We start from the raw sequence: 133779 nt of genomic DNA, 5'->3' as shown, positions 1-133779 counted from the left end.
ACAAGGTCAAGAGTACCTCCTCAAGAAACCCACCACCACCCGCCTTAATAGAAGCGCGGTCGCTTGTCTATACCCGGGATTTCTTTGCACTTAGACTCCGCCCACGAGGACCCAAATGGCGGAAGAACTGCACGCTACGTCTTGACATCTCACACAACTGCGGAGGCATCCCGACGCTACACCACCGGCGTGGGCGGGGCAGCCGGCTCTTCCTTCCTCTCGGCTACTTCGGCTCCTCCTCCAGCGCTTCACACGCTCATTGTGAAGCGACAGCGGCCACCAACCCCTAGAGCTGTTTGAGAGCTAGGGACTCTAAATCTTTGGCGCGCGTGAGCACCCGCGCTGCTCCTTCCCCACTCCAAAGGCTAGGGGTGCGAGATTCGCCTCTTGTTATTCTCCCCTCTCCCGCGCGGAGCCAACCGCCCCGGTGCGCGCGGACCTTTCGTGCCGCCGTTCTCTCCTGCCCGCCCCTCCCCCTTCGGGAGCTCCCGCCCGCGCGCTCCTCCTCTTTCCCCGGCGACGCGCACGCGCGCCAGGCCGGCTCGCGCCCTCTCGCTTTCCTCCGGCCCGCGGGACCCCCTCCCCTTCCGCCTCGCGGCGCTTCCTCGCGCCGCGGTCTTCTCTATCCACCCCCGACACCGCGGGGCTCCCCCCGCCCGCCAACGGCGGGTCGCCAGCTTCCCAATCCCCTTCGCTTCCCGCGCTCTCCGGCGGGGGCCTAGCCCCAGCCTCCTCTCTCCCTCCCTTCCCCCTAATTCCCCTTCCGGACGCTGCCATCATGTTGAAGCCTCAGCCGCCACAACAGACCTCCCAGCCCCAGCAGCCGCCCCCCACGCAACAGGCCGTGGCCCGCCGGCCTCCCGGGGGCACCAGCCCTCCCAACGGCGGCCTCCCGGGGCCCCTGGCCTCCACCTCGGCTCCCCCAGGGCCTCCCGCGGCCGCTTCTCCCTGCCTGGGGCCTGCAGCCGCCGCCGGGTGCGGGCTCCGCCGGGGAGCCGAGGGCATTTTGGCGCCGCAGCCGCCGCCGCAGCAGCAGCATCAGGAGAGGCCAGGGGCAGCGGCTATCGGCAGCGCCAGGTGAGGAGGGGTGGGTTTCTGGGTGCTGGAGCCTAAGCTGCGGGGCGGCGGCGGCTCGGCTCGGCTCCGGCCCAGCGGCCGGGACCCGAGGACACCGTGCGAGGCGGGTACCTAGCGTGGCCACCTTTGACGGGCGCCGGGGAGGGTGAGGAACTCCCGTGAGGCTGGGGGTGGGCCCCCGCAGGTCCTAACAGGTCAGAGGGAAGGGGTCCCCGGGCGGCCATCGGGACATTTAGGGGCCGTGCTCGGCTCTCAGAGCGTAGTCAGGGCTCGAGACTCAGGCCTTAAGGGCAGACGGGGTGCATCCCGACAGCGCCGTCAGAATGAGGAGTTGGGGGGGCGAAGAGGTGATCGGGGTCCCCGGCTCCATTACCACGAAGGGTCTCGCGGTCCCCGGCTTCAGCCAATGGGGAGTCAGCTGCGGGAAGGGGTCCCCGGCCGTAGCCAATGGAGGGGGGCGCGCGGCCCACAGTTTGGCCAATGGGGAGGGAGGGACTTGGGAGCGGGTTGCTACCTCCCCCTTCCCGGTCTGACCAGTAGGAGGGGAGCGGGGTGGGCGGGGGAACGGAAGGAGGGATAACCGGGAGGACTGCGGGCTGGGAACCTCCAGCGCGCGCGCGCTCTTCTCGTACGTGCGCGCGGATGCTCTGTCTTATGACCCGGGCATTCGTGAGCCGCGGGTAACCTATAGGGCAGGGTTTGGAAGTGTGCGTGGCGGGGTTTGCCTGCCGTTCGTGGATGAGTGGTGTGCACCCCACTCGGTTTCGTGTGTGTGGGGTGGGGGGTTAATGGACTTGAGAGTGGCGGTACACGCAGGCGCAGTGGGTTCTGGCCGCGGAGGGGGGGCATTTTAGAGGCCCGTGGGCTTTACTACGCAGGCGCAGGCCGGGCGAGGCCTCCCGGTGGATGGCTTTTGCGGCTGCGCTGTTCCCCCAGCCCTGCCAACGGCCCCCTCATCGCCCTCCTCAACCGCCGGTTACATCAGCCAGCGAACAGCAGGGTTACTGGGCGATCGGTGACCCCTCCCAGAGTGGGTAATGTTGAATGAGTAAAAGAGGTCGAGAGGAGGGTGGATCCTAAAAGGAATACCTTCCTCCCAGAGTTTGGGGCGTAAGACTGATGAAAATGATTGTCTTTTCTGTTTTGAGAGGTAACATGCCTGAGCTGGGTAGTTCAGAATCCTGAATATGCATTCCCCGAGCTTTCACCTTTATGTTTGGGGTGGGTTGTTGGTTGCGACTACTGTAGCATTGCTTTTTTTGGAGGTGAGAAGGTTGTGTTGAATCGACAACCATTGTTGTTGATTGAGATCTGTTTTAGTGGCATTTGGAGGAAATGTGTTTAACTGGCTTTACTGTCTATGCGTTTCTTCCTCTGTAAGGTGAGAGTTTGAAAATCTTGTTAATTGGTTTGTAGTCTAAGTCGGCATCTTCACAGGGTATGTGATTCTAGGATACCAAGTTCTTTGAAATAAATTGTGTAAGAGGGGTTGAAATGTTTAAGTAACTAGTTTTTTGTTTCGTCTTATAGGGGACAAAGCACAGGAAAGGGCCCCCCACAGTCACCGGTGAGTGCCGTCTCCTACACACACACACTCAAAGTACAGAGGTGCATGCGCTTATATAGGACAGAGTAGATGCACAAATAGTTGGGCTCAGAAGAGCAGAGAGCCACCAGAGTGTGGGTATTCAGAAGGAAGGGGAGGTGTCAAGTATCTATTTCTTCTTCTGTGTTACTGACAGGTGTTCGAGGGTGTTTACGGCAATTCCAGAATGCTGCATTTTCTTACAGCTGTTGTGGTAAGTGGGCACTTAACCCCTAGGTTGTTTGAGGGATGTAATATACCAGTTTACTGGAGACACTTCTTCCTCTGTTCCAGGGCTCCACTTGTGATGTAAAGGTGAAGAATGGTACCACCTATGAAGGTATCTTCAAGACTCTGAGCTCAAAGGTTAGTGTACTCAAATTAGCTTCTTTTTGGAGTTGCATGTAAGGAGAAGGAAAAAGATTCATTGAAGACGTGAGTTGAGTGGTGTTGGACAACATTGTGGTGTTACTCCTTTCTGTAGGCCTGTACCAGTGTAGTGCTGAAAGCACTAAAAAATGTGGGTTGGAAGTTTGAGGGCTGGGTACTTTAATGTTAAAATACTTAGCCTTGTGGCTGATGTTCAGAAGACTGTGTGACTGTGGTGTTGGAAAAAGGTTAGAAAGGGTAAAAGAAAAATAGTCCTATTGTGACCATCACATTTCTTGATATTAACCCTTTACTGTTGGGAACTGGGATTTTTATAGTTTGAACTTGCAGTGGACGCTGTACACCGGAAAGCACCTGAGCCAGCAGGTGGCCCTTGTCGGGAAGATATTGTGGACACCATGGTGTTTAAGCCAAGTGATGTCATGCTTGTCCATTTCCGAAATGTTGACTTCAATTATGCTACTAAAGGTATCGTGTCGCGTTGTTATGCCAGACTCAGTTTTTGAGTAGAGGGCATAGAGCAGTTATGTAAGGACTTGTTCTCTTTCTTCTTGTTGTAAACAAACATCTTCTTTTCTGAGGAGGATGGTTAGATTTTTTCTTGTGAATGTATCTTGATGCCTAAGATACGGAGGGATGAATTCCAGCCTGTGTTGCGGTTCTTCACGTTTTCCTTGCTTTGCTTTTAATTCCTTGCTTCTCATGAACGATTAAGAGGAGGCTTGTAACGCTGCACCCACCCTCACCCTCCCCTCACCCAGCCCTGACACACAAACTGTTCTCTGCTCCTGAATTACTCATTGGGAGGTGAGGGGTGTTAGAAGAAGGCTGTGAAATATCTCTTGACTCCTAATCCTCAACTCTGCTCCCACAGACAAGTTCACGGATTCAGCCATTGCCATGAACTCAAAAGTGAATGGGGAGCACAAAGAGAAGGTGCTTCAGCGCTGGGAAGGGGGTGACAGCAACAGTGATGACTATGACCTCGAATCTGACATGGTACAGTCCCCTTCCCTGAGAACCTGAGAGCTGGGTGGCCACTTCTATTGCCTGAGTGTGGTTTGTTGACTGTGATGTCATTCTTGGAACCAAGAGTTGCTTCTGGGGAGGGGGAGAAAAGTCTTTTATTGTTGCCTGTTGATGGCAGTCAGATTCCAAATGGAAAGATAAAAAAAATAAGAGAACAAATACCTGTTCTCCCACCATCTGCAATTGACAACTATTAACATTTGCTTGGAGTTTTTTTTCTTCAAGTTAATAAAGTATAGACAAGAATTGAGGACCATGTGGATCCGTGTCCCTTCCAAAAACAAGTACTGCTTTGAAGCATTTAAAATTTCTCACAAGTTAAGTCATTATGGTTCTATATTTAATTCACACAAGAATATTTTTCCCCTTTTGTTGTTTTTGATTTTTTTTCATGTTGGTATATAGATCTACTCAGTGCTATTAATGATTTTTGTCTTACTCTTTATATATGTATATATACACAACAAAATGTATTTTCTTTTTCTTTTACTGGTTGGTGTTTTGTTTCATTATTTTGGCATTAAAAATAGTGCCTTACAGGGGCACTTGGGTAGCTCAGTCAGTTAAGCGTCTGACTTCAGCTCATGATCTCACGGTTTGTGGGTTTGAGCCCCTAATAGGCCTCTGTGCTGACAGCTCAGAGCGTGGAGCCTACTTCAGATTCTGTGTCTCCCTCCCTCTCTGCCCCTCCCTTGCTTGGGCTCTGTCTCTCAAAAATAAACATTAAAAAAAAAAAAAACTTAGGGCCTTACCAAACTTTAGAACATGTGTCCCAATGTACATATGCCAGATTTTTCTGGGACATTAACCTGGAAATGAATTTGTTAGGTCTTCAGACTTTGGTTTTATTAGTTGTTAGTAGTCTGTACTACAATTGCTAGTACTAGTTGATATTCCTGCCAGCCTTGTTTCTGTTTTCCACTCTTAGTTTGGTCAGATTTTTGTTTTTTCAGCCTGGTGGAGGAGAATGTTGCTTTCCTTGTTGAGTTTTAAAACATTCTCCTTCTTCCCTCCTTAGTCCAATGGCTGGGACCCCAATGAAATGTTCAAGTTCAACGAGGAGAACTATGGTGTGAAGACCACCTATGATAGCAGTCTTTCTTCTTACACGTGAGTGTTTTGGTACTTCCTTGATGTAGTCTGAGGCACGAGGCCGTAGCATTTGTTCATGCTCTTCCAGGTGTCTCGGGTGCCCTCTCCCCACTTCTAATCTGTCTTATGTAGCGTCCCCTCAAAATACCAGGCCATCTCATTGGTGGGCTTAGCTGCTTTCTTGTCCGTTTACCCATGCTTTTCTTCTAGAACTTAAAACATAATTACATATGCATGTAAATACTCCTCAGATTCAGAGATAGGCCTTGTTGCTCTGCCTGGGACCTAGTAGATGCCCATTAAATATATGCTGAGTTATTGAAGGGGTTAAACATCCACACACCTGAACTGGTGATAGGACTCATAGAAATATTTTCCTTTTTTTTTCTCTTGTCCCCTGGCACTGGGGTGCTGGTGGTCTCTGGTGGTCCTCTCAGGGTGCCCTTGGAGAAGGACAACTCCGAAGAGTTTCGTCAGCGGGAGCTGCGTGCGGCCCAGTTGGCTCGAGAGATTGAATCCAGCCCCCAGTACCGCCTGCGGATTGCAATGGAGAACGATGATGGGCGCACTGAGGAGGAGAAGCACAGTGCAGTCCAGCGGCAGGGTTCGGGGCGGGAGAGCCCCAGCTTGGCATCTAGGTGATTGCTGGGGGTGGCCTGGTCTGTTTGGGGCTCTGTACAGGCCAGGGCTGGGGCCAGGAGCTTTGAACACTCCTGTCTAAGCTTCACAGCTATGTAAGATAGAGCTTAGTGCGTAGTTTTTCCCAGTTTTCAGCTTTAAGAATGAGGCCTAGAATGGATAAGTAATCTGTTCAAGGTACCGAAGCTTAAAGCCTATGGGTTTGGGGAGAAAAAAATGATACTTTTTTTTTGCTCTGCATGTTAATCCATTTGTATGTCTTATCCTTCTCTTTATGCAAATAAATCAAAGCCTACATGATGTTCAGTAATCTATAAAAGCTCCACCTTGACCTACAACCATGATACTACTTTTCTTATAGGTCAGGAGTGGTAGAATGTGGAGCTTCGGCCAGGTTGGTCAGGTCAGGGATTGGCACATCATAAGGTCACAAGCCTTATAGCCACAGAAGATATAACCAGAACAGATCTTCATTTGGGGTAGTGCAAAAAGCTGGAACCAGAAAGGATGTGTGTGTGTATACATGCACATGTGTGTTTTGGGAGGGAAGACTTCATTTTTCCAAAATGTGTGGGCTTTGTCACTGATCGACCTTACTTGAACTCTCTTCCCTAGGGAGGGAAAGTATATCCCTCTACCCCAGCGAGTTCGGGAAGGTCCCCGGGGAGGAGTTCGATGCAGTAGTTCCCGGGGTGGCCGCCCTGGCCTTAGCTCTTTGCCACCTCGTGGTCCTCACCATCTTGACAATAGCAGTCCCAGCCCAGGTTCTGAGACGCGTGGTATCAATGGAGGTAAGTTAAACAGGCTTTTGCAAGGGGAGGGGTGGGGAGAAGGTAGTAGGGAAGAGGATAGTAAGGAGGTGGGAAGGAGAATTGGTAGGTGGGTTGGAAGGATGATGCGTTGGTGATAATGTAATAGCAGATACTCTGCCTCTTTTCTCCATCTTTAAAAAAAAAAAAAAAAAAAAACAGGCCCTTCCCGCATGTCCCCTAAGGCACAGCGGCCTCTGAGAGGTGGTGCCAAGACTCTGTCTTCACCCAGCAGTAGGCCCTCTGGAGAAGCTTCTGTTCCACCACCTCCTGCAGGTACAATTATAGCAGTGTTCTGTGAAGAAGTAGAAGTTTGGGGGAGGGGTGTCAATGGCAGTTGTTGGAATGCTGGAATGGGAGACCTTTCCCAGATACGAGATGTTTGGGGAGGGGGGGGGGTTGGGTTTACAGTTTTTAGAAGAGACTTCATTTCTCTCGTGTAGAAATGCTAGTGTAGCAGTCCGTGGTTTGTGTGTGGTTGTCAGAGGTCTTTTTTTTAAATGTTGTCAAGGTGCCTGATTGGCCCAGTCAGAGAAGCATGTGACTCTTGATCTCTGGGTTGTGAGTTCAAGCCCTGCATTGGACACAGAGCTTACTTTAAAAAACAACAACAGGGGCGTCTGGGTGGCTTAGTCGGTTAAGCATCCGACTTTCGCTTAGGTCATGATCTCGCGGTTCTTGGGTTCGAGCCCCGCGTCAGGCTCTGTGCTGACTGTCAGCTGAGAGCCTGGAGCCTATTTCAGAGTCTGTATCTCCCTCTCTCTCTGACCCTCCCCTGCTCACGCTCGCTCTCTCTCTCCTAGAAATAAATAAAAATTAAAAAAAAAAAATTAAGGGGCGCCTGGGTGGCTTAGTCGGTTAAGCGTCCGACTTTCGCTTGGGTCATGATCTCACGGTTCGTGGGTTCGAGCCCCGCGTCGGGCTCTGTGCTGACTGCCAGCTCAGAGCCTGGAGCCTGTTTCAGTCTGTGACTCCCTCTCTCTCTGACCCTCCCCTGCTCGCGCCATCTCTCTCTCTCTCTCTCCTAGAAATAAAAAAAAAAAAAAAAAAAAAAAAAATTAAAAACAACAAACTTTTAAGTTACATTTTATTTTTTTATTTTTTAAAAATGTTTAGTTTTTTTTGAGAGGGAGCATGCACAGGAGGGGCAGAGAGAGAGAGAGAGACAGAGAGAATCCCAAGCAGGCTCTCAGCTGTCAGCATGGAGCTTGATTCAGGGGCCCAGTCTCACAAATCGTGAGATCGTGACCTGAGCCAAAATCAAGAGTCTGGATGCTTACCAACTGAGCCATCTAGCTGTCCCAGTTGTCAGCATTTTAAGACAGGAGAAATAGAAAATTTCCTACTTCTTTGAAAATATAGAAAGTTCTGCGAACTGAATCTGTCTTGCAGCATAACCTTAGTTAGCTGGAACTGAGTCATGACTGCACCTGTATAACATTCCTAATTTTTATGGTGCCCAGGAGTCTATTTTACCTGATAAGTTTACCTGTCTTGCTCTGCTAGGAATTTAGGTTTGTGACCTTAACATGTTAAAAAAAAAAAAAGCTAAACCTGACTCTGTGTTTCTAGTCGGTTTCCTATGCCCATTGTGCACTGACCAGCAGTAACCATCGTACAGCTTTCCCTTTTCTTCCAGTGGGCCGGATGTATCCCCCGCGCTCTCCCAAGTCGGCTGCCCCTGCCCCAATCTCGGCTTCCTGTCCTGAGCCCCCCATTGGCTCAGCAGTACCGACCTCTTCAGCTTCCATCCCTGTGACATCATCAGTTGTGGATCCTGGAGTAGGCTCCATTTCCCCAGCTTCTCCAAAGATCTCATTGGCCCCCACAGATGGTAAGAGCCAGATGGTTGAGGGCTAATGGATAGTGTGGAGTGTGGTTCTGGACACAAGGGACCTTCAGGCATGTGTCTCTCCTTGCTCAGTAAAAGAACTTCCAGCCAAGGAACCTGGAAGAACTCTGGAGTCCCAGGAGCTGTCCCGGATAGCTGGGAAAGGTGAGGTTATTTTCCTGAGGTCTAAATGTCCTTTTGATTGGGAGAGCACCTCAGTTAGTACCAGGAGTGCTATTAGGGTTTGGGAAACAGCATCTTGTCAGCGTGTGATCCTAATACGTTCTATAGAACTCTAGAGCTTTATTTTTCTTGTTTTCTTTGTCCTTTGGGCTACCAGCATTGTAGCCACCTTTGAGAAAAAAAAGGCATGTTTTTTCCTTTTCAACTGTTTTTCATAGTCCCTGGCCTTCAGAATGAACAGAAACGCTTTCAACTGGAAGAACTGAGAAAGTTTGGGGCCCAATTTAAGGTGAGAGGAGTATGGGGGTGAGCCAGGGTATAAAGATGGAGAGGGGTGAGGGGGCTTATAGAAAAGGCTCAGGACTAGGTGGAATAGCAGAGGTGTGGAAAGAAGGAAGCCAAGCCTGGGGTCTGGCTCAGCTGTCTGGGAGCTGTATGTGTGTTTTTCTCCTTCCAGCTGCAGTCCAGTAGCTCCCCTGAGACCAGCCTGGATGCTTTTCCTCCCCGAATCTTAAAGGAGGAGGCCAAAGGGAAAGACAAGGAGGTCGATGGTCTGTTGACTTCAGAGCCAGTGGGGTCCCCAGTCTCTTCCAAGACGGAGTCCGTGTCTGATAAGGAGGACAGAGCACCCCTGCCGCCTGCAGGAGGCGCCGAGGGGCCAGAACAGCCCCCGCCGCCTTGCCCAAGCCAGACTGGCAGCCCCCCGGTGGGCCTCATCAAGGGAGACGACAAGGATGAGGGCCCTGTTGCTGAGTGAGTGGAGTGGGGAGCTGGGTGGGTCTCGGGGAGATGAACGAACTGTGAGGATCGACTGACTTTCTCTTTTCACAGACAAGTGAAGAAGTCCACGCTGAACCCCAATGCCAAGGAATTTAATCCCACAAAGCCTCTGCTGTCTGTGGTGAGATGGGACGGGCACAGTTGGACTGGTTTCTCTGGGGGAGGCTTGGGAGTGGGGAGGTAGAGCACGGGGAGAGGGGCTGTGAAAGTTGGGCTGCTCTGGGGCTAAAAGTGTCCCGTTGGGGCCCAGGGGGTCATAACGTGTGTGGTTAGGTGTTACATGTTTAGTGTTTAGCTCAGGGGTCACGTGTGTTGGGCTAGTTCTGAACATGAGTTTCATTCAGGCTTCTGATTTGGCTCAAATGACAAGCCATTTAACTTTTCTGCTTTGGTTTCCTCATCTGTAAATTGAGGATACTTGTCTCCCGGGGTTCGACGTGAGGTTTAAGCAAGATGAAGGGTAGAATGTATCTGGCGTGCAGCGCTGTTGCGGTTACAGGCACAGGAGAGGCATACAGAGATCAAAATTACACCTTGTCCTCTGTCTCTTAATGCAGAATAAATCCACCAGTACCCCAACTTCTCCGGGGCCTCGGACTCATTCAACTCCTTCCATCCCGGTGCTCACAGCAGGCCAGAGTGGGCTCTACAGCCCCCAGTACATTTCCTACATACCTCAGATCCACATGGGACCAGCTGTTCAGGTGAGAAGAGAGGCCCGGTGAGTCTAGGCTAAGAGGCTTGGTTGACCTGGTGAGGACCCGGTCGGGTCTGTTCTGGGCATTTGTGAGCAAGCTGTTAGCCTCATCTGTATTCTTGTCCTTAGGCGCCTCAGATGTATCCATATCCTGTATCCAATTCCGTGCCTGGACAGCAGGGCAAGTACCGGGGGGCAAAAGGTGAGCAGAGTGAAGCAGGGCTGCTCGGTGGGGCTGCCCAGTTGCCTCTTGGCAGATGGAGCTTAAGCTTGGCCCTCTCTCCCCTTCCCCAGGTTCCCTGCCCCCCCAGCGCTCCGACCAACACCAGCCAGCCTCAGCCCCTCCGATGATGCAGGCCGCCGCCGCCGCCGGCCCACCTCTGGTGGCTGCCACGCCATACTCTTCCTACATCCCCTACACCCCGCAGCAGTTTCCGGGCCAGCCTGCCATGATGCAGCCCATGGCCCACTACCCCTCGCAGGTAACAGGCACGGGAGGGAGATGGGAGTACAGAGCTGAGGGTCACTCAGGTCTCAGTCCTGGTTCTCGTAGGACCTGTGTGAAGCACTGGTACTCTCTAAAGTGCAGATAAAGTAGTGTCTCCCTGCTTGTGTCCTTGTGAACGTCAAACGAGGTGGTTGTGACAAAGCAGAGTCGTGCTGTGTGCAGGTCATTGGGCAGAAGCATGTGCCCACCACTCCTCTCTCTGTCCTTCCAGCCGGTGTTTGCCCCCATGCTTCAGAGCAACCCACGCATGCTGACGTCGGGGAGCCATCCCCAGGCCATTGTGTCGTCGTCCACCCCTCAGTACCCTTCTGCAGAGCAGCCCACCCCCCAGGCCCTCTATGGTAAGTTCTGTGCCCCTACCCTCAGACTGTGCTCCTTAGCCCCTCCGGTGTGCTTGGCACTGATTGTTCCCCTCCCCCCCTTTCCTGCTGTAGCCACCGTTCACCAGTCCTATCCACACCATGCTACGCAGCTCCATGCCCACCAGCCGCAGCCGGCCACCACGCCTACTGGGAGCCAGCCGCAGTCCCAGCATGCGGCCCCCAGTCCCGTCCAGGTGCCTGCCATGGGAGATCCAAGCAGTTGGGGCAGGAATGGGTGGCTGGAGGAGGGGGCATGAAGCCAGGGCTCATTCCTGGCGGGCAGGATCAGGAATCAATGGGTGGTAGGCCTGGTACCTGAGGAGTGGGGTGGCACTCACCCTTCCCCTTCCCCTTCCCCTAACAGCACCAGGCGGGGCAGGCCCCACACCTGGGCAGTGGACAGCCACAGCAGAACCTGTACCACCCAGGGGCCCTGACAGGCACACCACCTTCTCTGCCACCGGGACCTTCTGCCCAGTCCCCTCAGAGCAGCTTCCCCCAGCCAGCCGCTGTGTATGCCATCCATGCCCACCAGCAGCTGCCCCACGGCTTCACCAACATGGCCCATGTTACCCAGGTAAGAGCGCGAGGGACTTGCTTCTTAAGGGTCTGTTTTGCCATCGGGACCCAAGACCTGGGGCTGTCCTGTTCCCGGCTCCTTGCTGCTGCCCCCCTTCCTCAGTGCTCTGAACACCAGGACTCTTGTAGCCTGGGTCTGGCTTCTGGAGTGCTCCCAGCTGGGATTTTGTTGTTTTTCTCTGCAGGCCCATGTCCAAACTGGAATCACAGCAGCCCCGCCCCCTCACCCTGGGGCTCCCCACCCGCCCCAGGTGATGCTGCTGCACCCACCCCAGAGCCATGGGGGCCCCCCCCAAGGCGCGGTGCCCCAGAGTGGGGTGCCTGCACTCTCAGCTTCCACACCCTCACCCTACCCCTACATCGGACACCCCCAAGGTGAGCAGCCTGGCCAGGCGCCTGGATTTCCAGGAGGAGCCGATGACAGGATTCGTGAGTTCTCGTTAGCTGGGGGAATTTGGCATGGAAGAGCCGATGGGCTGCAGGTGGGGCAGGATGCACGGGTTCTGGGAGGGGAGTGAGGGGTCTTGGAGGCAGGGCTGTCCCACAGGGCGCCCGCCGACCTGCACCTGTCTGTGAAGTATGTAGGGTGGGCAGAAGCCACAGTCGCCGCCGCCAGGGGCTTGCTCCTGGCTCTGTCCTTTGCTTCCCTCCGTCCTCGCTCAGTTGTGATCCAGCAGCCCCCCTCCCCACTGCCTCCCCAGCTCTCAGTGACCCCGACTGTCTCCTGACTTAGCCGAGGTAAGGTCAGCGCAGCAGACAGGGCCAGGCTGGGGTGTGGGGGGCTGAGCTGGGCACACGAGTGAGGGCTCTGGCTCACTGGGAAACAGCGATTGATCTGTGCTTCTGACAGCCCCATGAGACACCTTGAGGAGGCCGCTCCTACCCACACACTCCCCCCACACCCCACACTGGACGGCATTGGATGAAGGGACAGCTGCTTGGGTTCTAATGCTCCTGCTCTCTTCTCTTTCCCCTCCAACCAGTTCAATCTCATCCCTCCCAGCAGCTCCCCTTCCACCCCCCGGGGAACTGAAGATTGTCCTGGCCGCGACCTGAGACCTCCATGAGCGGAGGGAAGAGTGATCTATGTCTCTTCCCCCAGCAGCTCGGACCAGTCCCAGCCCCCCAAGCCCCCTTTCCCCCGGGGGAGCTGGGGAATTCCTGCCAAGCACCTTGAAGGGGGGGGCTCGAAGTGGGCAGGGCCAGGGTCCAGCGGGGGTGGGGGGGTTCCTGCTCTGCCCCTGCCCATCCCCACCCCATCTTGCCCTCCCATCCTCTCATCTATCCCCCGCTGGAGACGGAAGATCTTTTATTTTCTATTATTTATAACCTCAGACTTGGGCCCCCCCCGTTTCTTTCTTCCCCATTAACTTGAGTGACCGGCGTGAGAGACAGACAGACAGACAGATGCCCTACATGGATGGTTGGACAAGGACTTTTACTTTTTATTACATAAAAATATTAAAAAAAATTAAAAAAAAAAAATAAAATTTTAAACTAACTTAACCTGCCTTTGGTTTCCTCTGGAAAAGAGTAAGCTGGCAGCTGTCAAGTCTTAGGTGGCACGGTGGCTCCTAGCAGTGGGTGGGGACAGTGTAGCGGTACAGTCTGAGGATACTGGTCCTGCCTCTCAAAGCCAACAACACCCAGCCCCCCAGGGACTGTTCTCTTACCTTGATGTTGGCCTTGTTTAGGTTTCAATTTTTTATGTATTTTTAAGTTCACGTTTTTTTTAAATGTTAGAACGTGGGCGGGGGGGGGGGCGGTGTATGAAGAGAATCCCAAGCAGGCTCCACACCATCAGCACATGGCTCGATCTCTTGAACCATGAGATCATGATCTGAGCTGAAATCAAAAGTCTAACGCTTGACTGACTGAGCCACTAAGGTACCAGTTTTCTTGAAGTGAAAATCTTGTCCCCCTTACAGCATTAGGGAGATGGCGCTGGCACTCACAGTAGCAGGGTGTTTCAGGTGGGTCCAAAGCCAGAGAAGGTAGGCTGAGGAGCAGGGCAGGAAAAAATGGTCCCATACCAGGCTGGAGATCCAGGGTGTGAGAGTCTGAAATCTGGTAGTTGGTGGGCATGGTGTGGGTATACAGAAGTAAGTAGAAAACAAATGTGCAGGGCTTGGGGTCCCCAGTGGAAGAGCTCTCAAGGGATGGCGGTTGGGGACACTAATGGAAAAAGCAGCAGCAGCAAGCCAGACTGGCTCAGTGTCAGAGGTCCAGGTGGAGACGGGCCTCCGAAGCACCGAGATGGAATTGCTTCGGTTACTGGAATCCCGTGAAACCTTTCAGCCTTGCCTCAGACTGAGGAAAGACAACTGTACCTATCTTTGGAGAGTACTATTTTGTGAAGTGGGTTTTTGGGGTTTTTTGGTTGGTTTTTGAGACCAAAAGGGAGACAGAATCTGAAGCAGGCTCCAGGCTCTTAGCTGTCTGCACAGAGCCCGAGACAGAGCTTGAACTCGTGAACCACAAGATCATGACCTGAGTGGAAGTCAGACGTTTAACCAACTCAGCCACCCAGGTGCCCCTTGTTTTTTTCTTGAGCCCACTTCTGTGCCGTGAAGTCACAGATTGGATTGTGACTTTTTAAACAGCCCTCAGGTTGGCCTGAGAGCCTGCGCTGTGGGTGGCTGGTCAGTGCTGACCGTGCTCGCCTGTCAGGAAGCCAGGTTGAAAGGGGTGCCTGGTAATCCCTGTCGAAAGTTGACCTTTTTTGTTTGGGGTCAGCATCCTGGTCAGTCATTTCAAGTTTTCAAGCATTTTACTCCCTGCGTGTCTGATAACCCGTTCTCCCCTTCATGTTAAATCTCAGTACATGCTCAAAACATGAAGGTTTGAAAGTTATAAAATGAAACCTTCCACTGAAGGGTCTCCTGTGTTTGGAATTGGCCTTATGTAGTGGAGATAATCCAAGCACACAGATTTATCAGGGACCTCTTTCTGGTGCTGGGTGTTGGTCCTGGAGGGGGGATGCAGCGCCCAGCACCTCAGAGCTTAGACGAGGGGAGGCAGACACTAACGGCCAGCAGCCCCTCCCAGGGCACGGGAGGGCTGGCACCCGGAACCCGGGCTGCTCCCGCAGGCCGGCCGGCAGCGTCCTGCCATGGCGCTTTGCTGGGCGGTCCTACCCAAGTGGCTAGACTGGTTTTCCTCCCCTCCTTACTTCCCGGCAGTTCTGACCCGAGCTTTTCCAAAACCGTACCGCAGACGTGAACCTCAGGGCGGCTCACAAGCTCGTGTGTCCCGGGCTCTGGGTTTCTACTCCTCCATCCTCTCCAACGCAGACCAAGGACACGAGACACACAACCTCACTATTCACAGAACAGTTTATTGACCTACCTCACCTGGCAGGCCATGGGCCCTCCTGACCAGAAGTGTCAGTCTAGTTGCACTGCTAGGTGGCAGCCTGTGCCCTGGGAAGGGGGCATCGGAAGCAGGAGAGAACGCTGGCCAGTGTGGCACCAAACTCAAGAGCGCCCGAGCAGAGTCCAGACTCAACTCCACTTGACGTTCTTGTCTTCCTCAGTCAGGGCTGACGTCTCGGTGACGAGGCCAGTGCCGATGGTCCGGTTGCCATCTCGCAGGGTGAAACGCTGGCCTTTTTCTAAGATCATGGGCTGCCGCAAGATGAGGCTGAGCTTCAGGTCCTCCCCGGGCATGGCAAGCTCCTGGACGGGGCAGAGACAGGGTTCACGCGTGGCCCTCAGGGCACCTTTCCCCCAACGGTTTGCTGCCTCCCAAGGTTAATAGTTAGGGGAAATGGCAGCAGGAACATTCTTGCTGGGGACAGCTTCACTCCAGCTGCCAGGCAGACGTAAACAGCAAATTTGAAGACAGAAAAGCACTTGTGACCAGTGTTCTTAAGGTCCATTCTTGACAGCTATGGGCGGTGCAAGTTTCTTAGTCACGACACTTCTCTGAGCTGTTATGCACAACGTAACTCTGAACAGGGAGAATCCTTTTCTGGAAGAGCTTCCTGCGGGTAAATGCTAGCATGGTCAAGTTCACCCAGGCAATACTGGATGAAGACTCACTCCCCCTAAACCCAGTGGGCCACACCTGTCTATCACTAGCTTCGTCTACACCAGTCAAGGAAAAGTCACCCATGTCGTCCCATCTCTGACACCGTGAACGAGGCAGAGCTGGTGTGAAGAGTGTGTCTGCCACTCCACACTCCCTATAGCCACTGTACCTTCCCTGGTGGCAAGATGACACGGCAGGCCATGTCCCAAGTCAAGGAGAACATGACAGGCATGAAGTGGGACACAAAAGGCTTGTGGCGGCCACCCTCCTCCTTGCTGAGGACGTAAACCTAGAAGAGAGCAACAAGGGTGAGGCTGTGCTCGGCTGGAAACACTGCCTCTCTGCAGAGACACGCGAGCTCAGTGCCGCCCACCGTGGCCTGGAGCCCTCACCTGTGCCTCCACCTTCTGGTGGGGCTGGATGGTCCCTGGCTTGGCCATGACCAAGCCACGCCTCAGGTCTTCCCGCTTCAAGCCTCGGACCAGGGCCCCAAGGTTGTCACCTGCCTCTGCCCTCTCCAGGCTCTTGTGGAACATCTCAATGCCTAGGAAGGGGGAGGGGGGACAAGGGAGGAGGCTCTAGGACAGAGGGAAGGCACAGAGGATCTGCAAGGGGAAATCCTGGAGCCGGCCCCTGGGTCCCAAGGCCTCTTTCCTGTACCTGTCACTACGGTCCGAATGTTCTTGCTATGTCCCAGGAACTCACACTCATCTCCCTTCTTCAAAATGCCGCGCTCTAGTGTACCTGTCACCACCGTGCCCCGGCCTGGAAAGAAACAGAACAAGGCATCAGGGACCCGGGGCCAGGCTACAGCTAGAGAGGAGCGCAAGTGAACACACGGTCCTCACCAGGAATAGAGTAAACGGACTCTACAGGCAACAGGAAAGGCTTCTCGAGGTCCCGGGTGGGCACTGGAATATAAGTGTCCACGGCATCCAGCAGCTTCTGCACAGACTTCAGGCCTAGCTCAGGGTCACGTTGCTATGTGGGGGAGGTGACAGGACTCTGAAATTTTCATTCTGCTCCTCTTACTACGAGGCACTCCCCAGATTCAGAGCAGAGCTCTGGATGCCCATCCAGCCCCATCCTCTGCCAGTAGCAGCCCCTGCCTGACCCCGCCTTCACCTCAAGGGCACAGAGGGCAGAGCCTACGATGACCGGGGTCTCCTCTCCTTTGTAGCCAAACTCAGTGAGCAGCTCCCGGATCTCCAGCTCAACTAGCTCCACCATCTCAGAATCCTGGACAGCATCAGCTTTGTTTATATATACCACAACATGCTCTACTCCAATCTGTGGAGGAAAAGGCAGAGAAATGCTGTCCTGAATGGACCAACTCCCTCCTCTTCCTCTTTCCACTCCACCCCAGGCTCTGAGTACCTGTCTGGCCAGCAATAAATGCTCTCGGGTCTGGGGCATAGGGCCGTCATTGGCTGCCACCACCAGGATGCAGCCGTCGAGGGGGGCGGTGCCGGTGATCATATTCTGGGTAGGAGAAGAAGAAACAGAGGAAACAGCCTAGTTCAAGAACCTCCTGGGCTCCACATCCGTCTAGCCAAGCACAGCAGTTAGGAACTGAGGCCCACCTCTCTCTGCCATCTCCTTACCCCCCACTTTGCGTGGCCATGCCCAGCTATTCATGACCTCAACCCACGCACCTGGACTGTCCGAACCTCCCCACAAATCCAACGTTTTTCCTGGCAGGAGACCGTCCCTGGCCCCGTACCCAGCAATACTCTCACCTTCACGTAATCTGCGTGACCTGGGCAGTCTGTGTGGGCATAGTGGCGGGCGGCAGTGCTGTACTCCACGTGAGCTGCGTTGATTGTGATCCCACGGGCTCGCTCTTCCGGGGCATTGTCAATCTCTTCATATTTCTTAAACTTGGCTCCACCTCCCTCGGCTAAAACTAAGGGGAAGGAAGAGAGAATAAACTTCTCCGGCAAAGTTCCAGGAGGAGAGGCAAGGCTCAAGCCACACCCCAGAGCCTCTCCCACCTATACAAAGAGGTAACTGGGGTCAGAAAGAAATGTTAAAAAGGACTCAAGGTCCAGCCCTGCGATTTTTCTAGGTTAAGAGCCTCTACTTACAGAGCACTGGCCATGGCTAGAGAGAAGCCATTCGGGCTCCCCAACTTATGCATCACAGAAATTTTCGTATTCAGGGGAAACGGGTTTCCTGCATCTTCCAAACTACCGCTGGCCCGAGTTCCGGCTCCTGGGGCTACGCCACCTTCTGCAGCACCTCCCCGGGTCCAGGTCCCTCCAGCAGAGAGGGACTGCCGGAGCCCCCCAACCAACCAACCCCACTTACTTTTCGTGATTGCCGCGGTCAGCGTGGTCTTGCCGTGGTCCACATGGCCAATGGTGCCCACGTTCACATGAGGCTTGTCGCGCACGTAGGCCTTCTTGGCCTCCACCGCCAGGCCGCGGCACAAGCGGGGCAGTGCGGGGGCCACCAGCGGCCGCAACAGACCCTGCAACAGTGGGGTCGGGCCGGTGCCAAGACCTGCCGGGGAAGAAGCACGGAATCAGGGCGCCAGAGGACACTCCGGACGACCCCCGCAAGGGTCCCCGAGCGCAATCCCCTTCCCCGTCCCTCACCGCTCAGGAGGGGCGTCGCGCGCAGCAAGGTGGTGGCCGCCATTGTGGTCGTACTCGCGCCCGGAGTACCCGGCCGCCGGCGCCCGCGCGTGCAGAAAGGAAAGGGCACGGGCGATTGGAGATCACTTCCGGCGGAAGTGAAGGCCGGGAGGGCATTCCTGGGTCTCTCTAGCCTCCAGTTTCTATGGCCATCTTTACGACTTCCGGGCGTGGGACCAAAGGCGACGCCCGTTAAGTGCTGGAGTTTCGCGGGCGGGGAGGGAGGGAGATGGTTTCCACAACGCTCTCGGGCCTCGCGGACTGACGGGGACAACGCAGGTGTCTCTGGCGGCGCCGGGGACCGACGTGGAGAGTCCGGTCGCGCACTAGCGCCCCAGGGGCTCACGGGAGTTGTAGTTCGCAGCGGGAGCGTGCTGTGTTTGCGCTGGTCTTGGGAACTGGGTAGGGCTAGGCCGGGTGGGGAGCGAGGGTGCCGGCCTCCGGGGGGCGGCGGCGGCGGCCTGCCCGGGAACGTCCTGCCTCAGAGCCCCTTGGAGTCCGACCCACTGCGGGGATCTGGCGAGAGATCTGGCGGCCGCTGAGCCGCCGCCGCAGGTAGGACCAGGCCCTGCGGCCAGGCTGAGAGACACGGGCCTGGGAGCCTTTGGCGGGTGGGGCGCAAGTGTGACCCATCTCTCCGCTGAGCCTTTGTTTTCTTATCTGTAAGATGGCAGCAGTAGAATCTACTTCATAGAGAGAGTCTGACGTCTGGCTCGGAGAGAAAACGAGCTGGACAGGAGGCAGGAATGGGGTGCAGGGCCCTCCAGGGCCCACAGCCCTTGACCCTCAAATCCGTCCCTGCCTGGCTCACAGCTGGCGGGGACAGACAGCTCTGCCGTCCACCCGTGAAGCCCCTCAGCAGCCCAGGGGCGAATCCTCTTGATTTTCAAACCGTCCACTCACCCACTTTTACCGATGATACCAAGATTAAGGGACCAGCCTCAGGTGCTTGCAAGGGTAGCCTGAGTCTTTCATGTACCGGCGGTATCCCTGGCACCTCACACAGGGCGGGGCACCCAGTGAGTTCCCAGTACATTTCTGTTGACTGAATGATTGAGTGCAAGGCCAGCAAATGACCTTTAACTTTCACATCTATCATCTCATCACCCTGCGATGATAGCAGCTGCTTTACCCTGATTGAGGTTTCCGAAATTCATCGGATACTAAGACTCCATGGACGGGTTCTGTTTCAAACATTTCCTAATTCCTTCCTTAGAGATTGATTCAAGAGGTTCTCTCTGAGCACAGGCGGGGCAACTATTTATTTATAACACACAGCTTCCCAAGCTCAAAAGAGTTTGGGCAACTCAGGAGTAGAGCTCTCTGTGGATGAGGGCTTGTGCAAAGGCTTCATATTGGTTCACATTCAGCACTCCCAGCATTCCGAGGTGTGACTGGAACCATTCTTTCCCCCATTGTACAGGTGAGAGGACTTGACCATCAGGGTGATTTAGGAACCCAACACAGCTAAACTCCAAAAAATGTATGCACTCAACCACTGTACTGCCCTTTAACTGCCAATATACTTTTCAGATGAAAAGAACTTGCTAAGACATTCTGTCCTGCCCCTCCAACCCATCAGCTCAGCTTAGGAAGGCCTGGGGCCCTAATTAAAAGGGTTTCTTTGTTTTTATCCTGTCCTGATTCACCCCTCTTCTGGGAATGTCTCCTAAGACACTCTTGGCCACTATCAGAATGTGAGATTTTTTTTGGTGGATTGTAGGACTTGAACGAATCCCTTCTATTTTAGTAGCGCTGTGTTTATTGGAATGTGTATTCATTTGAAAACAAGGTAGCAAGAAAAAAAAAAGAAAACAAAACAAGGTAGCAAGTACTGAGCTTAAAAATGAGTCAATTTAGGGGCGCCTGGGTGGCTCAGTCGGTTAAGTGTCGGACTTCGGCTCAGGTCATGATCTTGCCGTTTGTGGGTTCAAGCCCCGCATCGGGCTCTGTGCTGACAGCTAGCTCAGAGCCTGGAGCCTGTTTCAGATTCTGTGCCTCCCTCTCTCTCTGACACTCCCCTGCTCACGCTGTCTCTCTCTCTCTCAAAAATAAATAAAACATTAAAAATTAAAAAAAAATGAATCAACTTAAAAACTAGTATTTGGTAAATAATATGGGTGGCATAAAAACACGGCAGATTTGGGCGAATGTGGTACATGAATGACTGAAATTTGAGAAGCACTCAGAAGAGTACAAAGGGAGAAAACTTTCTGTAGCGCTGTTGACCGTAGCATCCTCTGCAATAGTTAGGCGTCTTGATTTACAGATAACAGAACTTACAGTGGCTGATTTCCGCAGAAGGAGGATGTGTGTAAGGGTTAGGGCAGCTTATGGAATCGCAGAACAGGCTGGAGAAACAGCTTGTCAGTCACAGAACTTATGGAACCTTGTAAGACAGCTGCTGTTGCCACCACCACCACCAAACTAAACGCCAGGACTGAGACTCGTCCGCGACACCTGTGGTTCATGACACCGAAGCCACCTCTGCATCAAGAAAGTGACCTGTCCTCCTTCCCAGCGCCCCTGCCCCCAAAGCCAGGCAGATTCAAAGCCCCACTTGAAGGTGTCTGCGCAGAGAAGCCTAGATTGTCAGAGGCCACTGTTCTTGTATCAGAGGAATCTGAGAGATGGCACCCGACTCTGATGTTGGAGAGCAAGAGGGCTTGCATGGAATTTCCCCAGATGTCCAGCCTTCCTCGTGAGCGACAGTGAAAAAGAGCAGAGTGAACACAGGTGTCCAGTATGTGGACAGGGAAGCATGCATCTGGCATAGCCACTGGATGAGGTAGGGCTAGAGACAAGGAGCCAGCCACTTGGGAATGTGCTCCTAAGCAGCGCTAAGTGGAGAGACAGTGCTGCCCTAGAAAAATAGCATGGGGCGGGGCGAGGGGAAACAGACAAAGGAAGTGGAAAACTATCAGGAGTTTAGGAGGCTGGGAATTGGCTCAGAGAAAGTTCTTTCTCTTTATGACATGTATTTTGTGTGATGATAAAGAAACGTTCTTTGTGCAGAATGTTGAACTCTTTAAAAAGGCACCCTTGAAATCAGATGGCCTTCTGGGGCCCCCTAGCAATCTGTTCATTGGAGCTCCTGCTTAGCAGCCATTTTCCACCTTCCCTGATTTTGTTTAAGATGGCCCTGCCCCCAATTCCAGGAATAAATCCTGACAGGTCTTCTGGTGGTCCTATTCTCGTCGGGGGCGGGGCGGGGCGTTGTTTAGGGTTGGGGGTGTGACTTCTTTGGGGCCAGTGAGGAAAGGGTCTTTTTTTTAATTTTAATTTTTTTTTTTTTTTTTTTTTTTGAGAGAGAGTACGAGCAGGGGAGGGGCAGAGAGGGACCAAGAATCCAAAGCAGGCTTCAGGCTCTGAGCTGTCAGCACAGAGCCGACACGGGGCTCGAACTCATGACCTGAGCTGAAGTTGGATGCTCAACCGACTGGGCCACCCAGGCGCCCCAAGGGTCCCTCGCTCTTAAGGAGATCCCAAAGAGATGGACGGCCTTCTCACTTTGGGTGTTGCTGGGTCTGGATATGAAGCCTGGAACTACTCTGCTGTTTTTATTTCCAGTCAGTGATGAAGCCAAAATCCAGAAGAGGGCAAAACGAAGAAGAATTTAGGAGACGACTCCTTGAGGTGTGATGATTGATGTCCTTATTATTTAAGTCAAACTATGTCGGAGTCATCTGGTGTCTACATTCAAGTACATCCTAATGGGGCATTTAATGCCCTGAAACATATTGCTTGGTTTCCCTTGTCTGAGGCTGAGTGGCCTGAGTAGAGCCAGTTTATCTCTGTGTCCTCTGCCTGGCCTCTGTTGGCCTCAATGATTGCACTTGAACTATGAACGAGCTTTCCAAACTGAAGGGTGCCACCATGTGGTGCTACAAACTTAACATGTCCAAAACACCACCCTCTGCTCTCCCCGGCTCTGCTTACACAGCGCCACCTTTCTTCCTTCCCCTCAGCCCGAACATCTAACCCACTACCCAATCTTGCTGGTTCTCTTTCCAAAATATATCTGCAATGTGACCACTTCTATCTCCACCCTGACACTTGTGGTTCAGTCGAGAATCACCTGTCACCTAGGTTAGCTCACTGGCCTCTACAATGGGTCTCTCAGCTCCTGTTCCCCTCAACCTCTGGCCAATCCATCCTCCACACAGCAGTCTGACCAGGCTTTAAAACGTGGATCAGGGTGGCTCAGTCGGCTAAGTGTCCGACTCTTGGTTTCAGCTCCAAGATCTCCCAATTCCTGAGCTTGAGCCCTGGGTCAGGCTTTGTGCCGACAGCACAGAGCCTGCTTGGGATGCTCTCTCTCTCTCTCTCTCTCTCTCTCTCTCCCTCTCAAAATAAATAAATAAACCTTAAAAAATAAAATAAGATGTGGCTCAGAAAGAGCACCTGGTTGGCTCAGTCAGTAGAGCACATAACTTGATTTCATCTCATGGTTATGAGATTGAGGCCCACACGTGTAGAGTTTACTTAAAAAGTAAATAAGTAAAATTAGAAGCTTCCCTTTGAAGTGTAAATTTTAAATAATAAACTGTGGATCAGAAATTAACCCTCCCTCCATGACTCCTTACTACGCTTAGAATAAAATCTCTACTCCTACTTTAAATGGCCAAACTGGGTGGTGAGGGTGAATTATATATCAATAAAGCTGTTATAAAAAAAAAAAATCCAAACTCTTCCCTGTGGCCCATCTCTTGGAGCCCATCTCGCGTGATTTCCCTCACCCGCTCTCCCGGCCACACTGGCCATTCTGTTCCACAAACATACCACGATTGTTTCTACCTCAGGCCCTTTACATTAGTTGTTCCCTCTCCCTGGAGCGTCCTTCCCTGTGGCTCTCCCCCCAGGCTTTTTCTTCGGGCATTAGGGTCCACCTCAGATGTCACCTCTTCTATTTAAAGTAGCCCCCAGCCCCCCTCTCATTAGTGATCCTGTTTGGTTTTCTTCATAGCCCCTAAATAGCTGAAGTTTTCTCAGTTTGCTTCTTTGGTTGGTTTGTGGGGCTGATGTTGTTTTCCGTCTCACCAGGTCCTGACAGTAAGAGCTGCTTTTTTACCCTAAGAACAGTGCCTAACCCTCAGGGGAAGGACGATTTGTTGAATTATGTGTTGAATTATTTCAGTTGAGCATTTGTGTTGGGCATATTAAGCGTCCTGATGTTTTCAGTGGAAAGCAAGTTACGTATTCACATTCACGTTGAAGGTGAGCCACGGCAACTTTTGGAGCCCCTCCTTTATTATCTATAAAATGGAGATGGAGTGATGAAGTTCAACGTTATGATCTCTAAGATTTCTTGCAGCTCTAACTTCTAAAGGGAGGGTGGGGTCTGATGTAACTGAAATACGTACTAGACTAGCCAGCACCTTAGTGACAGATGGGGCACCAGGACCTAGAGCTCTGTCCTTGGTGCCATTCAACAGACTTATTAGAAGCTCAAGGGCATTCTTCACTCTTCCCCACCAGCCGGCCTGGCAGTGCCTCCTTGGCAATATCTTTGGACGTTCTCCTTGATTCTAAACTCACTGTACTGCCCTGGCCAGGTCAGCATCAGCCCCTCCCGGACCACAGCACCAGTCTCCCTTCTGCTTCCGTCACTCCCCACCTCCATAGTGGCCCTGGATTTCCTTCCAAACGCCGAATTCTGATCACACCCCTGTAACTCAGATGTGACTGGAGACATTCCAGTTGTAAAGGTCACACAAAAGCTACCAAGTAGATGGCACTTTAGAGGTGGCCTTGCCTAGCCAGTTTGGCTCTGCATGGCTTGCTCGAGGAGGCATGAAACCAGAAGGAGAAAGATTAGCAGAAGTGAGGGGAATGGTGCATGTAAGTTCAGAGGCAGAGCCTAAGTGAAGCTAGAGTATTTTATGCGGTCAAAATATCCTGGTTGAGCAGAGTGTGATGTGGAGGGGCAGGAGGTCCTGACCAAAGCACCAAAGCTGAATTTGACATCCCAGAAGAGAGGACACAATAGGAGAAATCCCCATCTCTTGGGGGTGGAGTAGGGTCAAGATGACCTCCAGAAGAATCCCACAAGCTTCCCCTTCTGACCCAGACCCTAGATTTCCTTTGAAGAGCCACACTCTGCTGCGCTCAGCCCATCCCAGTTTCAGATGATGGGTCCGTGATCCAGTGTTTACCAATCAACATCATCTACCCTTGTGGTCATAGATAGTGGCTCAGGGTTAGTATTTTGTTTCAAGCCGAACTCGTGTACTGGAGTTCAGTTCTGGCACTAACTCAGAACTAACTAGCCCAAAGTTAACTCAGACCCCGCAAGCTACATAAGGACTCCCTCTTCCACAAGAATGTCCCCATTCCAGATGCCAGTGGCAAGTGGGGTCCCAACCATCTTCACTTCGCACCAACCTGCTGCAGATGTGGGGGCTTCCTGTGACCCCCCTCAGGTGTGATGATTTGCTAGAACAGCTCACAGAATGCAGGAAAACCCGATACCTATGAGCACAGTTTTATAATAAAGAAGGAACAGCTGAACAAAAGATAACACAGGGTGAGGTGAGGTCTGGGAGAGTCCACATGCGGAGTTTCCATGCCCTTCCCATAGAACCAGGGCATGCCACCCTCTCGGCACGTCAGTGTGGTCCCCAACCATGAAGCCCCATTGAGCTTCAGTGCCCAGAGTTTTTTAGGGGGACTTCATTTCTTAGGCTTGATTGATGAAGTCATCGCCATGTGACTGAACTCAAACTCCAGAGAAGGAAGGGGTCCAGCTTCCGAATCCCAAACCTCTTGGGAGCCTGGCTGGCTCCGTCGGAAAAGCATGTGACTCTTGATCTGTGCGTGGGGGGTTGAGTTTGAGCCCCACGTTGGGTGTAGAGATTATTTACATAAATAAAAACACTTAAAAATCCCAACCCTCTAATCACAAAGTTAGTCTTTCTGGTGACCAGCTTAGTGCCTGAAGCTATCTAGGGACTTGCCATTAGTTAGCAAAAACTCTCTGCCAGGGGGTGCCTGGGTGGCTCCATCGTTTGAGCTCTTGATGTGGGCTCAGGTTATGGTCTTGTGGTTTGGGAGTCTGAGCCCCACGTCAGGCTCTGTGGAGCCTACTTGGGATTTTGTCTCCTTCTCCCCCTGCCTCTCTCTCCACCCTGTCTCTCTCACAAACAAACACACAAACTTTTTTTTTTTTTTTAATTAAAAAAAAAGCTCTGTGCCGGGAAGCTGGGACAAAAGCCAAATTCTTCACTCTACAGCAGATAGTCATTGGATGACCCAAGCTGGGCTCCTGAGACTCAACCCTGTTGCATTTGCTGGAGCTACTGGGAAAGCTGTGATCTTTTCCCACGACGACTGATAAGGTAGTAGAAAGTACGCTTGGAGCTGCTGGTTGCCATCTTGCCACCCATGAGGGGACCATCTGCCTAAGAATTAAGACAGTCAGAGGAAAAGCTAGGAGACTGAGACCAAGTTCAAATGGATATTATTTGAGCCTCTGGCTTCAGCCATGCCTGAAGTCACCCTACTTCTGATTTTTCAATTCTGTGAACCAGTAAGCTCCTCTTTCCATGTTTAAGCCTTGAGTTGGGAGGGGGGTGTTCTATTACTGGTAGCTAAAAGCATCCTGAGTTTCACATCCCCTGTTCCTATAGACGAAGTGCTTCTCCCTTTTATATAAATACCTTGGCTTAACATGGGTCCTGGATCCTACCGTTCTCGCCTCCCCAAACCTCACTCCAATTGCCATCCTTTCTACTGGCTCCTTTCCCTTCATACAGTCAGGTGTCCCTCAGGACTCAGCTCTCCATAGCCCTCCTTCCATTTCTTCACCTTCCATTCAATCCTGTCCTCAATCCACTACCATTTGGCTTCTGCTTCTCCCACTTCCCTAAAATTACTCACTGAAGTCACTAAGCAGTCTCAGCTGATGAGGGATAGAAGCAGAAAAATAGTCACCTTTAGCCTAGAAGACTAACCTAAAGCTTGCATAGTTCTGACAAGGACCGAATACGTGCTGGCTGCCACATTCTTAAAGGGTCTCATGACACTCAGTGCATCTCACTGAAAGTTAATATTGAACTGAATGATAAGCACCAGAGAAATCTTGCGAAAGTGGTTTTACGTGAAGTTCGAAGAAAGCATTGGTGATCTAATACTCCCTGCACATCCCCTCCCCCTTGAGCACTCAGCATATAAACACCACCTTCATACAGCAAAAGTGCAGATCTTTCTGCCCATGGGTCTTGTCCCTGTGCTATAATAAAAGCACCTTTTTGCGTCAAAAACATCTCAAGAATCCTTTAATGACCGTTTGTTCATGGCCACATGTCATTAGTCATCAGTGTTTTCTATAGGAGACAATGGCAGTACCATGGATTCCTTTTTAATCATTTACCCGTGATGTGTCTGCCCAACTCCCCCCCTCCTCCCTGGTCTTTGTTGTGTGGTTTTTCTTCGGAGAGTAAGAATGTACAGATTTTTTTTCTCTTTTGGAGGAATGCCCTCAGGCCACTGAGGGCTTTGCCTGGATGAACTGGTGTCTCCAGGAGTGTCCCTTTGTCAGAAGCTGAGGAATGTGGGTATATGAAAGCCCTTGCTCTCTTGTTTCTGGACAAATTTGAGGCATACCTTTTTTCCAGAGCTCCCTTGCAGGATCGAGTTGAACTACTCTCTGCCTGAGGTCATACGTTTGGTTGGTTTCCCCTCCTTCCCTCTCCTGCTTCTCCCACTCTCTTACTGGTTTCTTGTGGTAGCACTTTTTGACTAAATCACTTGCACACAAATCCTCATCTCAAGCTCTGCTTCTGGGAAACGTGACCCAAGACATCTTGGCACTTTCTACTCCTGGTTCGCTGCCTACCTTTTAAACGTGGCTTGTTTTCTGGGATTAGGTTCTGGGTCCAATTCTCTCTACAGATATTGCCTGGACAATCTCACTGATATACATGGCTTCAGCCACTACTCACTTCTGATCACCACCAAACCGCTTTATGCAGCTCAGTGTAGCTTCCTCTCTGCTGGACAGCTCCACCTGCTTGTCCATGACAGCTCCTAGTCATTATCCACATGTGGCTATTGTAATTAATTAGTTTAAATCCCTTTGCTAGTCACACTGGCCACCTTTCAAGTGCTCAATAGCTACCTATGGCTACTGGATACCACACTGGATACTATCGATACAGAACATCTGTCATTGCAGAAAGTTTTATTGGACAACTTAGGCACATTTCCAAACCTAACTCATCATCACTAGACCTTTACCTTTCTGTATTCCTCAACTGTGCCTCTCTCCTAGAAACAGTGGGCAGAAACCTCAGAGGCTACAGAAACTAGAAACTACAGAGAAAGTGTGTGTAAGGGTTTCAGGGAGGAAGGAGGTAACCACAGAATGAGAGTCTTTTCCATTGACATCTTCCTCCGGACTGGGAAGATGGATGGACAAAGGTTGCGATGAAGACCTTAACAAAGGCTACCTGTGAGCTGATGTTGGCTTGGTTAGAGCAGAGGCAGAGCTGGGGGAGTAAGGCTGGCTAGGCCAGAACTTGCTTTCCACAATGAATTATTCCATCTCCGTCTGGCAGCCTCAGCCTTGAATAAACATTCTTGTGTGAGTCAGGGGATTTATCCATCTCCAGTCTCTTGTGTTCCAGGATGAGTATTTGATCCAAGCCCATCAGCTAAGGTCAGTCCTGGAAATTTTATTGCAAATCCCAGAAAAGAAGCATCCTCTTTGTACTTGAGTTGCTATTAGGACTTCAGTTTGGAGCCAAGGACAGTCATTTTACCACTGAGATAGGCCTGCCTGCGAGTGAAGCCAAGTGCATGGGGGAAGGAAGAGCACAGGGAAGGTGAACCATAGGTTTCTCGTATCTTTTGACTTTTATTCAACTGTCCCTGAAGAAGCTAGATCCATTCTTTTCTATTGCTTCAGCCAAGATATCCCTATTGCTTAGGCCAGTCGGAGCTGGGTCAGTGAGAGACCTGACTGATCTCATTGTGCTTATGATTTCAACGGCTTTCTATAACTTAATGATTGTCAATTTCTAGATCTGGTCTTCACGTCTCTCCTGAGCTCCAGGCTCTATGTCCACTGGCCCCCTGACGTCCCACAGGCACGTCCAAAGTGATCTCTTTATTTCTGCCCTTAGTCTTTATTTCCAGTCTCAGATGGAACCTCCTAGACCTCCACTCTCTTTCCTCTGAGAAGCCAAGGTCGTAAGTTCAGGCTCCGCCTCTTCTCGGGGCCTCAACCAAGGTCACCCACGTCTTCCCTCGCCGGGCTCCTTGGAGGCAGTGTCTGCGAGCCCCGCAGCCGCAGGGCTAGACGCTCTAGGCTGCAGCGGGCCCTGCAAAGAGCCTCCTCATCTCGCTGGTTTCCGGTACCCGGTCGCCACTCTAGGCCGCAACAGGGCCTCGGGACTCTATCCCCTAAGGTGGCGTCTCATGGTTGACACCTCTCCTTTGTCGCGACTCTCCTTCGAGAGGACACCTGGTGGGATCCAATCCCTTCCCACGGTTGCTTTTGGGGTCCCTTTAAGAGCAACCGAAGAAGCCCCTGAGCCCTCCGAGGGTCCCCCTCCCCCTCGCAGCACTCGATAGGTTTGCACGGAATAGGAAGGTGGCGGAACTGAGCGTATAGGTGCCCTTCCCTCTCGCAGCTCTTCTCTATGGTCGCTTCCTTCAGTGACGGGAAAAGGGGTCCCGGCGCCTGCGCAGAAGCGGCTTGGGAGCTAGTCGCTGACTGCGGGGGGGAGGGGCAGGGAGCGGGAGCTGCCGCCGCCGCCGGAGCTAACCGCGGGGACCGAGATGCAGGTGGGACCGGAACCGGAACCCCCCTCTTCAAGTACCTCTTCCCTCTCCGCGACCCGGCCCCGGCGCTTGAGAGGAGCCCTGGGTGGGGGCGGGCGTGGGGGGGTGGGGGCAGAGACAGGAGGGCAGCTCGGCCCCGGACAGTGCAGCAGACGGGGCTGGTCCCGAGGCGGCTGCGGCCCCGGGGGAATGGGTGGGTTGAGGGTGTCCAGGGAGCAGGGTCGGGCCGAAGTGCATTGACCGCCGGGCCCAGAGGGTCCGAGCCGGGAGCGGAGCCTGCACCCGCCACCACCCGCCCTTCGGGAAATTTCAGAACTGAGCCAAGAGGCAGGTGCACCGGGGGAATGGGTCTGAGTCTTGCTTGGCAGAAGAGAAACTGAGTCACCAGATCGGGAGCCGCAGGGTCAGCGGGCCCGAAGGGGGCTGGGTCGGCCAGTGGTGCAGAGGGTTGGGTGGGCCCGTGTGAGCTGAGGTGGCCACTGGCTGGAGATTGCTCTCTCTGCTGTGTCTGCACCTCTTGGCTCGGTTCCCCTGTGCTCCATGACTCTCGCATCTCCTGGCTTCTCGTTGGGCTGGAATTGTCCCTGTGGTTGGAGCCATCCGAATGTGTAGGATCTAGGCCAAGGAGGAAGGGGAGGGGTCGCCGATTGTGGGTCTGAGCAGGAGCCTGAGGTTGGGGGAGACTTTCCTGAGCTGTCCTCTCCGCAGTCCTGGTGCCAGTCATCATCCAGTGTAATACGGGGGAGGAACACTAACAAAGAGCCATGGGTTTTAAATGCCATGCCCAGCGTTGCCACTTGCTAGTTGTAAGATCTTGGGAAGCCTCTTCCTTTCTCTAATTTCTCTTGGAGAAATTGGCACCCATAAAGATAGTAATGATGGCAGTCCTGTATTGTGTGCTTACTCTCTGCCAAGCTCTGATGTGTTCTGTTTGCTTCTCCCCGTGATTCCATGGGTTAGGGACCATGAGCTCTGTGTTATAGATACAAACCTGCAGTTCAGAGAGGACATAGAATCTGTTCAAGATCACGGCGCTAATAGGGGGCAGAGCCGGGATTTCATCCCAGGTCCAACTCCAGGTCCCGTCGCCTTAACCACCAGGCTCGCCAGCCTTTAGGGCACACTCCCCAGTGAAAAGAAGAGGAAGTGAGAAACCCTAGGGCCCCAGCTCCCTGTTATGGTTTATTTACTTTGTGGCCAAGAAAGACTTGCCCTGACCCAACCCACGGTCTTTCCCCGCCTGGGGCTGCTGCTCCTGGGCCCCAGGCTGAAGGCACCAAAGAACTGGGCTGTGGCCATTCTGAGCCTCTGTCACACGGGGCTGCTGGGCCCTGGGGTCCGCTTCCAGGACAGTTGTGGTTTCAGTCCATCATCCATTCATCCTCTTTACTGAGCAGCCTCCCTCCTCAGAGCTGGACCTCAGGACGCACGAGGCAGGTGTGGCCCTAGCTCTCTGAGAGCTGGGGCAGGACAGGGCTGTGTCAGACTGGTCCAGCCAGTCCCTGGGGACAAGGACTATGCAGTGGGCAAAACCGTAGACTTGGCCTTCTGAAACTTTTCTGAGCCTCGGTTTCCTCATCTGTTACCAAGGTTATTAAAGCCTGTTGCAGGGAAAGGTAAGAACGTACGGGAAGCACGGGATAAACCTTGAAGGAGCTGTTTTAGAGAAGGGAGGTGGTGTGAGTGGTCAAGACTTCTTTTTGGAGGAAGATGCTTCGAGGCCGCCTGTCGCTCCTGGAACCAGAGGCAGGGGGAGTGGTTTGGGAAGGCAGCAGGGCAGGTGGGGGGGTGAGGGGGTGGGGTGCGAGGCTCTGGGAAGGGGAAGGGAGGCGGTGTGGTGGTCCTCCACTGCTTTCCGAGGAGTCCAGACCAGAGTGGGGAGTCCGGCTCGGGGTGGGGCTCTGGCCCCAGTCCCACCTCAGCAGTGACTCGCTCTCTGTGCCTCTCTTCCTTCTACAGCTGCTGCCGCTCTCCCCGTGTCTTCTGGCTGCTTCCCTCTTTGCTGCCCCTCCCCACAGGCTCCCCCTCTCCACCTCCTGGGGACCATCATGAATGGTGCCCCTTCCCCGGAGGATGGGGCCTCCCCGTCTCCTCCGCCTCTGCCACCCCCTCCTCCCCCCAGTTGGCGGGAGTTCTGCGAGTCCCATGCCCGGGCTGCGGCCCTGGATTTTGCCCGTCGTTTTCGCCTCTACCTGGCCTCCCACCCCCAGTATGCGGGGCCCGGGGCTGAGGCTGCCTTCTCCCGCCGTTTTGCCGAGCTCTTCCTGCAGCACTTTGAAGCCGAGGTGGCCCGGGCCTCCGGCTCCCTCTCACCACCCGTCCTGGCCCCCCTGAGTCCTGGTGTGGAGATCCCGCCACACGACCTGTCCCTTGAGAGCTGCAGGGTGGGCGGGCCCCTGGCTGTGCTGGGCCCTTCTCGATCATCTGAGGACCTGGCCGGCCCCCTCCCTTCCTCAGTCTCTTCCTCTTCCACGACCTCCTCCAAGCCGAAGTTAAAGAAACGCTTCTCTCTCCGCTCCGTGGGTCGCTCCGTCCGCGGTTCGGTCCGCGGCATCCTGCAGTGGCGGGGGACCGTTGACCCTCCCTCCCCAGCCGGGCCCCTCGAGACCTCGTCAGGCCCCCCCGTCCTGGGTGGAAACAGCAACTCCAACTCCTCTGGCGGGGCTGGGACCATTGGCAGGGGACTGGTTAGTGATGGAACATCCCCCGGGGACCGATGGACTCACCGATTTGAGAGGCTGAGACTCAGTCGGGGCGGGGGGGCCTTGAAGGATGGAGCAGGGATGGTGCAGAGGGAAGAGCTGCTGAGTTTCATGGGGGCTGAAGAGGTAGCCCCTGACCCAGCCGGAGTGGGCCGGGGGGGCGGGGCAGCTGGGCCTACCTCGGGGGGAGGAGGGCAGCCTCAGTGGCAGAAGTGTCGCTTACTGCTTCGAAGTGAAGGAGAAGGAGGAGGAGGAAGTCGTCTGGAGTTCTTTGTGCCGCCCAAGGTGAGGCCCCGAGGAGAGGAGGGTGGGTGACTGGGAGCGGGCTGTGGAGCCACCAGAGTGGAACAGCCCAGGGGCGTAGCTCTGCTCGCTCTGGTTTCTAAAGCTGGCTCCTGCCTCGGGTAGTAGCTGTGGGCAGGACTGAGAAAGTAGCGGTCACCATCCCTTGTCGGACTCCCTTGGGGCTTGGAAGGAAAGATGGGTCTCTGGGGGGAAGTGAGAGGTGGTCACTCACACACCGAAAGTCTGGCTCTCGCTCTCTTTCCCAACTTAGGCGTCTCGGCCTCGACTCAGCATCCCCTGCTCTGCCATCACGGATGTGCGAACGACCACCGCCCTGGAGATGCCCGACCGGGAGAACACGTTTGTGGTTAAGGTAGGCGCTCTGGGATCCTGCCCCCTTTGGGGGGGGGGGGCCTGTTTTGGAGAGAAAGCTAGTAGCACATCGAAGCGGGGGACTTCGTGAAAGGAGGTGGCTGTAGGTCACGTGCCTTGAGAGTGTGAGAGGAAGAAAGAGGATGTTTTTGTTGTCGTCAGGGGTGGCCGAGGGCCTCTGGACCTGGAAGTGGCCTGTGGGCCTCCTTTGTCCCCACAGGTGGAAGGCCCCTCGGAGTACATCCTAGAGACGGCTGATGCTCTACACGTGAAGGCCTGGGTGTCCGACATCCAAGAATGCCTGAGCCCGGGGTGAGGAGCGCGACCGCTGTCACTGAGGGGTCCGGGTGGGGATGGGGAGCAGCCTTGGGCCCGTCACTGGTGAGTTTCCTCCCGACACCATTTTCCCTGTCTCTGCAGACCCTGCCCCGCTACCAGTCCCCGCCCCATGACCCTCCCCCTGGCCCCTGGGACCTCCTTCCTTACAAGGGAGAACACAGACAGCCTGGAGCTGCCCTGCCTCAATCACTCAGAGAGTCTGCCCAGCCAGGAGCTGCTGCTGGGACCCAGCGAGAGCAATGACCGCCTGTCGCAGGGTAAGCGTGGAGCCTTAGAGAGCCGTGAACTTCAGAACCCGCCCCCATGCCAGGCCCAGGCCCTCTCTCCCGACTCTACTCCACACCCCATTCCTGCCGCTCAGCTGCCTGTAGCAGCTGCCCCCCCCCCACCCCGACTGTCTGTCTCTGTCTGTACGTGCCACGCTGCAATTCACCTCTTAGAACCATCGCCATCGCCATCTCGCACAAACCCCGGGGGAAGCTCCCATTCAGCCTTCTGTGCCCGGCCTCTTCTCTTCCATAAGCCTTGTGCAGACCTCCACTCCGGCTGGAGACAATGGTTCTTTTCTCCAAGCTTCTGGAGCACTTTGTACACGTCTGTGTTTCGTTCTTACTGTCCATTTTTGTACATATGTCAGCGGTACCAGATCTTTCGACTCTGTACTTTGTGGCCTGACTAAAGGCACGCAGGCCCTACCCACACAGGCATGCCCAGAGACCTGCATCTGCCTGGCCCAGTTCACGTTTCTAGACTCCATTATACCCTTTCTCCTGCTCCTCCGTTCTGAGTTTAGGGTTCATGGTCCCTGGCACCCCGGCTATGATCACTGAGTGAACAAATGGGTTAAAGAATCTTGGAGCTAGGATGGACCTTACAAGTCATTAGATCCGATCCCCTCGTTTCCAGACCCCTCAGGCAGCTAAGACCAGGGAGGTGAAATGGCTTTTCTGAGGTCACCCGTGAGTCCCTGACAAAGACAGGGGCCACAGCAGTCTGCTTCCTGCACCACTACACCTGTCTTCTGAGCACTGACAGCGTGCACCATTGCCGTAAGCTCATGCTGGCTACCAGCAGACATTCGGGAATGCCCTGCTACGTACCTGACCCTGTGCGAGGCTCTGGAACAGGATGGGGGAACCTGAGATGAGCTTCTTGCCTTCTGCGGGCTCCTGGCCTAGTTGAGTTGATGAGATATCGCTGCCTCTGAAAAGCAGGACACTAACACGGAGAGCCTGTACTTAGTGTTCTCTGAGCAGCACAAGCAGAAAGCTTCTTGGGAGCGCCGAGGAAGCAGAGAGTCGAGGAAGGTGGAATAGACAGGATACTACACAGAGGAGGTGAGAGAAAAGCACAGGGCTTGGAGGAGGAGGCCAAGGGTAAGAGCACAGACCTGCGACCACGAAAACCCAGGAGCCATGGGAAAATCGGACGGGGTGACCAGGTTAACGTGGAAGATGCGGGAGTACGAGTTAACATGAAGGTCAGGTCGCTCAGGTTGGGCAGATTAATAGAAGGAGGCTCTTTGATGCCTCTGAGGGTTGGGGACTTTGTCCTGAAGGCCGAAAAAGAACTCTTTGTAACACGAAAATATTTGAGGGATCCTTCCCAACCCCCAACTCTGCAACAATCGCCGTAACTTCTGCTGTTGATTCAGAGAAACTAGAGACATATTCAGATTCCGAGACCTCCCAGCCGTCCCTGTAGTCCCCCAGCGGTGCCTGAGGCAGAAGCTGGGAGCCCAAGGGGGGAAACCGCGGCCTCTGCTGACAGAAGGACCCAGCATTTCAGCCGTCTGACTGACTGTGCACGCCAGGCACACTGGCTGGTGGCCGACCGGTCCTGTCTGAGAGTGGTTTCTCGGCTTCTCAACTCTGCCCTCCTCCCTTTTTTCCCAGGGGCTTACGGGGGCCTTTCAGACCGTCCCTCGGCGTCCATCTCCCCCAGCTCTGCCTCCATCGCCGCCTCCCATTTTGACTCCATGGAACTGCTTCCCCCCGAGCTGCCCCCCCGCATCCCCATCGAAGAGGGACCCCCAGCAGGCACAGCCCATCCCCTTGCAGCCCCCTACCCGCCCCTGGACACTCCAGAAGCGGCCACAGGTACCAGAGGTGAGAGTGCGTGTCTGCGTCCAGGCCCAGTTGGCCGCCCTGGTCAGACCCCACTCTCGGGATCCTGAAGGATCTGACCTGGGGGCGGGAAGTGACGTGTGAGGGGAAAGCCAGGCTTTTCTTCTCCCAGGATGGGGGAGGCTTCCCTGACACCCCGGTTTCCCTCCCTCTCTCCTTCCTGAAGGACCATTCCTGTTCCAGGGGGAGTCAGAGGGAGGTGAAGGGGACCAGCCCCTCTCAGGGTACCCTTGGTTCCACGGGATGCTCTCTCGACTCAAGGCCGCCCAGCTGGTGCTGGCCGGAGGCACCGGCTCCCATGGCGTCTTCCTGGTGCGCCAGAGTGAGACGAGACGGGGTGAATACGTCCTCACTTTCAACTTCCAGGGCAAGGCCAAGGTGAGTGAGGGAGAGGCCATGTTGCACGCAGTGTGCCCGCGGGTGGGGCGGGGGACCGTGGCCGCCCAGGGGAGAGGGGCTACCGCTTCACTTTGCTTGTCCTGCCCTCAGCACCTGCGCCTGTCGCTGAACGAGGAGGGTCAGTGCCGGGTCCAGCACTTGTGGTTCCAGTCCATTTTCGATATGCTCGAGCACTTCCGGGTGCACCCCATCCCTCTGGAGTCTGGAGGCTCCAGTGACGTTGTTCTTGTCAGCTATGTCGTGTCCTCCCAGCGACAGCAGGGTGAGCAGAGCAGGTCTGCAGGGGAGGAGGTGCCCGTGCACCCAAGAAGCGAGGAGGTGTGTGTGCCAGCAAGACGGGGCGGGGGGCTGCGAGGAGGAGAGGCCCCGTTAGGGAGAGTAGGGCAGAGCAGGCTCCTGGGTGTTGGGCTCTCGAAGGGGACGCAGGGCGCTGAGGACGTAGGGAGGCAGGGGGCTCCTCACCGGAGCCGGGAGGAGGCAGGAGCTGGGCCGGTGCATCCCCATTTCATCAGACCCCCTGTTCCATCATCTGTGTGTCTCTTGGGTCTGCCCTCTCCAGCCCTGTCTTTGCCCTTCGTCACACTCTAATCTTGGGCCTGCCCTTCTGGGGGATGCTCGGTCTGATCCCCCCCCCCCTCCCGTCGACGTCTGACGTCCCTGTCTGATCTCTCCTTTTCCCCACCCCAACGTCCCATCTGTCCCCACGTTGCCCCTCCCCCTCCCCCAGGCCGGGAGCAGGCCGGGAGCCATGCTGGGGTGTGCGAGGGAGATCGATGCTACCCCGATGCCTCCTCCACCCTCATGCCCTTCGGAGCGAGTGACTGTGTGTAAGTGTGGTCCTCCTCTCACCGCCGCCCATGATCCATCTTCCATGGACTGGGGGGGTTGCTCAGGAGATGGGATGTGGGGGAGATAGCACGTGGCTCCTGGGGGGATGAGTGCAGGGGAGGCCGCCACCAGAGCTGGCCTCCCCTCCACAGTCTGTCTTCTTACCGTTCCTATCCAGAACCGAACACCTCCCATGACCCACCCCAGCCCCCTGAACCCCCTTCATGGACAGATCCCCCACATCCTGGGGCAGAAGAGGCGTCGGGGGCGCCAGAAGTGGCGGCAGCAGCAGCCGCAGCAGCCAAAGAGAGGCAAGAGAAAGAGAAAGCGGGCAGTGGAGGGGTCCAGGAAGAGCTGGTCCCCGTGGTTGAGCTGGTCCCCGTGGTTGAATTGGAAGAGGCCATAGCACCAGGCACGGAGGCCCAGGGAGGTGCTGGATCTGGTGGGGACCCTGGGGCCACCCCAATGGTGCAGCTCCAGCAGTTACCACTAGGGGGCGATGGAGAAGAAGGGGGCCATCCCAGAGCCATTAATAATCAGTACTCCTTCGTGTGAGACACCCTACCCCGCTCTTTCTCCACTCTTCTTGCTCCCGAGCCCTTCGTTCATGAGATTGGGGCTGAGCAGGGATGTAGAGGAGCGGTAGGAATCCCTCCCCACGTGCTTCCTGACCCTTGACGGCCAAGGGCACATATGTTGGTACAAGAAGAGGTTCAAGAGCCCTGTTAACTTCCCAGTTCATACACTACAGGTGCCCCATCCCCTGGGCAGGGGATTTGGGCTCCATTACCTCCCTGAGGGGCTCTTATGGTCAGCCCCACCCCTGGGGGCTATTTCCCCATTAACCACCCCCCCAGCCCGAGGAAGGGTGAGGGGGAAGGGCTGTCAGTTATATTAAGGTGGTTGTTGTTGTTGTTTTAAACAAAATGGAGAAGCATAAATAAATAAAAGGGTTTATCTCAGTTCCATCCTGATGGCTGTGGCCACTGTGTGCAGTGGGGACTGGGGCAGGTGGGTCAGGAAAGCGGCCCACTCGGTGTTGCCCACTCCAGAGCTGAGAGGCCAGAAGCCTGGGTCTGGTCAGGTCCCTGTTGCCCTCCGGCCCTGTGCTCTCAGCTTCTTGCTCCCCTGTGGGCTGCCTTGTCTGTTGAGCGGTAAGTGCAGAACCAAAGAATGCTTCTCGGGGGTTTCCAGCCAAGTGCTCCTAACGGGACTGGACAGTGAACAGCAGAATCTGCAGCCTCCGAGGACCCTCCTGGCTCTAAATTCTTCAGTTAAGGCTTCCCACCCTAGGGAGAAAGCAGGCAGAGGGAGATCGTGGGGGCGAGGTTGGGAGTGTTGGGAGTGGCCATATCACAGTGGCCGTGTTGGGAGAGCTTTAACGTGGCAGCCACAGAGTCTGGCTCCAGGAGGGCCCTAGGGCAGGCCGGCTGCTCCCCTTCTCAGGGCCAGGCTGGGAAGCTGGGGGGATGGGTAGGTGACAGAGGGCACTGGCTTCCACTCCTAGCTTTTCCTCTCCTTTGCTGTTTGGCCTAGGCAAGGTGTTAGGCTCTCCAGGCCTCCGTATCCTCCCCTGTAAAAGGGGAAGTTTCGCCTGGGTCGGAGCTGCTGACATGATTTGCTTGGCCTGGATAGTGTTTCCTTTTGGGATTTCATCTACAAGTTCAGATTACTGGCTTCTCCCGAAAATCAGAAGATCCAGCCTCACTCACGTGCTCCACCTTCTGCCTTCCACATCTGCTCCATCCCCACTGGCCCACTTCACTCACGTGACCTTCCCAGCCCAGCGGGCAGGAGTTTGCAACATCTTTCACTCCTTGCAAGGCCCCCGTTAAACCCAGGCTCTGCGCCCTGAACCGATCCGCAGCCGTGCCCGCCTCCAAAGGAGGGCACCCTTGGGTTTTCCGGCCCTTCGGGTGGTGGGTGTCCACAAGGAGGGGCCGGTTCCGAAGAATCCACTGTTGTGCTTGGCCCTCTCCCTTCCCTACCTGCACCCAGTGCTGCCCCTCACCTTCCTTCCTGGGGAAGCATGGAGCCTACATTCGCGCCCCTCAGCTACTGTCCCCACATCCAGGAGGCCCTACCCATGCTTATGACCTTGCTATTCTGGGCCTTGCGTCCTGTTGGGAGATGGACAGGAGACAGCTGGGCTCATAGGCCACCCAGGCTGGGGGCTAGTCGGGGGAAGCCTGCTGGCTCTCCCAGTTTTGTCTAATCCCGGGGCTCCCCCAAACCTTGGCCTCAGGAGACTGGGGATGGAATTGGCCTTCAAAGGAGGGGATGGTTTGGGCATCTGGGGGCTGTATTCTGGAAAGTGAGGTGGTGAGTGAAGGCTGTGGTGTCCCAGGGTAAGCAGGACATGATCCCCTCCTAATCTAGCAGCAACTGGTGCTGTGAGGCTCCCCCTCCCCCTCAACAGCCCCAACCCCCTTCCCCAGCTTCAGGAACTTGCCTTCTGAAGTGGGTGGGGGAGGGGGACAAGGAGCACCCTGCACTCCAGGACCTGCATGTGGCTGGAGGAGCCTAAGAGACTGTTTCCCTCTAAGCCTTGCCGTAAGGATGCTTGGCCTGAAGTTTGGGACCGGTCAGGGACTGGCCAGGCTCTGTGTCCCTGTTCTTCAGAACTGGGCCTCTCATTAGCTTCTGCCCTCATAGGAGGGGAGGCACACCCACAAGTGTGGGCTTGGAGACTCCAGCGGGAGGGATCTGCGAGGGACCCAGGAGAACCAGTGCCTTCCCAGTCTGTACCCCCGGCCTCCCTGATGGGGAGCTGCGCCTGGCCTTTCACAGCTCGCAGCTTTTGTCGGGTGGCTCTCCCTCTCTCGCTGCAGCCTCCCCTCTGGGAAGTTGGGGGAGGTAGAAAGAGTCACCTTAAAGGGCCCGGCTGGCAGCGGCGGCCTGTAAAGCCTGCCTCCCTTCGGCCCCTGCTCCTCCTGCTCTCAACTCCACCGAAGCCGCGATCCCTCCAGTCTTCTCCCCCTTCTCCATGTTTGGGCATTCTTGCTCCTTTAAGACTGTGCCCCTGTCACTTCTCCAGGTGGTGGCAGGGAGAAGCCAGAGAGCACCAAAAGGCTTGGCAGATGCTGAGCCTGATTCTGGGCTGAGAAGGTGGGTGCTGGGCCAGGTGGAGGTGCCTGTGGATGTGACCCCATTGTCTGAGCCCCCATCCCCAGGTCACAGCTCAAGGAAGGGGTCTGTTAGAACCATGAAAAGGGGGACGGAAGGAGCACCGTGTCCTCAACTCACCCCGGAGGCTCCCCTCCCCCAAGTCCAGGTAGAGGAAAGGATTAAGTATGGGGGGCTAAATCCTTAAGTGCCATCCACCCCTGCTGGCCAGACTGCTCCCCAAAAGTGAGGCTTCCCTGTCCTTTGCTCGCTGTCTCCTCCATCCTTGTCTGCTTAGGAGCTTGAGCGCCAGGGAGGGAAGCAGCCTGGAGAACGCTTTCAAGTGGCCCGGACTCCTGACTGTCCACCTTAGGAAGCTGGAGGCATAGACGCAGGAAGGACTTGAGGCTTCTTCTTCCCCTCCCTAACCTTCCACTGCTACTCTCATGGAACCTCTCTCCTCTCTGCCCTCCTTTCCTCCCCTGCTCACAGCCCAGACTACCCTCTGCTCCTCCAGCAGCTGCCCTGGTAGCAACCAAGAGACGCCCCCATCCTGGAGCAGGGGTGGGGGTGGGGGGCTCAGAGCAGCTGCTTCTATGAGGAAGCTGACACCAAGGCCAGCCGCTGAGCAACAACTTGTGGCTTTGCACCCAGCCCTGGGCCCCCACCCACCTGGCTGCCGCATGCCAGCTCCCGGCCGTCCCTTTTCCCCACTGCTCCTTAGACTTCCCTCTGACCCGGGCAGCCCTGTCTTGGTTTTCCCAGCTCTGTTCTGTCCTTATTTCCCCTAGACCTGTCCCCATCAATCTGCCCCCTCCCCATTCCTTCCGCCTGGAACCTTAGCCCTATCCAGCTTCCCAGCCCCCTCTCCTTGACACCCCTTCTTCCCTCATGCCTCTTCCTGTGGGATATGCCCAGTGCCTGAGCCGATCGATCCTCTCTCCCCTGGAGGAGATACTTCAGGGTCGGGGGTAGCGGGGACCACACACCATCTGGGGTCTGCCCTGTGAACTCTTTGAATGAAAGAACACAGTGGGGGATGAGGTGACCCTCATTCCATGACTTGGGGTGACTCCCGCCCCCAACCTGAAACATTTATCCCTCTCCGTCTGCCATCAGCACATTCTGTAGCCTCTTGGATTACCTGGCTGTCTGGGTATCCCATTTTCTTGGGGGGGGGATTCCCTATCAGGGATGGGGGGGCCCCTGGAGGCTACATTCCCAGAGGCTGAGTTAGAGCGATGGGGAGGGGGGGAGTTTGGGGGAGAGACAGGCAGTGCTGGCTTTGCTCACCAGGGCTTGGACACTAAATCCCTTGTTGATGGCTGCAGCAACCCCTCCCGGGGGTAGGGTTACCGTCTTCTGCCCTGTCCCCTTGACCCTCTCCCCTCCCTACTTCCCCTTGTTCCTCTAGAACCATTTCCTCTGGCCCCCAAAGGATGTTGTCCCCCTCTCCGGTCCCCTGAAGGTTGGAGTATCTGCTGCCCTTGCAGCAAACTGAGTGAGGAAGAAGGAGACTGTCCCAATAGAAACAGGTTGAGAGTGGGTGGAACGGGATGGGAATCGGGGAAAGGGAAAGGTGGAGGCCTGAGGGTAGAAATGGGGGAAGAACTGGGGGCATGAGTTTGGAACAGGAAATTCAGTACAACCGAGGGAGCCCAGGCAATTGGGGGAGGGGTCAGCAGAAGACAGAAAGTGAAGTCTCTCCCTGCCCCCCCTGGGGCTGGGGCCACCTTAGCTTCCCTCATGAGTGACATCTCAGGCTGCAGCCCCACTGTTCCCCCTCTGTCAGCAGAAATATCTCTCTTCTGACCCCTCCTGCCGGAGTCTCAGCCAGCCAATCCCTGATCTGGGTGGGGGGAGCCTGGCCCCCCCTACTCCCTCATAAGGACCAGCTGGGGGCTGGGGGGGTGGCCGGCTGCTGCAAGTGGGACGGGGGGTCAGAGCTTCGTGGAGGGAAGAAAATCCTGGGGGGGGGGCAGGAGAGAAAAAACAAGAAGCCCAGATAGACAGGCAGTTGGACACCCTAAGGAGGACCCCGGACGCGTGAGAACCCCCTAGAAGGAGCACACCGCCCCCTGGCCCCCAGGAAGGGAGCACAATGGAGGCTGCACACTCCAAGACCACAGAAGAATGTTTGGCCTATTTTGGGGTGAGCGAGACTACAGGCCTTACGCCGGACCAAGTAAAGCGGCATCTGGAGAAGTACGGCCCCAATGGTAAGTTTCTCTTAGAGGAGAGGCTGGCAACGCCCTCTGGCTCCCCCACAACACACACACACACACACACACATACACACACACACACACACACTCACACACTGGAGTCTCTCTCCCTCCAGAGTACCTCAGGGAAGAGCCGGGCCATGGTCCGGTGACTGCAGGGACGCCCTCTGGCTCCCCCACAACACACACACACACACACACACACACACTGGAGTCTCTCTCCCTCCAGAGTACCTCAGGGAAGAGCCGGGCCATGGTCCGGTGACTGCAGGGGTTAAGAGGATACTGACAAGACAGGGTCCCTGAGGTGTAAAGTTTTGGGAGGTTTTCCGGGATGACCTTGGTGAACTTCAGATGCCCTTTGGTGACCTGATTCTCTTACCTTAGCCACAGAATCCTGGGTGTGGGAGGCATTAGACCGAGCCCCAAATGAATGTGTCCTTTTCTTCTTTTTCCCTGGGTAGAGCTCCCTGCTGAGGAAGGTAAGTTACTGGAATCCCTAGACTCTCCTAATGACACCCCTCCCCAACCCACCCCCACTCCCTTCTCCCCACCTTCTCCCTACTGACTCCTGGGGCAAATACCCTCCCCAACGGTTAGAGTCTGGGGCTGGGGGCAGGAGTCTCCAGGCACTTTCTCTGTGAGGCCTCCAGCCCTTGAACAACTAACTGCCCACCACGACTTTGGGGAGCGTGTTTCTGGACTGGCGAGCTCCCTCAGCCCTTCTCTCAGTATCAAGCGGCTTGCCCATCACCCCAGAACCTTCCTGCTTAGGTTGGAAATCAGGCCACTCTCAGCCCCTGGACCCCAGCCTGCACCCGGAGTCCCAGCCATTCATCCGCCAGACCTTAACCGTGGGGGCCCCCTCCCCTGCCTCTTCCCCCCAGGGAAGTCCCTGTGGGAGTTGGTGATAGAGCAGTTTGAAGACCTCCTGGTGCGGATCCTTCTCCTGGCTGCCTGCATTTCCTTCGTAAGTGTGGGATGGCAGCTGGGGCCGGCTGGGGTGTGGGTCGGGGGATCTGGAGCATCTACGGGTCGGGGATGGGCTCCGGCTCCTCTGGTCCAAGCCCTCAGCATCCTATTCCCCAGACCAGAGCCGAGGGGGGCGGGGGGGCCGCGCTGATACGCGTCCGCCTCGGTCCTCCCCCACACCCCACAGTCAGGTTTTATTTTAAGCTTTAAGGGTGTTCTCAGCCAAAACACTGAAGCTAAGCCACCCCCGCAGCTTCAAGGGCTCCGAGGGCTCGGGTTACCCCGCAAGCGCTGGGCTCCCCGGCTCCGACCCGGCTGCTGCGCTCAGGCCACCACCACTCCCGGCATGCCTCGGGGGACACAGCTGCTCCACCAATCCCCGAGCCTCCTGGCGCCCCTGCCCCGCCCTCTCGATGCCCATTGGTCGGGACAAAGACTCCCTCCCAGAGGCGGGAAAGAGCTACTGGTGTGAGGGTACCTCCAGATGCGCCCGAAGGCCCAGCCGGGCCCTTTACCTGTCTCCGGGCTACACTGCCCGCCGCGGTCCAGACTGGCACTCCTTGGACTCCCACCATTCCTCCCCCCTCTCCCCCCCCTCCACGCCTGACCTTATTCCCCCTCCACGGGCCCCTCCTAGCGGCAGGGCTGCCACCTGTCTGGCCCAGGAGCCTCCCTCGACACCCACCACCCCAGCAGCCCATCTGCCTTTTGGAGTTTCTTCCTTAACATCTTAACACTCCTGGAAGACAAGACTGGGGGCCGAGATGTCTCCCTGTCCCCTGGTCTCCCGTCACGGAGGCCCTGTGGGCCCCCGAGTGCTAGCTGGCAGGGCTTCCCTTCTCCCTTCTCAGATTTGCTCCTTGACATTTGCCTGTAGCTGTTGCCTGGCGCTGGCAACAGCTGGGCTGGGGTGTGTACAGGAGGCCCCGTAATACTATCCCCCCTCCTGCTCCCTCATGAAATTGGAGCTTCCCCGCCTTGGGCTGGTGGGGAGGACTGGAGGGGGGGAGCGCGGCGTCTGCGAGGACCACAGGGGTTTTTTCCCTGTGGAGTTGTGGCTCCCGTGGGATGGATGTGGTTGTGGGGGTGTCGCTGGTCTGGGTGTCCCTCTCCCTCGAGCTTTGTTTACAGGCCAACAGCTTGGCCAGGGACTCCGAAAGCATTCCCAGTTAAGCCCCGAGTTGTACACGTCTACACCTGCCGGCTCCTGCCGCGTAACCGCAGTGGCAGTGGCCCTGTGAGTCTGCACTTTGGAGTGCGTAGGACCTCAGACAGATGCGGGGCTGTGGTATCGGTGCAATGCCCGGCCCTGTTGCCTCCTGCACACTTTCACAGCCTCCTTGCCTTTCTGTATGGGTTTGAGGGGCTCTGTTACCTGTTCTTCCTCCCCCTGCTCCCAGGTGCTGGCCTGGTTCGAGGAAGGCGAAGAGACCATCACTGCCTTCGTTGAACCCTTTGTCATCCTCCTGATCCTCATTGCCAATGCCATCGTGGGGGTTTGGCAGGTTAGCTGTGACCCCGCCTCGGTCCTTCACATCCTGACACTAAACATGAAGCCAGCCTCCCTCCCAGTCTCCTCCCCCTCCGTCACTTCCTTTGGGCTTGCCTCGTTCTCTGTTCCTAATGCCAGGTTTGGAGAGGGGATGGGGTGTGGGAAAGAGGGGGGAGACTGGTGCTCCCACTGTCACTTGCTGGCTGGATAACCCAGGCAAGTTCCTTCACCTCTCTCGGCCTCAGTTTCCTCATCCATAAAATGGGGTTAATAATCCTGTCCCTCAGAGCTGCGGTGACATGTACCAGGATGAGTGTGAAGTGGCCAGCCCCGTGCCTGGCATGTAGTCGCAGGTCAATAAATGCGGTTTGATTTTCCTTCTTACCTTACCACCCTCTACTTTTCCTGTCCCTTGCTTCTGATTTTCCTTGGTTCCCTTTTCTTCTCTCCTCTGAATCTCCTTACGTGTTTTCAGCCATAGTGACAGTTTCCTCAGCACACACACACACACCTACCTTCACGTGTGTCTACTCCCATATTCCAGGAGTCAGGACTGCGTAACCTGCCTCTTCCTCTGTCCCGTCCCTGTTTCCCCGAGGACTCTGGCCCCTGCCCCTAATCCTCCCCGGCCAGTCCCCTTCCCTTCCACGACCTTCCTCCCTCTGATGACCCTCCTCTCCTCTCCTCTCCCCTGTCCCTCCAGGAGCGTAATGCAGAGAATGCCATTGAGGCTCTGAAAGAATATGAACCCGAGATGGGGAAAGTCTACCGGGCTGACCGCAAGTCAGTGCAGAGAATCAAGGCTCGGGACATTGTCCCCGGGGACATTGTGGAGGTGGCTGGTGAGTGATGGGAATGAGCGGTGCAGGGAGGGAAGCCTTGAGCTCAAGGCAGAGAGGATGTGTATGTTGAGGGTGGGGGCCTCTGATTCTGGGGTCCAGGAGGTAGCCAGGATGGTAGAATCTTTGCCTCTCCTTCCCAGACTCCTCAGGAGGTCACCCCAGGGCACTGTGGCCACAGCTCCCCTCCCTGCCAGAGTCTCAGCAGGAACAGCCAGTCCTGTCCCTGACGCTCCAGGCGGACCCCCTGCTCCCCCTCCTCTCACCCAGCACTTGCAAGCAACAGGTGGAACCTAGTCCCTGCCAATGGCCCCGTCTCCACCCCCCTCCCGAAGCCTGGCTTCCCTCTCCTTCCAGCCACCCCCAAGCTTGGTCAGCTTTAAATCTTGACCTCTCAGTGCCCTTGAGGCCTCTTGAAGGGGAAGGAGTGAGGGTAGAAGGGAGGAGGGGGGCCGAAGGCTCAAGCCCCCAACCATGTAAGGGAAACTCAGGCCCCAGCGGGGAGCACGGGACCTGGAGGAGGGAGCTCAAGGAGGGGCCCCGCCTCTCCGGTGAGGGACACTTAATGCCTGACCAGGGAGGGGTGGGGGCCGGGTGGCTAAGATTACTGGGATTCTGCCCCCTTCAGCGGTTTTTATATTTGCCCCGAGCAGGCCTTCCCACATCTCTAGGCCCCTGGCACAGGGGGACGGATCTAGGCCTCCTTCCTTCCACAAGACTCCCGAGTTGCCGCCACGGGAAACCTGGGGAGAGGGAGGGAGGGTGGGCCGGAGACCCCGCTGCTGCGCCATCACAGGGCCGCCCCGCCACAGTGACAGTTTGGAGTCGGCGCCATGCACATCTATAAATATCGCTTGGGCTTGGGTGACAGAGTGTCCCGCCCCACTCCGTAGCCGACCTCCTCCCTCCTCCGTCAGCTTCCTCTGGCGTGGGAGGAGGAACCCTAGAAACAGGGAAAGGAAAACGGCCCCACAAACCCTGTCCCCCGTACCATCCGTGGGCCCGGCGGGATTAGCAGAGGCTCTGGGAGGTGATTAGCCTCCTCAAAGGCCCTGCAGTCCTGGGGGGGTTGTTATCCGCTTTGTCAGCCCATCCGCGAGGTGGTTTCCTGTACTGAAGCCCCCCCGCACCTCCTGTGGCCTGCCCCCACTCTTACTTGGCTTTCCCCAGCCTGCCCCCCCTTCTTGTTTCCCCCAGACCTCCCCTTCTCTCCTGTTATCTCCCCAGCTCTCCCCCCACGGCCTCCTGCCTTCCCTCAGGGGCTCTCACACCAGGGCTTGGTGCCTGCGGTCTCCACCAGGCCCTGCCGGACCTGTGCCCTCAGCCCCTGCGGCTCCTCCCTCTCCTCCTGCGTCTGCCCTTCTCACCCTTCCCTCTTGCTCCAGCTTTTGTCCTGCTTGACATTGCTTTTCTCGATTCCCAGATTTTCTCGTTTCTTCTTGTCCCACCCCCGCCCTGTGATGCCATGGCGTTCTCTCCCTCTGACGCCTGTTCCTCAAATTTACCGTTTTCCTTACCGTTTCTTTTCTTGCCCTCCTCGCCTCACTTTTCTCCCTCTTGTTTCCCTCTCTGATTTGCTGTCTCATGACACAACTGGACTGTTCCTAATTTTCCTTCCAGCCGCTCAGTGCTCGTTATGGAGCACATGCCATGTGCCAGGCAGTGCCCGGGGCCCCCTCACGGGCTCACGGCCCCCGGGGGAGAAGGGCAATGAGGGGGCAGTTGGAAGGAATGTTGAGAGGGGGGTGATTGCTAGGGTTCCAGGAGCCACGCCAAGGGCCGGGCCCAAGGCCCGGCGACCTGAAGGACGAGGTGAGGTAGCCAGACGAAGACTGGGCTTTTCCTGGGAAGGAAGGAAACTCCTGTCTCGACTGATCTCTCTTGTCTACTCTTCCCACAGTGGGCGACAAAGTACCTGCAGACATCCGCATCCTGTCCATCAAATCCACCACCCTCCGGGTTGACCAGTCCATCCTGACAGGTCCGGGGGCCTGGGTGGGAGGGTGCTTCGTGGGGGCGTGGGGGTGAGGCTTTGCTGAGGCGGGGAGCTGAGTGGACACACGGGGATGAAGTTCCCAGTGGATAAAGGAGAACACCCAACAACACGACCGGCTCAGAGTGGCTCAGCCTTTGTTCACTGTCGCGAGCCTGAAACACAAGGGGTCATGGGAGAGAGCGGGATGCTTATGGCCGTTCTCCAGGTGGTCATTGACCCCGTCCTCCCTCACGGGCGTTCAGATGCCCAGAGAACTCTCCTGTTGCCTCAAAAGACCGCCCCAAGTGAGGAACAATAGATTCTAGGACACGATGGAGGGTCTGGATGCACTTCAAACCACAACTGCTTCTGTTTCTCCACTGGGAGAGAGACGGTGAAGAGTCAGCGAGCATTTCCTGTGGGCCAAGGAGTCAAGGCTGGGCCGGCCCGGGCTGGCTCTCTGAGCCCCTGTCCACTGGCGTGAGGGAGGCAAGGTAGCGGCGCCTCCTTCCCAGGAACGTGCTCTGTAGTTGATGGAGCACCTTCACCTTCACCTTCACATATGTCAGCTTGTTTGCCGTTCACCAAGACCTTGTTCCGAAGTCCAAGTATATTATCTCCATTTGACAGAGGAACAGAGGTTAAGTGATCCCAGTTTATGCAGCTTGTAAGTGGTTAAGCTGGGGCTCAGGTCAAGGACTTTTTACTTGAAGTGCGATGGGTTTCCCATCGCCCTTTCCAGAGTTCAGACTTCCTCCAGAACCGTCGCTTGGTCCTTACGAGGCCCTGTCCTGCCAAGCAGGGTGGGAGTTAGGGGCGGGAAGGATGAGGGTAGGACATGATGTCATCTGAAAAGCCCTTGGCTCTTTCTCCCCAGGCGAGTCCGTATCTGTCATCAAGCACACAGAACCTGTCCCTGACCCCCGAGCTGTCAACCAGGATAAGAAGAACATGCTTTTCTCGGTGAGCCGTGCAGGGCCAGCTGTCGTGTGCCCAAAGCCAGAGGCCCTGGTGTGGGAGGGACATGGTGGCCCGAGAAGAAGAGATGAGGCCCACCGTGCAGAGGATGTGGCAGGAGGGTCGCCTCTCTCGCCTGATTCCTCGTCTCTTATTCCCCCCGCCTCAGGGTACCAACATTGCAGCTGGCAAGGCTGTGGGCATCGTGGCCACGACTGGTGTGAGCACCGAGATTGGGAAGATCCGCGACCAAATGGCCGCCACGGAACAGGACAAAACTCCTCTGCAGCAGAAGCTGGATGAGTTTGGGGAGCAGCTCTCCAAGGTCATCTCCCTCATCTGCGTGGCGGTCTGGCTCATCAACATCGGCCACTTCAACGACCCCGTCCACGGCGGCTCCTGGTTGCGTGGCGCGATCTACTACTTTAAGATTGCCGTGGCCCTGGCTGTGGCCGCAATCCCAGAAGGTATGGCGAGCTCTCCTCCCATTTGCTAATCTCATCCACAAAGACCCCTTTTCCGAGTAGGGTAACATTTCTGGATTCCAGGGATTAGGACCTGATTTCCTTGGGGCCTGTGGTCCAGCCGACCATGCAAGGTCTCCCTCTCTCCCCTACCATGGAGTCCTCACTCCTTCCCCGTCCTCCCACACAGGCCTGCCTGCGGTCATCACCACCTGCCTGGCCTTAGGCACCCGGCGGATGGCAAAGAAAAACGCAATTGTGAGGAGCCTGCCCTCCGTGGAGACTCTGGGCTGCACCTCCGTCATCTGTTCGGACAAGACAGGCACCCTCACCACCAACCAGATGTCTGTCTGCAAGGTCAGGGAAAGGGGGGTGCGCCCTCTCCGCAGACTGCCTTTGGGGTGAAATGAACCCTCCAAAGGTGGGGTATCCCCTTCGTCACTGGCAGCTTCTCATTCTGGCTGGGGAAACACATGCTCAGTGGGCACATAGATTGGGATCAGCCAGCCGAGCTGAAGGATGAGAGAGACCGCTCTGCTCACCCCACCTCCCAGAATGGTCCTCCATGGCCTCACTAACCTTGAACAGCATTTCCTAAACCAGGGTTCTTCATCGTTTCATTTTGTTTCTTTTCTTTTCTTTTCTTTTCTTTTCTTTTCTTTTCTTTTCTTTTCTTTTCTTTTCTTTTCTTTTCTTTTCTTTTCTTTTCTTTTCTTTTCTTTTCTTTTCTTTTCTTTTCTCTTCTCTTCTCTTCTCTTCTCTTCTCTTCTCTTCTCTTCTCTTCTTTTCTTTTCTTTTCTTTTCCTTTCCTTTCCTTTTCCTTTTTCCCTTTCCCTTTCCCTTTCCCTTTCCCTTTCCCTTCCCTTCCTTTTCTTCTTTTTCTTTTCTTTTCTTTATTTATTTTTGAGAAAGAGAGAGCTCCAGCAGAGGAGGGGCAGAGAGAGAGGGCGGGGGGGGGGGGTAGAGAGAGGGAGAGAAAGAGAATCCCAAGCAGGCTCTGCACTGTCAGTGCTCACAAACCACAAGATCATGACCTGAGCCGAAACAACAATCAGACGCTTAATTGATTGAGCCACCAGGCACCTCCCCCCACCCCAGGCTCTTAATCTTTTCTGTGCCTCAGACTCTTTGGCAGTATGGACCTCTACTCAGTATAATAGTTTAAGTGTAGAAGATAAAATACATAGCATTCTGTTTAAAAAAAAAAAAATGCATTGGGTTACAGGGAAACTGGTGACTGAAATACAGTTACTGAAATTTTAAAAAACAAATTTGTGATATGGTCACACATAGGCTTTGGAACTAATGCATTAAGTAGCAGGCCTAGTAGCGGGTCTAAGTACCACCATTAGTACCGGAGCAGGGGTGAGCAGAAATGCTGTTGTGAGGGCTCTGCAGTAATGTGAGGGCACAGTTTGTGTGATCACACTGGTGACAAGGGCGCAGGTATTGCTAGCATTGATGTGGTCCATTGCCCACATTCATAACTGGACAGAAATGCTCAATGTTAGAAAATAAGAGAGGTCTTTTTTTTTCCCCCCATCAGAGTTCACAGACCTCTTGGCATGGGGGTTGGGGGTTGGGGAGCTCATTCACGGACCCCAGGCAGAGAATCCTGGCTTTAAGCAGACTTCCCTGGGATGGCATATCCAGGAAGAATAAATTGTCGCTCTGCGAATTGTGGGCTGTGCAGTCAGCCGAGGATGGCCGTACCCTTAGCTTCTGTGGGGACACTTGCTTGCTGCCACTTGAAAGCCTTGGAGAAGGCTGGCCGAGAGGGTGAATTCCGCACTGTTTTGCAAACTTACTTGACCACAGAACCGCTTTATCTTGGAACCCTGTCTTAAGCCCCATCCTTCCCCTGCTGGCTGTAGTTCACTCGCCGTCCTCTCTGGGACCTTCCAAAGCACCGGCTTCCTGTCCTATTTCCTAAAGATGAATTGATTGCCCTCATTTGAAAGTCTGGAGCTTTCACAGGAAAATAACCTGACTTTTTGGCTCTTCCTGCAAAACTGGAATATCTCCTGGGTACCTTACTGTGCAAGTCACCTTTTATTAACGTGGCCTGCAGAAACTAGTGACTTGTTTTGAGTACACTAACACTGACCGTGGAGAATGTTGGCAAGGGAGTAGCAGGAGAGGGAGGCAAGTGGCTGGGAGGCTTCTGATAGGCCGCGAGCGTGGCTGTGAGAGGGACAGAGCACTGGCCTTCGGGGATGGTGACAGTTAGACCTCTGTGCCCTTGCCCTTCTCCCTCCCTGTAGATGTTCATTATCGACAAGGTGGATGGAAACCTCTGTGTCCTGAACGAGTTCTCCATCACTGGTTCCACTTACGCTCCGGAAGGAGAGATGTAAGTCCCCCCAAGGTGCTCCCTTCATCTCCTCCCCACCCCGCTAGACACACCCCCCCCCACTTCTCTCCTGAGGCCCCCCTCTAGTTTTGTCTTCCTTCTTGTCTCCTCTTCCTTCCCTGACCTTGTTCTCTCTCCCACCTGACCTCCACGTCAGTCGCCACGTCCCCGACTGTCCCTCGCTGCTTTCCCCACGTTCTCTCTGCATCTCAGTCCCTATTCTTCTCTTCCTGTCTCTTTTCCTTCCTTCCTCCCCTCCCTGCTGCCAGCTTGAAGAATGATAAGCCAGTCCGGTCAGGGCAGTATGATGGGCTGGTGGAGTTGGCCACCATTTGTGCCCTCTGCAATGACTCCGCCTTGGACTTCAATGAGGTAACCCCTCCACTGCTGAGGCAGCCCCCCCGCCCCCTTCCCACTGACTCAGGCCTCCTCAGCAGGCCCCAGGGGAAGGGCGTGCTTTGTCCCGAGTCCTCTCCTGGGGGGAAGGGGGACGGTGGGCACGAGAGGTGGGAGCGAGGGGCCAGGAGCACGGAGCACTTACTTGCCCTTCCTCCTCTGTCTTCTCAGACCAAAGGTGTTTACGAGAAGGTGGGCGAGGCAACCGAGACGGCGCTCACCACCCTGGTGGAGAAGATGAATGTGTTCAACACAGATGTGAGGAACCTCTCAAAGGTGGAGAGGGCCAATGCCTGCAACTCGGTGAGTCTGGGCGCTGCCTCCCACAGGCTCCTTCTTCATCCACCCCGGCTCACGTGGGCCAGGACCCAGGGGACCTCAGGACATGGAGGCCCCCGGTCTAGCCCGCATGGCCTTGTGCCCCACGCTGGGACCCCAGTCAGCACAGGCAGACGGCCTCTCCACAGCTTTTCTTGGCCAGGCTGACTCTGAGTAGGACCTTCCACCACTCTTCCCACCTCTCAGCTGCAGCGTCCCTGGATGGCACTGCCTCCTGCGGGTCCCTGGGTGGAAGGGACGGAGCTGGGCGCGGAAAGCACAAGCCCTCCATCGCGGGGCTTCCCCTTGTCCAGATGAACAAACCCCATTCTGTTCCTAAGATTTGGTGGATTAGTATTTACTCAATGTGCACATCGAGATCCTCCTGTGTATTATGTTGTCAGCATTGCTCATTCCTTTTTTTTAAAAAATGTTTGAGAGAGAAAAATTATTTATTTTGAGAGAAATATCTTTTATATGTTTATTTTTGCATGTGCGTGCAAGTGGGGGAGGGGCAGGGACAGAGGGGGACAGAGCATCTGAAGTGGGCTCCGCACTGACAGCAGCGAGCCTCACACAGGGGCTCAAACTCATGAACCGTGAGATCACGACCTGAGCCAAAGTCGGACACTTAACCGACCAAGCCACCCAAGCGCCCCTGGATCGTTCTTTTTCTCCTGTTTTTTTGTATACATAAAATGTTCACTGCTGCTTTACTTAATATGACAAAAGTATGAAAACCATCTAAATATTAGTAGAGAATGCAGAGAGGATGTGGAAAAGATAATATAAGCATCAGCTTATCATCTATTGATTGTGTCATTCCTGGTTTACTTTGAAGTGTCTATGATGCATCTGGGGAAAAAGGCTCTCATTCACTTTGTAGAGTGCTTATTACAGCGTGCCTGGCCCTACGTCTGCATTGTCCGATAACATGGCTCTAGGAGCGCACGGGTAGTTGTCCTGACTTAAATGAATTAAGATGAAATAAAAGTAAAAACTCAGTTCTTCGGCTGCACTAGCCACATCTTCCATGCCCGATAACCCTGCTCAATGGTGCCATATTGGACGGTTCAGATTACAGAACATTCCCATCATCACGGAAAGTTCTACCAGATAGTGCCATATTGTGCCTTCCTGTTTCTTCAACTGGGCTTTCAACTGGGTGCTGTAAGAAAGTGGCAGCACCCAGCCTTGGAATTCTCTCCAATTGTGCTGTAGGTACCAGACTGAGGTTCAGTCTGAGACTCAGCTTGGGGTCTGCTTTGACCTCCAGGTCATTTTTTTTCCCCTCCAGATCCTTTTTGACTATGGTTTTTATTTATTTATTTATTTATTTATTTTTAAATTTTTTTAAAAATTTTTTTAATGTTTTTTATTTATTTCTAGGAGAGAGAGAGAGAGACAGCGTGAGCAGGGGAGGGTCAGAGAGAGAGGGAGTCACAGACTGAAACAGGCTCCAGGCTCTGAGCTGGCAGTCAGCACAGAGCCCGACGCGGGGCTCGAACCCACGAACCTTGAGATCATGACCTAAGCGAAAGTCGGACGCTTAACCGACTAAGCCACCCAGGCGCCCCTTTTTTTTTTTTTTTTTTTAAATGTTTTATTTATTTCTAGGAGAGAGAGAGAGAGACAGCGTGAGCAGGGGAGGGTCAGAGAGAGAGGGAGTCACAGACTGAAACAGGCTCCAGGCTCTGAGCTGGCAGTCAGCACAGAGCCTGACGCGGGGCTCGAACCCACGAACCTTGAGATCATGACCTAAGCGAAAGTCGGACGCTTAACCGACTAAGCCACCCAGGCGCCCCTTTTTTGACTATGTTTTAAGGGTCTGGGACTCTGCCCTTGTAGCACGACGTCATCGTTCTTATTCCCCCAATTCACGTCCAGCCTCCTCCTGTCTGTCTCCTCTCTCCCAGGTGATCCGCCAGCTAATGAAGAAGGAATTTACCTTGGAGTTCTCCCGAGACAGGAAGTCCATGTCTGTGTATTGCTCCCCAGCCAAATCCAGGGCTGCTGTGGGCAACAAGATGTTTGTCAAGGTCAGAAATCAGAATGTGTCTCAGTCCCCCTCTTCTTCCTAACGCTGAGGCCATCTCCTATCCCTGCCCCCTGTGACTGTGCCCTGGAAGAAAGACAGTAGTTTCTGAAAAACCGTTCTGGTCTCCTAGGGTGCCCCCGAGGGGGTCATCGAGCGCTGTAATTATGTACGAGTTGGCACCACCCGGTTGCCGATGACAGGGCCGGTGAAGGACACGATCTTGTCGGTGATCAAGGAGTGGGGCACCGGCCGGGATACTCTGCGCTGCCTGGCCCTGGCCACACGGGACACCCCCCCGAAGCGAGAGGAGATGGTCCTGGATGACTCTGCCAGGTTCATGGAGTATGAGGTGAGCCAACGGAAGCCTCCCATCACCCCGGAGCCATCTGCCTCACCCCTGCACCGCCCATGTCCTTTCCTACTTCGCCATGGGCCCTATAATCACAGCACAGAACCCAGAATCTGAAAGAAGCTTAGGAATCACCTAGTCCTGTACCACTTTGCTTGTGATCATGGACCTGCGTGAGGAGAGGCGTGGTGCTCGCAGCCAGAACGGAGAGCCACTTGGTTACTGGGCATGCTCGGTTCTGCCGACGTGTTTCCAGAGTGAGATATTCTTTTTTTTTTTTTTTAATTTTTTTAAAAATTTATTTCTAGGAGAGAGAGAGATAGACAGCGTGAACAGGGGAGGGTCAGAGAGAGAGAGGGAGACACAGACTCCGAAACAGTCTCCAGGCTCTGAGCTGGCAGTCAGCACAGAGCCTGACGCGGGGCTCGAACCCACGAAGCGCGAGATCATGACCTAAGCGAAAGTCGGACGCTTAACCGACTAAGCCACCCAGGCGCCCCCAGAGTGAGATATTCTTGATTCGAGAAGCAGGGTGTAGACCTGAATTCTGGCGCAAGCGCCTCATGTTGCAGGGAACTGGCTCTCTGAATAGCACCAGAGGTCACTCCCTTCGTTTTCTAGATGGGACCCATTGGCCCGGCAGGTAGCGCGAACTTGCTCAAAGCTGTAGACCAAGTGAGGGGCCCTGCTGAAAGCAGAAGCCACTGTCCTCTCAGCAAGAGCTCCTTCCCTGAAATGCACATGATCTGCCACTGACGATAGGCCTGGCAGCGTGTGTACATGTGTGAACAGGGAGCGTTCCCTGCCCCTCAGCCTCTGAGGCCCGTCCCCCCCCCCCCAAGATTTACACACCAAGCCCAGAGTCAGCGTTCTCCCCATGTCCCCCTGAGCTTCCTCCCTGACTCATTTCCCGAGCCTTTCCCTGACCCTGCCGCTCTCCGCCGCCTCCCCAGACGGACCTAACGTTTGTGGGTGTGGTGGGTATGCTGGACCCACCCCGCAAGGAGGTCACGGGCTCGATTCAGCTGTGCCGGGATGCCGGAATCAGAGTCATCATGATCACCGGGGACAACAAGGGCACAGCCATCGCCATCTGCCGGCGAATCGGCATCTTTGGGGAGAACGAGGAGGTGGCCGGCCGAGCCTACACCGGCCGGGAGTTTGACGACCTGCCCCTGGCAGAGCAGCGGGAGGCGTGCCGTCGCGCCTGCTGCTTCGCCCGGGTGGAGCCCTCCCATAAGTCGAAGATCGTGGAGTATCTGCAGTCCTTCGATGAGATCACGGCCATGGTGAGGGGGCGGCGGGGCTGCACGGCAGAGCACACGCACAGGGGCGAGGGCCGGTCTGCACAGAGTCCCCAAGATGATGGTCTCAGGAGCCAGAGGTCCCGGGGGGACTAACGGGGGGGGGTGGCAATATGCACAGGGGGAGGATCAATCCCAGAGGAGGGTTCACGTCCCACCTTCTCTGTGTCGCCTCAGACAGGGGATGGTGTCAACGATGCCCCCGCCCTGAAGAAGGCCGAGATCGGCATTGCCATGGGCTCTGGCACCGCGGTGGCCAAGACTGCCTCCGAGATGGTGCTGGCTGACGACAACTTCTCCACCATCGTGTCCGCGGTGGAGGAGGGCCGCGCCATCTACAACAACATGAAGCAGTTCATCCGCTACCTCATCTCCTCCAACGTGGGCGAGGTGGTCTGGTGAGCAGCCAGGGAGGGCGCCCAGGGGGAGCCCAGGGCTGGGTGGAGGTCAGGGGGTGACCACAGGCACGGAGGCAGGACGGACGTGTGACTGCCTCCTTCTGGCAGCATCTTCCTGACCGCCGCCTTGGGACTGCCTGAGGCCCTGATCCCCGTGCAGCTCCTGTGGGTGAACTTGGTGACTGACGGGCTCCCGGCCACAGCCCTGGGCTTTAATCCGCCGGACCTGGACATCATGGACCGGCCTCCCCGGAGCCCCAAGGAGCCCCTCATCAGTGGCTGGCTCTTCTTCCGCTACATGGCAATTGGGGGTGAGCAGGATGGGACCCCGCAATCCTCCCCAGCCCTTGGGACCAGCCCCCTCTCTGGGACACCTGCTCCCTGATGCAGCCACCCCTGGGGACCCTCTTCCTTAACTAGCTGTTCATGGCTGGGAGCCCTCTTGACACCTCCCATCTCCCATCACAGGCTACGTGGGTGCAGCTACCGTGGGAGCGGCTGCCTGGTGGTTCCTGTATGCAGAGGACGGGCCTCATGTCACTTACAGCCAGCTGGTAGGGAGGAGGGAGGAGGGAGGAAGGTGAGGAGCAAGAGGGTGGCATGGAGACTTCTGTGGGATCCCAGCTCCTCATTACCCCCCACAGACTCACTTCATGCAGTGCAATGAGGAAAACCCTGACTTTGAGGGCGTGGACTGCGAGGTCTTTGAAGCCCCTGAGCCCATGACCATGGCCTTGTCCGTGCTGGTTACCATTGAAATGTGCAACGCTCTCAACAGGTGGGCCCTGCCCCTGCCACCTTCTGGGAGTCGCCTTGTCCTCCCTTCCCTCTCTCTGCTCACCCCTGCTTTCTTCTGCCGTCCCCCACCCTGACCTCCCCCCGGCCTCCCCCTCACAGCCTGTCAGAGAACCAGTCTCTCCTGCGGATGCCGCCCTGGGTGAACATCTGGCTGCTGGGTTCCATCTGCCTGTCCATGTCCCTGCACTTCCTCATCCTCTACGTCGACCCTCTGCCGGTGAGCCTCTTCCGGGCCGATCCGCCTTTCTCCACCCTCGGGGAGACTTTGCAGGCCGTGGCCCTGCCAGAGGAGGGAGTCAGGCCGGGCAGTTCCCCTCCAGGCTCCTGGCCATCCCTTCCCGAGAGGGACACTGGTCCTCACCACCTCCGCCTGTTTCCCCCCCCCCCGCCCCCCCCAGATGATCTTCAAGCTCCGGGCCCTGGACCTTACCCACTGGCTCATGGTCCTCAAGATCTCATTTCCAGTCATTGGGCTCGATGAGATCCTCAAGTTCATTGCTCGGAACTACCTAGAGGGTAAGCCGTGCCACCCGCCTCTGGGCACTGTTTGTCCCTGGCCCCACAAAGCCCCTCCCTCTGCGCTGCGACAGCGCCTGCCCCCCGCTTCCTTTTCAGCTGGGTCCTCTGGCCCCTGCCCTGGGCCTCCGCCCCCCTGCACCTGTGCAGGCGCCCGCAGCCTCCTTAGCCCTCTTGACCCTCCACGCCCGCCCCGGCCCCCCCGTAACTCTGTCTCTCTGTCCTCTCTGGCCATAGGATAACCCGTTTCCCCCTCCTCCATCTCTTTGAACCGTGTCACAGGTATCGCCTCCCTGTCGCCCTCGCCCCCAGCTGCTGTGCCCTCTGCGCGTCCCCCTGTCCCCCTCGGTGGCTCCTGAGGCCACTTGCGCTCGCTGCTCCACCCGGAGCCCTTGCTGCCACTGCCGCTGCCACGCTTCTCAGCGGCGCGGGCTGCTGCCCTCACCACGAGGGGGCGCTGCCCCGCCTGGGGCAGCACCGCGCGTGCTGGGCTGCGCTGTGCGGGGCGCTGAGCTGTCTGCTGCAGGGGCTACAGTGCTAGGGGGGAGTGGGGTCACAGGTGAGTCCAGGGGGCTGGGGTGACCCTCCAGGTGAGTGTGCCGGGGGCTGGGGGGACAGAGAGCCCGCTCCTCTCCTGCCCTCTGCCTCATCCTTCCCTTTCTCCTTCCAGATCCAGAAGATGAAAGAAGGAAGTAACCAGTCCTTTTTGCCCCTTCTTCCCCACCCTGATAGCGATGCATCTTCAGGCCGAGCTGTGGCACACACTCCCATGTCCCCTCCACGTCCCTCCCCCCAACCCCCAACCTCTTTCTGTTTATAAACACCACGGTCCCTTTCACTTTTCCAGCCCCCTCAACAGCCCACCTTCCCTCGTGTTCCTGGAAAACCTCCCCCACCCCCAACCCCATGGGGCTTGCAGGGACAAGGCGACGGACTGAGCTGAGCTGCTTATTTATTGAAAATAAATGACAGAAAAGTCTGGCCTTGCCTCTGTGCACATCTCAGGGCCTGGGTTGGGCCCCTGGGGACAAGCATCTTAGTGTCATGCAGTCCAGAGAGCAGCTGCCTGTCCCGGGGGGCACGGGTGGAGGGCCCCACTGCCATGCGCCGGAGGGCCCCACTGCCATGCGCCAGAGGCCCCCAGCGCCCGCTCACAGCACGACTGCGCATCAGGGAAGGGACGGTGCTGTAACAGGCACGGCTGTTAGTCTGGCTCGGGCGGCAGGGGGTGGGGGAGGGGCAGCGGCAGGAGGGCCAGGACCCAGGAGGCAGCATGGCAGCCAGAAAGCCGCAGGGCCAAGCCTGCACCTTTGGTTCCCGAAGCAGGGCTGGGACTCCCACCCAGGTGTCGTCCTTGGGAGCAGGAGGCCAGCCCCCCCTGAGAGGAGGCGCTAGAGGGACAGGGAAGCGGTGGCACTGTCACCTCGACCCCAGGCTTGGAGAGGATGAAGACACTATCCCGAGATGTTCAGAGCCCAGGCTTCTTGGTTCAGGAGTGGGGAGAGGCGGTTTCCCCCAGGCTGGGTGGGGTCTAGCCCCTCAGGTGTCCTTGATGTCCCTGATGTCCCTGAGGGGCGCCTCGTCCATGATGCTGCGCACCTGCTCCAGACTTTCCGCCTGGCGGATCCGTTCTAGGCGCACCTGTGGGGTCCAGCGAGGGATGAAGGGGGTGCTCAGTGGCGAGACGTAGCCCCCATCCCCATCTGCCAGCCCCCAAAGGGGCAAGGGCCTGGGACCAGTATACCTAGGGGACCCCGCCCTCCCCAACCCACAGTGAAACTGGGTCCAAGGGAAGAAGTCGGTCCTAAGAGGGTGGCCTACGGCAGTGCAGGCTGGGTAGGCGGGGCGGACGTAATGCACGTCGCATGCCAGGCTCTGGGCCAAGGACGCCATGTGTCCAAAGATGGACGCCAGGGCCTTCGATCTCTTTTGAGTGATCGCTCAGAGGAAAGGAGGGCGCCAATCTAACAAGGCGGAAGGGAACTCCCCTCATTGGAAAGCTGTCCTTGTAGGACCTAGGACAAGCCACCTGGATCATGCCAGCCTGATGGGAGGGGGTCACGCCATACCTGCAGGGCCTGGGACAGCCGCACAAAGTCTCTCTGCACCTGTTCACTGGTCTCCAGCTCAGCCTGCAGCCGCAGCACCTTGGCCCTCTGTTCTGAGAGGAGGTCTGTGAGCTGGGCCTAGGGCGACAGGATGCAGAGCTGGGGCTGGCGTGTGGCCAAAGAAACAAGATGTCTGGACAGGGGTGCCCCTTCCACGCCATCCCGGACTCTAGCCTCTTCTGGGAGGCCGGAGCCCGGTGGCTGCCTCGGGACTCCCTGCCACCTGGCCTAAAGGCGACAGAAAGGGCAGGAGAGGCCGGCGGGGGTCTCCACGCTGCCGCCCCTCCCGCCATCATGCAGTCTGGCCCGGGAGTCCAGCCTCACCTTGCTCTGTTCCTGCTGGATCCGCTCCATCTCCGTCCTCAGGCTGCACAGGGAGGCTGGGAAGTCAGGCAGGGGCCAGACGTCAGGCCCGCACCCTCCCTCCGCCCTCCCCACCCGGCCGGGCTCCGGCCCATACTCACCCTCTAACACCTCTGTGTGGAAAAGAAGAAAAGAGAGGTCAAGGCTTGTTCTGACGCTGTCTCCTCTCTCTCCCCTCCGGGTGCCCGGGTGCTCCCCTGGGGGGTGGTCAGTGCCCCTTGGGGGGGCAAGGCTGGGGCGGCTCCCCTCCTCGGCCCTCACCTGTCTCCTCCCGCTGCACCCTCAGCTGCCCCTCCAGGCTGGCCCTGGCCGCAGTCTCCTCCTCCAGCGCCTCCCGGAGCGTCACAATCTCAATCCGGAGGCGCTCAGCCTCGTGCTCCCGGGCCTGCTGCTGGGCCCGCGCCTCCTGCCGCGTGCGACGCACCAGCTGCTGCAGCTCCTGCCAGGGGAGGCTGGTCACCCGCCGGGTGGGCAGGAGGCCGCAGGGGCCACCAGCCGGATGGGGACAGGGGCCGGTGGGGGGGGGGGAGGGGACAAAGGAGCGGAGGGAGGGAACTTAAACGGGGAAATGACCCCCGTGGCCGGTCACAAGAAGAGTGGATGAACAGAGCCGGCAGTGACCACCTTACAGCGGCCGCACCACCAGGGCTGGAGGACCCTCAGGCACAGCGCTGAGTGAAAGTTCCCGCACATCACTTAGAGCAGGACCCCCTGCTTGTCACGCTCAGAACACAAAAGTCAGCGCTGCGCTATTTAGACGGCCGCCTACAAATAACGGCAATCACGGTACCAAAAAGAGCAAGCGAACGACAAAGGTCAGGACGGCAGAAACAGAACCAAGGGGCATGGGGCGCACGGAAGGAGACCGAGGCTGTAGTCTCAGCGCAGGCAAAGGTTCCGGTGACCTTCAGGTTTCTAATGAACTCGGTCCACAAGTGCCACGCACCGGTCAACGATGGCAGCTCGTTATAAACCGAGATGACGAGGAACTCAACTTTGTGGATCTCACTTAAAAATAACAAACTGGCCAGGGGCGCCTGGGTGGCTTAGTCGGTTAAGCGTCCGACTTTCGCTCGGGTCATGATCTCGCGGTTCGTGGGTTCGAGCCCCGCGTCGGGCTCTGTGCTGACTGCCAGCTCAGAGCCTGGAGCCTGTTTCAGAGTCTGTCACTCCCTCTCTCTCTGACCCTCCCCTGTTCACACTGTCTCTCTCACTCTCCTAGAAATAAATAAAACATTAAAAAAAATTAAAAAAAAAAAAAAACTGGCCAAATTACTGCTTCCTTTGCGTCAAGCACTCGGCAGACTCATTTTCTCTTGACACCAAGGCTGGGAAGGGGGTACCGGGGCAATGCTCTGCCATGCCTGGAGGCCAAGGGCCAGCAGGGCGGCCCCCACGCTCCCCTTACCGGCACCAAGCTGGGCAGTGATTCCTCCTGAGCTTCATCCTGCTCCAGGCCCCGGAGGGCTGAAGACGGTGGCTGCTCGGCCCGGAGTCCTTGGTTTTCCTCAGTCAGCCGCTTCACCTCGTGGCTTAGGCACTTGTGTGACGTGGCCAGCTCTGCCTGGGGATGGACAGTTAGTAGGAGGGGATGAGGGAGACAGGGTGCCTGTCGCCAGAGCCCATGAAGCCCAACCCTGACCCCTTCCCCGACAGCCTCCTCTGCTGAGAAATGAAGAAGCACCCTTGATTAGTCCCTTTGACCCCCCCCCAAGCACTTTATACACTCTGCTTTTAATTTTCTTTAAAGTCTGATTTATTTATTTTGAGAGAGAGAGAGCGTGAACGGGAAGGGGCAGAGAGAGAAAGAGAGACAGGCAGACAGAATCCCAAGCAGGTTCCACGCTGTCAGCGCAGAGCCCACCGGAGGGGGCTCGAACTCACACACCATGAGATCATGACCTGAGCCAAAATCAGGAGTTAGATGCTCAACCGACTGGGCCACCCAGGCGCCTCCTCTATACTCTCCCCTTGATGGCTTGGAGGTCACAAGTGGCAGGCCACCTCGAGTGTTTTATTTGGTCCATACTTTTTCTTTGTTTTTAAGCTTAATTCAGTTGCCAACTTTGGGGGCGCCTGGGCGGCTCAGCCGGTTAAGTGTCTGATTTCGGCTCAGGTTAGGATCTTGCGACTCACGGGTTTGAGCCCTATGTCGGGATCTGTGCTGACAGCTTGGAGCCTGGAGCCTGCTTCGTATTCTGTCTCCCTCTCTCTCTGCCCTTTCCCCACTTGCACTCTTTCTCTCTCTCAAAAATAAACATTTTAAAAAATTCTTAAAAACTGAGGCGCCTGGGTGGCTTAGTCGCTTAAGTGTCGGACTTTTGCTTAGGTCATGACCTCGCGGTTCGTGGGTTCAAGTCCCACGTCGGGCTCTGTGCTGACTGCCAGCTCAGAGCCTGGAGCCTATTTCAGAGTCTGTATCTCCCTCTCTCTCTGACCCTCCCCTGCTCATGCTGTCTCTCTCTCTCTCTCCTAGAAATAAATTTAAAAAAAGTTCCTAACTCTTTGATCAGGCAGAGAAATCATTACGCAGATGAAGGATACGGTGTTTCATTTTTGTTCCCTAAAAATGAGTATTTACCAGGTTACCAAGAAAACGCATAAGGCAACAACAAGTAAAGTACAACAAATAAGCAAACAGAAATGTGCAGTTGGGTTCAGCTAAATGACATCTAGCCATAGGCACACCGACTGGGACAGCGTCCAGATCTGGAATCGATTNCCTGGAGCCTATTTCAGAGTCTGTATCTCCCTCTCTCTCTGACCCTCCCCTGCTCATGCTGTCTCTCTCTCTCTCTCCTAGAAATAAATAAAAATATTAAAAAAAAAAAATTCTTAACAACTAGTTGCCAACTTTAAAAGCTAGGAGACAACACAGGTTTTGGGCTTCTCTTGACAAATCAGAAAACTTGGCAGCATCGAGGCTGGATTTCCATGTGACTCCGGTCACAGGGCCCAGGGCCAGCAGAGCCCCTTGCGGGCCTTTGGGCTTGCCCCACCGCGCCTTCCCGTCTACACTCCCATCTACATTTGGCCCAAGTGAATCATGTACATTTCCCTGTCTGGACTTGAGGACTGTCTGGTTCTGCAAGCCTTGCTTTTAAGCCTCACGACAGCGCAAGCTACGTCCCACTGTCTCCATTTCAAGGAGACGAGGCCGAGGCTCCGAGCTTGTGGGATCAGCTCGGGATCACAGAGCCGGCGCGTGGTGGGCCCGGTGTGAATGCAGAACCCATGCTCTGACCACAGTGCCCGGTGCCCTGGAGACCTTCCATGCTCCCGACACCACCTCCAGGGCGCAGCCTGAGCAGCTGGAGGCAGGGGCGGGGGGTGGGGGGGCAGGACAGGTGTCTGGACCTTTCTGCGTGTTCCTCTGGCCCATCCCTGTGTCCGGCCCCCAGCCCTCACCATCTGCAGCTGAACCCGCTCCTGGGCCTGGCTCACTGTCCCCTGCAGGGTCCGTAGCAGCTGCTCCGAGTTCTGGACCTGGGCCAGGAGCACTTGCATCTGTGGGTGGAAGGAGGTGAGGCTGAGGTCAGGGTCAGGAGGCAGGCGGCCGCCACCGGGGGCCCTGCGGGGCTGTGGCAGGGCGGGACCCACCTGCTTGGCGCAGTCCTCGTTGCTTCGCCTCAGACCCTCCTGCAGCTCGTCCCGCTCGCGGCTGATGCTCTCCAGGTCCTTCTGCAGCTGCCGTCCCTGCCGCGGAGGCCGGCCTCAGTCTCAGCCTCGGAGGGGAGGCCTGCCCTCCTCACCGGGCCCCTCGGGCCTGCCTTCTACATCTCAGGGGTCAGGGGGTGGCGTCTCTCCACTGGTCGCCCTGCCTCTGTTCCCCGAGGCCCAGTTCTACCTCCGGGGGTGGACACAGGGGGTGCCCAGGGAGCACCTGGGGCAAGGGGGAGGCGGATAGAGCATGCGGGAAGGCCACTCGGCCCCCTCCACTCACCTCGATTTGCAGCTGCTCCCACTGGTTGTCCGGGACAAGCTGGTAACCGGGAGGGGGCAGGTAGATGCCCTCGGGGACCAGGGTGCCCGTGGACACCAGGGAGGCTGTCTCCTCCTGCTCCGGGCTCAGGCCCTGGCGGCTGCGGGGCAGGGACGTGCTGCCGGCCCCGCCACCGAGGGAGAAGGAAGAGATGGAGGCACTGTCGTCACAGTTGTGGGCGAAGGCTTCGGCCGCCGCTCCCCCGTCTCCACTCAGCTCCTCGAGAGGCTCCAGCGGGGGCGACGGGTCCCGGGACAAGGGCAGCAACTCCGCGGAGCCGTGTAAGGAAGGGGGATGCCGGGGCCGCCTCTAGGGGAAGGGGCAGGGAAGAGGCTGGGGGGCCAGGGTCCTGTGGCGCCCCCTCTTCCCGCAGCACCCCCCGGGCGCGCCCTCACCTGGATCTCTTGAATCAGCTCCTCTGCCCTGAGCAGTTTCGCCTTCAGCTCCTCGATCTCCTGCTCCATGGGCAGCACGATCTCCCGAAGCTTCTCCGAGTCCTCGTGGGCCTGGAGGAAGAGGGTTGGGCAGCAGCAGGCCTCTCCTGACTACCGGACCCCGAGGGTCTCTTCTGAGCCTCCTCTCCAAGTACGTCGGCCCTACTAACCCTCCCAAGAAGGTGCTGTGCATCTCCATTTTATTTAAAAAAAAAAAAATTTTTTTTAATATTTTTATTTATTTCTAGGAGAGAGAGAGAGACGGTGTGAACAGAGAAGGGTCAGAGAGAGAGGGAATCACAGACTGAAACAGGCTCCAGGCTCTGAGCTGGCAGTCAGCACAGAGCCCGATGCGGGGCTCGAACCCACGAACCGCGAGATCATGACCTAAGCGAAAGTCGGACGCTTAACTGACTAAGCCACCCAGGCGCCCCATGTGCATCCCCATTTTAAAGATAAAAACACAGAGGCTCCGAGAGCTCACGCGACTTGCCCAGGTCACACAGCAGGTAAAGAAGCCAAAGTCACGACTATCTTCCTGGTACCTGTTCGCTAGTCATTCTTTCCTTCCCCAGCGTCCATTTTTAGTTGTTTCTTTTATCACAGGAGCATGTATTTGTAGTTGGGCACATGCCCTAAATTCTGCAACCCCATCTGCATTTCTCTGCTTCTCCGTAACTAAGCACGGCCACTCAGCAGAGAGGGAAATGCAAACTTCCAGGGCAACTCCCTAAAAGGGAGAGGGCGTGCTTTTCTTTACTCCTCCCCCTCCTCCTTGATGGTTAGAATGGGGACATGGCGGCTGGGACTCCAGGTCATCTTGGACCATGAGGCAATAAACTACCTACAGCAAGACAGTGACTGAAGAGGAACCTGGGTTCCTGGTGACTTGTCAACCTGTCATCAGTCCTGGAATGTCTACCTGTGCACTCTAAAACAAATAAATTTCTATCTTATTTAAGCCACTGCTGATTTGGGTTTTCAAATTTCATCCTAACTCGTATGTCCTTTACTCCCATCACCCTCACGTTGCTAGCAATTCCTTTTTGGTCTGTTTTCGGCTCTGGGAGCCTCCTGAACCTTTACAGCCAGTGCAATGGCCTCCGGCCACCCCGGCTGAAGGTCACGCAGGCTCCTCTAGCCAAGGACAGCCAAACCTGAACCACTCACAATGACATTTCTCCTCCTATGGGCGTCAGTTAGGTCCCCTACCCAGCTGTCCAGGATTGAAATCTGCCAGTCGCCCATCGTCTTCCAATCTGTGCCCTTTCTACCTCTTGACTCACTCAAAATCCCGTCTCAAGCAAACTCAGCCTAACCCTCCAAATCTCTTATGTGAACAGTTGCAGCGGCCGAGGAAGCCTGCGTGGCCCAAACGAAGCACCTCGGTCCCATCTGAAGTCTTGCAGTACCTGCTCTGCGGATGCCCGTGCACTGGGTGGATGACGGCAGGATGAGGGAGGTGGGCTGGGGCTGAACCGCCGGCCTCTAGGCCCGCCAAGCTTCTGCTCACTGCCGCACCAGACCTCTACCCTGCAGAGCCCTCTCCCCCACCGCCCTGTGTAACTGCTCCTGAGCAACATGCACCCACAAGCAGCAGCCTCTGGGGCGGCCGTGGGTCACAAGCCTCCTTTCTTGGACCCAGGCCGGTTACTACATCTTCCCGAGCCACAGTTTCCCGGTGCCTGAAATGAGGTAACAATGTGAATTTGCTTTGAAAGACTGGCACATCAGTTTCCTACCATTGTTAATGACACCAGTAATGGGGGTGGGGGGGCACGGGATATGCCATAAAGAACAAAAACCATACTGCCTAGACAAAAATTTTAGAACCAGATTGCCTAGATTTAAAAATTCCTACTCTGCCCTTTTAGGCACACAACCTGGGGAGATTCACTGAACTCCTCCAAACCTCACCTTACTCATCTGTGAAATGGGTCTAATTAATGGACCTCTCTTTCAGGGGAAAGATGGGGTCTGGCGAGCAGTGATCATAGTGCCTTGTGTACAAAAACTGTCCTGAAACCTTAGCCGCCTTCCCCCTACACGATCTCCTTCATCTTGGAAGGAACCAAACCTAGCCAACCTTCCAGGAAGTGGCAGGCCCAGGACCTTGCCAAGTACGGAGTCAGTAGTATATGCCATGCCCAGAATCCTGACTGGGTGCCCTGCTCCCCAACGATCTGCCCAACAATCTCTTTGCCCCATGGCCACCTTGACTGCCTCAACATCCTTCCAAATCCTGCGGTCGGGGGAGGTCACCCCAACCTTTTCCATCTGCTTCTCCAAGGAGTCCAGGGGGTGAGCCCGGGATAGCAGCTGCTTCAGGCGTCCCAGCTCCCGCTCCTTCTCCTCACAGTCCTGCTGCTGCTGCTGCCGCTCCTGCTTCAGAGAAGTGATCTGGGCTTCATAGCTGCTGATGGAGTCTGGAGAGGCAGGAAGGGCAGCGGAGAGGGCGGGTCAGCACGCTGGGCCTCCCTGTGGGTGAGGAGGGGGCACACTCTCACCGCCGCACCCTGTGAGGCAATTCACCAGAGCAATGGAGACTGTGGGCTCAGTGGACAGATGGCCCCGGGGCCATCAGCCTCTGCGTCCGCGTCCTCTGCTGCAAAATGGGGATGCTGACGATTACCCCACTGGGTTGTTATCAAATGAGATGACATCTGGAAGGTGCTCAGCCCTCCTCCTGGTGCCTAATAAATGCTGAAGACATAATATCTATTCCTGTTAATAAGTACCAATAACAATCAGTCTCCAATGGTAGTAGAACATTTTTGCTCTGGACCAGACTCTGCGCTGGGCTCCAGAACCAGAGAAATGAATCAATCACAAATCCAGACACTGGAAGCCCACATTCCGATGGGGAAGGCAGCTGCGGAAATAGTGACCAAGCAGCAGAAGAACATCCCCACGAGGCCCATTCCCGGGCCTGCGGACCCTAGAGAGGGGAGCATTTCACTCCGCCTGCCTGGCCACAGGAGGACACCAGCAGGGGGCAGAGAGAAGAACATGTTAAGTCCCAGCACCAGTACAAGCAGGGGCTCAGAGGCGGGAAAGTAGATGGTGTATTGGGGGCACAGTGGGCATGCCGCAAGAGCTGGTGTGAAGGCCCCCCTGGAAAGGTGCTGGAAAGAGGGGGGGCATGGTGGCAGGGGATGGCTCTTGAGACCGTGCATGCCATGCCAAGGAGTTTGGATTTATCCTACAGGTCAGTGGGAAGTGGAGGTGATGCTGGGAGGAATAGGGCCACTTCTTTTTCTTTCTAATGTTTATTTATTTTCGAGAGACAGAGTGTCAGCGGGGGAGGAGCAGAGAGAGAGAGGGAGACACAGAATCCAAAGCAGGCTCCAGGCTCCAAGCTGTCAACACAGAGCCTGACACGGGGTTTAAACCCACAAATCATGAGATTCTGACCTGAGCCGAAGTCGGACGCCCAACCGACTGAGCCACCCAGAGGCCCTGGAAGTTTGTTTTATTTTTTTAAATGTTTTTTATTTATTTCTAGGAGAGAGAGAGAGAGAGAGACAGCGTGAGCAGGGGAGGTTCGGAGAGAGAGGGAGTCACAGACTGAAACAGGCTCCAGGCTCTGAGCTGGCAGTCAGCACAGAGCCCGACGTGGGGCTCGAACCCACGAACCGTGAGATCATGCCCTAAGCGAAAGTCGGACGCTTAACCGACTAAGCCACCCAGGCGCCCCATGCACCTAGCTTTTTTTACACATATCATGGTGTATGTGAGCTATCCATGTTACACGCAAATAAATACGGTCATTAAAAAATTTTTTTAAATAATTTTTAAAGGGCTAAACTCCAACATTTTATTTATCCATTCCCCCCATTCCATTCCTGGACTCACAGGTTATTTTCANACAGGCTCCAGGCTCTGAGCTGGCAGTCAGCACAGAGCCCGACGTGGGGCTTGAACCCACGAACCGCGAGATCATGACCTAAGTGAAAGTCGGACGGTTAACCAACTAAGCCACCCAGGCGCCCCCCTGGAAGTTTGTTTTAAAATAAACGTATGCATGGTGCCTGGGTGGCTCAATCGGTTAAGCATCCGATTCCTGATTTCGCCTCTCAGGTTATGATCTCACATTTCGTGAATTCAAGCCCGTTTCATGAATTCAAACCCCTTGCTGAGCTCTGCACTGACAGTGCAGAGCCTGCTTGCAATCCTCTCTCTCCCTCTCCCTCTCTCTGTCCTTCCCCTGCTTGTGCGCTCTCTCTCTCTCAAAAAATTAACAAATAAACATAAAATAAATAAATATACGCAAGTTTTTATAAAACGGGTCTATCTGGAGAACAAATACGAAGTAGGTGACAGGATCGGTGGTGTGAGGAGACAACCATGGAGCACCGGTGGTTATGTGGATGCTTGAAATGCGGGAAAATACAGCCCCAGAGAAGTCTGGAGCCAGCAGTGGTAGTTAGGAAAGGAAATGACATGGTGAGATGGGAAGTTTAGGAAGTTTACTCTGGAAGCCAATGTCAAGGCCAGACTACAGAGTCAGACCTGTGAGAAGGCTGGGGCACCACCCCAGGGTGGACTGTCAAGAGCTTCACTCTAGCAGGGGCCACAGAGGCAGCGGGGTGAGACAGGGCTGGAAGCTATTTTGTAGGCTCTGGACTCAGACTAGAGGAGAAGGGGGGAAACAAGAACAGAGGCTGGGGGGATCTGGGGCCCGGTGAGCCGGTGCATCTCAAGTACAGAGAATGGAGGGGAGGGAGGGAAGTCCGAACATGTGTGAGGCAGTGCAAACGTAGGGGTGCCTGCGGAAGTAAGGAAACCAGTGTTAGACTCGCAGAGAATGGCCCCAGAGCGGAGCCCAAAGCCCAGAGGCTTACATGAGGCTGGTTCCAGGAACTGAAAAGTTGCTCATCTTCAGGGTTGATCAGTCATCGGTGATGGACGAGAAATGACACCAGGCAAGGGGACGCGTAGAAGCGCGGAGGTAAACTTAGTGGAACTCAAAGAGCCGCTTCTAGCGCTGGCAGGACCTCTATGCAAATTTTGGGGCCACCCTTCCTCTGGGCCCTTAGGCCTGCCTTGTGCTAGGCAGCCCTGCGAACCTACCCCACAGCTTATCTGTGACCCCTGACCCCTTTCTTCTCATGCATTTCCCTCTTAGGGGACCGTCAGGGAGTCTGGGAAGAGTCCCTGCCTCACCTTTCAGGATGGCCTGCAGAGAAGCCACCTCCTCTTGGCATTGCCGCCGCACTGCAGCCACAGCCTCGGCCTTCGTGCTCTCGCTCACCTCCGCCACAGCCTTCATGGTCTCCATTTCCGCCAGGGCGCCTGCCAGCTCAGCCCGAAGTCGGCCAAGCTCCTCTGACTCGGCCTCAACCTTCGCCCCCTCCTGGGGCTGGGGGTCCAGCGCTGTGAAGGACAGGGATCAGCTTCTTTCCCCATAGCTCCAGCGTTCCCCATACCCCGGACTACCGAATCTGCGAGTCCTGCAACCTAGTACTGCTACCGCGATCCTCGCACCTTCGCCTGGCCCCGCCCCGCTCCTGGCCCCGCCTCTCCCCCGCCTCCTTCTCACCTTGTTGTGCCATGTGCTCCTTGGAGCCCCGCCTTTCCCCCCGCCCTCTCTTTTCCCAGGCTAGACCCCTCCCTTCCAATGGCCCCGCCCCTCCCCTCACTGGGTCCCACCTTTCACCTGCCACTGGCCGCCAGACCACGCCCCCTCCTCCGGTGGGTCGCGGGCCCCGCCCCCTCTCTCCTGGCGGCGTGGCCCCGCCCCTTTCTCCAATCTCCCCTCACCACCCCCACTCCCCCGGCTCCGAGCTCGGCCACGCCTCTGGTTCCACCGCCCCTCGCGTGCACGGACGCGCCCTCACGTACCAGTCCCCGGCCGCCGTCGCCGGCCATCCTCGCCCGCGACCGCCGGCGCAGCTGCCGCCATCGCCTCCACGCAAACGGCGGGTTCCAGCACTCCCTGGTGACGGCGCTCACCCCTTCCGGGTCCCCTCGGCTGTTTCCGGATCCGCTCGGCTGTTTCCGGATCGGCCCCGGGCTCGAGGCCCAGGCCGGAGCTGGGGGCCGATTGCCGAGCCTGGGCCGAAGATTTCCGAGTCCGAGCTCGGCCGCGGCTCCAGGCCCCGCCCCTCCCTGCCTTCTTTCCTGGGCAGCACTGTTCAAGAAGGGCGGTTGTCCTTCAAACCCCGAAGTTCTTTCATCAAAGGCCTTCTGGCCTTTCCGCGTGACATTGGAAGCTCTGCTCAAGTTACACCTCCTCCGAGACGCCCGCCGGCCTCAGCCTAAAGAAGGCGAAGCTTTCGCGTTGTCTTCCGAGTCCCGCCGGCAGCCCCTTGATGGGCCTCTGGCCCCCTGCCGCCGATGCCTGGCTTACGTTACAGCGAATTGTGGCCGGGCCTGCTTGTACCTCCGCCCTGGTGGAGCGTCCCTCGGGCCAGGGCTGGGTCAGGTTAACTTTTCTGGACGCCGGGGTTCCCTTGTAGTCCGTCGGAGAAGTCAGAACTTCCACAGCACTTCCACGTCCCTACCCCCACCCGGATACTCAACCAGTCACGGCTTCCTGCTAATCCCCCTTCCCCCTGCCTGTGCCTCACAAATCCCTGTCCTCCCTGGGCCACTGCCCTAAATCAAGGTCTCATTATCTATGAACTTAGCCACCGGCGACCTGACATCTTCCCTTTGACGGTGACAGGCCACTCAAACTTCAATGCTGTACCTTGATTCCCATTCTCCCAAACCCGTTTCTCCCTCTGTGAAGTACATTCCAGGAGCCTGGAAGTTCTGCCTCCAAAGGACAGTATTCCAGAAGGTGTCTCTTTTTCTTCATCTCCACCGTCTCTCTCCTCAACTTCCACAATGCCTCCTAACTGTTCCCATGTGTTGCCGTTTGGTTCCTTTAGTGAATTCTCAAAGCAATAAAGTGATCTTTGCAAAACCGATCCTATGTCATCCCTGTTTAAAATCTTCTAGTTCATTTCAATTTGAAAATGGGCAAAGGACAGGAATAGGCATTTCACTGATGTCAGAGGTGGGAAATATATGCATGAAAAGATGTTCAACATCATTAGCCATTAGGGAAATGCAAATTAAAACCACAAGGAGATATCACTACACACCTACCAGGATGGCTTAATTTATTAAACTTAAAGGGGTGCCTGAGTGGCTTAGTCAGTTAAGCGTCCGACTTCGGCTCAGGTCATGATCTCATGGTTCGTGGGTTCAAACTCCATGTCAGGCTCTGTGCTGACAGCTAGCTCACAGCCTGGAGCCTGTTTCAGATTCTGTATCTTCCTCTCTCTCCAACCCTCCCCTGCTCATGCTGTCTCTCTCTCTCTGAAATAAATAAAACATAAAGAAAAAAATGTTTTAAGAAGTGATAATACCAAATGCTGGTACGTTTATGGAAAAACTGTAGTTCTCTTATATTCCTGATGGTAGATGCAAACGGTATAGCCTTTCTGGAAAAGAGTATGATAGTTTCTGGGGTGCCTGACTGGCTCAGTTGGAAGAGCATGTGACTCTTGATGTTGGGGTCCCAAGCTCAAGCCCCATATTGGGTGTAGAGATTAAACAAACAAACTTAAAAAAAAGTGTGATTTTTTTTAAGTTTATTTATTTATTTTGAGACAAAGAAAGTGGGAGAGGGACAGAGGGAGAGAGGGAGAGAGAATCCCAAGCAGGCTCCACACTCAGCACAGAGTCAGCTGTGCAGCTCAATTCCACGAACCTTGAGATCATGACCTGAGCTGAAATTGAGTGGGACACGCAACCAACTGAATCACCCAGGTGCCCCAAGAGTATGACAGTTTCTAATGAAACTAAACATGATCTTATTTGAACACACCAAGCTTTTCCCCACCCCAGTAGACACCTCCTCTGTCTCAAGTAGCTAGCTCTATCACCTGTCTGCCATTAAATGACTTCTTATCGTCTGAAACTGTTTATTGATTAACTTGTCTATTACCTGTCCCCCTTTACCCTTCCAGGTCCCCAAAACTTGAGTCAAAGCTTCATGAGGTTAGGAACCTTGTCTTGTTTCTGCTGTTACCCCAGCACCTAGCACAGTGCCTGATTTAGAAAACAAAACAAAACAAAACACACATAGTAAACATTTGGTGAATAAATGAATGAACACTTTCCTTACTCATCTCTCTGGCTTCCCTCTAATCTCCCCTCCACACTGCAGCCAGGGGGAGTTTAGGTAAATGCAGATTGGGCCAGGTTAGGTGCTCCTGGCTGGCTCAGTCGGAGGAGGGTGAGACCCTTGATCTCAGGGTCATTTGAGTTTGAGCCCCAAGTTGGATGTGGAGATTACAAAACAAAAAATTTGGGGGCACCTAGGTGACTCCGTCAAAGTGTCCAACTCTTGATTTCAGCTCAGGTCATGATCTCATGGTTCATGAGTTCAAGCTCCACTTTGGGCTCGCGTAGGGATTCTCTCTCTTTCTCCCTCTCTCTCTGCTCCTCCTGCGTGTTCTTTCTCTCTCAAAAATAACTAAACTTAAATAAAAAGGAGTATTAAAAAAAATCTGGCCAGGTTAACTCCTGCTTGTAAATCCCCAGGAGTTTACTGACCTCAGATTCCCTGTGTGTGTGGCAGAGTTTCTTGGGAAGGAAGTGAAATGGGGACTATAAATAAGGCTCCAGTCAACTGTCAGGCTTGGATTTTATCCTGAGGCCCTGGGAGCCTTTGAAGGCTATTGAGCAGGAGAAGCACATGACTAATACCAAGGAAGTTCTTTCTGTGTAGAGTTTAGGTAAAGAGCAAAAGAGAGATAGAAGACAGCCCACAAAAGAGGCTATTGAAGTGGTTCTGGTTGGGAAAGGAAGGACCCCAAAAAAAGGAGGAACTGGATTCTAGAAATACTTAGGATGAAAAATGGACTAGCCCTGGTGACTGAGTGCATGAGAGAGATGTGAAGAGAAAGCTTTCTTTTACTCTTCCTAATTTCTTTTTGTTGACTTTTTTTGCCAGCAAAAACCGGTTTACTTGCGAATAGCAGAGAATTGCAATTCAGGATAAGTAAGGGACAGCAAAAACCATAGGCTAGCCCAACAAATACAGGTGAGGAATGTTGTTTTGTGGAGAAGAAGAATTTGGGAGGGATTGGGGTGCCGGGGTCTCCCAGTTGGTTAAACGTAGGACTTTGGCTCAGGTCATGATCTTGCTGTTCGTGAGAACCCATATCAGGCTCTGTGCTGACAGGTCAGAGCCTGGAGCCTGTTTCGGAATCTGTGACTCCCTCTCTCTCTGCCCCTCCCTCGCTCACGCTTTGTCTCCCTCTGTCTCAAAAAATAAATAAACCTTTAAAAAATTTTTTAACAAGAAGTTGGGAGGGGTTGTTTTGAATGAAAATTCATTGGAGAAAAGCAAGAATTCAGGACGATAATGGTTTCTCATTGGCTGAGCTGCCGGGGTGGTCGATTTCTTGTAGGAGATGTAACGTTTATCTTCATCCTGTTGGGATGATTCTTTCCTGTGGAAGGTTCTTCTGTTGAGCCTGTAACTGACAATGCTTCCTACAATTGAGGTAGAACCGTATGGCATGAGAGCTCCCCCTTCTCGCCTGGTTTCCCTTCATTAATTTTCACATTTTACGCAACAAATACTTATTGAGCACCCACTAGATGCCAGGGAACAAGCCAGTAAAGATCCCTGTTGTTGAAGAGTGAACATTCTGGGCCAGGAAAGTAGTTGAGAGATTACGAAATAAGCAAGCATATTTGGGAATCGGGGCAAACGCTGGGAAAAAAATCAAAGAGGGGTGTGACATCCAAAGTCCCTGGAGGGTCAGGGAAGGCCTCTTGGAGGAAATATAATTTGATCTGAGGGATAAAGAGGAGCCAGAGAAGTAGAAAAGCCAAGGAGGGATCAGGAAGAAGAGCGGCAAGTGCAAAGTCTTTGTTTGGAGTGAGGGACAGAGTAGTAGAGGGTTGAGATGGGAAATGGACGTAGGGGCAGCGTCACTCGCGCTGTCAGCGCAGAACCAGATGTGAGGCTCGAACCCATGAACTGTGAGATCACGACCTGACCTGAAACCAAGGGTCAGATGCTTACTCAACTGAACCACCCAGGCGGCCTGCCACTGTGGTGTTCTAAGCAGGAAAGTGCAGGTGAGGCAGAAGGAGACTGGAGAGATTTTGTTGAATGAAAGGCAAACGGAGCCCTGCCACCTCATCTTCTCCATTCCCCAATGCCCCACTCTTCCTCCTCCCAGCCACCCCGACCTGACCAAAGGGAAGTGGGGCCTTACCAGCTGGAGGGTCCCCTGGGGTTCGCCTGAAGCAAACAGGAAGCTGCAGCCCAGCGAGACGGGCTTGGGAACTGGCAACCGAGAAAGCAGGTCTCCTGGGTCCCTGGACCCTTTCCCTGAGTGACTGCAGAGTTAAAGCGGAGACACACCCACATATGCAGACAGAGAGAGAGAGAGAGAGAGCTGGGGGAGGAGGAAAGGAGGGGAGAAACAGGGTGGGGGTGGGGGACAGAAGAGCAGATTTATTAAGAGTCAGGATTCCTGAGTTCTAGTGCTGCTTCTATGACCACCAGCTCATTGTGTGAGCTCAGGCAACACCCTGCCCTTTGGGGGCCTCAATTTCCCCGTTTCTAAATGGGTTCTTTCCATAACCGAAGCAGGCAGGGGCTTCCTGGGGGAAGAACAGGGAGACAAAGGGGCACTGATCGCCAGTCATTTCTCAGGACTGCTGGGGGAGCTGCAGCACCAACCTGGCACTCGCTCTTGGCCACTGGTTGATGCTGTCTCTCATTAACTGAGGGCCTACTATGCACCAGGCGCTGGGCTAAAAATGCTGCACGTATACTGTCTTGTTTAATCTTCACAAACAAGATTTTCATGGTACTATTATTGTCCCCAGTTTACAGAGAAAGAAACCAGAGCTTAGATGAATGAAGAAATTTAGCCAAGTGGTAGACGTGGAGGGTTCAAAGTCAAGTCTGCCCGATCCCAAAGTATGTTGCACAGAGTGGGAAGGAGGCCCAAGACATGTTGATTGAATGAATGAATGGGGTATGTGTGTGAAGAGAAAGGAGGTTAGAGCCTGAGGTTGAAGGAGGGAGGAGGAGGAGGAGGAGGGAGCCCCCAAAACTGGAGCCACTCAATTTAACAAATAGTCATTGGGTGCCTGCGATGTGCCAAGTCCGTCCCAGGGCACTGTGCATTCAGCGGTGAGCAGGACCAAGTCTCTGCCTCGAGGGTTTGTACTCTAGTGGGAGGAACAGAAAGTGACACACGAGTAAGTTCATTTCACATGGTGCGAAGTGTCGGGATGAAAATAAAAGTGTGTCAGGGAAGAGACAAGTTTTGTGGGTCCGGAGGGGTGCATAGAGAAGGGAACTGGAGGCGTAACCACCCCCTTCCTCCCCAGGGGGGACTGCCTGCCCGCCGCCCGCCCCCACAGACACACATGGTTCAGTGCCCCCCAGGCCCCCGCCTGCCCCAGCATTCTCCGCGCGGCCAAGCTGGGTGCCCCGGGGAGTCTGGCCGCCATGCCACCTCCTCTCCTCTTCTTCCTCCTCTTCCTAACCCCTGAGGGAGTCAGGCCCCAGAAAAGGCTGCAGGTGGAGGCTAAAGGTATGTCCAAAGGATACAGATGGAAGGAGTTCGGGCTGGAAACTTGGGCCTGGCTGGGTGCCCTTGGCCAAGTAACTTACCCTCTCTGGGCCTTCATTTTATTATTTATAAAACTCAGGGAGGGGGTGGAAGAACTCTGAGCTCATCTACTTCCAGCTTGTGGGGCCGCTGGGTTATCACCCAGTGTGAAGAATGAAGGGAGCTAAGAGTTCCTCTCTCTCTGTCTCTCTGTCTCTCTCTCCTCAGAGGGAAGCAAAGCTGAGCTTCCATGCCTCAAAGGTACCTCAGACGGTCCTCCTGAGCAGCAGACCTGGTTTCAGGGGGCTCGGTCAGACCTGGGCCAAGGTTCACAAGGTCTGGGCATCCAGAAGGGGACCCTGGGCATCCAGCTCCTCATCTTCAATGTCTCCTACCAGATGGGGGGCTTCTACGTATGCCAGCTGGGGCCCCCTTCTGAGCAGGCCTGGCAGTCTGGCTGGACGGTCAGCGTCGAGGGCAGTGGTGAGGTCTGGGCGAGGGTAGGGAGGGGTGGGTGAGAAGGGGAAGGCCCACCACGCATGGAGGACAGTCTGGTAGCTACGACAGATTTTCAGGGAGGGGTTGAAGGGTCTGAGGGACAAGCACACAGCTAGGTTGAGGTGGCTTCTAAAAACTCCCGTGGCTTCGTGACTTCAGCACTGAGCTGTTCTTCTCTTTCGCTCTCGTCTCTCTCTGAGTTCCTCTCTCTCTCTCTCTGGGTCTTTGTCCCTCTCTGTCTCTGTCTTTCTGGGTCTCTGGGTCTCTCTTCCTGTCCTGGATGTGTCTGTATCTGGTTCCGGGTCTTTTCCCAGGGGAGCTGTTCCGCTGGAATGCTTCATACCTAAATGACCCAGGCTGTGGCCTGGGGAACAGGTCCCCAGAGGGCCCCAAGCCCTCTTCTGGTTACCCCACAAGCTCCCAGCTGTACGTGTGGGCCAAAGACCACCCTGAGATCTGGGAGACAGACCCTGAATGTGCCTCCCCCAGGGGCAGTCTGAACCAGAGCCTCAACCAAGGTAAGGTGATGGGGAGATGCCAGGAAGTGGGGGTTCCAGGGATGGGGGGCAGTGATTGGGAACCGGAGGGTTTGCAGGGAGGAGACCCCAGGGATTATGCTTTCCTAGCCTTGGCTCTCCCTGCCCTAGACCTCACCGTGGCCCCTGGCTCCGCATTCTGGCTGCCCTGTGAGGTGCCCCCTGCCTCCGTGGCCAGAGGCCCCATCTCCTGGACCCACGTGCGTCCCAAGAAGCACAACATCTCATTGCTGAGCTTAAACCTGAGGGAGGATGCCCCGATCAGAGAGATGTGGGTCCTGGACAGCCTCAGGGGAGGGGCTGTTCTGTTGCTGCCCCAGGCCACGGCTCGAGATGCTGGCACCTATCACTGTTACCTTGGCAACGTGACCATCGAGATGCAGCTGAAGGTCACCGCCCAGACAGGTAGAGTTTCTCCCAGTTGTGGGGCATCTATGTGGGGCTACTGGGAAGAACTGGAAGCCAGCCAACCCTGGCTCCCCGACCTGAGAGCTAGTACCAGACTCATCTGAAAGCCCAGCTTCCACACCGCACACTTGATTCCATCTCTGTCCTCCCTTGTTTCCAAATCACGACTTTTCTGGGTCTTCTCTTCCCACGGGCTGCTCCTTCCCATCAGCGGGGACACGGTCTTCTTTCTTCCCCAGTCCTCACTGTCGGAGCCGGAGGCCTCTTCTTACACCATAAGCACCCTCTCATCCTGGTCTACGCTTTCTTCCTGTTTGCCTTCCTCTACTCCCATGGCTCCTTGGGCCACTGTGCCTTAATGACTCGATTCCAGGTTCCATACACTTCACACCCAGCCATTTCCCAGAACTGCTATTTGATAGTCCATAGATACCGCAGGCTCAAAATACGCAAAACCAAACTCCACACCTTCCCAGAGTGTAGTCTTTTGGGTGGCCCTGTGTAAGTGAAGGACACCACCACCTGCCCAGAGGCCAAAGCCAGGAACCTGGGTACTTTCCTTTTCCTCACCCATCCATCAACTCCGGTCACAGTGCTCTGCACATTCTATCTCCTCCTGTGGTACCCCAGCCACAGTTCTCAAACTCACCCTCAACTTTCACGCCCAGCACGTTGCAGCCTCCCACCTCTAACCCTGTGAACCTGACTGTCCTTCTCTTTGAAAAAGACTGTCTTTGAGTATAGCAGGAAGCTGATCTTCATGCCCCACCCCTTTAAAAAAATTTTTAACGTTTTTTTTTTTTTTTAATTTCTGAGAGAGAGAGAGAGAGAGAGAGAGAGATACAGTATGAGCAGGGGAGGGTCAGAGAGAGAGAGGGAGATACAGAATCTAAAGCAGGTTCCAGGCTCTGAGCTGTCAGCACAGACCTCGATGCAGGAATCAAACCCACGAACCGTGAGATCATGAGCTGAGCCGAAGTCGGACGCTTAACCAACTGAGCCACCCAGGCACCCCCTTCCATCCCCCCCCCCCTTAATCCTAACATAGAGTCTGACTACAGTCATGGTTTGTTCAGTAAATGCTGCCCCAGGCCCCATGTCAGGCTCTGGGGCACAGTCCGTGACCTCAGAGGGCGTGAGAAGAGCTCTCCTTGTAGCATGTGATTCTGAGGACCTGTGTCTCACCTATGTTCCTGAAACTTATGGCCTCAGGCTGGGAAGCAAGATGCCAGCCTGGGGCCCTCATTTCATACCTGCTTCCCTCTATCAGTAAGGTACTGGCTGCTGGAGGTTGGTGGCTGGAAAGTCCTCGTTGTGCCATTACTTTATATGATCATCTGCCTGGGTTCCCTGGCAAGCTTTCTTCATTTTCGAAGAGGTGAGTCATGTCCCTCAGCCCATCTGCCCACCCCACCCCATCTTCCTCAGCACAGCCCACAATGGCCAGTCTGACAGCCAAGCACCTTTCTCACACGCATACCTGCCCCATAGGCCTCCAATCCTGTCCCTGAATCCCCTAACCGCCCTCCAAAGTTATCGGGCCCCTTGGACTTTGAATCCCCTCCATGGACCCAAGTGGCCTCCCCAGTGCCCCGCAAATCTTTACCCTGCCTCCTCTGATCACTCCTCTTAACTCCCACCAGTCCTGATCCTCAGGAGGAAAAGAAAGCGAATGACCGATCCCACCAGAAGGTAATGATGCGGGCGCGCCTGCCGTTTCCCATTCCTGCACTTTTGCTTTATGCTTTGCGCTTACTGTTTCCTCTGCCCAGGATGTCTTTTCCTTCTCTACCGTTGAAATACTGCCCAAGCTTCAAAGCCCAGCTCCAAAGCTACCTCCTCTGTGAAGACCTCCTTAGAGTGATCCCAAACCCCTCTATAGGCTGTGCCAGAACACAGGAGCTAAGTACAAGTGACTACATCTTATCCTCTGAGGACCCCAGCCTCACAGTGCAACTCCTCTTCCTTCGCCAGGTTCTTCAAAGTGACGCCTCCCCCAGGAAGCGGGCCCCAGAATCAGTACGGGAACGTGCTCTCCCTTCCCACGCCCAACTCTGGCACAGGTAGGAGGCACCGCCTGCTCTCTGACTCCGTACCCATTTTCCAGGCCACTCCATTCCCCTGAGCGCCCCGCCTTCCCCAGCCCGGAGCTCCGCCTTCAGGAGAAAGCCCTGCCCAGGGGGCGGAGTCCCGTCCAGATTCGAGCCCCGCCCCTAGCGCCAGGGCCGTTCCCCCGGGCGAGTAGCCCCGCCCCCAGGACGCGGGTCCGAGAGGTCCGGTTCCGAGGGCCGCACCTCCCCAGAAACGGAGGCCACGTCCCAGGTGGCACAGCCTCCAGTGCCCCGCCGAGCCCGCAGCTTCCGCTCCTCTGCCCAGCCTCGCAGACCCTTAGCCTTGACCGCCCCCATCTCTTTTCTCCGGCCCCGTTACAACGTTCCTCCCGCCAGGACGCGCCCTGAGGTGGGCTGCAGAGCTGGGGGCCGCCGTCCAGTCTTATGGAAACCCGCGCAGCGACGTACAGGAGGCCAGAGTCGCGGGGTCCCGGAGCCCGCCACCAGCAGGTGATGGGGTGGGGTGGGGGCTGGGCAGGGGTCCTCACGTGGAAGGTGTTGGAGCGGTCTGTAGCAGGCCTAGTGGACTGGGGCCTGGAGGATGGGGGCTGTGACTCGGTTCCCACTTGTATCCCCAAACCCCAGGCCCGGAAGAAGAGGCAGGGGAAGCGTATGAGGAGCCGGACAGTGAGGAGGGCTCCGAGTTCTACGAGAATGACTCCAACCTCGGGCAGGACCAGCTGTCCCAGGGTAAGACTGCGCTCCCCGCGGCTGCCCCACCTTCTCTGCGGCGGGCCGGCCGTGGGCCCTCGCTGGACCCCCTTCCTTCCCCACCAGATGGCAGCGGCTATGAGAACCCCGAGGACGACGCCTTGGGTCCCGGGGATGAAGACTCCTTCTCCAGCGGTAATTTGGGGTCCTTGTGGGGCCGCAGAGGGCTGTGGAGCCCCTACAGGGCAGGAGTGGTCCCTGGAGTTCTCTTTTCGTCCTTCAGGAGCTGAGTCTTATGAGAATGAGGATGAAGAGATGCCCCAGCCAGTCGCCAGGACAGCAGGTAGCGTGAGGATGGTCAGGTTAATGCTGGGAGGTGTTTGTTTGGGGGGGGGGGTGGTATATGACCTGGACGCCAGGAGGAATAACTTCCCTCTTCCTTCTCCAGACTTCCTGAGCCCCCATGGGTCCGCCTGGGATCCCAGCAGGGAGGCAACCTCTCTAGGTGAGAAATGCTAGAAACCCTCCTGCCTTGCCCAGATTGGGTTGACCTGGCCTCAGCGCTGACTCCATGCTCCACCTTGACCTTGACTCTGACCCCTGACCTTGACTCTGATTCTGGCCTCAGGTGGGCTCCTAACATTAACCTCCACCCCACCCCTGATCCCAGTGTTTACCCCATCCCCACCTGTGACCGTCAGCTCTGATCCCAATCTGATTCCAGCCTGCATTTTGACCTCCACGTCACTGCAGCCCCAGGGCAAACCGCAACTCTGACCCCAGTTGTCTCTACAACCTTCTGAGACTGCGACTCTGACCTTGACTTCTTCCAGTTCGGTTCTTGACACTGATGATAATTGAATTCACACCTGACCGAACCCTGTACTTAACAAGGGCCCCGAACCTGTTGCTAACCGTAATCGCTCCTTTCCAATACCCACGGATCAGGCCTTTCACCTCCCTCTGCCTCTCAGATTCCTTCTGTATGTTAGGCCGCACTTCCCTGCCCCAAGCCCCCAACTCTCCTGCCCGCACAGGGTCCCAGTCCTACGAGGATATGAGAGGGATCCTGTATGCAGCCCCCCAGCTCCGCTCCTTTCGGGCCCAGCCGGGTCCTAGTCATGAGGAAGGTGGGTGCATCTCCTGCTGTCCCCTGCTGTCCTCTGAGGCTTCCCCCCTTCCCGGCCTACTCTGCCTCTTCCTGTATCTTACGCTTCCTGGTCCTAATCAGATGCAGACTCTTATGAGAACATGGATAATCCCAATGGGCCAGAACCCGCATGGGGAGGAGGGGGCCACATGGGCACCTGGAGCACCAGGTGATTCCTTCCAGGTGAGCTGGGAAATGCCCTCTACTGAAGGAGCAGGAAGAGGGAGATGAGTAGGAATAGAAGTGGTTCTCGGGGAGAGAGAGGGGAAAGGATTCCCAAGGCCTGGTGTTCAGGGGAAAGGGCTCCTGAAACTTCCTCATCACCGTTTCTTCTGCATAGCCTGGGCCTCCTTAGGCCCCCGAGATCCATACCGGATTCTGAAATCTGGGACCCCAAGCAGACAGTGTCAACCTCTGGAGCAGCATTGCCTTGGATGGTGTGTGTGTGTGCGTGTGTGTGTGCACATGTGTGTATATACCAATGAAACTTTGGCTCCCTTCGCTTACTCCAAATAAACTCAGTGACTTCTTCCAATCCTGTGACTTAAATGCCCTTGTATAGAAAGGGGAGGGAAGGTGAGGATATGTGTACCCCTATCCCCTCTCGAATCTAGCGGAGGACAGAGAGCTGCATCCTGGGTACGACAGAGGCCTCTTCCCTCCTGTGGCTTGGCCTGCGCCTGTTGCCCTCACTTGCCTGCCACTCTCATCATCCAGTTGTTCAGCCACCATTCATTGGCAGCGGGGGGTGCCCAGTGAAGAGGAAGCCATCCAGGAGTCGGCAGTCATCACTGACATGGACCTAGCATCTCCTGGGGCGCCCAGGGGGCTCAGTTGGTTAAGCGTCAACTTCGGCTCAGGTCATGATCTCATGCTTCGTGGGATCGAGCCCCACATTGGGCTCTGTGCTGACAGTTGGAGCCTGCTTCGGATCCTGTCTCCCTCTCTCTGGCCCTCCCCTGACCGCACGCTCTCTCTCTCAAAAATAAATAAACATTAAAAAAAATTTACTGAGCAGCTCCTATGCTTCAACACCAGTTAACTCATTAAACTTTCTTTTTTTTTTTTTAATTTTATTTTTATTTATTTCTAGGAGAGAGAGAGAGAGAGACAGCGTGAACAGGGGAGGGTCAGAGAGAGGGAGTCACAGACTGAAACAGGCTCCAGGCTCTGAGCTGGCAGTCAGCACAGAGCCCGACGCGGGGCTCGAACCCACCAACCGCGAGATCATGACCTAAGCGAAAGTCGGACGCTTAACCGACTAAGCCACCCAGGGGCCCCAGCTCATTAAACTTTCTTAAACATTTATTTATTTTTGAGAGAGAGTGCATGTATGCATTCATGGGTATGCAAGTGGGGGAAGGGCAGAGAGAGAGAGACAGAGGATCTGAAACAGGGCTTTGAGCGCAGAGCCCCATGGCTGGGGCTGGGCTCGAACTCATGAACCATGAGATCATGACCTGAGCAGAAATCAAGAGTTGGCCACTTAACCCACTGAGCCACCCAGGCGCCCCTCATTTAATCTTTACATAACCTCACAAGGTTATTGAGCACTTAGGTGCGAGGATTTTATGAAAGCATTCTATGTATATAGTATGTATATGTATATATGATTATGTATATTAGCTCATTTTATCTTCATAAACAACCATCTTTCATAGATGAGGAGGCTGAGGCAGAAAAGGTATACATAACATGCCCGAGGCTCGCCTTGCTGGGGTCGGGACTTGAACTCCGACAGTCTCCTTCCAGAGCCTATACTCTGTCTTGACGCTCCGCCTTCCTGGTTGGGATTTGGTCAGTCGGAAACCGAATGTCCGAGAGGCCAAGTAACCTGTTAGAGGTGACATCTCCAGCGCTTCACAGAGCTGGGTGTGACTCCGGAAACCTGGCTGCCATTTTAGCCATTGTACCCACTATCTGACAAACTGCTTCTGATTTAAAGCATGAACACGAAAACTTTCAGGGCGAAAAGTCTCCAGGTCCCAAAACCATCAGGTAGCAAACCCCACCAGGCCCAAATTCTTGTCGCAGGCAGAGGTGGAAATCAGTGGCTGCTCTGTCTTGATTCTTCTGCCGTCCACCTCCCCAGTGCCAGTGCTTTTCTGAAACCCAGTCCGTCTCCTGTTCCAGAAGGTGCTATATAGAAGACTGACTAGACTTCTCAGTGCTTACATAGTTTATTGCCAGAATTTTTCTCAATGTTCTTTCTTCGCACTGGCCTGTGTTTTAGAGACTGTCTTCCTTCTTTATCCCTGAACCTTTACAACGTACCTTCTGTGTGTTAACACATTATTATTCCGTGCCAGGCATTGTGCTAATATGTGCTTTACAGGTAGCATCTCATTTTATCTTTACGACAATCCTTTGAGCAAGAGACGCAAAACATTCTCATTTTACAGCTGAGAAGCCTGAGTCATGGAGAATTAAATACTTTTTAAAAAAATGTTTTATTTTATTTTTTTGAGAGACACACAGAGAGAGACAAATTGCGAGTAGAGAAGAAGCAGAGACACACAGAATCCCAAGCAGGCTCCAGGGTCTGAGCTGTCAGCACAGAGCCCAATGCGGTGCTCGAACCCACGAACTGTGAGATCATGACCTGAGCTGAAGTCAGGTGCTCAACTGACTGAGCCACCCAGGTGCCCCTAAATACTGTTGCTAACTGACCTTAGGTAACTTACTTAAGTTCAGTGACCCTCAGTTTCCCCGACTATATTATAGCATTAGGGACGGGGCATGGTGTAGTTACCATTATCTGTATGATGGGTTGAATTTCCCCATGGGGATGTCACCATGGAAGGTTTTTTGACTTCTTCATGCTTCTCTTGCCTGCAGGAGTCCCCAAGTTTCCTGGGTCCCACAGCCTGGGAGCCAGCTTGCTTCCATGTTGTATCCCAGGGCCTGTGGAGGGGTGTTTTTCTGTCTTCTGTGCCCAGAAGAGCCAGCCCCTTCTCACCTCCTAGTTTGGGGTAAGGCACTCAGTTTCAGTCTCTGCTGTTACTGGGGTATGACCTCTGTCCCCTGTGGGTATGAAAATCCCAGTCCTAAGGAATCTCAGTGTCCCTGTGGACTGCTTGACTTCAGCCACCTCTCAGCATTGTGGCTTTGATTTCCTTCTTTATTTCTAGCACCAGAAAGATTCTGTGTTGCTTTTGAGCTCAGGTGTCAATTTTATTTATTTATTTATTTATTTATTTATATTATTTTTTAAAATGTTTTTCATTTATTTCTGAAAGAGAGAGACAGTGTGAGCAGGGGAGGGTCAGAGAGAGAGGGAGATACAGAATCAGAAGCAGGCTCCAGTCTCTGAGCTAGCTGTCAGCACAGAGCCTGATGCAGGGCTTGAACCCATGAACTATGAGATCATGACCTGAGCCAAAGTCGGACGCTTAACCCACTGAGCCACCCAGGTGCTCCTCAGGTATCAATTTTAAAAAGAAGAAGAAGGGGCATCTGGGTGGCTCAGTGGGTTGAGCATCCAACTTTGGCTCAGGCATAATCTCATGGTTCATTAGTTCGAGTTCCACGTCAGGCTCTGTGCTGACAGCTCAGCTCAGATTTTGTGTCTTCGGGTTCTGTGTCTCCCTCTCTGTTCCACCCAGCTCCCACTCCATTTCTCTCAAAAATAAACGCTAAAAAAATTTTTTTAGGGGTGCCTGGGTGGTTTGGTTGGTTTAAGTGGCCAACTTCAACTCAGGTCATGATCTCACAATTCATGAGTTCGAGCCCCATGTTGGGCTCTGTGATGACAGCTCAGAACCTGGAGCCTGCTGCAGATTCTGTGTGTCTCTCTCTCTGCCCCTTCCCTGCTTGTTCTCTGTCTCTTAAAAAATGAATAAACAGGGGCGCCTGGGTGGCTCAGTCGGTTAAGCGTCCGACTTCAGCTTAGGTCATGATCTCACGGTTCGTGTTTTTGAGCCCTGCATGGGGCTCTGTGCTGACCCCTAGCTCAGAACCTGGAGGCTGTCTTCAGATTCTGTGTCTCCCTCTCTCTCTGACCCTCCCCTGTTCACGCTGTCTCTCTCTCTCAGAAATAAATTTTAAAAAATTTAAAAAATGAATAAACATTAAAAAATTAAAAGAATACAGTTTTTTAATAAAAAATAAAGAAGAGGGGTGCCTGGTTGGCTTAGTTGGTAGAGCACGTGACTCTCGATCTCAGAATTGTAAGTTTGAGCCCCATGTTGGGTGTAGAGATTACTTAAAAATAAAACCTTCAGGGACATCTGCGTGGCTCAGTCAGTTTAGTGTTCGACTTCAGCTCGGACACGATCTCATGGTTCATGAGTTCGAGCCCCACATTGGGCTTTGAGCTGATAGCGCAGAGCCTGCTTTGGATTCTCCGTCTCCCTCTCTCTCTGCCGCTTCCCCACTAACGCTGTTTCAAAAATAAACATTACAGGGGCACCTGGGTGGCTCAGTCGGTTAAGCGTCTGACTTCAGCTCAGGTCATGATATCGTGATTTGTGGGTTTGAGCCCTGCGTCGGGCTCTGTGCTGACAGCCAGTTCAGAGCTTGGAGCCTGTTTCAGATTCTGTATCTCCCTCTCTCTCTGACCATCCCCTGCTCACGCTGTCTCTCTCTCTCAGAATAAATAAAACATTAAAAAAATAATTTTTAAAAAAGAAAAAAAACCTTAAGAATAAGAAATACAGATCTACCCCAGCATTCGAACACCCACCTTACCCTTCAGCCAAAATAAGCTCTCCCAATTGCCATAATCCCCACCGCTCCCTATTACTTTTCATCCACCTGCTACAGTCCGTTGAATTTCCCTGCCTGTGCCTGAAGCATTCGAGCATGTGACTCTGCATAAAAACATCCTGCCTTCTTGAGGGCAAGTCCGTTCCAGGGTCTTCCCTATGCCCCTTGCACCCAGCCAAGAGATGGCAAAGATCAGGAGCTCCAGAAATAAGTGGGGAAGGAGGAGTGAAGAGATAACTCAGAAAGCCCTGAGTGCAGAGGCTGGAGCTGCTTCTGGGCTCTGCCACTAGGGGAGTGTGGAGGGAAGTTGGGAAATTCCAGCCCAGTGCTCTGGAATCAGATGACCTGTTTTTAAAAATTTTTAAATGTATATATTACTTATTTTGAGAGAGAGAAAGAGCAAGTGCAAGCAAGGGAAGGTCAGAGAGAGAGAGAGAGAGGGAGAGAGAGTGAATCCCAAGCAGGCTCTGTGCTATCAGCGCAGAGTCTGACGGGGGTTTGAACTCATGAACCGTGAGATCATGACATGAGCCGAAACCAAGAGTTGGATGCCCAACAGTCTGAACCACCTGGGCATCCTCCCCCCTTTTCTGAAGTTTCAGATTATCTGGGTTTGCATCCCAGCTCACCCCTTTCTAGCTGTGTGACTCAAGCTCTCTGTGCTATAGTTTAAGAGGTCTGTAAAATAGGGATAATTTTACGTGCCTTAATGTGTCTTGGAGGTAAAGCTCATGACAGTGGTATAGTAAGCACACTGAATGTTAGTTACTATTATGATTTGGCATTTATTAGGGGCCTTCTGTGCCATGAACCAGAGGGGCACCAAGATCATTTGCATCGGGGCTTCTTGCAGGGACTTGCCCAGGAGGAAGTCACACTCCAATGCTTCTCCACATCCACAGGACCTGATTTTTTTTGGCAGGGGCTGGAGCACTTACAGCTCTTGAACAAGGTTTGAGAAGAAGGAGGCTCGAGGGAAGTTCCAGGTCCTCAGGGTTACCCTCTGCCTCCCTAGTTTGCAGTGGCCTCGTGGTGGGGCTCCAGGCTGGCCGAAGGGTTTCTGGTGCAATGTCTCTGCTCTCAGCCTGGCTGCAAGGAATGGCTGAAGATTTCCTGGGACCACGAAGTCCTTGGAGTCCCTTCTACTGGAGCCCGGGTGCCTTTATCCCCTGGTAGACAGCACCACCTGCTGGGGTTGGACGCCTCCAGTCAGCCTGTGGGGAGCCTGCACGGAGGATTTGAGGGGTGGGCTGACCGACCTGGTTGTATGTGCCAGGGATATTCGTGTGGGGGAGGGGGATGGAATGGGACACGCATGGCAGTCAAAGATGCTGTACCAGATGGGTGTCTGAAGTCTAAGTTACGGGAGCATTGGGTGTGCGAGAGGTGGTGGTACTGGCCGTGTGTTATGTGTGAAGTGTGGTGTGGGTGAGGTGGCAGGGACCACACGGTTGGAGGTGATGTGGGAGGTGTGAAGTGTTGAAGGGGTGTATCTGTGCTGTGCTGGGGTGCATAACGCACAGAAGGTGTGAGTAAGGTAGACGCGTGGAGGATACGTAGCTTCTGAGGTGCATGATGTTGGTGGATGTGAAAAAAAAATCTTCCAATGCAGACTCACCCTCCACCCCCACGCAAGGTGATAGAGACAGAAAACAGACTTTATTACTGGAAGCATTAAACCAGAATGTTATGTACATTATAGGTGATGTCCTTAAGAATAAAACTGTTGAGCATCCGACTCTTGATTTCGGCGATGGTCAGGATCTCAGGGTCATGGGATCAAGCCCCGTGTTGGGCTCCACACTGAATGTGGAGCCTGCTTGCGATTCCCTCTCTCCAACCTCCCCCTTTCGTCGTCTCTCACCCCTGATTCTCTCTCTCAGAAAATAAATAAAAAATAAAAGAATAAAAAAAATAAAAGAATAAAAGTATCAGTTATTTTTCCAGCAAAAACAGGTTTATTCAGGAAGAGCAGAGAAATACTATTTGGGACTTGCGAGCTCTGACAAAATCGTAGGAAAGGGTGGGGAGAAACTGGGTTCCAAGCATAGGGGCTTCTCATTGGCTGAGTTGCGCCCGTCTCACGTGGCCGGGGCTGTTGCTGGGTTGAGGAGAAAATCTGCTGGGGTAGGCTCGTGCCTATTGCAAATACAACCTGTCTCCTTGGTTCTGCAAAAGGCTGTAAGGAGTGGCAGGACTAAGAGCTCCCCCCTCTGGCTTCCCAATTTCTTTCTTTTCTTTCTTTTTTTTTTTTTTTTTTAAGTAAGCTCTGATGAACAGAAAATGTTCACCGTTAGCCAGAAGGCTGATCCAAAGCCTACATAATTCTGATGAGACTCAAATACATGCTGGCTGCTATATTCTTTTGTTTGTTTGGTTTTTGGCTGCTACATTCTTTTTTTTTAAGTTTCTTTTCAGAGAGAGAGAGAGAGTGAGCATGCGCATGAGCAGGGACGGGGCAGAGAGAGTGGGAGAGAGAGAATCCCAGGCAGGCTCCACACTGTCAGCGCAGAGCCCCATGCAGGGCTGGAACTCACGAACCATGAGATCATGACTTGAGCCGAAATCAAGAGTTAAGAGCCTTAACTTACTCCTACATTCTTCTTCTTCTTCTTTTTTTTAATGTTTATTTATTTTTGAGAGAGAGAGACAGAGAGCGAGCAGGGGAGGATCAGAGAGAGAGGGAGACACAGAATCTGAAACAGGCTCCAGGCTCTGAGCTGTCAGCACAGAGCCCGACACGGGGCTTGAACCCACAAACTGTGAGATCATGACCTGTATGGCTCCTACATTCTTAAGAGGGTCTCATGTGTGCCTGTACAATCTACCCATGGTTAATATCGAACTGAATGATGAGAGAAATCGTGCGAGTTTTATGAGTAGACATTCAAAGAAAACATTTTTGATCTAATACTCCCTGCAAGTCCCCTCCCTCTTGAGCACTAAGCATATAACCACCAGCTTCATACAGCAGAAGTGCAGCTCTTTCTGCCCACGGGTCTTGTCCCCATGCTGTAATAAAGCACCTCTTTGCACCGAAGATATCTCAAGAATTCTTTCTTGGCCGGTAGTCTCGTGGCCCCACATCAAGTCCTATGCCCAACGTGAGGCGTGAACTCAGGAGATGGAGATGGAGATGGAGATGGAGAGTCATGTGCTCTACCCACTGATCTGGCCAGATGTCCCCCAACTTCATTTTGAATCAGGTTTTTTGTTTTTCCTTCAGTTTCACACAAGCAGGTGGCCAAGCAGGTACAGCCCCTTATCCTGTTTTCAAGATAAAAATGTCAAAACCCAATATCTTTAGTCCCGCCTAGTTCATCCTAATTTTATCACGGTGATTGGCTTATATCCAGGGGAGAAACAAGCTTCTCACCTATTTCTGACCCGAGGTACTTTAGTACATCACCGCAAGGCCTCCACCAAAGTTAGGTGGTTACTCCCTCTCCCAGGAACTGGGAGATCCGGATCTATCATCTCTCGCCGTAGAGGGTTGCATTTCAAAAAAAAAAAAAATGGCTTTCAGCTCCTGAGTTAGGAGACTTGCAAGGCGCTATTTAACCACAGTAGACATGTACAATCATTTGAAAAGGACGAAGGAGGCATTCTGAAACAAAAGTGGGAGAGAGGGAAGTCACACTCCTTTTCAACAGGGAGAATCAAGCCTCTAATTTTTCACCTGGATTTGTCTCTCCAGGTGCTGTTTCCAAGGCGTGTTGTGTTTAGGTGTGTGCTGCCGGCGGGTGTTGCGAGGGCGTGTGTTGTGTTAACACTGCGCGTGAAGCCAGTCTGTAGGAGACATCGGGTGTGAGGGAGGGTATGTGCGATATGTGTGATGTAGGGGGTTGTTCAGAGTTGAGTGGATTTGAAGTGCTGGGCCGGGGTGTGTGGATTGTGCGCGTGAGGAGGGGCGTGTGTGTCGGAGTGGCGATGAGTGGAATTAGTCCACAGCGTCGTTGCGGGGAGCAATAACGGCGATACCGGAGAGGACTAAAGCCTTATTCAGCGGTTTCTAAAAACAATTCGGAGGCCGTCTTCCTCCACTGTGTAGTCTGAGGGCTTGAGGACTACAATTCCCAAGATGCCCCGCTGGCTCTCCAACCAGGAACACGCGTCTATTTAACGGGCGGGCCCGAAGTGGGCTGGTCAGGAAGAGAGGCAGGCGGCCAATGGGTGAGCCGGAACGAATCGAAAGCCACGCTGATTGCGCCGAGGTTGATTGGAATCTTTGGCGCCTCGGTTTCAGTGGTGGATGTATGATAGACGGGTGTGATAACCAATGAAAAGGTGGGTAGGAGGAGCCAGAGGGTGTGGGAGGGGAGGGGTGTTGACTAGCAGACGGTTTACCCAATGATGGGCGCAGGTCGCTGAAGGGGGCCGGGCGAGGCGCCCAGAGGCGGGGGACTGTGGTCGGCGGGTTTGTGCCATGGCGGAGCCGGTGAGGAAGCCGGGTCGCCGACCCCGGGGCGGCTGTGTCGGCCGAGGGGCTCGTGGGTCCCGCGGCGGCCGGGGCCGGCGTCCTCGCGTCCCGCGGTCTCCAGCGCGGCCCATCCTGGATTCGATGTTTGTGGACTTGGTCAGCGACAGCGATGAAGATGTTCTGGAGGTCACAACGGCGCGCAACGCTGCGGAGTCGGTCGAGATCCCTCACCCGGAGCCCCCAGTGCCGGCTGCCCCCCGGGACAACAGTGACAGTGACAGCGAAGGGGCGGACGCGCCGCCGGCCGGAGCCCCGCAGGCCCCGGTCAGGCGGCGGCGGCGGCTGCGGCTGGATCCGGGGGAGGCACCGGTTGTTCCGGTGTACTCCGGGAAGGTGCAGCACGGTCCCCGGGAAGGCTAGCGCAGAAGGGCTGGGTCTGGGGACTGCTCAGATAAGTTTTCTGGGGTTGGTCTTGGGGGACTCAACGGACGCAGGAGTTGGGGTCTTGGAAGCAGAGAGAGACAGGGTTCCGGAGGTTTCTGCAGTTTGGAGAGGTGAAGTTTGGGATTCCCGGAAGCTGAAGTGTCGGGAGCGGAGAGAGGCTAAGGGGCCGGGATCCCCTTCTGAGATGGATCCTGGGGCTGGGATTTGGGGCATGTTGGGTTTTGAAGTTGGGGCCCATTGCTAAGGATCCAGGCAGCTGGGGTCATGGAAGTTCAGAGAAGACTGGAGACTCCAGGAAGCTGGGGTCCCCTGGTGGTAGGGTGAGCTAGGAAGCTGGGATTCCCCAGGATTCCAACGTAGCAGGGATGGCTACTGTAAAAGAAAAACTAAACTTGCATCCCCAGAATGCCTTAGGGGAAGGGCCGATTGTAGTAGTAGGGGTACTCTAATGTGGGTCTTGTGGAAGCTGGGTTCCTAACCCGCCCAGAGAGAACTTGGACTTGAGAGCGGAGGAAGGGAAGAGTCCTCCTGTTTTCCCTTTCAGTAGAGGGAGGGTTTGGGACTGATTCACTTTTGTCCTTACAGGTGAAAAGCAGCCTTCATCTCATCCCAGATCACCTGTCCCTTCTGAAACTCTGTCCTCCAGAAGCTGAGGAAGGTAGGCGCACACTTCCAGAGTGAGGTGCCCAGGGCCACCTGGGTGGCTCAGTTGGTTGAGCATCTGACTTCGGCTCAGATCATGATCTCACAGTTTGTGGGTTCGAGCCCCGCGTCGGGCTCTGTGCTGACAGCTAGCTCAGAGTGTGGAGCCTGCTTCAGATTCTGTATCTCCCTCTCTCTCTGACCCTCCCCTGCTCACACTCTCTCTCTCTCTCTCAGAAATAAATAAAAAACATTAAAAAAATAAAAAGAGAGGTGCCCAGTGCTGGCCTCTCTGAGGAAGCTTCCTGGAGTTTACATCTCTGCAGTTCATTTTATTCCTGAGGCTCAAGAGAAAGGCACGAGTCCTTCATCATAGCCAGAAAAAAAGGCTTCTTCCCTGAAATGAGATGATTATTAACCAGGAGGCACAGAAAGTCCGTCAAACCACCTCCCCCCAGCCTGATAGGGGCAAGAGTGTGCTGATCTCCCAATTTCTAGGCCATTCCCAGAGATTCGGATTCTGTAATCCCAGGGGCAGGGGAGGAGGAGGGGTTGAGAATCTGTAACATCGTTCCTCAGGAACACTCTGGAGCCAGCGTGGTGTTCTTTGAATCTTATCAGAACTCTCCTCCCTCAGTGATGTGATTGTTTTTTTGCAAACCACCCAAAGGCAGTGAATAGGAATCAAGTTTAATGTGGAAGGGATCCGGTGGGCAAATGCAGACCTCGGACCAAGCCTTCTGTACCAGGAGCAAGCATGGTAGGGTGATCAAGAGCTGATTTAGGAACCAGCTGGCCTGGGTTCGAATCTCCCCTCTCCCTTTCAGGAGCTGTGTGACCTTGGGCAAGTGCATCTCTCAGTGCTTATTTTGTCATCAGGAAAATAGGAATACGAGGGGTCCTATGCCAAAAGGTTTTGGTGAGAATTAATTAAAGAAAATGGATAAGGAGCCCTCTCATGGGCCACATGTAGGGTTTAGGACGGTACCTGGAATGTAGACGTGCAAAGGTACCTCTCTCCTTGCTGCTCTAGGTGTAGGCCCAGGAAGCGCTGGGTGTCTCCCGGGAGCTTATCAGAAATGCAGAATGTCGTGTGTCTAACCAGCTGCCACATTTATCGAGGATAGAGTTTCTCAGCCTTGACCTTACTGACATCTGGACTGAGTGACCCTCTGCGGGGACGTGTCCTGTGCATTGTAGGGTGCTTAGCGGCACTCCAACCTCTCTACCCACCAGGGGCCAGTGTCACACACTCCTGACCCCGACCCCTCCTCATTATGACAACGGAAATTGTCTCGGGACATCGCCGCCATGTCCCTTGGGAGGCAAAGCGGCCTCTGGTCAAGAACCACCGCCCTAGGACGTGTTATCATCGCTTCGTTTTTGCGGTATTTATTTTTGTGGCTAATGATGATCTTTGGTTGAGGGCAAACAAATGAAAAAGAGCTTCTATATTCTAGAATCAACCTCCGGGTTCCTGTTACAAGAAATCACAGTTAACATGAGTGATTAAGCAAAGATATTAAATACTACAGAGATATGACAAAATGTGATCATGATGCTCGCACAGACGAAATTTGAGAAACGTGGCCTCAGAGGGCCTGTGCGCTCTACCTCACTCTCTCCCTGCGCCATGCCGCCTCCTCCCCAAGCCTCCCGTGGTCTCTCGCTCTGCTTATCCTATCCAGTACAGGAAAAACATAAGAGGAACATTAAAAAAAATCATCCTTTGCCAGCATCTGGTTTGAAGTGTGTTCTGTCACATGCACGGTAGTATGTGCGTGTGTAATCAGGAGTATGTGTGTATGTACATACGGTAGTAGGTATATGTATTAAGAAGGTCCAAGGTCTGGAAGGTGTGTTAAGTAAATCACATGTTTCCCCCATATTTGTGGGTGGCACGTAATCAAAAAAGTGAGACGAGATTAAATTAATCATAATGTAATTGGAGCGGCCCACCTTCTAGTCGTCGTCCAGACTCCTGTGCTGGCTCATGCCTTAGCACGAGGCTCAGACGCTCCCGCTCCGTTAGACTTCCACCATCCTTTTCCCTTCTCCCTATGACTTGTGCCCCTTGAGCACTTCCCCAGTGTGTGTGTGTGTGTGTGTGTGTGCGCGCGCGCGCGTCCTGGGGCCCCTCAGGTTCCACCTTTCTCAGGCCCCGACATGCCTCTCATTGGCCGCTCGCTGCCCTCTCTTAGCTGACCCCATCCCCCTTTCCTCCTCTGTCCCCAGAGGCAGATGTGGCAGATTCCAGCAGGCCACTTGCTGAGGACATCCCGTTTCCAGATTCGCCCTGGAAGAAGAAGCTGAGGAGCAGGGACGTGGAAGAGAAGACAAAGGATGTATTTCTGTGAGTGAGGCTGGGGCGCGGGGGCCCCAGGAGCGGAAAGGGAGCCGCAGGTGTGGGCTGAAGTAGGGGAAGGGGACGGGATGGAGGGAGTCTTGAGGCTCAGGGAGGAATGAAGTTGTTTCTAGTTTTGTGTTTTTTTAAACATCTTTTTAAAAGTTTATTTATTTATTTTAAGGGAGACCCGGAGAGTGCAAGTGGGGGAGGGGCAGACAGATGGGGGAACAGAAGATACGAAGCAAAGCGGGCTCTGTGCTGACAGCAGAGAGCCCGATGGGGGGCCTCGAACTCACGAACCGGGAGATGATGACTTGAGCTGAAGTCGAAGAACACGTAACCGACGGAGCCACCCAGGCGCCCCAGGAATGAAGTTCTTGGGACCAGAGTTGGCGGACACTGGCCCACCCTTTAGGACCACCCATGGGAGTGGAGGGTTTTGGCTTTGCGTCTGAGAGGTTAAGGGTGTGGCTCCAGATCTGGCTAGCCCGTCTCTCTCTTTCTTTAATTTTTTTTTTTTAAATTTTTTTAATGTTTTATTTATTTCTAGGAGAGAGAGAGAGCCAGCGTGAGCAGGGGAGGGTCAGAGGGAGAGGGAGTCACAGACTCTGAAACAGGCTCCAGGCACTCAGCTGGCAGTCAGCACAGAGCCCGACGCGGGGCTCGAACCCACGAACCGCGAGATCATGACCCATGTGAAAGTCGGACGCTTAAACGACTAAGCCACCCAGGAGCCCCTTTCTTTAATTTTTTAATTTACATCCAAGGTAGTTGGCATCTAGTGCAATAATGATGTCAGGAGTAGAATCCAGTGATTCATTCCCGACACATAACACCCAGTGCTCAGCTCAACACGTGTCCTCCCTCGTGCCTCTTGCCCACGGAGCCCACCCCCTTCCCCACATCCCCTCTGGCAACCCTCAGTTTCTTTTCCATATTTCAGGGCCTCTTAGGATTTGTCCCCCTCCCTGTTTTTATATTATTTTTGCTTCCCTTATGTTCATCTGGTTTGTATCTGAAGTTCCTCCCGTGAAGTCATGTGATACTTGTCTTTCTCCAACTGACTCATGTCATGCAGCTGCATACACACTAGTCCCCTCCATGTCCTGGCAACAGCTGGCTCTCTCTTAGCTATCTCTGTGCTTCACTGTCCTTTTCTGGAAAACGGGGATAACGATGGTCCCCGTGTCAAAGAAATGTAAGCGCTGGGTGTCTGTTGGATGCTATCAGATAGTCACGTGGGAAGCGTCTTACCTTGAAAGTTAGGCATTTTCCTCCCTAATATTTGGATCACGTTGAGTATAAAAACCATGGCCGAGGTTTGCCCTGACCTTACCTCCCCGTGTCCACAAGGTGATGTCACTGGAAGGTGTTCCTTCTTGATCATCCACCTCCCCGTCGTGCTCCCCAGGGGTCCGTGGCCCACGAGGAGGGGTCTGGGACCGGGGTCCCTTCCTCTCCCTCCATCCCAGCCCTGTCTTCTCGCTGTAGATTCCAAGACCCCTCTCCTTCGCCTCCGCCTCCCCCGAGGACCAAAAGCAGAAAGCATACCCGGGCACTCCAGAAGTTAAGGTGCCCAGGGCAGGGGGCTCGCTGGGGTAGAGAGGGGCCCGTTGGGCGGGTGGCCCACCCTGGTGACCCTGCGTCCTTCCTGCACCCCAGGGAGGTGAACAAGCGCCTCCAAGACCTCCGTTCCTGCCTGAGTCCCAAGCAGTGCCAGGGCCAAGGTTACCAGAACCAAGAGGACGAGGTGGTCCTAGTGGAGGGCCCCACCCTTCCCGAGAGCCCCCGACTCTTCCCGCTGAAAATCAGGTGCCGGGCGGATGTGGTCAGATTGCCCCTGAGGATGGTAAGTGCCTGAAGGGCTGTGGGGAAGCGTCTCCGGAGCTGCCTGTGGAGCGAGCTTGGTGTCAGGGCAGAAGGGACCATGTCTTGCTTTGCCCATCCAGCCAGTGCTCGTCCGCTCCCCCCCCCCCTTGTGTTCCCTCTTCCCTTTGTCCTTCCCTTACTCTGCTCTGGCAAACTTCCCACCCACCCTTCAGGGCTCCCTTAAGCCTCCTAAGAAGCTTTGCTTGGTCGCCCCCTCCTCCGTCCCTTCCCTCGGACCTCCTGCTACCCTGTCAGTGCCTGCTTCTACTGTGTCAGTCACAGATGTCACTCAGTCGCTCTGAGCGCCCCCCAGTTTCCTGGCGGAAGCGACTATTTGTGTAGGGACGAGCCCAATTCCAAAGCAAGAGGGGCAATAGGAATAACCGTTTACTGAGCACTAACGAATGGTGCATCGGGCGAGCAGCTAAGCCGGTCGTCACAGACACGCAGCCCGTGGCTTTAGCGACCGTGCATCTCACTTGTATCCCATAGATGCAGAATGCTTCTCAAACATGCGTTCGTTGCCGGCCTCCGCAGTGAGTGATTTCGTACAAAGGACCAGTTGCCTGGCTTCTCTTAACTAGGAAGGAGTAGGGGCACCAGCCCGTGGCTCCCACACGGCCACCATTGGCCAGAGCTGGGGACAGCTGGCCTATTCGAGGGGGCCAGTGAGATCCAGTTTGCTGCATTCACCACCCCTGCCCTTCTCCCTCCTAATCCACGGCCGCTTCATTTCTTTGTGTCACCTCCCCACACCCCACACTGATGTGACTTTATTCCGTACTTTGCCGGGAACTTCCGGCTGATTTGCTCAGCGAGTGGCCTTGGAGTAGCCAAGGCCAGAATCAGGCCGGAATCGTGTTGGAGGTGGTGGCGGAAGGGGAGTGGGGCATGTCGGGAGGTGGCCTCCTTTGCTTCTTGTCCCCTCCCCCAGTCGGAGCCCCTACAGACTGTGGTGGACCACATGGCCACCCATCTCGGGGTGTCCCCAAGCAGGATCCTCTTGCTCTTTGGAGAGACAGAGCTGTCCCCCACTGCCACTCCCAGGACCCTAAAGCTCGGAGTGGCTGACATCATCGGTGAGAGGAAGGCGGGGGGGGGGGGGCCTCGAGGAGGCTTTGGCCACAGGGAGGGGCTAGAGGCAAAGGGCCAGAGGGGGCCCTGCGTCCAGCCCCCCGCTTAGGCCTGGCTTCCCCATCCTGCCTCCCACAGACTGCGTGGTGCTAGCACATTCTCCGGAAACCTCAGAGATGTCCCACCTCCTCCAGCTGCGAGTGCAGGGCAAGGAGAAGCACCAGATGCTGGAAGTCTCGCTGTCTCCGGTGAGTGGGGGACACAGCTGTCCGGGCCCCTCGCCCTTTCCTCCGCTGACCGTGTCTCTCTGGTCAGCTACCCGCGGGTGGCTCCCCCCCACCCCAAGTCCTGAGCGGCTTGGGTTCCTCCCGTCCTAGAGAGAGGGGAGAGCCCGTCGTTCAGCTTTGCTCCCCCTTGGGCTAGGAGCCTCTGCTCTAGCCTCCCAACCCCGTCTGCTTAAAATGGAAAGGACCCTTGGATAATAACCAGGGAAGGCTGCCGGAGCAACTGCACCACGCTTCTGACAGTCCCCACGCGAGAGAGAATTACTTCCCGGTTAGGGTGGTGGCGAGTTTCACAGTGATGTTGCCCAGAAACCATCTGTGTTGCCCTCGTTTAATGAATAAGGTCGCGGGGCTGCGGTGTGTGTTCCTGGGGTTGCTGTAGCAAACACCACAAACTGGCTGGCTTCAAGCAGCTGTATTCTCACAAGGTCCTAGAGGCCAGGGGTCTCGGCCTAGGGGCCGAGCAGCAGGGGGCCACGCCCCCTCTGAGACTCTGGGCGGAAACCTCCTTGCCTCTTCCTGGCTCCTGGATGTGGCCACCCGTCCTGGGTGCTCCTTGGCCTGCAGCTGCCTCTGTCGTCACGTGGGGTCCTCCCTGTGTGTCTCCTTGTGAGGTCACCAGTCACTGGTGTCCACCCTCAGCGAGTCACTCTCGTCTTCACCCAATTACAAAGGCCCTGTTTCCTCTTTGGAAATGGGAAATGGTCCCATTCGCACTTACCGGGGCACTTGCCCAAGGTCGCACGTGAGCTGAGTGGGAGAGCCTGGCTGCCAGCTCAGGCCATCCTCATTCGAGGGTCTGGGCTGGCTCCATCACTGTGACTGGTGCCTCATCGGTAGGTGAGGAGCTTGGGGCTTGCAGAACCTGCCTGACCCAGAGCCTGCAGCCTTGACCTCTGTGGCCCAGTCCCCTAGAGAGGGACCCGGCCATACTGGCTTCGTCCACTTGCCTTCCCCTCTGTGGGCTCTGACTTGATTCCTCCCCTTGTCCTCTCTGTCCTGAGTCCTCTGTCAGTCTCTGTAAGTTCTTAGCCTCTCATTTGAAATTCTTTTTTTTTTTTTAAGATTTTTTCTTATTTTTTATTAAATTTTAAAAAATGTTATTCATTTTTTTATTAATTGTGAGGGTTTAAAAAAATTTTTTTTACATTTATTTATTTTTGAGAGACCGAGACAGAGCACAAGTGGGGGAGGGGCAGAGAGAGAGGGAGACACAGAATCCGAAGCAGGCTCCAGGCCCTGAGCTCAGCACAGAGCCTGACACGGGACTCGAACTCACAAACTGTGAGATATGGCCTGAGCTGAAGTTGGACGCTTAACCAACTGAACCACCCAAGTGCCCCTTAATTGTGAGGCTTCTTGTTTTTTGTTTTTTTAGTTTAAAAAAAAAATTTTTTTTTTAATGTTTTTTATTTATTTCTAGGAGAGAGAGAGAGAGACAGCGTGAGCAGGGGAGGGTCAGAGGGAGAGGGAGTCACAGACTCTGAAACAGGCTCCACGCTCTGAGCTGGCAGTCAGCACAGAGCCCGACGCGGGGCTTGAACCCACGAACCGCGAGATCATGACCTAAGTGAAAGTTGGACGCTTAACCGACTAAGCCACCCAGGCACCCCTGTTTTTTTAGTTTTTTTAAATATTTATTTTTGAGAGAGAGAGACAGAGCATGAATAGGGGAGGGGCAGAGAGAGAGGGAGACACAGTCTCCAAAGCAGGTTCCAGGTTCCAAGCTGTCAGCACAGAGCCCGATGCGGGACTCGAACCCACAAACCGTGAGACCATGACCTGAGCCGAAGTCCGACGCTTATCTGATGGAGCCACCCAGGCCCCCCATTAAATATTTTATTTTTAAGTTGTCTCTACACCCAACATGGGACTCGGCCCCATGAGCAAGGGTCACATTTTCTATCGACTGAGCCATCCAACCCTCCCCCCCACATCTTTTCAAACTCTTATATCCATTTTCTTCCTCTCTGTCCAGGATTCCCCTCTCAAGATCCTCATGTCCCGCTACGAGGAGGCCATGGGACTCTCTGGCCACAAGCTTTCCTTCTTCTTTGACGGGACAAAGCTTTCAGGCAAGGAGCTGCCCGCTGACCTGGGCATGGAATCCGGGGACCTCATCGAGGTCTGGAGCTGAAACCCCAGACCCCGTTTTGATGTGCAGCCTCGACCTGGGGAGAATAGCTGCCTCTTTGACCCTGTATAGACTTATCTTCTAGCTGAAGCAAAATCTAGCGGCGAACTTTGACACCCCCCTCCCCCCTCCCCATTGACCCTGGTTTTGAGCTGTTGGTTACTTGGTTAGTTGTGTGGTTGTTATTGCTGTCCTGGGTGGACCTTGGCTCCGGGCCCTGGGTGCACCGCATTTGCAGCCCCCCCAGGATATGGGGAAGGTACCCCTCACTCCCACCTACCCCCTTTCCTTCCTGGAAATGGCTGTTCTTACAAAAGTGCTCATATTTAGAGCGAATGGCAATAAAAGAGGGGCAGGCGCGGATACCAGGCCTGGGACATCCGGGGGCTAGGACTGGCAGTGACCCCAGTGGGGGCGCGGACACGCGCATGGTTCCCGGGCCTGCAGGAGCATAAGCGGTCCAGCCCCGCGAAGCGCTCACTTAAGCCCAGGCAGACGAGGCCGGTGGACCCCCAGCCTTGCGCGTCTCCCTCGCCCCGGCACCCTCTCCAGGCACCTTCCTGATGCGCGCACATTGTTTAAGGCATCGCTGAGCACGTCGAGCTTGTTTTGTTCGGATCTCCAGATTCTAGTCCGGGAAAGGCGTCTCTGGTTTTCCCTGCTCCCTCCGCGCCCTCCTAAGCACCTGTTCTCACGTGTGGGTCACGCGTGCTCGCCTGCGAATGTCTCAGCAAGACGCACGTTGTCTGCGTGAATGCACTTGGGCCCCGGGCGGTACCAGCATGGGCAGATCTCGTGCCGTTCTCTCCTCATTCAATACGTGGTGCTTCCTCCGCATGGGCCCCATTGCCCGGACGGCTCTGTGGGCCGTTCCTCAGTGAGCCTCGACTGCAACGTCCACGTTTGCCAGGCGGCGGGCACCGGGGCGCCTCTAGCCCCTCAGGACGTCAGCGAGGCGGCGGGGAACATCTTTCGTGGGTCCCCTACGGTACACGCGTGGAAGGTTCTCCAACACAGGGACCCAGGATGGGCTTACGGGTCTGACAGGTTAACTTTCCTGTGGTTCTACTAAAGTGCCCTCACCAGTGGTCGTGGAGCATCCTCCGTGAGGGTCCCCGTTTCTCCTCATCCTCACCAGCTCTTGCGACTGCCCTGCTTTCTCATTTTTGCTAGTCTGTTGGGAGCAAAGTGGAGGCGAGTGTTAATGGACATTCACCCACTCAGAAAGCGGGGAATTTCTTCGCGTGCCCAGCAGCTGTTGTGTCTCCCTTTCGGGCACTGCCCAGACGGCTCGAGGAAGGGGACTTGTGCTTGATTTCTTTAGGGGTGGCCTTCACCGAAAAGGGATGCTCAGTTGTCATGCCCATGCGTGAACTAGTTTGTCCTATCATCTGTTGCTTTTTGATTTCTTATTTAAAAAGTTTCGATATTTTACATTTTCTGCTGTTAGCTCGTTCGTTTGCCCTTTCATGTTTCAGCCGCTAAGTGGGGCTGAGGTCCAGCCCTCACACCCCGGTGTGTATGCACGTCGGCTGGCCTCAGTTCTGTGTGATCGAACATTTGTCCTCATTGGTCAATTCCGGGCCGTACCGGCTGCTAAATATTGAATATTACTTCTAAACGATATCAATTCAACTCTGCCTAGGAGATCCAGGTTTAATGTTCCCCGCAGAAAGAGCCAGACTTCTCACTACTGTCTACTAATAAAGCCGTTGATTCTCCACTGATACGTGGTATAATCCTGGCAAAAGTATGTCACCTTCTCAAAACGTCTTTTGTTGGAAAGTGGCATCCCTTTGACCTTACAATGTGAGAAAAATAGAAGCCTCTATAACATTTAAATAATCCACGATATGGTGTAACTTTTTTTTTTTTTCCAGATCTTTTTTGTCCGTTGATGAGTTTGGACACGTTAACATTGTGTATTTGGCCTCACCAAAATAAAGGGGAGTCCTTTCACCTTGCGTTGCCTTGAAGGTTTCTGTCTTTGTGACCCCCCACGGGACCCCTCGCTACGGCCCCGGTGACAGACCATTAGTTGTCCCCTTGCATCCATTCTTACTCCTTTCAGGGTAACAGAGCCTGCGGTTGTTAGCAAAGTGCAGGGAGTTCAGAGCGAGGACAGCCAGCCAGCTGCCGGTTCAGGCTCCTGGGTGTAAGGGGGCGAGGGGTGCGCCTCTCAGGGCGTTGCCCAAAGAGGGCGGCGGGAGCCCCTTTCCATCGCTGTCCTCAAGCTGCTGGAAGCGGAGCGGCCTGGCGGCCATGAGGCGACCTTGGGGAGAGAAGCCGCGCACGTGGCACGGGATGCGGAGGGACAGAGCCCCGGCCCCAGCCTCTCTGCAGCGTCCTGCCAGCCCTGCGCTGCTGACCTCCGGGCTCGGGTGGGAGAGGAGCTTCCATCCTGTCTAAACCATGGCTGTTTGAGGAATTCTGTCCCTGGTACCCCAGCCTAGTTCCAGCCCCAGGATGTGGCCATCGTAACATTGTCATGAGCCTCTTTGGGTCCCTGACCGAGATTTTCTCAGGTTTCTATCCAGGAGTGCAATCACCGGCCGCTGAACGTGTGTGCCCCAGCCGGGTCTCTCTTCGGCACCGTCAGATTGCTGACCACGGCAACTGGATCGCTTTATAAGTCATTAGCAAGCGCTAGAAGATTCCAGTTTCTTCTTCCCTGGAACTGAATCTGGGGAGGAGAGGGGAAAATCTACTTATTTTAAAAGAATTTGCATTTTTTCTATGATGAGAGAGATGACTCGTCCTTTTGATGAAAGGGATCGATCACTTATCAGGTGGTCTTTTTATTTTACTTTTATTTTATTTTTTTTTAGAAACACTTTTTTTTAATATTTTTTATTTATTTCTAGGAGAGAGAGAGAGAGAGAGAGAAAGAGACAGAGTGAGCAGGGGAGGGTCAGAGAGAGAGGGAGACACAGACTCTGAAACAGGCTCCAGGCTCCGAGCTGGCAGTCAGCACAGAGCCCGATGCGGGGCTCAAACCCACAAACCGAGAGATCATGACCTAAGCGAAAGTCGGACGCTTAACCGACTAAGCCACCCAGGCGCCCCTTTATTTTACTTTTAAATGCTATTTATTTTTAAGGATGTTATTATTTTTTAAATAATTTTTTAAAGTTTATTTATTGTTGAGAGGGAGAAAGAGAGTACAAGCTGGGGAGAGGCAGAGAGAGAGGGAGACACAGAATCCAAAGCAGGCTCCAGGCTCTGAGCTGTCAGCACGGAGCCCAACGCAGGGCTTGAACCCACAGACCCCCAGACCATGAGATCATGACCTGGGCCGGAGTCAGAAACCTGACTGACTGAGCCACCAAGGTGCCCCTTAAGGATTTTATTTTTAAGCAATCTCTTACACCCAACATAGGGCTCGAACTCACAATCCAGAAATCAAGAGTTGCACGTTCCACCAACTGAGCCAGGCTGGCAGCTGGTGCCCCTATTTAATTTTCCTTTTTTAAAAGATTTTAAGTAATCTCTGCACCCAGTGTGAGGCTTGAACTTACAACACCAAGATGAAGAGTCTCATGCTATTCCCACTGAGCCAGCCAGGCGCCCTGTCAGGCTGTCTTCCTGAACTTCTGAAAAAAACAAAAACAGACAGGGGTGCCTGGGTGGCTCAGTCGGTTAAGCTTCTGACTTCGGCTTAGGTCATGGTCTCACCATACTCAGGTTCGAGCCCTGAGTCAGGCTCTGTGCTGACAGCTCAGAGCCTGGAGCCTGCTTTGGATTCTGTGTTTCCTTCTCTCTCTGTGTCCCTCCCCAGCTTACACTCTGTCTCTCTCTCTCTCTCTCTCTCTGTCTCACAAAAATAAATAAATATTAAAACAACAACAAACAAACAACTCTCCTGATTAAAAACCTTCAAAGCTGGGGCACCTGGGTGGCTCAGTCTGTTAAGTGCCCGACTTCGGCTCATGAGTTCGAGCCCTGTGTTGGGCTCTGTGCTGACAGCTCAGAGCCTGGAGCCTGCTTTGGATTCTGTGTGTCTCTCTCTCTGCCCCTCCTTTGCTCGCGCTCTGTCTCTCTCAAAAACAAATGAACATTAAAAAAAAAATTTTTTTTTAAAGTTCAAAACGGTAGTAGGCCCTTACTCCGTGTCATATGCCAAGTTTGGTACTTTTCACGATCTCATTCATCCTTAGAGCACCTATGAAATAGGTGGTGGTATTGTTCCCATTCTCCGGAAGAGAATTAGTGAACCTGCCCCAGACCTCACTGCCACCGGGCGCAGAGCCAGATGGAAGACCGGGTGGGCCTGATCTACGACCAGACCAGTGCTTCTCACACTGTAACACGCACACAAGTGAGCTGGGGGGCTTGTGGAAACATGTGGGGTCAGCAGTTCGGGGCTGGGGCCCGAGATGCTGCTTTTCTAAGAGCTCCCTGGTGTTGTGGCTGCACTGGCCTTATTTGGCATAGCGAGATGCTGTTTTCGCTTTTTTTTTTTTTTTTTGGTTTCTGTAGCCTCACAGCCTCCCATCTCCCCACCCCTGCCATTCATTCCGGAAGGCTCCCCCCAGGGACTGGTGCCTGATGCGTTCTGCTGCCCCCCTGGCCCCCTCCAACCCAAGTGCAGTAAATGCAAATTGGATTTTAAAATGAAGGCAATGCTTAATGTGCCGTAGGCCCTGGCCCAGCCGGGCCCCTGCCTGCTTCCTGGCTGGCCTCCCGCCCCTCACTGTCCTGCACACTGTCCTCTCAGATTTCGTGTCCATTATGCTTCCTCCTGTGGGCTTTGCACCAGCTTTCCACTGCCTGGACTGCCTTTCCTTCCCTCTTAGGAAGTCAGAATTTGCTGCGCCCGCACAGCGGCGCTCAAGGACCACTTCTTCAGCAAGGCTCTCGCCCTCCCTGACCAGCTCAGATGCCCCTGTTATCAGGTCCTTGTCATACCCACATGCCAGTCTTTTTTTGTTTTTAAAGGAGAGTCATTTTTTAAAAGTTTATTTATTTTGAGAGAGCAGGGGAGGGGGAGAGAGAGAATCCCAAGCAGGCTCCATGCTGTCAGTTTGGAACCCAACGCGGGGCTTGAACCTACAAACTGTGAGATCATGCCCTGAGCCGAAACCAAGAGTCAGACGCTTAACTGACTGAGCCACCCAGGCGCTTCGAGGTGTCACTTTTTTTTTTTTACTTTTTTTTTTAATGTTTTATTTATTTCTGAGAGAGAGAGAGAGAGGGAGGGAGGCAGCCAGCATGAGCAGGGGAGGGCCAGAGAGAGAGGGAGACACAGAATCTGAAACAGGCTCCAGGCTCTGAGCTGGCTGTCAGCACAGAGCCCGACGCGGGGCTCAAACCCACGAACCATGAGATCATGACCTGAGCCGAAGTCGGACGCTTAACCTACTGAGCGACCCAGGCTCCCCGAGTGTCATTTTTTTTTTTTTTGGTGGCATTTGTCATAAGTGAACTTTTTTTCCCCAAGAAATTCCATATACGTTTCCCAAACCACAGTTTCCAAAGCAGGTAGAACTAAAAAGTTGGGTGCCAGTTTAAACCAATGGACCTGTACAGACATATTTATCTGACCTAATTTTATTCAAGAAATCCATCAAATTGAAAAAGCACCTGCGCCCAGAGAGAGCAAAATATTTTTTCCATTTGGCAAAACCAATTAGCATCAAGATATTTGCCTTTATAACAACAACAAAAAAAGTTATTTTCGTTAATGTCCAGTGGTATGGTATTTGGATTACAGGCTTAAAAAAAAAAAACTTTTAACTTTACTGGAGTTTAATTTACATGACTAACCATTCACTCGCTTGAACTGTACAGTTCCATGAGTCTTAGTAGATGACACCTACCCGCAAATGGTTCCCCCAGCCGGTTGTACATCCTTTACCCCCTCCTCTCCCCTCCCTGCCCCTCCCCGTCCCCGCCCCCATTGCATGGATATACTATTCACCTGCTGATGGACACTAGGGGCTTTTTCATTCTGGAGGCTATTTTTTTTAAAAATATTTTTATTTATTTCTAGGAGAGAGAGAGAGAGAGACAGCGTGAGCAGGGGAGGGTCAGAGAGAGAGGGAGACACAGACTCTGAAACAGGCTCCAGGCTCTTAGCTGGCAGTCAGCACAGAGCCCGACGCGGGGCTCGAACCCACGAACCGCGAGATCATGACCTAAGCGAAAGTCGGACGCTTAACCGACTAAGCCACCCAGGCGCCCCATCTGGAGGCTATTTTGAATAATGCTTCTTTTAAAAAAAAATGTTTATTTAATTTGGGGAGGAGGTGCAGAGAGGGGGGTGGAGAGAATCCTAAGCAGGCTCCATACCCAGCGCAGAGCCCAATATGGGGCTCCATCCCACAACTGGAAGATCATGACCTGAGCCAAAATCAAGAGTTGGATGCTCAACCGACTGATCCGTCCAGAGGCTCCAGTAATGCTTGTATGTACATTTGCATACGGGATGTTTGGGGGGGGGCATGTTTTCAATTCTCATTGATACCTAGGAGTGGAGTAAATGGGCAAATGTGTGTTTAATTTTTGAGGACACGGCCAGTTTTCTAAAGTAGCTGTGCTGTTTGCATTCCTACAAGTCCTGTGTGAGGGTTCTAGTTACTCCGTGTTATTTCCAGTACTTGGTATTATCAGTTTTTTTAAAGCTCTTTTCACGTAGTGATAGTGTGGTCTTCATTTGTATTTTCCATAAGACCAGCTATGTCATATACTTGTTTGCCATTCACATATCTTTTATGAAAATCTGTGCAAATCTATTGCCCATTTAAAAAATTGTGTTATTCTATTTAGTTTTAAGAGTTCTTTATATATCGAGATATACATCCCTTGTCAGATACGTGCTTTGCAAATATTCTCTTTCCAACTGTGGCTTGCTTTTTCACAGGTGCAATTTTACATACATATGGATATCTGGCCCCTCCAGATAAGCCTCCTGAGGGTAGGGACTCAGTCTGCTTTGTCTGAAACCTGGCATAATGTCAGGCACATAGTGGAGTAATGTGTTGTTGAGTAAATTCAGGGACCCTCAGGGGAGACCAGGCTTAAGGTTATAAAACATGAAATAGCTCATGGAATTTCACCAATGAAAGATATTCATGACTCAAATGGTTTCTTGTTCTTTTTTTTTAAGTTTATTTATTATTTTTAAAAAATTAAAAAAATTTTTTTTCTTCTTATTCTGAGAGAGACAGCGTGAACAGAGGAGGGTCAGAGAGAGAGGGAGACACAGAATCTGAAACAGGCTCCAGGCTCTGAGCTAGCTGTCAGCACAGAGCCCGACATGGGGCTCGAACCCACAAACTGTGAGATCATGACTTGAGCCAAAGTCCGGCGCTTAACCGACTGAGCCACCCAGGTGCCCCTAAGTTTATTTTGAGAGAGCCAGAGCACAAGGAGGGGAGGGGCAGAGAGAATCCCAAGCAGGCTCGGCACTGTCAGCACAGAGCCCTATGCAGGGCTCAACCCCCTCCCAACCCGGAAATCATGACCTGAGCGGAAGAGTCCAGCCCTTAACGGAGTCAGCCATCCAGGCGCCCCTTGCCTCAGATGGTTTCTGATAAGACCTCTTGGGGACTCTACGCTCTCCCCATGAGACTCAGAAGGGCTTAGACGTCGGCTTGCAAGACAGGTCTTGAAGCTACATTTGCACGGAACTATATTAACTTCGAGTGTACACTTATTACTGTAACTTGGAGATTGAGGCTAGGGACACTGAAGAGCCACTCCAAACTATCCTTTGGTGCCAGGGCTCTGGTCTTGGAGTCCAGTCCAGCCTCTAGGAGAATCCCAGATGAGACCACCAGAGGGCGCAAGGGCTTCAGTCTTGGTTGGCGGTGAGGAAAACCAGATGAAGACGGGGCGCTCGGGGTCTGGGACGCTTCCTTCAGTGTCCACCAGGGAATCTCAGGAGTTTACGGACAGCTGGCGTGGGGAATCCGAAAGATAAGGACGGGGGCGGGGGGGGCGGGTAGGGGACGGTGCTCTACATTCACCATTCATTCAACACTTCCCGAGCATGTATGAAGTTCAAACCGGATTAACTGCCGAGAGCGAGAGCTGATCGCTGGCATTTCTAGAGATAAACGACTTCCAGAACCTTTGACGATTCCATGATCTCGTTTCATCTCGTTTGATAAGAAGTGTGCCCAATGGGAGCTGCAGATAAGGAGGCCGAGATTCAGAGGGTTGGGCAGCACGGTGTTGGCGCGGGTCCCGGGCGGTCCCCGGTTACCCTGGCGACCGGCCGGCAGTCACGTGACGGGGGAGCCGGCGGAGACGTCGGAGAGGCGGGCGCAGCCTACTGCCTACCGTCTGAGGGCGGGCGGAGGTCACGTGTCCAGGACCTGCCGGAGGTGGAGTTGGCCTTCCCGGTTCCAGCGTCACATGACCGGCCCCGGGACAACATGGCGGCGGCCGTGTTGCAGCGCCGGCGCTGAGCGACAGCAATCGCAGTGGGCTCCTGCCGGGGGTGAGGGGTGGCCTCAGCCTGGGCGGGGTGTGTGTGTGTTTGTGTGTGTGTGTTTGTGTGTGTTTGTGTCCGGGCCCTCCTCAGCCCGCTGCCGTCCCCGACGTCACTCGCATTCCACTCGTCCCCTCCGCGCGCTGCGTCTGCGGGGACGGGGAGGCATGACAGGCAGGGCCTGGCTTCCATCCCAGCCGTGCTTTGTGCTTTCGGGCAAGCGCCTGCGGGTCTCTGGGCGCACGTCCCTCTCCTGGGTTCCCTCCATCCTCTTTTCTCCAGCCTCCTCCCCTCGCAGGTGGGATCGTCGGTGGGACCGGAGCGCGGGCGGGCGAGGCCCCCGGGGACCATGTCCGGGTCCGACACCGCGCCCTTCCTCAGCCAGGCGGATGACACGGACGACGGGCCGGTGCCCGGTACCCCGGGGTTGCCGGGGTCCATGGGGAACTCGAAGTCCGAGGATCCCGAGGTCCCGGACCGAGAGGGGCTGCAGCGTATCACCGGCTTGTCTCCGGGCCATTCGGCTCTCATAGTGGCGGTGCTGTGCTACATCAACCTCCTCAACTACATGGACCGCTTCACCGTGGCGGGTACTGGGAGGAAGTCAGACTAGGGGGAGGGAGGAGGGGGTCCCGAAGGTGGCGCTGCCTCGCCGGGCCCATCTCGAGTCTTCTTCCCAGGCGTCCTTCCAGACATTGAGCAGTTCTTCGACATCGGAGACAGCAGCTCCGGCCTCATCCAGACCGGTGAGTGGGTGCCCCCCCTGGGCGCCCAGAAGCTTTTCTCCCTTTTTTGCCCCAAATGGGGTTACATGCCGGCGTGCCTGGGGCCTTAATAGGGGTAGAGTAGCCAAGCTTAGACGAGGTCCTTATTCTGCTCCGGGTTGACCTGTTCAGTTAGAACACCACATTTTATCTTATTTATTTATTTTTTTAAATTTTTTAATGTTTTATTTATTTCTGAGAGAGAGAGAGACAGCGTGAGCAGGGGAGGGTCAGAGAGAGAGGGAGTCACAGACTGAAACAGGCTCCAGGCTCTGAGCTGGCAGTCAGCACAGAGCCCGACGCGGGGCTCGAACCCACGAACCGCGAGATCATGACCTAAGCGAAAGTCGGACGCCCAACCGACTAAGCCACCCAGGCGCCCCTAGAACACCACATTTTAAAAGGCAGTTTCATAATGGTTAAGACAGACCTGAGTTTAAATCTCAGCTTTCCACTTAATGTGATGATGGGCAAGGCCCTCAATCTCTCTAAGCCTCACTTTCCTTTTTGGAGAGAAGGAACTAGCAGCAACCCAGAACACATCGTAGGGCCGATGTGAGAATTAGATACGATGATTAACGCGTGTAAAGTGCACGGGATGGTGTCTGGTGGATGGTAGACAGCGAAAGATAGGGATGGAAGGAAGTGTCTGGAATGGGGAGAGTTGAGTTTTTCTTGTTCAGAACTTTGTGGGAGAGACAAAGCCAAGGCCAAACTCTTCTTTCCTTACCTTTTTCCTCCTTCTTTCATTGCCCAAACCTTTCTGAGCACTTACTCTGAGACAGGCCCTGGAGGAAGAGGTGATAGCACAGAACTTGATTGAGACCTTTTAGACCCGTTATCTCCCGATCCTTCCATGAGTCAAAGAATAGGTGGTGTTATTATTTCATAGAAAGAGCAGGTCGTCTTCACTGTTTTTATAGGGAAACTGAGGCTTAGAGAATTCAGGCTTGCCCAGACTCACACAAGTGCGAGGAGGGGAGGAGTTTGAAACAAGACCTTGAAGGATCCTTTGCTCCACTCTTCTCAGGCCAGTAAGGACCGAGAGGTATTTAAGGCAAAGTCTAGAGGAGGGAAAACAGGCTCAGAGACCAAGGTCTGCGAAGCTTTAAAGAATTGTTGAGTTCGAGAAGAAGCAAGTCTTGGTCGGCTCCGTTCGCTTTTTCATTCAACCCATGTTAACAAGCACCTGTTTTGTTTTTTTTTTAATTTTTTAATGTTTTATTTATTTCTGGGGGGGGGGCAGCGTGAGCAGGGGAGGGTCAGAGAGAGAGGGAGATACAGAATCCGAAGCAGGCTCCAGGCTCTGAGCTGTCAGCACAGAGCCTCACGCGGGGCTTGAACCCACAAACCATGAGATCATGACGTGAGCTGAAGTTGGACGCTTAACTGACTGAGCCACCCAGGCGCCCCAACAAGCACCTGTTTTATGCGACGCCGTGTGCTCCGTGAAGGTCCTTGACTTCACGGAGCTGACATTCTACTGGGAATGAGAGGGCAACCGTCCTTAAAAACCTAAACGAATAGCAAGATCATTTTCTGCAGGATTATTTTGTAAAAGAAAACAGAGTAAATGTGATAAAGGGACATTGGATGTATGGGGGTTGGGAAGATGTCTGAGCTGGAGCCTCAAGTTTCTGCGCAGCTCAGGCGAGTGGAGAAATATTCCCAATAGAGAGGACAGTGGATGCCAAAAATCCTAAGATGGTCTTGAGCTTGGCAGTGGGGCTGTTGGGATACAGAGAAGGGACAGTGGATGAGTATGAGGTCGGAGAGTTAGGGATGGGGGTTGGGTCAGATTGTGGGCTGAGGTATGGAGTTTGGATTTTGCCCTTGTCTGGATGGGAGGAGATGACTAGTCAGCTGGGTCGTCTGTTCTATGGTGGAAGGCTTGAAAGATGTCAGAGATGGGTCTGGACTTCCCTGGCAGGAAGCACTGATAGTTTCAGGCTTGGGAATTATTCCTGAGCCACCTTGGGCTCCCCGGGCTGGGCTCGGGCCGGGGAGGGGGTCCCGGGGCTGGGCTGTGACTCTCTGCTTCTTCAGTGTTCATCTCCAGTTACATGGTGTTGGCACCTGTGTTCGGCTACCTGGGTGACAGGTACAATCGGAAGTATCTCATGTGCGGGGGCATTGCCTTCTGGTCCCTGGTGACACTGGGATCGTCCTTCATCCCCAGAGAGGTGAGGCCCCACGCTGGCTCCTGTTTCTGCCCGCCCCCCCCCCCCGCCCCCACTACCCATCAGTTTTTGCAGACTGGGTCTGGAGAACTTAGGCAGTTTCCTCGGTCTGTGCCATCTTATACCCCCTTCTTGCCTGAGTTAATCTGCCCACCCCGTCTCTTCCCCTTTTCTTCTAGAACATTCTTCTGTCCATCATCCCTTTTCCCCCTAACCCTTGACTGCTCACACTCCATGGCTAAACGCTCCCCTTTCTATACCATGGAAAAGACCTTACCTGGACTGTCTGTTCTCTCTCTTCCTCTTCTGAATCAGACTGCCCACAAGGTCCCCTTGACCTAGCTCCTTCCTGGGTGAAGGAGCAGCCAGGGAGAGGCTCTCACTTTGCTTGCACTTCCTCCCCTCCCACTCACCCCGGAACACTGCCAGCCAACCCCCTCCTCCCAACTCCATTGCCAAAGTCAACAGCAACCTTTTGGTTGCTAAATGTAGCCCCTGCTTCCTAATCCTGCTCTTGCTAGATCTCTTGGGAGCCTCTGGCTCTATTGACCCACTTCTGTCCGGGAACTCTCTCCTAACTTCTGTGATTCCACTCTGGTGGTTTTTTTCCCTCCTCCCTGGCTGTTGCTTCTCTGCTCCTGTGAAGTCCCCTCTGTCTGTTCTCACTCTCTGCCCTGGAGCTCTGTCCTCAGCCCCAGGTGCTGCATACTCTCCTTGGGTGACCAGGCCCTGTCCTTAGCTTCAGGTGTCTTCGGTAGGCCACTAAACTTTCGCCCAAGATCCTTCTGCACTATTGGAGTGTCTTGGGTGGTAGAAATTAAGATTCATTTCGTACCCGCAGGGCACAAGACACTGACTAAAATTTGTCGTCCAGTCCTGATGATCGTTATGTGAGCAAGTTACTGTTTTCCCCTTTTGCAGATGAGGAAACTGAGGCTCAGAGAGGTTAAGTTGCTTTCCCAAAGTGACAGCTAGTAAGTAGTGGAAGCCAGGATTCAAGCTCAGGTCTGTCGAGCCCAGGCCTCTCCCACCATCCTCGCCACCTCTCCTGAGATGGCTGGTGAGGGAGGCTGGGCGGCTGGCCGCAGGGCGGGGTGCCACTTCCCCTGTGTTTCGTTCCCTAGCGATTCTGGCTACTCCTCCTGACCCGGGGCCTGGTGGGGGTCGGGGAGGCCAGCTACTCCACCATCGCGCCCACCCTCATCGCAGACCTCTTTGTGGCGGACCAGCGGAGCCGCATGCTCAGCGTGTTCTACTTTGCCATCCCGGTGGGCAGGTGGGTGGGCCTTGGGCCTGGGAGGAGGGCGCGGGGGAGGCAGAAGGGCCTGGCACGGGGCATGACTGACTGGCTGTCCCCTCTCTCGCATCCCCGTTCCCCAGTGGTCTGGGTTACATTGCAGGCTCCAAAGTGAAAGATGTGGCCGGAGACTGGCACTGGGCTCTGCGGGTGAGTCTGGACACAGCCTGGGGGAAGGTCAGCAATATTCTCACTGATTCTCCCTCTCCTGCCTTCAGACACCCCCCCCTCCCCGCCGCTCTTAAGGCAGTGCTCACTCTGCCCAGCCTGTGGGAAGCCTGGCTGCTCCCCCGCCCCTCCCCCCATGAAGCCATGTGCTAGCCAGAACTCTGGGTGGTGAGTGGTAGGAGCCCACTGTAAAACTGGAAGCTCCCAAGTGGGACTCTGTTGGCTCCTATAATGGAAAGTCCCAGGGTGAGCTTCAGGTAAGGCTGGATCCAGGACTCTCACTCCCATCCCAGGAATTTGATCATCCTTTTTCTCAGCTCTACTCTTCCTCCGTGTTAATTTCATTCTCAAGCAAGTGAAAGCTCCACGTGTTTATCTTCCCATTTAGAAACTTCGCCACCCTGGATCGTTGAGCAATAGTCCTGGATGGTGTCTGATTAGATGAACACGGGTCACATGCCTGCCATTGAAACAGTCACCGAGGCCAGGGAGGTTAACACCACTCTTGTCGGCCAAGTCTGGGTTATAGACCCTGCCTTGTTTGAACCACATGGGCTGAGAGAAGTGGGGGAAGTAGTTTCCCAAAAGGAAATTAAGGTGCTGTTAGCAAAGAGGGAGCAATTGGGCTTGCAGAAGCAGGGGGCCCCTGGTGGCACTGGCCCCTCCCTCCAAACACAGGCTCAGCTTCCTTGAGCAGGTGCTTTACTGGGTGTTTAGATCTTGGGGCCTGTGTTGCCTTCACACCCCCTCACTTTCTCCCATGCGAGGGGTGCTGTGTGTCCCTGCCTGCCTGTGCCCGTCCTGAAGCCCGCTCTTTCCCCAGGTGACACCAGGTCTGGGAGTGGTGGCTGTTCTGCTGCTGTTCCTGGTAGTCCGGGAGCCGCCAAGGGGAGCTGTGGAACGCCACTCAGACTCGCCACCCCTGAACCCCACCTCGTGGTGGGCAGATCTGAGGGCTCTGGGAAGGAAGTGAGTTTAGTTCCATTCTAACCCGACATCTGAGACCCCCAGGGAGGCCTCAGTATCTGTTTTGAGATTTACAGGAGTGCAGTCTTTGTTTTCTGCCAGCTGGCCCTTCCCCAAGGGCAGGCATTTGGTCACCACTGCCCCCTTGTGGCAGCTGCTTGAATTACAGGCCCAGATCTTGGGAGCCAAGGCAGCTTCCACGCTTCCGTCCCCTAACCTTACTTTAAAAATAAGCCAGCAAGGGAGAGTAGAGGTCCCCTATCCTGACACCTCTGTGAGTCTGATTTCCTCCTTCCCAACTGTCTTCAGCCCTAGTTTCATCCTCTCTTCCCTCGGCTTCACTGCCGTGGCCTTTGTCACGGGCTCCCTGGCTCTTTGGGCTCCTGCATTCTTGCTGCGTTCCCGTGTGGTCCTGGGGGAGACCCCACCCTGCCTTCCTGGAGACTCCTGCTCTTCTTCTGACAGGTACCCAGATGGGGGCTCGGCTAGGTGGCCTGCAGGTGGCAGGGGAGAGAGTGGGGAGAGCCACTGATTCGGGGTCAGGCTACTTCCCCTCCCAGTCTGTTTTCCTGGTGGAGGAAATAGATGCTGGGATAATGCCTTCCTCTCGGCGCTCTGTGAACCACAGGACACCTGGGTAGACCTGGGCTGAGGGCGGCTGGGACGGACCATCTTCTTCCCTGGGCTGTGTGGGGGAGGTGAGGGGGCTTTGCAGGCAGAGGGACTGGCTCCCATGGCCCTCCCCCTGCCTCCAGCCTCATCTTTGGGCTCATCACCTGCCTGACCGGGGTCCTGGGTGTGGGCCTGGGCGTGGAGATCAGCCGCCGCCTCCGCCGTTCCAACCCCCGGGCTGACCCACTGGTCTGTGCTGCTGGCCTCTTGGGCTCCGCGCCCTTCCTCTTCCTGTCCCTTGCCTGTGCCCGTGGTAGCATCGTGGCCACCTATGTGAGTAGCCGCAGGTGTCAGAAGGGGTGCTCTGGGTCTGGGGTGGTGGGACGGTGCGCTGGGGCAGGACTGGGGTCAGTCAGCATGGTGGCTCAGAGACCACGTGGACCAGAATGCCTGGTTCTGAATCTCGACTCTGGCTCTTCCCAGCTGTGTGACATTGGGCAAGTGAGTTAACCTCTCTCTGCTCAATTTTTATCATCTGTGAAGTGGGAATAATAGCTTTGTCTCCCAACGGTGTTATGAGAATTAAATGAGTTATTACATGGGCCTAGTACAGGGCCGTGTGTTTGCTCTTCTTTTGATGAGACCGATCCCCCTGCCCTCCCCCATCTTCCCACTTCCGACCCCCCAGATTTTCATCTTTATTGGAGAGACACTGCTGTCCATGAACTGGGCCATCGTGGCTGACATTCTGTTGGTGAGTAGGCGGGCCACTGCAGGGTTAGCCCAGAGGCTGTCGGGAGCAAGGAGTGAGGGGTAGAGGCCTCAGTTGCCTTAATTGAGGCCTTTACCCCATCTTCTGAACCCGACCCTCCACTGAATTCAGAGTCAGCCCCAGCTGGGCCTGGAGTCTGGGCGTTCACCCCACTCACACCTCAGGGCTGGGGTTCACCTTTGACCTCAGCTGAGACTGAGCCTTGGCCCCGTCCTTGCCCTCTGCCTCCCGCCCCTTCTGCCCGCAGTATGTGGTGATCCCCACACGACGGTCCACCGCTGAGGCCTTCCAGATCGTGCTGTCCCACCTGCTGGGTGACGCTGGGAGCCCCTACCTCATTGGCCTGGTGAGCACTGCTCCTTGGCTGGGCCTGGCGTGGGGACTGGGGGACCCTGCATTCTGGGCACTGGCCAGCGGCCATTGGCCTGAGCTCGAGCTGACTTAGAAGGCCAGACCCGGGGCGCCTGGGTGGCTTAGTCGGTTGGGCGTCCGACTTTCACTTAGGTCATGATCTCACGGTTCGTGGGTTCGGGCCCCGCGTCGGGCTCTGTGCTGACTGCCAGCTCAGAGCCTGGAGCCTGTTTCAGTCTGTGACTCCCTCTCTCTCTGACCCTCCCCTGCTCACGCTGTCTCTCTCCTAGAAATAAATAAAACATTAAAAAAAAAAAAAAAAAAGAAGGCCAGACCCCAGTTAGGTGTCTGTGCTCTCTGTGCCCGGTGCCCGTCACCTTGGGTCCGCCCCCAGCCAGGCAGGGCTTTGTCTCAGAAGATTCCGCAGCGAGGCCACGGGGCCTTCCCCGCTCATCCAGACTGTCCTCCTTTGCTGGCTCCTGACTTCTTTGTCCTTCTGGAGTCTGGGGGCTCCCCGTCCACGACTCATTCTCCTGGCTTTCCTTTCTTGTCTCCCTGCAGATCTCCGACCGCCTCCGCCGGAGCTGGCCCCCCTCCTTCTTGTCCGAGTTCCGAGCCCTGCAGTTCTCCCTCATGCTCTGCGCCTTCGTCGGGGCTCTGGGCGGGGCAGCCTTCCTGGGCACTGCTGTCTTCATTGAGGGTGACCGCCGGCGGGCCCAGCTGCACGTGCAAGGTCAGTGGGGCCTTCCCTTCGTCCGTCCCTGGCTCCTCGCTCAACATCATGGTACTCCCTACTGTGCAGGCCTGGGTCCCCGGCTTCTCGCAGCCCACGGCTCTTCCCCCATTCTGCTTTGCGTCCACCTGTTGGATGAGCTGATACTCCACTGTGCCCACGGCTCTGGTGGCTCCGCTGCCCCGTCCACTTCCCACCGCCTGTCTTGTCCCCTCCTGGCTCTGTGTCTCTGTGTGCATCCAGCCCTGGCTCTGACCCCTCTCCCGGCAGGTCTGCTGCATGAGGCAGGGCCCACCGATGACCGAATCGTGGTACCCCAGCGAGGCCGCTCCACTCGCGTCCCCGTGTCCAGCGTGCTCATCTGAGGAGCCATCGCTCGCCAGCCCGTGTCCCTGTCCCAGCTGGCCCTGGGCCCACCCCAGAAGGTGCCCGGGCCCAAACCTTCGGACCGGCCCTGCTTCTAGGGACGGCCTGGGGCCACGGTCCAGCTCCACACACTACACAGGCAGCAGCCGGGCCAGGGGGTCTGTGGGTCCGGGAGGGACCTTCCTCTCCACCCGCTGGGGCGGCCCCAGGGGCTTGGTGCTATTTGTAACTGAATAAAATTTGTAGTCAGACCCCTAGTGCCTGCTTGTGTCTCTCTGGGCGTGAGTGATCTCTGACTGGCAGAGGTGGGGGCTGCCCTTCAGCCCCAGGACCCCCGGGGCTGTTGGGTCACCCCTGTGGGGCCTTAGGCGAGTCCCTGCTCTCCTGGGCCTGGTGCACAGCAGCGTGGAGTGAGCTAGCCCAGTGTGACCGTGAGTCACAACCATGGTTCCCCTAGAGCCCGCCCCTCTTGGCAGGCTGGCCAGGGTGAGGTGGGGTGGGCACTGCCCTGTGCCCCTTGGGGTTCCCAGGGCAGGGCCCCCCGCCCTCCCTGCTGGCCGCCTCAGCTGTGGAGGCCGTGGCTGTCGGCTGGCCTGTACGCGTCTTGCCCGTCGTCCCCTGGTAGGGGTTGCTGTCCGTGCTGGAGGCCAGCAGACCCCTCTTGAGGGCCTGCGGGTGGCTCATCGGGCCTCCGCCTCCCCCTCCCCACTGGCTGGGTGGGGGTGGGAAGGGGGCGGGTGCAGCCGGCTGAGCCCGATGATTTCCTGCCCTCGCCCGGGGCTCACCACAGCTTCCTGCCACAGGCGGGCAGGCGAGGAGAAGCAGGCGCCTAGCCTGAGGGGCAGGTAGGGCTGGGGCGCAGGGGTCACGCCGCCGGGTGACTGGTGCCCCAGACTCCAGCCCGGACCCTGGCCTGACTGCCCAGGGAGCAAGGGGGCTGCCACAGGCGGTGCTGACGCCGACTCAGGCCGGAAAGGGGAAGGGGCGCAACGAGTCCTTGAGGGCTTCTCCCCTTCCCCCACCGCCCCCGTAGGGCCTCCAGGCTGTGCCCACCCGGCTCCTGCACCCCTGCTGGCCTGGCCCTTGAGGGGGTGTGCAGCGGGCAGCCGGGCCTGGCGCAAGCTCTCTCCCGCAGATGGAGGCGGTCGTCCTGATCCCCTACGTGCTGGGCCTCCTGCTGCTGCCGCTGCTGGCCGTGGTGCTGTGCGTGCGATGCCGTGAGCTGCCGGGTGAGCAAGGGTGTGGGGGGAGCCGGGCTCGGCCCCCCTCAGCCCCTGGCCCCCCATCTTAACTGTCCCCAACTGTGAGACCCGAGCCCCGCTCTCCCTGCCTCTCCCCTCGTCACCCCTCTTCCTGCCTCCTCACTGGCTTCTCTTCCCCAGGGCCCTACGACAGCACAGCCGCCGATAGGTGAGTTGCCGGCCCACCCTCTGTGGCTCCCTCTGTACCCCGTGTGGCCCTGGGGAGGGGGCTGGGATGGGAGCCGGGGTCTCTCCTGCCCCTTACCTGTCTGCCTGTGTCTCCCCTGCCAGCTTGACCCCGAGTAGCATCGTGATCAAACGCCCTCGTGAGTCTATGGAGGGTCCCCTGCCTCGGGTAGAGGGGAGGGGGTCCCCTGGTGTGTGAGAGAAAGTGGGCCTCTGTTCAGGTTCCCCCAGCGGCCACCCACATGGCTTTGCCCTGAGCTGGGGATGTGGAGGGAGCTGGGTGTCCTCAGGCCCAGGGGGCTCACGGGATTAGCCTGGCCTTCGAGGCCTCGATGAGTATGAGGGCAAAACGCCTGGAGTCGTTCCTTGAGCTTGGGCTTGTGTCCTCAGCCACACTCGCCACCTGGACACCAGCCACCGCCTACCCTCCTGTTACCTCCTACCCGCCCCTGAGCCAGCCGGACCTGCTTCCCATCCCGTGAGTAGCATCCTCCCCTCCAAATGCCCTTTCGTACCCCCTCTGTGCCGTGGGGGTCTCTTTCCCTGTTTCGAGCCCTCTTGGTCCAGTGCCCCACCTCAGCATGACCTCTGACCTTTGCCTCCCAGGAGGTCCCCGCAGCCCCCTGGGGGCTCCCACCGCATGCCATCCTGCCGGCAGGACTCCGATGGCGGTAAGCGCGGATCGGGGCTCAGGGGGCCCGGGGCTGAGCAGAGGGTAGGCCTGGTCTGAGCTGACTTGACCTCCCCCTTGCTCCCTCTCCGAAGCCAACAGCGTGGCGAGCTACGAGAATGAGGGTGCGTCTGGGGCTCCAGCTGCACTGGTCGCAGGGAGGCTGGGGCCTGGGCCGGGCCCTGCTGATCGCTGTGTCGTTACCTCAGAGCCCTGTGAGGACGACGATGAAGACGAGGAGGAGGATTATCCCAACGAGGGCTACTTGTGAGTGGCCAGGTGGGGGGCGGGGGGGGGGAGCTCCAGCCGGGGGCCCTCGCTCACCCGTGCCCCCTCCCCCCTTTACTTGTCCTCAGGGAGGTGCTTCCCGACAGCACACCAGCCACCAGCACTGCTGTCCCGCCAGCTCCCGCGCCCGGCAACCCCGGCCTCCGAGACAGCGCCTTCTCCAGTGAGTTGGCCATTTCTGCGGCCCCTCCGCTCTTCCCTCCCCCGTTGTTTTTCTTTGATGCTCGCTGCCCCTCCACAGTCTCTCCCCTCTCTTTCTAGAACACCTGTCCCTCGGGGTGGACTTCCACCCTGACCTGCTGGTTTCCTTACTTTTTCCCTTTGTTGACTGTGAGATTTCTCTAACTGCACTGTTCCTTGAGACTCCATTCTTTTGTCTCTCTTATCTGAAAGCTCTTTCTCGGTCGCTGGCATTCCTTTTTCATAGTGTCCTGTTCTTGTTTCACAGCGACAATACCGTCTTGTACAGCTCTGAGGGTATTGATCATTGATTGTCTTCTTTGAGGGTTTGATGGGACGTTTTCTTCTGCTTCCGGCATCATTTCGGTTTCCTCTGAGCTGCGTTTCTCCCTTCGTGTTGGCCTCACATTGCCTGTTAGGGCTTCCTTCCATGGCTGGTGACCTTCCATTTTCTGTCTCTCTCCTCACTCTCCGTCCCTGTTCCGGGCCATCCCTTCTACACCACGGCTTCATTTGCCATCTCGATTCCCAACTCCCCACCTCCCCTGAGCTCCTTTATTCATCCATCCCTCCCTCACTCGCCGTGTTTACTGGGTGCCTCTGATAAAACAGTTCGCGAGGGACCGTCCTGATAAAGACGCTCTGCTTGTCTGGGACCTACTACGTGCCCTCCTAGGAGTATTAACTCATTAAACCTCCCGATCCCCCGCTGCTGTCGAGCCCACCTCTTCCCCTCCTGCACCTCAGTTGTCCCGACTTCCCAACAGGAGGGATCACATATTTCACAGATGCTTGGCGGCACTTGCCTTGGCTTTAGTTCTCACGGCGCGCCTGGGAGGCGGGTGCCGTCCCTCACCCTCTTCTCCAGATGAGAACGCCGAGGCCCCGAGAGGCTGGGTAGCTGGTGTGAGGTTACAGGACTGTCCGTGCGCGAGCTGGGTTTGCAGCGGGGCTCTCTGACTCCCAAACCTGCCTCGTCCACGGCCTCGTGGAGAAATAAGTCAGCGCCAAAGGACAAAATAGGTGGGAGGCACCCGGGTGGTTCAGGCACTGGGGCGTCCGACTCTTGATCTTGGCTTGGGTCTTGATCTCGGGGTCAGAGTTCAGGCCCCACCTGGGGCTCCAGGCTGGGCATGGAGCCTACTTAAAAATAAACAAACAAAAAAGGACAAGGTGGCACTGATGGCGACAGGTGCTGGAAGACTCCAGGATGGGAGTGGGGGTCAGGGCAGGCGTGGCCAGTGGGGCGATGGCGCCTCCGACTCGGCACCGCACGCGCGTCGTCTGCACACGTGCCGCCCGGCGCCGTGGCTCCGAGCCGCTCTCTGTCCCTGCCCCCAGCCCGGGCGACATGCTGTCTGCTCTTCCCCCACGGTTCCGCTCCCTCTCATCCGCTCTGGGGAAGCCGCCCTACTTCTCTCTGTCACCACAGCCTCTGTGGGGCCGCCTGGGGCTGGCTGCGGGGCGGGTGGCCTGCAGGGTCTGTGCCCGAGGCTCTGGGTGACAGTGCCTGGGCCCTGCTTCCTCTGCAGTGGAGTCGGCGGAGGATTATGTGAATGTCCCTGACAGTGAGGAGAGCGCAGACGTGTCTCTGGGTGAGCGGCTGGTGCCCCCTGGGGTCCCCCTTGCCTCCCCGACCCTCACTCTGCTGTGGCCGTCTTTCTGAGCATCCTGCCCCTCACCCTCCATGTGACCGTCCCCCGTTCTGATCTGTCCCTGCAGATGGGAGCCGGGAGTACGTGAATGTGTCCCAGGAGCTGCCGCCTGTGGCCAGGACCGAGACTGGTGTGTGCTGGGATGGGGGAGGGGGGTGGGTGGCGGCAGGAGCTCAGGGACCCTGCCTGGGGCAGGGGGACGGTCTGTGAGCTGAAGACCAACCCCCTCCCCCTCCCAGCCATCCTGAGCTCCCCGGAGGTGGACGACGACGAGGAAGAGGGACTTCCGGATTATGAGAACCTGCAGGGGCTTAACTGAGGGTCCGGTGAGAGGCCCTGCCGACCCCTCCCCGGTCCCTCAGCCCTCAGACTCCTCCGGGAACCCCCTGACCCCCACTGACCTCCTGACCTCGCAGCCCCTCCCTCTCCGGCCCTGTTGTTTCAGTGCGAGCCCGTGCCCGTCCTGGAAGCAGCTTGGCCGGGAGTGCCGTGCTGGGCAGCTGGCAGTGGGCCTGGGGGGGGCCTCCCTGACACCCCCACCCTGACTCCCGCCAGAGAACAGTCTGAGAATCTCCCCCCTAACTTATTGTCACTTTGGGGTCCAGTCTGTGTGCCCCCAACACTCTGCACCTTCTGACACAGCCTGAGAATGAACTACCCTGGCCCCAGCCCTATTCTGCAGTAGAATAAAGGCTGGTGTGGTCCGTACGCTCTTGCCTTTGGGGGGCTCGGGGGGTGGGAGTCCGAGTGAGGGTGCGCTGTGCCTGGGCGCCCGTGCGGGAGTGTCTGAGGGCACGCACGTGTGTGTGTGTGTGTGTGTGTGTCCATCCTCCCTGGGGCCACCATGCTCTTGTGGGTCCTGACCAGCTAATGGGAGTGGCCGAGTGGTGCCTGCGGGGTGTGGGGGGCGCTTTTGTGTGAGGCGAGTGTGACCCAGGCTGACACTTGTGGGCTTCAAGGCTTCGATGCATCCCCCCCACGAGATAGTCCACCGGACACACGGCCGACGATGGCTGGGGGGATGGGAGGGCAGGGCACGGGGAAGCCCTGGGCGCAGAGTGACCTGCAGCAAGACTGCTTCCTGCTGGCCCTCAGGTTCTCCATCTTTGAAGCAGGGAGTGGACTTGACCCCAAGCTACTGAAAAGCAACGTGCAGTGCAGCCCTTCCGACTTGGGTGTGCGATGACTCACCGGGAGGGCTTGCTGAAGTGCGGGCTCTGAACGAGTAGGGCTGGGCTGGGGTCCAAGAATCTGCATTTCAGAGGAACTGCCAGTGGTTCTGATAGTGCCTTTCCGAGAACCAGACTTCAAGCACTTTCTGGCGGATGCCTTGGTCATTGTGATTGGCTCTGGTCTGGGCGTGGGACCCAATCCGGGCCACTGAAGACCCGCCCTGGGACTTGGGCCAGAAGCAACTGGAAGGAGAAGCTCTTTCGTTCATGGCAGTTGGTAAACCGGCAGAATATATTCCTGGAGGCCGTACTCAGAGAGCCTGCCCGAGAACGAAGCCGATGTGGAGGAGAGAATGGCCCAGAGGTGGACAGGGGGTCAGAATTCCTGGGTCCAGTCACACCTGAAGTGAGACACCCCCTCAGACTTCCTAGTTACAGGGACCAATAAATTATCGGTTGTCTTCACCCGGCTTGACTTGGGGTTTCTGTTGCATACACCCAAAGTAGCCCTGAATGATGCACACAGCTGTCGGCGTCCTCCGTTGGCTCCGAAGGCAATAGTGACAGCCTGTCGTCAAGCACATGCTGCGTTTCCGTGCTTACCTCATTCGGTCGCTGCCATTGCCCTGTGGACCTGTGGTTGCAGGTGAGGAAACAGGCACAGAGAGGAGAAGCAATTTGCCCAGAGGCACACAGCCCAAGTGATAAGTCTGGGATTCGACCCCAGGGCTGTTGGTCTCCAGAGTCGCTGCTGCCAATGTTAATGTCAGTGGCTCTGGGTGTGGTACAAAGAGTCGGCTGCTCTACGAGGAAAGCTTGTAAGAGGCGCGATTGGAGAAACTGGGGAGGGAGGCTGGACAGGCTGGATGTCAACAGGTAGAGCTAATCTGGAGGAAATAGACAAGAAGAGGCACCTTTGTGCCTGGGCCCAGGAACAGCAAGTTGATCACAGAGGTACGCTGGTGCAAGCACCTTGGAGAAGGATCTAGCAACATCAGTAAGGCCAAAGAAGGTGTGTCTCTCTACCTAGCAAACTCCTGGGTATAAATCCAGAGAAACTAGCACGCGGGCTCAGGGGGCGGGTACCGGGGGCTCGGGGCAGCCTTGCAATGGCCAACAGCTGGCACCGGCAGGGGCTGTGACCAGGAGAATGGACGGGGTGGGGGGCTGTAGCCTGGTCAAGTCACGGATGCCCCCCAGCGGGTGAAAATGAGTGCATCGGGCAACACCTGTCAGCACAGATAAATATCAGCAAGAGAACATGGAGCGAGAACCAGAAAACAAGTTGCTTTATGTATGTATATATATATACATATATATGAACATATTCCATACATATATACATATATGTGTGTGTGTGTGTATATATATATATAAAGTTGGAAACATGAAAACCGAAGTAGATGGTTCAAGGATACACAACAGGTGCAAATAGGCAAAGCCACGGGGAACGCCAAGTGCAGGAGAGAGGCAGAGCATGGGGAAGGGTCGGCAAGGCATTCAGGAAGGCCTCAGTGAGAAGTGTGATGTCTTATTCTTTTCTTTTTTTAAATGTTTTATTTATTTCTGGGAGAGAGCGTGAGCAGGGAAGGGTCAGAGAGAGAGGGAGACACAGAATCCGAAACAGGCTCCAGGCTCTGAGCTGTCAGCACAGAGCCCGACGCGGGGCTTGAACCCATGAATTGTGAGATCATGACCTGAGCCGAAGTCAGACACTTAACTGGCTGAGCCACCCAGGTGCCCCAAGTGATGTCTTACTCTTTTTAAAAAATTTTTAAAAATGTTTTTTATTTATTTCTAGGAGAGAGAGACAGCGTAAGCAGGGGAGGGTCAGAGAGAGAGGGAGTCACAGACTGAAACAGCCTCCAGGCTCTGAGCTGGCAGTCAGCACAGAGCCCGACGCGGGGCTCGAACCCACGAACCGCGAGATCATGACCTAAGCGAAACTCGGACGCTTAACCGACTAAGCCACCCAGGCGCCCCAGTGATGTCTTATTCTTAAGCAGGGTTAGGTACACAGTGTTTGAGACAGCATTCTCTTAAGTGTTTGCCTATCTAAGCGGTTTCGTAATAAGGGAGACCAAGGCCCAAGGAGGGAATAATTGGGGGCAGGAGGATTGGGCAGCTTTAAGAGACAGTAAACGGGCTGAGGACTGATGGTCTGTCTGTGCCGAGGCAGGTTGGTTCCAGGCCTGAGGAGCAGCATATGCAAAGGCCCTGAGGTGGGGGGCGGGGTGAGGAGGCCTTTGGGAGTATCTGCATGAGAAGCGGTGGTGGGCTAGCCAAGGAAGTGGCAGGAGCAACGGAGAGGGGTGTGGAATATGTTCAGGAGGCCGAAGCAAGGGGCGTGGTGACAGGTGGGCCCTGCCTTGTGAGGCATGGGAAAGTCCAAGGTGACTCTGGTCCTTCCCTTGGTGGATTGGGGGTAGGGGGATTCCCTGAAGCACTAACTAAGCAGCTTCCCAATTTTGCTTCTCGGACCAGCGAGAGGACGTGGCTTTGCTTCAGCAGTCGATGAGCCAGCCAGGACAGACAGAGTCAATGCAGTGAGGTCTGCGGGGCTGGGGCTGGGGTGTCTTAGCCCACAGGGGTGGCCGGCAGAAGGAATTCCCGCAGATAGAAGCCGGGGAGTGGAAATAGGTTTTTTTTCCCCTTGAAGTCTGTTGCCGGAGGAAAGGTAGATTCAGTGGTAACAGAGAGTGTTTTCTGGAATTGCTGGGGGACACATCTGAGTGCTTCTCGGAGGCATCAGGAGGCAACAGCTCTTTTGATTTGGGTTTTCTCGGAAGCTGTCCTTGAGGTGAGAGTCCTAGTGCAAGCAGTGTGTTGGGGAGGTGGCCCCCAAAACACTGGCCCAGAGTAAGGGAGTGAGACACGAAAAGGAAGGCATCTAACAAGGGTGCAGTATAAAGCTGCTTCGTGCCCAGCCCTGGGGCACAGTCCTGTGACAGCCTGCAGGGAGGCGGCCAGGAGCCGTGTGGGTGCCGGCCATCCTGGCCCTGGAAGGGAGCTGGGGTTACTTTCACGTCTGTGCTGAGCAGTCACTCCTCAATTCTCCTGAAACTTCTGGCTTGCCACTCACACGGGCACAGTGGCTTCCAGCGGCCAAAGCAAGCCTCGAGCAAGGGAAGGCAGGGGCTGGCGGCGACTCAGGTCAGCTCAGTGACCTGTGCGGAGGCATTGACGGTGACTGCCACAGGAGCTTGGGCTCTCCGGGGTGTTGGGTGCTGTTTTTCCCAAAATGCATCTTGTGGCCCATGAATCTGGGGAGAAGCTTCTCAGGAAAGGATTCCGTGGCCAGGAGAGCCTGGGAAGATGTGCGTTAATAAAAAGTTAATGGCTCAGGAGAGATCTTGTGATAAATATCTTTGTTTCTCTTTGCCAAACCTGGTGTTTCCTGAACTTAACTGATTTCAGGGGGGAAAAAGTTATTATTAGCAATTTGCAGACCATCTTCTCACCTCTATAGAGGACATCTTTTGTTTTCACCTTCTCAGTGTCCCGCCTCCTTCCACCGCCAGGTTTGCATTGGAAATGTTTACAGGGCTCAGGTGGGGGTAAGCTTGGCACTGACTGTGACCCAGGATGAGCCAATCATTATATCCCACCTCCTGACCTCAGTAATTGGTTGATACTGGAACACGTGACCCAATTCAGGCCAATGAGACACATTCCTGAGACTTTTGGTGGAACTGCTTGCAAAGAGAAGCTCTTTATCCATTGGGGGGGCCACTGGGGGGTTAGGGGTACAGGCTTCTGCTTGGAGAGAGCTTGCCAGTGAACAAAGGCACCACAGAGGAAAGCAGAGTGGACACAAGTGGAAATAGAAAAGTTGAGTTCTTGGGGCGCCTGGGTGGCTCAATGGGTTAAGCATCTGACTTTGGCTCAGGTCATGATCTTAGTGCTCGTGAGTTCGAGCCCCGCACTGGGCTCTGTGCTGACAACTTGGAGCCTGGAGACTCCTTTGGATTCTGTGTCTCCCTCTCTCTGCCCCTCCCCCACTCACGCTGTCTCTCTCAATAATAAATAAGCGTTAAAAATTAAAAAAAAAAAAAGAAAGTTGAGTTCTGATAGCCTGCCTAAGCACCCAGACCAGTGTTCCTGAAGCCATTACTCCTTTTTAAAAAAATGTTTAAATATTTATTTTTGAGAGAGAGAGAGACAGATCATGAGCAGGGGAGGGGCAGAGAGAGAGAAACACTGAATCTGAAGCAGGCTCCCGGCTCTGAGCTGTCAGCACAGAGCCCAATGTGGGGCTTGAACTCCTGAACTGCAAGATCATGACCTGCACCAAAGTCTGCTGCTTAACTGATTGAGCCACCCAGGCCTCTCGTGAAGCCATTACTTCTTGAAGAGCTGATCAACTTTTTTTTTTTGGTTAGGCTAATTTGCGTCAGGTTTTCTGTCATTTGCAGGAAGATTTCTAACATAACCATGGCTGCTGTCATTTCCATCAAATCCCAGCCATAATCAGGCCATCCTGGCCTAACAGAGAGCACCTAGTTACCCATGTGAGAAAATCCCAGACTCACCTTTTCCCTCCACTTCTAACTGCCTCTGAGACACCCCTTAAGGCAGGTGACCCGTCTGTCCTGGCCACCCCTCCCTCATGCATGCCCCGAGTCCCATCTTCCCCCCTCAGTCCCTTCAGGGCAATCTCTCCGGGGTTTCCTTACTTGTGTTTTATTTACTTGATAGTGTTAGCCCCAGAGTTGAGGAGCGATATTCCAGAAAGAGGCCCGCGTCCGGTGCAAGAGCGCTGGAGAGGGCGCCTGGGTGGCTTAGTCGGTTAAGCGTCCGACTTTTGCTTAGGTCATGATCTCGCAGTTCGTGGGTTCGAGCCCCGCATCGGGCTCTGTGCTGATTGCCAGCTCGGAGCCTGGAGCCTGTTTCAGTCTGTGACTCCCTCCCTCTCTGACCCTCCCCTGCTCACGCTGTCTCTCTCTCTCTCTCCTAGAAATAAATAAAACATAAAAAGAAATTTAAAAAAAAAAAGAGTGCTGGAGAACCAGTGAGGAGACTTCATTTTCGTCCCCCCTCTGCCGCCACATTTCTGAGGATGTTGGATCTCAGTTTTGAAAACCTTCTTATGGGGCGCCTGGGTGGCTTAGTCGGTTAAGCGTCCGACTTTCGCTTAGGTCATGATCTCGCGGTTCGTGGGTTCGAGCCCCGCGTCGGGCTCTGTGCTGCCTGCCAGCTCGGAGCCTGGAGCCTGTTTCAGTCTGTGACTCCCTCTCTCTCTGACCCTCCCCTGCTCACTCTGTCTCTCTCTCTCTCTCCTAGAAATAAATAAAAAAACATTAAAAAAAAATAAAAACCTTCTTATTCTGGGGTCCATAGCCCCAAACGGTATCCCTGGAAGGAGAAGGGGGGGATCCCGGTCCTTGCTTGCTGCGGACGTTGGATTCACTCAGGTGTGGCTGGAGTCAGAGGCTTAAACATGATCACCAACTTCTGCTTTCTCCTCAGCTCTCCTTTCGCCGTCGCCCCTAGTTTTAGTCCCTCGTGTGGTCATGTGACAGGTGTAGCAGCCTGAGACCGTGTGCTTCCAGGTTTCCAGCCGGGGGAGGTGTCCCAGCATCTCCAGCCAAAGCCCTGAACTCACTCTCTCGCTGCCCTCGCTTGGGACACATGACTTCCTGAACCAATAGCTGGCCAGGAGGACGCCCTGTGCTGACCGACTTAGGCCCGTGGCGTGTGCTCCACCCCCAGTTCTGAGGGACTGGAAGTGAGAAGGCATCCGAGATTAGGGGCTGTTGCTGGTAGAAGGGGGGACGGCTGTCGGGATGCCTTTGTTCCACACCTATTGTGTGCCACACTCATTCTTTCAGTGAGTTTCACAGCACACCTGTCTGCATAAGGTCTCAGGAGCCCCTCTTGTAGAAAAGGAAAAAGGTTCAGAGAGGTTAAGCGATTTGCTTGAGGTCACACAGCAAATTCCAAAGTTATTTATGGAAGCCCAACCTGCTTTGGGTGGGGGAAGGGAGGCTAGGTACAGGTTAACAGTTTGTACAAGAGGGGAAAACGAAGAGGCAACGCAAAAGAGAAATTCCACAGAAAGTACATTATGCTCTGCACAGGGGCGTTTGCTCAAACTCTGGGGAATAAGGCTCTCTCTCTCTCTTTTCTGGGATCTGTCAACAGGGAGGACATATGAGCCGGGAGTGGCCAGAGGCCACCGTGGGAAGGGCACCCACGAGAGAGAAGGCAGCACAGAGGTGAGCGGTGCCAGGGCAAGGAGACAGGTTCTTGGGAATGTGGGTTGAGGTCCTGGATCCATTTGTGCCTGAAAGCGGATCCACCCAGGAACCGTTCAGTTTCTTGAGTTTATTAACACCCTCTCCTCACTTGGCTCAGCTCCAGCTGGGTTTCTGTCATTTGCAAATGAAAGGGCCCTGACTCATCGAGACAGGATGCTGTGGAGCTTCGCCCTTCAACAGGCCCACCTTCAGCCACTTGCATGTGACGTGCCCTGCCACACACTTCTCACATGTTTGGTCCTTGCTGTGACCCTAAGTGCTTCTTGCCACCTTTGTGCAAATGAGGAAACTGAGGCTCAGTGAGGCCTGCGTGTGGCCAGACCAAGCAGAGAACTGACGCTCCCTCCCTGAGCACCCAGCCACCCCCTGCACCCGAGTGCCTCCTCTGTGCCCACCAGGTCCCTCTGCAGGCCTCTGGCCACCTCTGTCCCTGGGCGGGGTGCACCCCCCTCCCCCCCCCCCGAGCATCTCCTGGGGCGGCGGGGGCTGGACGGGTGGGCCTGTTCCTCTACTCAAGGACACTGGGCTTCCTGAGCCCAGCTGGTGGAGCTCGGGCATCTGTGGGCCTCTGAGAAAGAGGGGGAAGGGGGGTCTCTGGTCCCCGGCTGTCACCCCTCCCCTGCCCCTGCGCAGCGCTCTGAGCTTTCCTCACCTTCTCCCACCTGGCTCCCACACTCACCAGTTTCTGTTTCCGGATGCCCCCCAAGGCCCCGTGCCTCACACCCCAGCCCTCATCGCCTCCCTCTCCCACTTGCCGCTTTCAGTTTTGCCTCAGCCTCAGCCTCTCGGGCTCCCCTCTTGTCTCCCTTAGGCTCTGTGTGTTTGGGGCACCCCTCCCCGCCCCTCTCTCCCTGTGTCTCTCCATCTCTGTCTGCCTCAATCTGTTTCTCGGCTGTCTTGGAAGCTCTATCTCTCAGCTATCTCTCTGCCCTGTCTCTCTGTCTCGGGGCAGCTCTCTGTCTCGGATAGTCTCTCTGTCTCTTTCCTCACTGTGCCTCTGTCTGTCTCTCTCTCTCATCTCTCTGTGGTTCTCTGTCTCCCTCTATGATCTCTCTCTTGTTCTCTGTCTCCCTCCTCCTCTCCCTGCCCCTCCCTCCCCACATCCTGAGTTGTCTTTGGGGAACCGGAAATTTGGGGGATCAGAGAGATACTGGGAGGCTCAGTTGCTGCCGCCTAGAGATAATGCGTGGGGGGGGGCTGGGGCTGGATGGGGGTGGGGGAGCCCAGAATCCCCTGCGTCTCCCTCCCTCCCTCGTGCACGCAGAGACAGGCAGAGGAATTATGTCCCCTCCTCGGGCCTCAGCGTCCCCTTCTGTGGAGTGGGTCGGATGAACCACGTCCCTCATGGGGTTGGTGCGAGAAGAAAAGCGAATCCAGCAGCCTGGCCGGAGCAGGGGCTCAGGGAGACTGGGGGTGAGGGGAGGGGGGGGTGAGGCTGACTGGGGCTGAGAGGGGCTGGGGGAACGGAGGCTCCCGGGTGCTCCTGAGCCCGTCCCTCCCCTCCCCACACCTCATTCGTCTCCCCTCTGGACCCCAGTGGGCTTCCGTGTTGAACGGCTGCTTGGTGGCACCTTCTCTGCTGCTTGTCCTGTCCATACTCACTGCTTAAATCCCCGCAGTACTCCTGTGAGGTGGGTACTGTTAGTATTTTACAGATGGGGAAACTGAGGCCCAGAGAAGTTGGAAGACCTGGCCAAGGTGATACAGCTCGGGACCCTCCACGGGGCGGGACTCTGAATTAGGCTGGTCGTGGCCGACGTCTGCGGGTGCCGTATATATGCGCCCATTTAAAACAGAGGCAGCGCTAACTCCCCTTACATCCCGGGGAGAGAAAGGCATTTTCTCCTCAATTCTATTCTGGTTACAGAGAAAGGCTCTCTGTAGGAGCGGGACATGTTGTTGCCTTTTAAATCAATTTCAGTTTAAAAGGACATCATTTTTAGGACAAATAACAAGAAAATTGGTTTGGGCAGTCCTGGGGACGGGAAGAGTCCTGCGTGTGGATTCGGAAATGAGTCTTAGGAAGCCCAGAGGGACCAGGAACGCTTTCCCGGCTCTGACGGGCAGAGCTCGCCACTGCCTCCCACATCACGTGGCCAGTCAGTGGCAGAGCTGGGACGCGAGCCACCGCACGGGCTGTAGGGACGATCGAAGAGTCACCAGAGCCTGAGAGACCTCCCAGTCCTTCAGAGATCCTGGTTAGCAGCCCTAGAAACCACCTGGGGCTGATTCAGAGGCTCTGCAGATGGGGAGCGGGGCCCAGAGGGTCATGGGAGAGGGCTGAAGCCGGCTCAGAAGACCAGCAGGAAGTGAGGGCATGGTCCTGTGGAGTCCGGACACTCCCAGCCCAGCCAGCAAGCCACTGGCTTGAGCCCCAGTTGTCTTTCCCAGGCCACACGCCCGTGTCCAGCCTGCCCAAGGGTGGGGGAAGAGGTTCTCTCCATCAAGGAAGTGGGCGCTCCCGTGCCCCACATGGTATGTAAGGGCCTCCAGACCCTTGACCCGGGAGCCAGGTGACCCCCACCTCCAGGCCTAACTCCTGCTCGGCCCTTGGCTGGCTTGGAGCTCCTTCCCCGCTCTGGGCCTCAGTACACCCATCTGGCGAGTGGGGCTGATGGGGCCCAAGCAGATGGGTGGTTTTTAAATCATGCCAAGGAGCTAATTCAGAGATTCGGTGCCCAGTGGGTGTGAAGAGCCAAATAGGAGACTTTGGCCCAGCCTTCCTCCAGGACAATACAGTCTGGTGTTCTAATGTGTTTTTTGTATCGTAAAAGAGAGCAATACATTTGAACTCACAAGAGAAGTTTGTGCTGATAAAAGGCTGGGCTTTATCTGTTTCCAGCACATGCGGCTGCTGGTAGCCCTCCAGCCATCCTCCGCGGCTGGCTCCTGAGTCAGGCCTTCCTGCTCCCGCCCCCTGCGAGCCAGCCCGGCCGGCCCCCGCCTCCAGGTCTTGCACGCCTTGCACGCCTTGCACGCACTCTCCCTCCTCCTGGAGCTCTCTCACGTCCTCACAGGCCCCAGATCTTCTTAGAATTTTCTTAATGTTTATGTATTTTTGAGCGAGAGAGACAGCACGCAAGCAGGGGACGGGCAGAGAGAGAGGGAGACACAGAATCCGAAACAGGCCCCAGGCTCTGAGCTGTCGGCACGGAGCCCGACGCGGGGCACGACCTCACGAACTGTGAGATCATGAGCTGAGCCGAAGTCCGACGCTTAACCGACTGGGCCCCCCGGATGCCCCGGGCCCCAGGTCTTCTGCCGCTGGGATCTCAGATGACTTTCCCTTTCTCAGCGCCCTTCTGGTCTGTTCCATGTAATCTCGTGCCCTCCCGGTCAGCCTGTACCCTGTAACCCCACTGCACAGGTATCACTAGCGCTGATCTTTTCATGCCTTCGGTGTGTGTCATCCGTTCCCTGTAGACTGTGAGCTCCCCACTCATCTCTGTCACTCCAGAGCCCTGAGCGAGGCGTCCTGTCGGCGCCTGGGAAGTGTTGAATGAATCCAGTAAAGCAGCTTGAGCCGAGCGTGTGAGCGGCTCTGGGACAAGCTCTCCACGGTCCTTATAAGTGATACCTGCCCGGCCCTCGGGGAAGCACTGTCTAAAAGGAGAGACAGTGCAAACCGGCGGCCCACCGCGGTGTTTAAAATTTTTTTTTATTGTGGTAAAAACAGACACACACACGCACATATGCACACCCCCCCCCCCAATTCACCATCTAATCATTTCTCAGGGTACAGCTGAAAAGCGTTAAGTGTATTCACGTCTTTGTGCAACGGATCCCCGCCAAAATGCTTTCTTCTTGCAAAACTCCAACTCTGTACCCATTAAACGGCACCTCCGCATGCCCCCCTCCCCCCAGCCCCTGGCGAGCCAACCATCCTACTTTCTGTTTCTGTGCGTTTGAATACTTGAGGTACCTCTATCATTGGAATCATGTAACTATTTGTCTTTTTGTGACAGAAAGCTTAGAAAGTCCCCAAGTTCATCCGTGTTGTGGCACGTGACATCAGTTCCTACCTTGTTAAGGTTGAATGATATCCCATTGGATACATATAAATAACGTTTTCTTTATCCATTCACCCTTTGGTGGACTCTAAGGTTGCTTCTACCGCTTGGCTGTTGTGAACATAATGCTGATATGAACATGAATGTGCAAATACCTCTTTGAGATTCTGCTTCAGTTCTTCCGGGTGTATACCCAACGTGGAATTGCTGGATCATTTAAAACAATTTTTAAAGACATGCATACTATTTTCCTGCACAATTTTACATTCCTGCTGGCAGTGCAGAAGGGTTCCAATTCCTCGCCATCCTTGTCAGCCCTCTTTATTTGCTATTTTTTTAGAGCAGTCACCTTACAGTAGATGAGGGGATATCTCATTGTGGTTTTAATTTTCATTTCCCTCATCATTAGTGATGTGGAGCATCTTTTCATGTGCATGTTGGCCACTTGTGTATTGTCTTTGGAGAAATGTCTATTCAAATTCTGTGTCCACTTAAAAAATCTAGTTGTTTGGATTTCTGTGGTTGAATTGTGGCTCTTTATATATTCTGGATATTAATGCCTTTCAGATATATGATCTGAAAATATGTTCTCCCATTTTGGGTGTTGCCATTTCACTCCATTGATTTTGTTCTTTGATGCACAGAAGGTTTTTATTTTAATTAATTAATTAATTTATTTATTAATTTTGAGAGACAGCACGAGTGAGGGAGGGACAGGGAGAGAGGGAGGGAGAGAGAATCCCAAGCAGGTTCTGCATAGTCAGCATGGAGCTTGATGCAGGGCTTGAACTCACAAACTGTGAGAACATGACCTGGGCTGAAACCAAGAGTCAGATGCTTAACCGACTGAGCCACCCAGGTCCCCGATGCACAGAAGTTTTTAAGTTTGATATGGTCGCCTGTGTTTGTTTTTGCCTTTGTTGCTGAGCTTTTTCCAAGAAATCATTGCTAAATCCAATGTCATGAAGCTTTTCTCCTGTTTATTTCCCTTTCCCTAGGAATTTTCTAGTTTTAGGTCTTTTCTTTTAATGTTTATTTGTTTTTAATTTTATTTATTTTTGAAAGAGACAGAGTGTAAGTGGGGAGGGGACAGAGCAGGAGGGAGACACAGAATCCGAAGCAGGCTCCAGGCTCTGAGCTGTCAGCACAGAGCCCAATGCAGGGCTCAAGCTCACGGACTGGGAGATCATGACCTGAGCCGAAGTTGGAAGCCTAACTGACTGAGCCGTCCAGGCACCCTAGTTTTAGGTCTTATAGTTGATTGTCTTAATCCATTTTGAGTTTTTGTTTTTTGTTTTTTGTTTTATGTATGTGTGTGTGTGTGTGTGTGTGTGTGTGTGTTTGTTTTGCATGTGGATATCCAGTTTTCCCAGCACCATTTGTTGAAAAGACTATCCTTTCCACAATTGAGTGGTCTTGTCTCCTTTGTCAGAGCTCATGTGACCATGTATGTGAGGGCTTATTTCTGGACTCTCTATTCTATTTATTCTCTTTCGTTGGTCTACATGTCTGTCTCTATGCCAGCACCGCACTGTTTTGATTACTGCAGCTTTGTAATAAGTTTTGAAATCAGGAAGTGTGCATCTTTGAACTTGATTGTTATTTTTTAAGATTATTTTGGCTATTTGGGGTCCCTTGAGAGTCCACATGAAAATTATTTTATTTATTTAAAAATTTTTAATAGATTTTTAAAAATGTTTATTCATCTTTGAGAGAGAGAGAGACAGAGAGAGCAGAGAGTGAGCGGGGGCGAGGGACAGAGAGAGAGGCAGACACAGAATCTGAAGCACGGTCCAGCCTCTGAGCTGTCAGCCCGACGCAGGGCTCGAACCCACAAGCTGTGAGATCATGACCTGAGCCGAAGTCAGATGCTTAACTGACTGAGCTGCCAGACGCCCCTCCAGGGATGGGCATTTTAGATGATTTCCAAATAATTTACCAAAAAAAAAAAAGTTGCACTGAACAATATTATACATAAGCCATTTAGCATACGTGGGAGTATCTCTGTATAACGAATCCCTAGAAGTGGAGTCATTTGGTCAAAGTGAACAAGCATGTGTGATTTTGGTAGATATTGCCAAATTCCCCTTTGGGGGAGGGACCAGCTGACACCCCCACAAGCAATATCCGACAGGGCCTGTCTCCCCACATCCTTGCCAACTCAGAGTGCTATTGCACTCTTTAGCTTCTTGCCAGACTGTCAGGTCAAAATTGGAATCTAACTGAAGTTTTAATTTGCATCTCTTTGGTCGTGAAGGAAAGAGGAGCATCTCTTTATGTGTCAAAAGTCATCTGTATTTTCTGTGATCCGTTTGTGTCCATTGTTATTTTTTCATGTAGTTTTTTTCTTGTTTATTCCCAGGAACACTTTACATATTAGGAAAATTAACTCTTGGTGGGTGATTTGAGAGAGCAAATATATTTTCCTAGTTTGTTCCTTTCCCAATTTGGCTATTTTTATAACCAACCAGACAAATATAAAAGACCTTGGAAGTATAACATACACAGCAAAGGATCAGATTAGAAGTGTGCAGTTTGATGAATCGTCACCAAGAGAACCCACCTGTGTTACTTCTCGATGGCTGCTTATTTCACTGTGGCTTTTTCTTGGGGAAGTTTTTTATTTTTACCTAGTGGTTTATGGTTTTAATTTTTTTTTATTAATTTTTTAATGTTTATTATTTATTTTTGAGAGAGAGACAGTACAAGCAGGGGAGGGTCAGAGAGAGAGGGAGGCATAGAATCTGAAGCAGGCTCCACGCTCTGAGCTGTTGGCACAGAGCCTGATGTGGGGCTCGAAGTCACAAACCGTGAGATCATGACCCAAGCTGAAGTCGGAAGCCTAACTGACTGAGCCATCCAGGCGCCCCTCTGATTTGGAGATTTGGAGGCTACTTCGGTGCTGTGTTTTACACGTAAGCTGTGGCTGTTAACAGCTTGGACCCTTGAGCCCTCAGCTTGACTTACAGACTCCAGCAGCAAGTGACTTCACCTTAGTTTCTTCATCTCTAAAGTAGGGATAATAATAGTACCAACCTCCCAGGGTGGTTGGGAGGATGAAATAACTTAATGTATTATGTAAAGTCCTAGGGGCGCCTGAGTGGCTCAGTCGGCTGAATGTTCGACTTCGGTTCAGGTCATGATCTCACAACCTGCG

The 133779-nt window shown here is 54.8% G+C and overlaps 9 protein-coding genes and 2 long non-coding RNA genes across 45 annotated transcripts in view; 8 read left to right on the top strand and 3 right to left on the bottom strand.

The window, feature by feature from the left end:
* The window catches only part of LOC120242199, a 4632-nt gene extending 4607 nt beyond the window's left edge, over positions 1-25 (top strand). Inside the window, exon 3 of the long non-coding RNA XR_005531034.1 lies at positions 1-25. This exon is cut by the window's left edge and continues 408 nt beyond it. This is a non-coding gene — a long non-coding RNA (uncharacterized LOC120242199).
* Positions 26-122: 97 nt separating this feature from the next.
* Positions 123-13067, top strand: ATXN2L (ataxin 2 like). Of its 21 annotated transcripts, none has more exons than XM_039247760.1 (24): positions 124-1077; positions 2608-2644; positions 2820-2876; positions 2957-3028; positions 3370-3520; positions 3927-4051; positions 5100-5191; positions 5611-5811; positions 6428-6603; positions 6784-6897; positions 8243-8455; positions 8546-8617; positions 8854-8924; positions 9093-9388; positions 9467-9536; positions 9973-10119; positions 10242-10314; positions 10407-10594; positions 10832-10961; positions 11055-11176; positions 11347-11559; positions 11747-11936; positions 12263-12299; positions 12568-13067. In XM_039247760.1, the coding sequence occupies exons 1-23, from the start codon at positions 779-781 to the stop codon at positions 12292-12294; spliced, it is 3141 nt and encodes a 1046-aa protein (XP_039103691.1). In that variant the 5' UTR covers positions 124-778; the 3' UTR covers positions 12295-12299; positions 12568-13067. The 21 variants fall into 21 exon arrangements, 19 of the variants coding, with proteins under 19 accessions (XP_039103697.1, XP_039103696.1, XP_039103691.1 ...); XM_039247758.1 differs by having other exon boundaries at positions 12545-12635; XM_039247766.1 differs by lacking the exons at positions 11747-11936; positions 12263-12299 and adding an exon at positions 11937-11990 and having other exon boundaries at positions 123-1077; positions 8261-8455.
* Positions 13068-14878: 1811 nt separating this feature from the next.
* On the bottom strand, positions 14879-18439 carry TUFM (Tu translation elongation factor, mitochondrial). The gene is made up of 10 exons (XM_039247963.1): positions 18194-18439; positions 17904-18098; positions 17333-17499; positions 16971-17075; positions 16719-16883; positions 16442-16574; positions 16254-16358; positions 15986-16137; positions 15763-15882; positions 14879-15238 (listed from the first exon to the last, which is right to left on the bottom strand). Exons 1-10 carry the CDS (start codon positions 18234-18236, stop codon positions 15065-15067), a joined length of 1359 nt encoding a protein of 452 aa, XP_039103894.1. The 5' UTR covers positions 18237-18439; the 3' UTR covers positions 14879-15064.
* Positions 18440-28916: 10477 nt separating this feature from the next.
* On the top strand, positions 28917-37042 carry SH2B1 (SH2B adaptor protein 1). 6 transcript variants are annotated; one of them, XM_039247891.1, is made up of 10 exons: positions 28917-29020; positions 30977-32004; positions 32276-32377; positions 32597-32688; positions 32797-32972; positions 34611-34814; positions 35008-35219; positions 35331-35502; positions 35968-36067; positions 36247-36355. In XM_039247891.1, exons 2-10 carry the CDS (start codon positions 31066-31068, stop codon positions 36263-36265), a joined length of 2016 nt encoding a protein of 671 aa, XP_039103822.1. In that variant the 5' UTR covers positions 28917-29020; positions 30977-31065; the 3' UTR covers positions 36266-36355. The 6 variants fall into 6 exon arrangements, with proteins under 6 accessions (XP_039103822.1, XP_039103820.1, XP_039103819.1 ...); XM_039247889.1 differs by having other exon boundaries at positions 35331-35558; positions 36247-36339; XM_039247888.1 differs by having other exon boundaries at positions 34611-34823; positions 35331-35558; positions 36247-36339.
* Positions 37010-42570, bottom strand: LOC120242258. Of its 4 annotated transcripts, none has more exons than XR_005531039.1 (3): positions 42327-42570; positions 41781-41868; positions 37010-37357 (listed from the first exon to the last, which is right to left on the bottom strand). It is a non-coding gene; the product is annotated as an uncharacterized LOC120242258 (long non-coding RNA). The 4 variants fall into 4 exon arrangements; XR_005531040.1 differs by lacking the exon at positions 37010-37357 and adding an exon at positions 39096-39202; XR_005531042.1 differs by lacking the exon at positions 37010-37357 and adding an exon at positions 39266-39550.
* On the top strand, positions 41226-57546 carry ATP2A1 (ATPase sarcoplasmic/endoplasmic reticulum Ca2+ transporting 1). Its single transcript, XM_039247886.1, has 22 exons — positions 41226-41392; positions 41863-41880; positions 42286-42368; positions 43771-43875; positions 44566-44704; positions 46602-46682; positions 47554-47639; positions 47803-48100; positions 48288-48454; positions 50362-50450; positions 50720-50822; positions 51018-51149; positions 53081-53203; positions 53333-53551; positions 54505-54840; positions 55033-55253; positions 55362-55564; positions 55722-55807; positions 55898-56031; positions 56151-56268; positions 56450-56567; positions 57238-57546. The coding sequence occupies exons 1-22, from the start codon at positions 41275-41277 to the stop codon at positions 57261-57263; spliced, it is 3003 nt and encodes a 1000-aa protein (XP_039103817.1). The 5' UTR covers positions 41226-41274; the 3' UTR covers positions 57264-57546.
* Positions 57503-69554, bottom strand: RABEP2 (rabaptin, RAB GTPase binding effector protein 2). Of its 2 annotated transcripts, XM_039247894.1 has the most exons (13): positions 69299-69551; positions 68621-68830; positions 65723-65880; positions 63416-63526; positions 62982-63329; positions 62639-62734; positions 62447-62545; positions 60447-60602; positions 59300-59477; positions 59140-59151; positions 59000-59055; positions 58637-58753; positions 57503-58208 (listed from the first exon to the last, which is right to left on the bottom strand). In XM_039247894.1, exons 1-13 carry the CDS (start codon positions 69357-69359, stop codon positions 58107-58109), a joined length of 1704 nt encoding a protein of 567 aa, XP_039103825.1. In that variant the 5' UTR covers positions 69360-69551; the 3' UTR covers positions 57503-58106. The 2 variants fall into 2 exon arrangements, with proteins under 2 accessions (XP_039103825.1, XP_039103826.1); XM_039247895.1 differs by lacking the exon at positions 57503-58208 and having other exon boundaries at positions 58736-58753; positions 59000-59042; positions 69299-69554.
* Positions 69555-74927: 5373 nt separating this feature from the next.
* On the top strand, positions 74928-80807 carry CD19 (CD19 molecule). The gene is made up of 15 exons (XM_039247729.1): positions 74928-75021; positions 75268-75522; positions 75852-76055; positions 76185-76478; positions 77752-77859; positions 78125-78173; positions 78456-78544; positions 78929-79042; positions 79178-79282; positions 79370-79438; positions 79527-79586; positions 79692-79748; positions 80281-80373; positions 80475-80576; positions 80734-80807. Exons 1-14 carry the CDS (start codon positions 74937-74939, stop codon positions 80564-80566), a joined length of 1674 nt encoding a protein of 557 aa, XP_039103660.1. The 5' UTR covers positions 74928-74936; the 3' UTR covers positions 80567-80576; positions 80734-80807.
* An 8719-nt stretch (positions 80808-89526) lies between these two features.
* On the top strand, positions 89527-100278 carry LOC120242263 (nuclear factor of activated T cells 2 interacting protein). The gene is made up of 8 exons (XM_039247900.1): positions 89527-89913; positions 90550-90622; positions 92842-92959; positions 94445-94525; positions 94616-94802; positions 95757-95901; positions 96035-96144; positions 98159-100278. Exons 1-8 carry the CDS (start codon positions 89527-89529, stop codon positions 98315-98317), a joined length of 1260 nt encoding a protein of 419 aa, XP_039103831.1. The 3' UTR covers positions 98318-100278.
* Positions 100279-106689: 6411 nt separating this feature from the next.
* Positions 106690-115213, top strand: SPNS1 (sphingolipid transporter 1 (putative)). Of its 3 annotated transcripts, none has more exons than XM_039247870.1 (13): positions 106690-106760; positions 107137-107341; positions 107432-107497; positions 109562-109698; positions 110820-110971; positions 111076-111142; positions 111984-112129; positions 112436-112591; positions 112882-113071; positions 113427-113492; positions 113758-113856; positions 114423-114594; positions 114865-115213. In XM_039247870.1, exons 2-13 carry the CDS (start codon positions 107191-107193, stop codon positions 114957-114959), a joined length of 1497 nt encoding a protein of 498 aa, XP_039103801.1. In that variant the 5' UTR covers positions 106690-106760; positions 107137-107190; the 3' UTR covers positions 114960-115213. The 3 variants fall into 3 exon arrangements, with proteins under 3 accessions (XP_039103801.1, XP_039103800.1, XP_039103799.1); XM_039247869.1 differs by having other exon boundaries at positions 107133-107341; XM_039247868.1 differs by having other exon boundaries at positions 107050-107341.
* A 591-nt stretch (positions 115214-115804) lies between these two features.
* Positions 115805-120820, top strand: LAT (linker for activation of T cells). 4 transcript variants are annotated; one of them, XM_039247714.1, is made up of 11 exons: positions 115805-116189; positions 116343-116370; positions 116493-116527; positions 116778-116865; positions 116994-117058; positions 117153-117324; positions 117414-117508; positions 119058-119120; positions 119248-119310; positions 119420-119506; positions 120276-120820. In XM_039247714.1, the coding sequence occupies exons 1-10, from the start codon at positions 116096-116098 to the stop codon at positions 119497-119499; spliced, it is 783 nt and encodes a 260-aa protein (XP_039103645.1). In that variant the 5' UTR covers positions 115805-116095; the 3' UTR covers positions 119500-119506; positions 120276-120820. The 4 variants fall into 4 exon arrangements, with proteins under 4 accessions (XP_039103645.1, XP_039103646.1, XP_039103644.1 ...); XM_039247715.1 differs by having other exon boundaries at positions 117153-117182; positions 117267-117324; positions 119420-120817; XM_039247713.1 differs by having other exon boundaries at positions 119626-120817.
* The last annotated feature ends 12959 nt before the right edge of the window (positions 120821-133779 follow it).

This window comes from Hyaena hyaena, unplaced genomic scaffold (genome assembly GCF_003009895.1).
Source record: "Hyaena hyaena isolate Hyena2069 unplaced genomic scaffold, ASM300989v1 scaffold_306, whole genome shotgun sequence".
NCBI lineage: Eukaryota > Metazoa > Chordata > Mammalia > Carnivora > Hyaenidae > Hyaena > Hyaena hyaena.
The sequence above is the reverse complement of the archived record's forward strand: the minus strand, read 5'-3'. Positions and strand labels throughout refer to the sequence as shown.

Bases quoted from the DNA above. Each gene is read 5' to 3' on its own strand.
- ATXN2L (XM_039247763.1), top strand. From the start codon at position 779: ATGTTGAAGCCTCAGCCGCCACAACAGACCTCCCAGCCCCAGCAGCCG. The intron at 8,925-9,092 runs GTGAGAGGAGTA...TTCTCCTTCCAG, and splicing joins AGTTTGGGGCCCAATTTAAG to CTGCAGTCCAGTAGCTCCCC. The intron at 11,177-11,346 runs GTGCCTGCCATG...TTCCCCTAACAG, and splicing joins CGGCCCCCAGTCCCGTCCAG to CACCAGGCGGGGCAGGCCCC.
- TUFM (XM_039247963.1), bottom strand. From the start codon at position 18,236: ATGGCGGCCACCACCTTGCTGCGCGCGACGCCCCTCCTGAGCG. The intron at 18,099-18,193 runs GTGAGGGACGGG...CTTCCCCGGCAG, and splicing joins CGCGACGCCCCTCCTGAGCG to GTCTTGGCACCGGCCCGACC. The intron at 15,239-15,762 runs GTACAGTGGCTA...TGCCCCGTCCAG, and splicing joins TCATCTTGCCACCAGGGAAG to GAGCTTGCCATGCCCGGGGA.
- SH2B1 (XM_039247893.1), top strand. From the start codon at position 31,066: ATGAATGGTGCCCCTTCCCCGGAGGATGGGGCCTCCCCGTCTCCTCCG. The intron at 32,689-32,796 runs GTGAGGAGCGCG...CTGTCTCTGCAG, and splicing joins CAAGAATGCCTGAGCCCGGG to ACCCTGCCCCGCTACCAGTC. The intron at 34,815-35,007 runs GTACCAGAGGTG...TCCTTCCTGAAG, and splicing joins CACTCCAGAAGCGGCCACAG to GACCATTCCTGTTCCAGGGG.
- ATP2A1 (XM_039247886.1), top strand. From the start codon at position 41,275: ATGGAGGCTGCACACTCCAAGACCACAGAAGAATGTTTGGCCTATTTT. The intron at 42,369-43,770 runs GTAAGTGTGGGA...CCCTGCTCCCAG, and splicing joins TGGCTGCCTGCATTTCCTTC to GTGCTGGCCTGGTTCGAGGA. The intron at 44,705-46,601 runs GTGAGTGATGGG...CTCTTCCCACAG, and splicing joins GGACATTGTGGAGGTGGCTG to TGGGCGACAAAGTACCTGCA.
- RABEP2 (XM_039247894.1), bottom strand. From the start codon at position 69,359: ATGGCGGCAGCTGCGCCGGCGGTCGCGGGCGAGGATGGCCGGCGACGG. The intron at 63,527-65,722 runs GTTGGGGTGACC...CTCTTCCTCCAG, and splicing joins TGGAGAAGCAGATGGAAAAG to GCCCACGAGGACTCGGAGAA. The intron at 58,209-58,636 runs GTATGGCGTGAC...TGGACCCCACAG, and splicing joins GGCTGTCCCAGGCCCTGCAG to GTGCGCCTAGAACGGATCCG.
- CD19 (XM_039247729.1), top strand. From the start codon at position 74,937: ATGCCACCTCCTCTCCTCTTCTTCCTCCTCTTCCTAACCCCTGAGGGA. The intron at 78,545-78,928 runs GTAGGAGGCACC...TCCTCCCGCCAG, and splicing joins CACGCCCAACTCTGGCACAG to GACGCGCCCTGAGGTGGGCT. The intron at 79,587-79,691 runs GTAGCGTGAGGA...TTCCTTCTCCAG, and splicing joins GCCAGTCGCCAGGACAGCAG to ACTTCCTGAGCCCCCATGGG.
- LOC120242263 (XM_039247900.1), top strand. From the start codon at position 89,527: ATGGCGGAGCCGGTGAGGAAGCCGGGTCGCCGACCCCGGGGCGGCTGT. The intron at 92,960-94,444 runs GTGAGTGAGGCT...TTCTCGCTGTAG, and splicing joins AAGACAAAGGATGTATTTCT to ATTCCAAGACCCCTCTCCTT. The intron at 96,145-98,158 runs GTGAGTGGGGGA...CTCTCTGTCCAG, and splicing joins TGGAAGTCTCGCTGTCTCCG to GATTCCCCTCTCAAGATCCT.
- SPNS1 (XM_039247868.1), top strand. From the start codon at position 107,101: ATGTCCGGGTCCGACACCGCGCCCTTCCTCAGCCAGGCGGATGACACG. The intron at 113,857-114,422 runs GTGAGCACTGCT...GTCTCCCTGCAG, and splicing joins GCCCCTACCTCATTGGCCTG to ATCTCCGACCGCCTCCGCCG. The intron at 114,595-114,864 runs GTCAGTGGGGCC...CTCTCCCGGCAG, and splicing joins GGCCCAGCTGCACGTGCAAG to GTCTGCTGCATGAGGCAGGG.
- LAT (XM_039247714.1), top strand. From the start codon at position 116,096: ATGGAGGCGGTCGTCCTGATCCCCTACGTGCTGGGCCTCCTGCTGCTG. The intron at 116,190-116,342 runs GTGAGCAAGGGT...TCTCTTCCCCAG, and splicing joins GCGATGCCGTGAGCTGCCGG to GGCCCTACGACAGCACAGCC. The intron at 117,325-117,413 runs GTGAGTGGCCAG...ACTTGTCCTCAG, and splicing joins TATCCCAACGAGGGCTACTT to GGAGGTGCTTCCCGACAGCA.